We start from the raw sequence: 141941 nt of genomic DNA, 5'->3' as shown, positions 1-141941 counted from the left end.
ATACTGCTCTCAAAAATGCAATGGTGTCCCTTTTCCTTGAAGTAGTTGCCCAGAACAACACATGGAAAATGAAACACCATGGACTAATGGGAAGAGAAGAGAGAGAGAGGTGGGGGGTGGAAAGAGCAACAGCAAGAATATGTTAAGAGATGCAAGTTTTGATAAACTGCATCTACTGCAGGAAACTATGTCCAGAAGAAAGAACTGCAGATAAAGGGGAAAAAAAAAAGGCGGGGGGGAGGGGGGCCAGAAAACCTCCACCACTAAACAAACCAAACACCGATTTATTTCTCAAACCCCCAACTTACTCAAGAATCCCAACTGACAACGAGGTCGAACCGGGATGTCTCTGTGAACACCTAGACTGAATAGCAGCAAATTCCTCCAGGAGCTTTTCAATGTCATTTCCAGATTAGAAATTTGTCCAAACAAAACTGACTTAACCTAAACCACAGCACAGCCTTGGAGCAGCCGTGGCCACCTGCAGCTTCTGAGCTGCACAACAGCAGAAGCTACACACAGATAACATCGGAGCAAAGGTTTCCTCAGTTTAGGAAGCACCTTTTCTTCTTTGATTGAAAGCTCCTCAAGACAGGTGCCTCTTGGCTTCCCTCTTGTGTTCTTGTACCCAGCAGTGCCAGGATAAGGAGACTGTTTTCCCCAAAGCTTAACCACTTAGGGTACTTGGGCCATTAAAACTTAGTTCTGGCACAGAATTAGTTAATCCAACTCCTGCTCACATTAACCAGTTCGTAAATTGGAAGTACTAATAAATCACATAAATTTTTAAGATGTGTAGGTGATTGGGGGGGGGTTTCCTCCATTTTTCAACAGCACCTGAAATTTCTGTTAGGAACGCACACATAATATCGAAGAGACTGAAGTCATAACACGGCTCTCCTTTTGCAACGCTCAGATGACATCTTCTGGACACCCTGGGTTCTGCAGGCACGAAATCAAAGATTTAGTTGTTCAGTGACGCACTGAAGTTGCAATCCTTTTTGTTAAGAAAAACCCCACAGAACTGCAGAGCACGAAGCAGTGATGTCAGAGCCACCTCAAAGCAACAGAGACCGTTTCAAAGAGCACAGAGCAAAGCAGGCTGAACAAAAATAGGCAAGAGCATGGCAAAGGCTCCACCACCGGAGCTCAGAACCCTCCGAGCTGACAGTAAGCCGCTGCCTTCTAACACCCAGCAGTGCCCTTTAGCCAGGAAGAACTATTTCCCCAGCCAGCATCCTTTGGCTGATTTGAGGGAACCACGAAGTCAGGGTCTGAACTACCCAAGCCACTCTCGAACAGGTCCCTGTGGGATCGAACCCACTCTGGAACAAATCCCTATGGGACTGGCTCCACAATTTCAGCAGGAAGGCACGAGAAGTGTGCTTTTTGACCCAATTATCTGCTCCCTAGCCTTCCAGTAACCTTTTAAACATTGCTCGTTGACCATATTCTTCCCCTCCTAATTGTTTCTAATTCAAAAAAGCTTGCCAGAAGGCAAAAAAGGTACTTTTTTTCCTCTTTAAGAAGTGCCCAGTTCAGTTTGCTTAACCCAAAGAGAAACCACAATTCTGCTTCCTTTCCACAACTGCTGGGCTCCCATTCATATTTTTCCTCCAAGCTATTAAAGGTCTTCAGTCAAACCATTCTGAGTGTCTCTGATGGCACAGGCTCAAAAGAAGCCAAACTCAAGGAGACGCCGCACCGCTTGTTAGCATGGTACCAGCCAACAGGCTTACAGTCTCTGAGCAGCAATTAACTAACACAGTAAGAATAAGACCAATTCTTACCTGACTGACAACTGCAGAGATCCAACAGTGACAGACTGAACTGATTCTTCTGGATAAAGACAAAGATTTAGTAAAATTTCAAGTGTTTTATTTGACAATAATACTTCTCTGAAGGTTAACCTCTCCACAACAGATACAGATAACCCCAAGGGAAACACATGCCTTGGATTCTTACTTTCCTACTGAAGCACTACGCCTGGGGGAGTAGAGCACAGGCACCACCAACCGACAAACTGATCCCTGACAAAACCACACGACACGCACAGTTCTGCTTTCAGTTCTCAGAACAACTACAGCTCTGAACAGACCACCTCTCTTCAACTAAAATAATACCAAAAACACTCTTCCTCAAAGTTTAGGCAAACATCTTTTTTTGGAAGAAAAAAAAAAAAGAAAGAAAAAAATGCATCCCAAATAATTTTCTTTTCTCTTTACTGCCCCAAAAGAGACAAAGACTTGGAATTAATAGAAATTAAGTTAATCCTCAAAAACTAAGCACCTGAACACTTGCCTTGCTACTGGTTTGTTGTAACTCAAGCATTTTATTGGTGTTTCTATAGATGTTGTATTTGTAGGGTTTTTTGCACCTTTTTAAAGACAATTACAGCACACGCTTCATGTGACTGTTACCATGATGCTTTAACTGCTGATAAACACCCATGTCCATTTGACCCGATCAAAGTTGAAACAGATTTACGTAGATTGTCAAATTAAGTAAAGGCCAAGGTGGGTATTTTGGCTAGTGAGCTCGTGCTCCCTCTGCTGACGCATTCACTCAGTGGAGCCTTGATAGTATCAAGGTGTCCTTAACTCTTATGTATGAACAACTATTTCCATTCTGGGAAAACCGCAGAGCTACAAACATGTAAGCAAACTCACAACGCCAGCTCAAACTATTTACTTTTACCCCAGCTTCAACATTTACACTCTCTGACCTGGAATCTGGCATCTTCTCATGTAAGCATTCAGCTGAAAGAATGCCCGTTCCAGTAGAGCAACCGGAACATTAAGTCTTTCATCCATTTAATAAAAATTAGATTTAAGTCTGAAATGAATATTTTTACTTACAAAACCAGTAATCCTCCTCACTATTTACACAGAAGTTACCAAAGTAAAATAAAAAAAAGGACCTCCCCAAACCTCCAAATACATTACGGAGGCCTGAACACTTAACCTCAGATGTCATAATGCCCATAATACCACATTTTGAGAGACACAATTTGAGTGACAGGTTTTGACTGGTGCAGAAATAAAAACAAATGCCAAGCAGAACTATCTAACCTAAACCAAACAGACTCTCTGCAAAGATGTTTGTTCCAACATCTTTAAGGTCCCTTCCAACCCAAACCATTCTGTATTTCCAATATTGCAGGACTCGCATCTAAACGTGCTACCAAACCTTCAGATCGCTGTGCTTGCAGGAGCAGATTAATGCATTTAGTTCGCTCATTTAAACATTGCTGATTCTCCAAGTCACAAAATACTACATTTATTAATGCCTACTAGCTGTGTTTGCAGCTAGAGATTAAAATGTCTGTGATGCAGTTCAATGGGTAGAATCGTTATTTTCCTTACAAGTATGGACAGGTTGCTTTCATTGGCGTGCAACAAATTCCAGGGAGCATGCAGTTAAATCCATGATTTGCATTAAAAAAAAAACCAACAACCAAAACCAAAATCCCCAAATCTCTAACTAGTTTAATATTATCCTTTTCCACTGTAGGATAATTATAGTGTTGTATGTTAAACTGAGCAAAACTAACACGAAATTGGAAATAGTACCTTTCTTGCTGTCAGATGCATTCTCCAAAACAATCATTATCAATTTGCAGTTACAGCAACCTACGTACAATAACACATCCTGCAGTAACGCTTAGATGACATAGTGCCACAATGACTCTTTCAAAAGACAACCTAGATTTCACCACTGGGTGGGAAAAAGAACAAAACAGCTTATTTTTATTTTATGACTAGCTGGTTTGCTACATTACTTTTGCAGTTGCAGGTTTGCTCTATATCAAAAGTTTTGTAGATTATCTTCATAAAAAATGCATAAAAAACTTCCTATCTGCTGTAATACAGTTTAGCTCCTTTGGTCCTCTAGCTACACTGTTAAGTAATTTCTCTATTAAGAGGTAGTCTCGAAATGCATTTTTACTGCTTTGGTCTAAATTTCAAGCAGCGAAGCATGTAACTAGTGGCACAAAAGGATTTGTAAGAGGAAATGTAAACAGCTCCCAAAGCCCTGAGGGTTCAGGAATGCTGCTGGAGAGCTCTCTCCCCTCCTCACCCAGGCGCCCTCTCGTAGAGCAGACCCTCCCAAGGTGAACACAGGGCCCAACTTTCCCCCTCCGCCTTCTCCTGGCAGATGAAATCTCTCTCCACAGCACCGGCCTCAAGGATGCGGGCACACTTTAAAGTAAGTTGGACGCAAGCAACAAGAATTTCAGCAACCTCTGTAACATCTGGCACGTACCTCAAGCCTTCCTGCGGTCCCTGTCACCAACATCTAAGTGCCAGATTTCTTGGGCCAATCCTGTTCCATTGATATCAAAGGGAACAGACCTGCTCATTTTATCGGAAAAATCGGGCTACCCGCCTCCAGGCTGAATTGCTGGATTTACTCCAATATGTACTAGATTTAAAAAAAAAAAAAAACAAAACACAAAACGTAAGGGTAAATTGGTTTGCCAGAAGAGCAGTTTTTTTTCAGGATACATTCAGTGATTGCAATTGTAGCACTGAGTTACAGGTCAATCCTGAATAGTCAAAAGCATGAACATTTTTTTAGACACTTTTAGTTTCCTTCTAATCAATCTTCAAAACAGATTACTTAAATGCCCAAAAAAGCACTGAGAATTTTCATCCAGAGAAACCATATACAAAAAGCCCAAATCCACAACTGCTACTGGTTTATGCCCCAAGATCTCATCTACTTAAGATCTTGAGAAAAATTTAAGTACGTTTTCATCTGCTAAACCGCAGGAGGCTAACGCTTTTAAGTGAAATTCAGAAAAAAAGCAGTATTTTTATCTGCTCTGCTACACACACAAATTCTTACTCAGCAGCAACAGCAGTAAACAGTCCTGTATTCCCTGTACACACATGCTTGTGGGCAACAGTAACTGCTGTGTGTAAACAAGGAAGAGATTCACTAGAGAACACCATGTATGAAATTTAAGAAAATACAGCTAATTTGCAAGCAAGGACTGGCAATCTAGAAAGCACAGTATAAAAGAAAACCATTGTAAAATACACAGAAGTATATGCTCAGAGATTAAAACATACATTCATTAGAGAAAATAACTCTGCACCTATGAGGAAAAGCTGATGTTCAAAGGCACAAATAAGAGTAAAATAAAGATTAAACATATTATAGTGAAATAACAGCACTATTATTCCTCTCTTCCACATTTAATCTGAAGAGATAGGTGCGCTCTCTTTTGCTGTATTTACATTTAGGTGAATTTTTGAACTTCTAGATCTCTCAAACTTCATTTAAATTACAGTTGGAGGATTTGATGTGCAGCACTCAACAGATCAATACTTAACAAAAGGGTATATTCTTCAAGCAAGTTAGACACTTACATGCTTATGTCTAGTACTGTTAATCCCTAAACAGGGAATCATGAAGTGCCTCATGTGTGTTTGAGCTGTAAGTTGTCACACAAGCCCACACACAGAGTTAAGAGAATGTGCGTTCACACTTCAAAATAATTGCAGAAGAAAATATGATTTTGTTTCCTAGCTTAGAAAAAAAGAATTAGGAAAAAAATGTCTGACAGCCTCAGGGCTCTTTGAACAGCCTTCTTTAGTGTTGTCTTCACATACATGAGGCAATTTGTTAAAGTATCTGACACTGTTACATCAACTAAAGGTTTGGTAGTTATTTATTTAATTCAATTACAGTGCTTCAATAGGATGCTACTCATTTTCTGCAGGAGCAGAGCCTTTCTTACACTCCATGCAGCTACAGGTATTATCCATCTCTATTAAATTGTACCAGTCTCAGCGAAATTCATCTCGTTTGTTCATTTGGAAAGTTTTACAAGTGGTTCCCATGGAATCAGAACTGGGTCAGCAATCTTTAGATCAGTTACATTTCAGTGAACTTCTATCAAAACACTTTTCTTCAGTGTGTACAGACCTCCAAACCCAGGGAACTTTCACCAAACTTGCTTCTAGAAAGTTATTTTCAAGACTAGTAAGTAACAAAAAGATTTAGGAACTTCCAGACCATAACATTGGTAACAGCTTGACTATCAGAGAAAAACAGTAATGGTTTCAGTATCAAAGTTGGCTAGTGGTATAGAACAGCAGCAGTGCAAGTCGCTATTCATTGTTTCTGTAGTAATTTTCAATTGCTTCTGAATTGAAATACACCACAGTAACTGTGATATCATCTCTGTACATTCTCGCAAGGTCTTCAGGCAGCGTAAGCATTGCAGCAAGTTTCTCTTGGTCCACCTCCCCATACTCGTTACTTCCAATTGCATGCCTTATTAAATGAGTAGCCACGTTCTGGTCAAGTGAGGCAACACCTCTGCTCTTCCTCTGAAGTAACAAGCTGTGCATATAGCCCAAATTAACTGGTTTCTCAAACGCCAGCTGTGGTTTCTGCACATTAAGCTCTGTAAGGTGTCCAGCAACAAGTTGTACAACCTTCTCATTACTTAGCAACTCCCACAGCCCATCCGAAGCAATAACTAGAAACTTATCCTTGCTTCTTAATTTGTGGTATGTGACTTCAGGCTCTGCAGTTAAATAAGGGGGTGTATGGTAGTTTGGAGGAACGTACTGATAAATATTTAAACCCTCAACATCACAGCTATTCTCAAGAACGCTATGCTGCAATTCTTTACTCCATTTTAATTGCACATCTCCAAAAGCTCTGGTGGGCATGAGAATCCCCAGTAATCTGTCATTCACAAATAGGGTTTTCTCCTCAGATCTAGGGTGTTCTCTCTTCAGTCTTCTAGTTTCAAATTCATCAAAGGCATTGTGGTCTCGGGTTAGAGGGAGAGTAGACCACGTTCCATCTTCTTCATGAACGCCTAAAACTGCTCTGCAATCACCAGTATTCGCAACATGTAAGTGAACACCGTCAATGTGGGCTACGCAGGCTGTCGCACCAGAAAAAGCTACTTGAAGGGCGATATTTCTCATCAGTTCATTTTCCTGGGGAGCCTGAACTTCCAGTGACACGTCCGAGTCCAACCTTTTGAATGCACATATCATGGCTTCTTCTAAACTAAATCCCGGCTCAGCGTCTAGGTCCAGTAAATGCTGCCAGTAAACCCGGAGGCTTTCAAAATACTGTGAAGTTATTTCTCGATACTCTGCATCGTTTGGATGCTTGTGCCACTGCAGAATAGGCAGAACTGGTTTCATGCACTCCACAGCAAGCTCGATCTCTTCCAAGGTTTGCCGAGACATGAGAGAAACCGCTATGTAATGAAGCAGCCTCTCACTTACTGCCTGAGCACACGCAGAACCGGCGTGGCCATCGAAGACACCAAACATCATCCCTTTGGTCTGCAAGCAAGTGGCTGCGCTCCTGCGGTCTTCAATAGGAGTGTTGGATGCCAGTTGGTTACTTTCAAACCTCAACACAGAATTTACATTTTTACCATTCAAATCCAGTATTTTATGGGATAATTCACCTGCTCTAAGTATTTCATTGATTTGTGATGGAGACAACTGGAAAGAGAGCTGTTCTTCTTCGGTGGAAGTGTGTCGGAATGCTTTTTTTAAGGAGAAAATATTGTCTAAGCTGCAGCTCCCAGCAGGGTAGGGACGTGTTTTGGAGAAAACAAGCTTCCATTTTATCTTGTTTCTGTTTGGGATACAGACGGAGTACAAACGTCCTTTTCCTTGTAAAACAATGCTGTTTCTTGCTGAGCTTAAGATCCAGGACGATACAGTTCTTGACATCATAAGTCACTACACAAATAGGAGCACCTTCCTTCAGTAACACAGAATGTCCTTACAGCCTGGAATAGAAGAACAGGAAAGGTATAAAATTGAGACGGTTCACAATAAATTTTCTATATATCAACACAGAAGCAAGTCTAGAGCTCACAGGAACATTTGGAACTTTTTTCCGAAAAAGTTCCCTATAGATAGAGGTATCTTAAAAGGGATAAAATTTCCATTAGTTAATTATAACCCTGGTAAATTCAGCTTAGGATACAACTGCCCCTCTCCAGTTAACTCATCAGAAAAGGTAATTTTTATTTTCCAGGCATGTTTTATCCTCATTTTGGCAAGGCTAAGAAGAAATTCCAACATTACAAGAAACGTAATCGTAAGCTGTTCAGTGAAAAGTCTCATCTACCATGACACAGAACAAACAGATCCAATGAGTTGGCAAATAGGAACTTAAGTGACAATTAAGGCACAACTTTAAAAAAAAAAAGAAAAATAACTCTATTAATACAGTCTAATTATCAAAATCAAGAGAAGATCAGTGCTCAAACCCTATGGAAAAACTGAAAGATGTGGCAAAATAATGATTTATATGAATCGCCATTATCCTCACATCTAGAACCAGCTAGTCTACCTTTCCAATTCTGTTCCAGCTTACACACTCAACTCTTCTTTCTACCTTCAAGATCTCAACCAACCTTCACTCAGGTAGGATTTGTTGCACAGCTGAAGGCAGATTCTACTGCTAGTTAATTAATGCATTTATCACACCACTGTGCACTTTGATGCAGTGAAAGTCATAGCACAGTTACATTGGCAACTTTCACAGGTGTACAACTTGGCTTGTTCATTTGGAGCACAATTAGAAGCAGCAGCTGTGAAGAGCTCAGCTGCCAACAGCATGAAAACCTAGGACACCTGAACAGCTGAAGCTCTTCAGTTGCCATGGGGGAGGTCCATCACATTGTCTCCTACTTTAAATAAGGTATTCAAGCTGTGGGAAATCACCAAGTACCACCAGATGCTTACTCCACAACAGAATTTTGCCCCATGGATTTCAGAGCTAACTGTGTAGTAGTACTGCCAAATACAACTGCTCCCAAAAGACCATGCTAGCAGCCAGTTAGAACAATACAGTTTTCTTTGAGCTCTGAAATGCTTTCAAGTGGCCTGTCGCACTATGTGCACAGGGTCTCAGGCCAAAGATGCTACATACTACTGCAACATTGGCTTTTTAGTAGAGCATTTAATGAGAAATAACAAGAAGCCAGCCTGGCCTCGTTCTAAGAAATCAGCAGGAGCTAAAACCAAACTTTAACTATTCTAAACAGAAGGCTTACTGATACAACCCAAGGACTTTACTGAAATCCCATTTGGAAAACCAAAGCAACGTGTCACAAAACATTTCTGAAGTGTACCACCCATGCTTAACAACAGAAAAGAGCAGACAAGCTCCCACCAACGAGGACCCAAGCACTATAATTCTGGGGACCCTATGAGGACAGGCGAAGACACAGCATAATTTTACTGCTGATGTCAGGAGAGCAGATAGAAAAGGCACTGCCAATTCATTGCTTGAGGCTCGCCTGCGGTCTCCCAGGTCACTGGCATCTCCCAACACAACCGACACCTTTTGTTGTATTGCAGAGAGAACACAACCAAAATAAAGCTAATAGGAAAGCAGCTGACACTACTAACTCCAGCATCAGCTAAACCCAAAAAGCACCAACAGTGCAAGACAAGTCTTCGTGTTTGCCAACCTTTCCCAGGCCATCCCCCCTCATGTTTTTTCTTCTGTCTCTTCCCACCAGGTGAGATTGAAACAATGACAACTTTCATGTACTTGACTCAAAAAGCCAATAGAAACACTGCTTTAAACAAACTTGCCCTGTTCATATCAGCTGGCTGACAGACACAGCAAGGTGGTGGGGTCTTTCTCCTACCAGCAGAGCTGCCTAACACCATTTAGACACGTGTTTGCCTATCGATCAGTCCTGCAGCACGTTTCTGAACCACCCCTACTCACCACCAGTAACTACAATTTCCACATCCTCAGGCTCCTACCCAGTGGCAGTGTGCGTACTACACGGCTTCTGCCCAGGACACCCACCTGCACCCGTTAGCCACTCCAGCACAAGCAACGTTAAAACACGGTGCCAGCGCTAATAAAAGCAATGTGCTAAAGAGCATTATGCAAGAGCCAATGGCACAGACCTCAGGCTCCCTGCGCGGTACACGTACCACGACACTTCCTCATCAGGTGAATCGCTGTGAGCGCTGGAACCCAGAACTGCCCCCACAACGCAGCCCCCTCACTGCTGGGAAGTCAGAGCACGTGCTGAGGGCTCACAGAAGAGGAACGCCCGCTTTTTCCAATAAAATAACATATATCCATTACATTTAGCATTACAGCCCACTCAACACCCCCCACACACAGCCCCCACTGCCCTATACTCCACTCATGCGCACTCCCCACACGCCCAACCCTTATCCTACACACCCCAAACCGTACCCTACCCCCCAGGCCCTGCCCCACACCACCCCTGACTGACCCCACACCCTGCCCCACACAGAGCCCTCACTGACCCCACAGCCTGCCCCACACAGATAGCCTACCCCACACCACCCGTGATTGACCCCACACACAGCTCCTGCCCCACACCATCCCTGACTGACCCCCCACACCGCACTATCCCACACCACCCGTCACTGACTCCACACACAGCACCACATACAGCCCCTGCCCCACACCACCCCTGACTGACCCCCCACACTCCACTATCCCCCCAGGCACCACCCCTGGCTGACCCCACACCCTGTCCCACACACAGCCCTTGCCCCACACCCCCCATTACCCCCCCAGCCCTCCCCACACCACCCCTGACTAACCCCCCACGGCACACACAGCCCCCGCCCCACATAACCTGTCGCACTCCCAGCCCCTTCCCCTCACACACCCTCCCGCCAGCCTTTTCCCCGCAGAGCCGCCCCACGGCCTTCCCGCCCCAACGGCTCCGTCCTCCGCTACGGCAGACTCATCAAGCCCGCTCCCTCCGCCCTGCGGCATCCCCGGGGAACGGCCGCTACCGCTCTTCGGCCGCCGCCGCTGACGCGCTCGCCCGCCCCCGACCCCGCCGCACCCACCGGCCGCAGCAGCCGCCACGCGACCCCCACCGCCTGCAGGTTCCGGACTGCCGGCGCGGCGCGGGCGGGCGGGCGCTGATTGACAGCTCCGCCGCCCAACCAGCGCCCGCCGCCGCCAGAGCCGCCCTCCGTCGCCCCGCCCCCCGAGCGGGTTCCTGTCAGGTCGCGGCGGGGCGGGAGCGAGGCTGGGGCCGCCCTGCGCGCTCCTCCCGCCATCTTTTCCTCAGCGGCCCCCCCGCCAGCGGGACCGGGCACAGCCGCCGAGGGCTGAGGTAAAGCCGGCCCCGGAGGCATACCCGGAGCCTGCCGGCACCCGGTCGCCTGTCAGCGTGGGTGAGGTGCTGAGGGAGGGCCCAGCGGGCTCGGCCCGGCTCCCTGTCTGCTTCAAATCAGATGCCTTAGGAAAAAGGGCGTCAACAAGATTTTTTTTTTTTCTCTCCATTAATAAAGTTCAAAAAACGTTATTCTCTTGAGGTAGGGTTTGTTTGGTTTGTGTTGCCTTTTTTTTTTTTTTTTTAAATACAGCTGTACACTCCAGTGCTGAGGCCACCAGCTGACAAGGCTCAAAATCGCAAAGCCCTTTTGAAAACTATAGGCCATATAAATTACGGAGAACAAAAATTAAAAGCTCATTTTGTGGGCTCCCCATTTTTTTGGTCTCCTATTTTGGCTTGTCTTGGTTAAAATTTCTACTGAGTAGTTTTATACCATGTAACAAGACAAGGAAAGGGCCCAAAGTGCACAGTGGTTAATCAGTAGTTACTGCATATTATGGATTAGTTACTAATTAGTCCTTGCTTTAACCTGTAATAGTGATATTGCAAAAACAGAGGCTCACAAGAAGTTTTGATATTACCAGTGCATTTTTTTATTCTGGTTTCCTGTACTGAAGCATTTTTTTCACTTAAATATGTTGCAGATATCCGAGATGAGACAAGCGTGTTCCCAGGGTATCCCAAGTGCAAGGAAGCATGCTCCTCTTCGTGAGTCTGAGCTTTCATTTATTTCTTGTTTCTAGTCATGCGACGAAATACAGTTTCATGTCAAATGGAAGTCCAAACCAAGGAAAAAAAAAATAGAAGGTAACCTTAAAGAAAAATATCAGGACAATATTTTAGCACATGTCAAAACAATTATCTTAAGTTTGACATAATTGTTTTATTTGTCTGACAAATCTGCTGAACTGAAAGAGGTTACCCACAGCAGCCCGTAGCTGCATCTCTCTGTTGCTCCACTACTCAGGTATACCAACAGTAGTTTCTGGGTCTCAAGGCACTCTTTCATTCTGACTTACTATTTTTTTTCAGCTTTTGCAACATTTACAACAGTGATAAAAGCTCATGCAGCAGCCTGAAAACCAGCTTGACTGTTCTGAGTCTCCTGTGCTCCTGGCAGGCTTAAATGCTTCTCTTCAGCTGAAAGCTATTACTTACTGCTCACATGTTTATGCAGTAATTTCATAAACTCATATGCATAAGCTGAAGTGATTTAGGAAACGTGTAGATGAAGGTGAAACAAATAACAGTCCTGCAGAAGAAGGTGCTCCTTTCATTCTGTATTTTCTAAGCACAAGAAGGCATACTATACTGAAGGCTTCTAAGAAATGTAATGCTTTTCTGTATTAATATCCAGTACTTGACAGGACTTGATACTAAGTGGAATTGAGTGAACCAGAGCGATAAATAATTAAAGTTTGAAAAAGTAGAAATGCTACTCTTTGATATGATTTGAGGAAAGAAACAGTATTACTCAGTCTTGCAGTATTTTTGCCTTCAGGAATATCTAATTAAAATGGCAAATTTCTGTGGTAACAGTGGCTTGGTTGCCATAGTGCTGTATCTTGTTAATTTGCATTGAAAAAATTATAACTCAAGTTTCTTTAAATAAAACTAAGATTTGGTTTTGACTTCTCTGTTTATAGGTAAGCTAAAGTTCAGTATCAAATGTCCTGTGCCAGGAGAAAGTTCTTACCAGTATTTATAAGCAAATGAGCCTAATTCCAGGGGCGTTGAATTCAGGTGCAGAAACAGGTTAAAATGTAACAAATGCTATATTTAGATTTTTCAAGGTATAATTTTATCTCTTGACTTGTACAGTCAGCAACTCTGATTTTCTTTGCAAATACATTTTTGTGCTCGTTTCTGTGTTGCATGTTTGGGCCGCAATCCAGCTCCCATTTAAGTCAATGACATTTTCAGCAGACTTCAGTAGGTTTCAGATAAAGTCAAATGTTTATTTGAGGCTAAAAGGTCAGCTTGAGAAAGGTCATTGCATGAAGCAGGTTGCGATGAGGCCATGTGAGCACATGGCGTCCTTACTTCTGACCCAAAGTTACTACCTCAGGAGTTGCTAAACAGACAAATCCTGCCAGGTATTTGAGACAGGAGTACATTCCTTAAATTAGTTCAGCCAACTTTTGTGTTTGTATGAATGGAGAAGTGCAAGACAATGAAAGAGACTTCATTATTTTCACTGTATGTTGAATGTGATGTCATTACTGCATGCTGTTTAGAGATGTGGTCCTATTCTCTCCCAGAACCCAGCTCTCCCATCAGATTTAGCTATCGTACGACCCTACAGCAAGTCAGACTGTCATCAGATCTGACAAAATAATGATTTTTCAGGTGGAGTTGTGATCCAGCTTCCTGCATGGTAATGTCGTCGTTAGATCACAAGTGGGGAAAGGGGACAAATGTAGCATGGGGAAGGGTACTGCTGCTTCTGGCATCAGCCCTCAGGTAGTTCGGATGAATGACACCAGAACATGCATCCTTAGGCTGCATGTTTCTGGATGTGGGATACAAAGGATGGGAAAGCCAGTGCTTCCTGCTTCTCCCGTGGTATATCTTAGCAAACTTGTATCACTCACTGGATGCTTATTGCAGAATTAGGGTTCCAAGACTGAAGGAAGGGGAGATGTATTTTGGTAAGCGCTTTGGGGGATTACCAAAATACTAACAAATGTCTTTATTTCTGCTTATATTGCATACCTCCTGTTGCATACAGGGACTTGAAATAAGCTTGGGTTTACTATTTTGTGATCTTTTATGCCTTGATTTAATTTTAGATTCTATTATGATCTTAATATTAAGGCAAAAATTACTGTTATTACTGATTATATTAGCTAAGCATTAAGAATGATCTGAGGAGAAAAACTAACTCGAGATCAAATTACAATATACTGAAGATGCGTTTGTTCTACTTCATCAGTTCCCAAAATCTCTTTACAAAGGCAAAAGTAAATGACTTTGTGCAGCCCTTGCAAAGCAGACATATTTCAGCAGTCTGGTCTGAATTTAAAACATTTGTTCCAAAAAAAAAAATGGAGTATAATAGAAAATGCACAATGTTGTATACCTGGAGTAGTTCAAGTAAGTTAATACAGAACTACCTGAATTATTCAGTGATAACAGAGAATATTTGCACAGTGAGGATTTTCATACGCAGAACTAGAAGTAGATGTCTGCAAAACTGATAAGAAAAACTGACTTCTTGGGAGGGAGTGCGGGGAGGTGTCCCACAGATCATAATATTTGCTTGAGGCTTTTAGGACTTAGTATTCTCCTTTGAAAAGAGCAGCAGCCAACTCAACTCTGGGAGCATCTATGTTGCTGAAAGAATTCTAGTTAGCTGAAACTCAGATAATTGTGTTTCCACAGTAACTGGGCTCCTAACAGCACTTTTTTGTGCCGTGTCACCCTTTCTCTCTGAAAATCCGACACTGTCTAGAAGAACTGAAAAATTTAGGATGTCAAATGTATGCATCACTTGGAAATTCCATATGAAAGTATACTTTCATACGGAAAGTATAGCTCTGACAGTTTGGGATAATGAGGTCTTTTGCTGAAGTTAAGAAACAGCCAGAATGTATCTAGGAGGTGGAAGAACAGACATTTCTAATTTTTCATATCCTTTTATAAAGGGAGGCTAATTCTGTGACTAACTGGACAGGGAAACTTAAAGTTTTCTATTTGACCTCCCTTACACTGACACTGTACTATTTGGGGTTTCCTTTGTTCCCGTGGAACATTACTTTTTTTTCTCCCCTTGTTTGTTTGGGCAACTGGCTGTGGCTAATTTGGTGGGATACATAACAGCTTCTGCTTCCAGAAGCTGCAAACAGATGCCCATCAGTTACTGCTGCCTTCGCAGCAGGTGCTACTATAGATTACTTTACACTAACTAATTGATATTCATGAAAGGTGTGGGACTCCTCGTGCTTTGTAAACATTCTGTGTTACGGGGACACGTGAAGAACAGAACCATCAAATAAGCCTGATGTTCCTATGAAAGCAAGTTAAAATCAGAATAATATTTCTAATAAATAACTAATGCTTTTTCAAAAAGCTGACTAGTAACAAACACAATTTGAATGCAAAGAAAAGTAGTTCATTAGAAGTTTTCCTGGAATGGAGAAAAAGGCTTAGTCTAGTGATTGATACACATTAGAAAATAGCCATAGATCCAAACCCCATGGAAACTTGTGAATGACCATCATGCAAAGGAAGGTAGCTCCTCTGAACGAACTGACTCTCTGGTCCGTCTTGGAGAATACAGATGGAGTCGGGACTTGCCTTTGCACAAAAAGCACAACAGTTTAGCTCACCAGCTTTATGAAAGGAAACGAATACGCCAGTCTGCAAAAGCCTTGGATACCTTCCTGCTGAGAGCCTTTAAAAATGTCTGCAGTTTATTGTATGTATTTTGCCCTGTGAACAGTGACATACATTTCGTTTGCTGTATATCATATTCTGAATTTTCACAAAAGGCAAATGAGCAGCTTAGATGCAGAGATTTCTTCTTATAAACAAAAAAAAAAAACATGAGACTGGAAAAAATAGATTTCCTCTGGGTCTGTTAAAGCAATTGCATTTTCCTAGTTTGGTTACAGCAAATTCCAGTCTTTGATCTTCCTATATAATCTAAAACAAACACTCAAATGCTAGCAAAGCAAACAAGCTGCAAGAAATGTCAATGAAGAGAGGTAAACACAATGAACAACTGTAGAAAAATGCCATTCCGACTCTCTAACTTCATACTCCCCAACTTTATTTAACCTCTGCTGTTCCAGCAGGGGCTAAGCAGTGTGTCTATATGTGAAGTTGCAGGGGTTAAACTGAAGATCCAGTTTAAATTAATGTAATTGGACTGCTGGAAAGGCCTATCTAGTTGCTGTAATTGGATCTGAACTCGACATACATGATTTTTACTGGACGTTGCTTACAAACTGGTTCAAGTTAAACTGAAATACATGTTCAGTGAAGGTTCTGGACCACTGTAAAAATGAGATTAATTTTTTGGGGACAGCTTACAAGTACAGGAAAGTCTTCGGGCTTGGTATGAAGTGCTCATGTGTAGAAAAGTAATGATATTCCCTCCCTCCCTCTCCCTTTCCACCTTCTTCCCCTCCAACAGATGAACAGGCTGAGTTTACTCCTGAAATGCTGCATTTAATATTCCATTATATTAATGTGAAATGAAACTAAATTATGGTTTGCATTACTATGTTGCTGCTCATAACCTGTCTGAAATGTTAGTAAAATTCCAACGTAATGCAAGTAGCAGTATAAAGGGAACATCAGAGGTATAAATTTTCTCTGCATCACAGCCATGCAAATTGGGAATAGTTCTGTTAAAGTCAGTCAGGTTTCATCAGTATACTGCAGTTTCCTCAGGGTAAATGAGAAAACACTTGAGACTCCCACTCTTACAGACAGCATAGAGCAACATGCTTCCATGCTCAGTGTCTTTACTGAATGGTCACTTTTGCACGCACAAGGAATTCAGAGAGGAAAACAGCTAATCCGATGTATAAGATAACATGTTTTTTTCAGCCTTATCTCTGCTTTTTTCCTGAAATGCTCCCTTTTTTATCTTTCTGACCTTTGAATGCCACCAAAAGCACCATCTGGTGACAAGGTACCTTGCAACACATTTCCCCGATACTTATATTTGGGTTAATTTACACTCATCGTGAAAGATATCTTTATAAATGACTGCTAGATCATATCAATCGTGTCGCTGAAACTACCTAAAAATCTTTCTGTTTGCAGAGGATGGTAAAAAAACCAAACCTAAGTTGAACCTTAACTGTAGCTATTAAAGTTAAAAAATTAAATTTAAGATGGTGTGCAGTTTACCAGGCAGAGGATATCTCCGCTCTAACAATGAAAACAGGAACAAAAAAAATTGTAACTGATTCAATGAGTGTCTTTTGTAAGATTGATTTTTATCAGATAAAGGAGTTTCAAGGACTGCGTACATAGAGCCAGCACAGGGATTTCAATTACACTCACCCATACCTTTAAAAATAATTATTGTCAAAGTTAAATTCTCTCATCTGTTGTATTTTGACTGAATTGGCCTTAAAATTGTTTTAAGCATTGTGGTAAGAAATGGAAACAGCCAGACACTAGGTGGCATTTTTAGTCCAGCTTTTACAGCTGTGCAATTACAGTCACCGTCCTAAAAATAGGGTCTCACGTTCTCCCAATCATGACAACTGTCATCTTATTACAAGTAAAGATGAGTCTTGCTGGAGTAGTTAGATTCAACTGCTATTTTTCCTTCAGCATAGTTGATAGAAGATAAGGATAGTGCACGTTCTAGAATTTGAATGGCCTTGATGGAGGAACTTTATGTGCATATAAACAGCATTGTTTATAAACAATGTTTATGTGCAGAGAAAGTTCAGAAGGAAAACAGAGAAAATTAAGTTTCTGCAAACCCTCAAAGAGTGCTGATGCACAGCACAGGTATTTGGCCCTATGAATTGCCTTTGAGGGGCACATTTGTACTAGAGGTGCTGCCTAGAATACTGTTAGGAGTTCAGACAAGCAAACGGGTGATAGTGGCTTGATTCCTGTGGTGATACAAAACACAGCACTTTGTAAATTGATGGTCACGTCTGTATATGTAAGCATAAAAACGTAGCTCAGACCAAAAGTGGAATTATTAAATCATAGAAGTTTGTACTGTTGTAATTAATATCTTCTGAGGGTCTCAAAGCATATTAGAAATATACTACATAGTCCTTGGGTTTGATTATCCTCATCTCACAGATAAGAAGATAAAATAATGTTGGTAATGTCAAGAATCTGTATAAGGAATAGAAATGAATATGGTTCCTTGTACCCCAGAATATTATTACTAGAACTTTGCTAAATGAGAAAGACTCATCAGTGAAGCAATTCATGCTACTCCTTCTGAAAAATAACTTAGATTGGTGATTTTAAGTCTTTTGTTGGGGAACAATCCCTTTTATTGTTATTAATTTTGCTATGTTTTCCTAGTGGACTATATTCTCCCAGAAATTGAACACCTTGGTGGATTCAGCATGTAAAGCTCTTTACAATAGCTAAGCTTTTACAATAACCTTGTGAGCTAAACATTATCCTTCTGTTGTCCATCAGTATACCACCCTTAAAGAAGCTTAAGTACTGTGTTCAAGGTCACAGAATGGATACATTCTGTGGATAAGATTTTTATTTTATTAGACTGAGTGGTTTTAGCTGGTGCAAAACTGGACAAAGTTTTGGTATGCAAGCCCTCTTTACCTTTTGTGAGAGGCTGAGAGAGAAAACACTGAAAATATTGATCAGTGGGCTGCTTTGTGAAAGTGTGTACTAATACTAATGCAGCAATACTTTGGTAACTTAAGCTATATATGGTATGTAGTATTGGTTAAATTTTAATCAGAAAGTATTTCAATTTACCCCTAATAAAGTGTATTTGGGCTATCAAATATTAAGTCTTTTAAAAGACTTTTTACACTTTTAAGAGGAGTCTCTTTGTGTAGGTTTTAATTTTTTAAGAGGGACATAAGATCCATAACAACAGTAATTTAACTCTGACTGGGGAAGAAGTCATTCAAGGTGCACAAAATACATCAGAATGTCTTAAGTGAAAGGATTAAGCTGAAGTAGAAACTGCTAGTCCCAGAAGATGGGAAGAATTATGATATAGACTAAAAGTAGTTTTTAAACTAGACAAAACTTTCTAGAACTAAAAAAAAAGTCTATAACCTCTTATCTGTACTCAGATTATTCTACTATAGCATAAACAAGGTTTCTATGAAACTGAAGGTAAACAATCAAATCATTCCTCGATACGAAAATAGATGCATCAGTTAAGATATCAAACAGCATTTCTGTTAATGAAAGCCCAAGAAAAACAGTCCTATAAGTAGGGAGGGGTAGGTCTATTCAAAATAAAGGACAAAGATGCACACTTAATTTTAAAGTCTTATTTATTTCATTCATTAAAGAAATTAAGATACATTAAATAGATTTTCTGCAATATCAGTTTGCATTACTAGCAAAGTTACATTCGTAATAGCTAAAAATGTTGCATTTTTTAATGATTTTCCGTTTCCTTTAGCATCTGCTTTATAAGAATCTCACATCTAAAACAATGCTGAATTAGCCCTCACAACATCCCTGTGAGGTAGGTCGGTGTTACCCTCATTTTATATAAGAGGAAACTGAGGAACAGAAGTTTTAGGTCAGTGTATCAGGAAAACTGTAGAAGAGTTAGGTCTGGATTCTAGTCTTCCATTCCTTGTACCGTGCTTCACATCTAGTGTCTTCCCTCCTGTTCTGAGAAAGGGGAACAGCCCATAGTAGCTGTTCTTTTTCCCCCCTGCATTACTTTACATTGTACATTTTTGATTCCTCCATCTAAGCTGATGAAAAATGATGAACATCATCTGTATAGTTCAGGTGGAAATTGCTGAAGTAGAACATTTGAAGCCCAGAATTAAAGTAACTGAGAATAGGCTGTGGGTTGTTACAGATGACATCACTGTATTTAGTACCAGAGACAAGTCTGCAGTTTGTCACTAAGCTGCAGAAGCAGAAATACCAACACATGGCTTTTCTAACTTTCTTCTGAAGAAAAAAGGACTCAGTCCAGATGAAACCTGACATCTGCAGGGAGTATATCCCCGATGGCCTGCCATAGCAAGGGGATGGTTTGTGCAGCAATGCACATTCAGTGCAGTCAAGGTCTGCCCATGTTAGGTCCCTGAAGTAAACAGTATCTACTTTCTTTAGGGCAGACGATGAAGGAGGTCCTATTGCAGAGCAAATCACTTACCTGAGGTAGAATTTGAACAATTAAGAACCACAACACATATACCTGAATTGCTACAGATGTTCAACAAAATTGAAAAGGGCATTATAGCTATGTATACTGCATGGGCTGAAAGAACAAGTGTCTGAACAACACTGTGCAATAAAATGGCCTGCTTTTAGACACAGCATTTACATTGTTATTTTAAATTAGTTATAAAATATCATTTTAGAACAGTATCTTTAAGATATATATATAATTTTCATACTAGTACCTACTTGAGATGAGTAAAGAACTTTTTTCTAGTGCTACTTGTGTGCACTGTATGTATTGACAGATGGCAGGAATACAGTGAAAGCAATTTTTTAATCAGATGAGATCAATAAGGAAAATTTAAGTCCAATTTGTCCAAAATTCTGGACTACTGTTTCAATGTGTATTAAGTGAGAATTAGAAGTTGTGGCCATCAGTACTAGTAGATCACAACATAATTTTTCATTATATATTAGGTGGGATTTTAATTTAATCTTAATTTTTAGAGTTTCAGGTTTTGGAGAACTCTCTAGTTTACTCAACTATCCCTTATATTAAGAAGTGCTAGTTAAAAAGATCCCATTTTTCAAAGTAATGAGCAGTTAAAATAAAATACAAAATCAGAAGATTGTTCCCCTCCAAGTAGAGTATTCATGGAAATGGCTATCTTGTATGTTCCATGAGTGATCTGGACACCAGAGTTTGTTTATAATATCTCAGATGTGGAAGCTCTTGGATATCTCAGGGCCATTATCAGTTTTCCTCAGGCCTTGAAGGAAGCTCGAACTACTCTCCCCTTAAGAGGCTGAGGGGGGCGAAAATTATTCACCATTTGGATCCTCTGGTCTTCCTCACTGGTGAAGAGGAGCATGCGGAATTTCTCCAGCTGTAAATTCAGGTGAAATAATATTCATTGCCCTCTTAAGCAGTAATGTTTGGGGTTTTTTAAAAAGGACCAAAGGAAAGTATTCAGTACATTTTATTCTGTTAATAGACTGGGTTCAAGCAAAGATCCTGGAGAGTAGTAACAGAAAAAACAGAAGCCCTGATTATTGAACAGGCTGATTATTCACAGGCTAATGGTCTTTTAACTTAGCCCCACTGCAAATCAAAACAGTCACTGCCTGTATATCCAGTGTTGAATCCTACAAGAACTGGGAGAGTAGCAAAAGTTTACCTGTTTCTCAGAAATTCTGATGGGTTCTTTCAGCACTATCCATGTTACACTCTCATTAAGGGGTGGTGTTGTCAAAGAACCAAGGTATGTCCAATAATCTAGACTCAAAGGCAGGAGACATTTGGGGTTGAAGCTTCTAAATGGAGCTTTTGTTCCCTGGGGGAAAGATAAAATTGATACTTGAAATTGATCTTTTAAGTGCAGGTTAAAGAACTCTTTTTTTGAAAGAGAAAAAATGCTGAAGTAATATTAAAGAGTAGGGGAAAGGAAAAGTCTATAAACGTTTGGCTGCCTAATAACAACTGTTATCTAAAAGTAGCATGGCAACCTGCAGACATTCCATCACCCAACTGAGGGATAACTATTTCTTTCCTGCAAGTGGAAGAAATCACTTAAACATCAGATCATCATCATGTGTCTGCAGCCTACATACTGCTGTGTAACTGCCTGCATTTCATCCCCTTCACAAACATACACAGAGGAGCAAGAAATAATATGCCCACTCAAGTATTAGATATAGTTTATTTTGCATATGGGAACTTATGTATGTTATAGAATGCATTAACCTCATGTGAATCCAGAAAGGGTAACATTTGTAGTGGTCTAATCAATCTGCACTTGAGAAAGTGCAGCACATATCAATCTTCAGCAAATCTCTGATACATCTGGCTAAAGACCACCTTCAGGTACCACTGTAAGAATAGACTAGCTCAGGACCTTATTAGGATTGTCCCCTGACAGAGCTTTGCAGCACAAGAGAGCCTTTGACTTGTTCAAGGCTAGGCTCAACGGGAAAGTATTATTTTGCTGACCATAAGAGCCTGAAAGGTCATGGAGCTTTTGATTTTAGATACTCTGGGAAAACTAGAACCTCTGAATGACCAGTGGGGTCAGCATAGCTGCGGAAGAGGAGAATAAAACTACAGTGATCTAATGGTGGGAGGATTTGCAATGGGTGACTTTCCATTTTTGTCTCAGACATGTACATGAGCTTGATTTTTAAAGGATATCCCAGAAACAATTACATTTAAAGAGCTTAAACCTTACTTTAAATTTTACCATGTACAAAGCATCCGTGAGTCTGTTCATTTTGGCATGTTCTTTCCCAATCTAAAAGAACAGAATAGACAGGTTAGATAAGAATTACTATCATTATGCTTTGAATAGGTGTTATTTTCTTATCTGAATCTCAACATTCCTACGAAAGTTTCACAGCGATTTGCAATGAGTTACTGCTTCCAATAAGTCATCTGTTTTCCTTAAGCATTTCTTAAATACATGGCTTGGTTCTCAAACACTTGACAGCATAATGCTTTTCAGCATGTAAACATGCTATTTTTGTGATTCTTACCTCCAAGAAAACACCAACTACTGCCAGGCCATCTGGAGCTGCTGCTGCTTCTCCAAATGTTGCATATTTTCTGGCATTCCAGTGAACTAAGTGGAGCTTTAAAGAAAAATAACAAATAAAAATTAAACAAATTAGTGATAGAAGCTATGAACATAGGTTGTCTCATGTACTAATGACCATTCATAACAGAAAGTAGGTTTTGCTCCAAAGGCATCTTTGGAAAGGTGAGCAAGTTCAATCTTTTGAACCAGTCCATAAGCACAGACAGACGCTAAACAGAGTTTCTGTGCATCATCTTAATTTGAAATAAGTCAGGCATTAACCTGTGACCCAATTTCCCTGCTATGGGCCTTCATTCCATAAAGCACTATGCTCCAGTAGTAGTGCTTCACTGGTAGACTCCAGGATGCTACACTACTGCAGTATTTGGGATAGACTGTGCCTTGTCCTAGCTTTGCAGAACTTGAGAGCCCTCAGGTGAAGCTATTTCTAAGCTATGGATAGCACCAGCATGGTCATTTCACAGGTTGTGATCATCAGCTGAAGCTGAAAGTAACTGTGCCAGGTAGTGGAGCTGTACATGGCTTCTCAGCATCATGTTTGTCAGTATATCATTCCCATCTCTACAAGTAAAATGATGCAATCAATTGCATCCAGCAGGCTAAACTACACAGCAAAGGACTGTTAGTGGTGCTGTGTGAGCACAGCAGCTAAACTGTGGGGCTGTCTGTGTCCTGTTGATTAGGATAAGAGGACTAAGGATCTTGGAGAAAGGGCTGCACCAGAGGGATAAGTTTGCATTCTGAAAACCAGGGTGATCAAGAGATAACAGCTTCAGTGTAAGGAATAAAATTCTCATTAAAGTCTGTATTGACCTAACTGTGGTGAGTACGCAATCAGAATCCTAAAGGACACGCGGTCCTCCCTGTAGGCAAAGCCATTTGTCAACAGCATTTGCATGAATTAATCCCATCTGTAAAAACACACCATTACCTCACACGGAAAAGGTTTGCCATCAATTGTATGCTCTGATCCCTCGCTGTGCTTCGTCCCCCAGTGAAAGTGAAACTGCTTCAGCCGAAATGGATTCTCAAAGGGACCACCACTGATGGCTAGGCGGGGGGGGGGGGGGGGGGGGGCGGAAGAAAAAAAGGAAAAAGCTTAAGCATTCTGGCTTTTTAGCTTCCTATTAGTGAAAAATAACCACTGCTGGCACAGTAGTGGAAAACAAGCCAGCTGCATCTCCCAGTTGCCAATATCAAAGATATGCACCATCCAGAAGGGTTGGATTTTTTTTTTTTATAGAAAGCACCTGAATTCTTGTAGAAATTTAAATTAAAAACACTGAGTGGCTACTTGTACAGAATTTTGTAGCTTTTTTGAAAGAGTCTATTTGACATAAGATGCGGCAGCTTTGTTATGGTTATGCCTTTCTTGTTAAAACACAATAAATCCAAGTTGAATATTAAAAAAATAAGTCGCAATTTGAAACTCATGTATCTAAAATAATTTTGACAGTGCTACTTGAGATTTTGTGCAAGAGTGTAGATACCTTGAGCATCAGGTAGACAATTCATCTAAGTACTTCCTCTTTAGAGTGTCTTTCCTTCACATAGAGGTTATCTATATTCTGTTTCTTTTAAATACCTGATCCCCTAGAAGAGGTAATATAATAGCTTGGACTTTACATGACACCCTTCAGAATCTCAAATCCCCTTATAAAGGTGAGGAAATGCTACAGAGAAACTTCATACATCATTTAGAAATAACACTTAAGAACAGATGAATGTTTAAGATGCCACCCATAGAAGATACTTCATCAACAGTATCAGTAATCCTCCTGTAATTTTATATGGCATTAAATCAAAAATTTTGTCAGGAGACATGAAAACCTGATTATATTAATAAAATTAAAATTATGTTTAGTAACTGTAAAGCACTTATCCTCAATGTAGGAAGATAATGTAACCATAACATTTTATTATAAAATTAAAGCTGGGGCTTGCACAGTGCTACCACATGTGCATAGCTCCAGCTGGCCTTTATGCAGGAAACTGGCCTTACCAAAGCAAAGATTTTAGTATTAATTAAGAATATAAGTACCTCCTAGTATGGTTGTTTTTTTTTTTAACTTAGCAATGGAATGCATCACCTGTCGCAAACATTCTTTTAAGAAATCTAGCTATTCTGGGTTACTGTCAAAAAATTCTGTTGTGCCATTTAGACAGAGCTGTGAGTCACTAGATCTATTTCAACACAACTAAAAACACTTTAAACCATGCTTTCCACTCTTAGGAGTCTTCTGCCTTGAAAGTGTTATTAAAGCAAGGGATGTGCTTAGTGCGGAAAGGATAGAAGTCTTCATTCTCTGAGGCTATCTAAATGCAGAGTAACAGATGTTCTTAAACTTCTAAAGCTGGATAAAGTTCACTGTTATGTAGACACCGTTCAGTTTCAAATGTTACAAAAATTGTTTGCAAGCTAAGATAGTACTACCAGATATATTTTACAAATTCGCTTTTTAGAGTGACATGCTTAATAGATCTGTGTACTAAGATCTTGGAAAATACACATCTCTTCAAATTCAGTAAAGATGCTTGAAAACCTGACCATTCAGTTGAGCAGTTTCTTAGATTCATTCCATATGAGAAATTTTTTTTAAACAAAATGGCTGGAATTTTAACCCCAGCCCTTATTTCAAAGGGTTACCAGCACAGACAAACCACTTGACAGAAAAAGTAACTTGTTTTGAGTATCTAGGATATCTTATTTAGCTAGGATCAATAAACACAAAGTGGAAGATGAGATCAGCTGATAGGTTTAAAAAAAACACCCACTCAACAATTTTTAAAGTGCCCTCTTTCCATTTATCAGTTAGTTCATCATTGAATGCTCTTCCCTTACCCCCCAGATGTAAAAGCAAGGTCTACCATGGAAGTAGAATTAACAGAAGTAATCACTTAAAGCATTTATGTTCTCTGCCAAGAGCTGAGACAAGAATAAGATAGAACTGCAGATAGTCCAACATCCACAAGCTGCTCCCAACTCAGAATTATCTGGAGATTTTATAATTTCTGAAGAAACTGAAGTGCTCTGAGGCAGGGAGGAAAGGAGAAAATGATGCAAGATGACAGTGACTGGTCCAGATACAGGTTGGTATAGTGGACCATGGTTATGATGACTAGGCTGTATGACCTGATCTCTTCTAGTGCTCTTCTCTTCCCTGCAGATGGGAACTGGGCAGCGAGCCAGACCAAGCTGGCACATGTGTTCACATCTTTGATTTGGATGACCATTGAAACAAGGCAGAGAGGAGTGTTCATACCTACTCTGCATGATGGATGTGGCCTAGGAGTGCTGGAGAGATGCGTGGATTCCCTGTCAAGCAAACCGACAGTCCCCATTTAAAAGGGAAGCACTGCAAACAAACTTCTGATTTTCCTGATGCAAGGGCTTTTCCTAATGCAGAAACAGTGTTCTGCTGTGCAATATTGCATTGCTAGAGAGACTTGAGTGAAGACAAGAAATATGAGGCTCAAGAAGACAAAGATATAAAGGGCTCTGGTTATATGCCTTGTTCTAAACTAAAATTATACATCATATAAAATATACTATAAGGATGTACTTGATTGTTTCCCTCACTAAGTCACAAAGTGGTATTCTGAGTTAGTTGGCTGTGTGTTAGTCTCACCTGTCTTGTCATCAGCATCTTCAAACTCAACCATAACTGAATGGCCATTGTTGGAGATGTTGAGAGATGTACATGATTCATAGGAGATAATAAGCGGCTTCAGATTAGGGTCATACACTGCTCTTGCAGAAACTATATCGATAGGTGACTGGCGGTTCCCCTGGGCAATAGGATAAGATTTGTGCCACTCTGAAGGTCCTTCAAAGGAAAGAAAGGAAAGCACCATTATTTTCTTCCTACTATACACAAAATAATCATTACAGGTTTTCAGAAGACTTGAAGTAACGCGTGCTGAGCAGGAGTGACTTGAAAGTTTGGTATCTGAGATGTTCACTTAAATTCTATGCTGGTGGGTTTTTATTAGCACAAACAGGCTGCAGCAGGATGGGGGGATTCAGATATCCTGTACAAAACATACTAAGAAAATCACAGCACATCAACAGACTGCTGTACCTTCAGTTTCTTGTGCTACTAATTTTCTACGGAGTCTGTAATTACATTGCTAAGGTATCAAGATCTTCCCAGGTGGGTGCAGGTGTAAACACACTTGCATGCACACCTACACTCCCCCAAAGAAACAGCATTTAATTCTTCCTGGGAAAGATAGCGTAAGGACTCCAGTGATTCACATTAGATGCAGATGACTCAATCTCTTAGCTACTGACTATGCAGTTATTTTTAAAACTATTTTATGACTGCAGTAAATCTTTGAGGCAGCTTCATTCTTCACTCATGCCCATTATGGTATCTCTGTACCCTAAGTGAAGGGTACAGTGTGAAAATTTACGTTTATGGACTTCCTGACCCCAACAGTGGGGAGAAAGACCAATTTAATAACACAGCTCTCTGCTGCCAAAGCAGGAACATTCTTATGCTGTTTTAGATAACAAAACCTTATCTGTGTCAAAGACTTACTTATTCATATCGCTTCTTTTTCTACTTTGGTATGGTAGTACAAGAAGCAATTAAATTCTTCTACTGCTTATGTTCAGAAAGTATTAACAGTAACAATTTAAGATTTGCCAGAGGCACATTTTCAATTGTAGCATTCTCATATACTTTCACAAGTGGAAGCTTTTTTAAAATCAGGCACAGGTATTAACCCTCCTTGCATTTATGTAACAAAATCAGTGATCTATTATACTCTTATTTGTCTTTGGCATTTTCTGAAGAGCTAAGCTTATAAAATATCATCTTTTCTCAGTCTGCCTATAAAGAAGATTTAGGGTTTAAATCCTGTTACACAAGCTTTGGCAATTTAGTTTGTCTCTTACGAGCTTTGTAAGAACATACATCGCTATATTACTACTACCTATATGCCCAAACATGTAACACTACCTACTAGCACTAACCAGCTTCACTTAGCATTCAAACTTTCTTTTGGACTCACAAAACTAAAATAATTACTGGTAAGAGAGAGGCTGGCTCCTGAAGGTTATGCAGAAGACTTATCAGACACTCAGCAGCTAAAATAATTGCTGTCAATACAGAGACTCCTGAAGGTTATGCAAAAGATCATCTTATTGGACAACAGCAGTCACTCAGCCATCCTTTCTGTAAAGGAGACGGGTGCTATGAAACACTATTGTAGGAATCTTTCAGCAGCTTCACATACCCTCTCAGTCTGTGACACGCATTCTTGGAGGTGGGAAGCAAAGGAGGATAACTAAATTAAAAACTGTCAAACCAGAAAGCATAAATTGTTCTGTAAGAGATCTCTGATACTGATCTGTACAATTTATTGACATTCTAGAAATACATAGCATATATCTTATTTTATTCACTTCTGTGGAAGCCTAGATATCACATTTCAATAGCTGCACAGAATCAGAAGATCTATTACTGCTCTACTAAATCTTCTTTGCTTAAAAGAATTGCTTTTGGAGAGAGAGACACAGTTAATCCTTTTCATAACAGCTTTTTGGAAAGGGACCCATCTGTAATATCTGCAGCCTGAAAAAAAAAACCACTCAGTACTGCTTCCCTCAGTTTTGGAACATCAATTGCAACAGTGAAAGGCAGCAGGCATAAGTTTGTGCATCTTTTGGTGCCGCTTTCTGGGTGCTATTTATTATCAATAAAGTGATTAATTACCTGCTGAATATACTGGATGCTTGCAGACATCGAAATGCAGGCAGCTCTGCAGGGCTCAGGCAACAGCTCTAGAAAGAAAGCGAGTTGGGGGGAAGATAGAGAGATGCAGCACGGAAATGCTGGAACCTACCGTCATCCCGCCCGTAGCCCCAGCTGCGGTGGCCGGTCATTCCCGGGACTACCCCTGCTCGGCTCCCAGCTCCCAAGGCAGGCGCTGCCGCTTACCTGCCTTTATACCGGCTCACCGCGGGTAGGAGCAGCCCCTTAAAGACACAGAGCAGCCACGACCAGTCAGTCCCGCAGCACGGGGAACGCACCACCCTGCTCCTGTTTCCAACTCTCCTGCTCCCAACTTTCCTGCTCCCTCCGTTTGCTAACTCAGCACAGGAAAATGTGAAACTGAGATCACTGAAGTCCCAGGACTTAAAGAGGAACCAAGACGGTTCAGGAGGCACGGGGATCAAATTTAGGGAAAAGTAGTAGTATTTCCCCATTCTACCGCAAGGAAGCAAGAGCCGTAACCTGCTCTGAGCATCAGGGCACAGTAATGTGTGCAGGTCGTAAAGGGAACTGCCCTTCTCATATCTATGTTCTGCAGGGGGAAACATCACCTATTTACTGCCTCTCTTTTCATAAACACTCTCCAGCTGCAAAAAATGAATGATGCCTTCACCCAATTTGTAATTCAAACTTCAGAATCCGTGCTTAGATGAGATGAACGTTCTCAGAAAAAAATCACTTGTGCTACTTTTAAACAAGGTAAAAATCACACCAATTAAGGATCAATTGGCAATCCAATTTTTTTTCCTTTGTAACTCTAAACTAACTTCTTAAAAAGACAAAAATGACGGTGTGGTTATATGAGGGACCAGAACACAGCAGACTAAAGAAAGGAGCTGCTCTGTGAAGCCTCAGTTACCTGATATGGTCCAGTTGTTGCCTGTGCCCTGCTAAACCCATGAAGAGGCTACAATGAGATACCCAATCTGCTGCTGTAAAACGTCTTAAGATGTCTTTGTGGCAAGAAAAATGGCTCCTTGGTAGTAATTTTGTTAGATTTGAGGAAATGCATATGTCAAGGCTATATCTTATAAACATACTGATTTTCACAAAGACAGTAGCACACAGAAATAGGGATTCTCCTATTTTGTGATCAAGAAAATGAAGAAAAAAAAATCAATGAAAGCATTTTATGCAATTTTTATATTGCCTTGTAAGGATTCCTTTCCTTTTTTCAGGAGCTTTCCATAGTCAGCTATAAACCTTTGAGATTCACTCAATAAGGGATGTAAACTGCTGTAAAGGTGGCCACAGAGTAGTTCTACAAGGACTTACTTGGGTCAACTTCTCGATGTATTCCTGGTAAACTGCTGGGATCTGCCCAGGTCCCGGCACATGCCCGACACTGCCAGTACGTCTGTGGCCAGACAGGACCTCAGGGTGACTCCAACACTGGCAGCAGAAGAACAGCGCTGCCCTTGTGTTAAAATACTTTGCTGTGAGAAATTGTGGTGCTTTGGTTCTTATTCTTGTGTGGCTGTGTGCTGTGGTTGTAGACAGGGAAGCCAGGTGTAGACGGAGTCAGCCAGATGCAAATGGTCAGGAAAACTGTTCTAGACCATGGGGGGAAAGTACAAAAACCACCGACTTACCACTGAAAAGAAGAAATGGAAGAGGAATTTTGTATATTAAAAAAAGAGACTATAGATTGGAGAACACTGTAGGCAAGATAGAGAATACTGAGCAACTGTTTTCAAGAGAAACTTAAAAACTGCAGCTCAGATCTTGCTCGCCGGGCACAGTGCCATTGAAGTGTCCCAGTGTCTACATGCATTTGACACCATTCACCACTGCAGCTTTTAGCTTTTCACGTTTGAAAACACACAGATGTCTACACATGTGGGCTACAAAGGCAGGGCATAGGAAGACCTCTGAGACAAGGGAGAACATGCTGAAGACGTGGCAGGAAGTGGACTCCACAACATGGAGTGGATTTAGAAAAAGTGAAAAGAGGGAGTGACAGTACTCGGGAGGAAAGAAAAAATAGCTTGCATAAAACTTTAGCTATAAATGATAGCCAGTGTATGTGTGACAGTGCTCCTTCGTCCAGTCAGCCTTCTTTCTTTTTCAGGAAAATGCTAAGTTTTCCTTAGAGTAATACTGCTGCTTATACAAATATCACAGTAATATTCCATGATATTTCTTATGCCGTGATAACCCTATTCTGTAACCCTGGTGCCTCTTGATATTGGCTGCCTCTGAGAATGGATTTTCACTGATTCTGTCCTCAAATCACCATTTATAATTTCAAAAGTTGTGGTAGTAATCTAATTCTGATCTCAGTTTTACTAACTTGAATCAAGGATAATTACATCACACTCATGAACTTACGGAAGTGAGAACAGAGTGGTGGGTGCTTACAGAGTGGATTTCTCCAATGCTGAGTTAAAAGTGAAGTAATCATGATTTCCACAAATTTCTCACAGCTTTGGCTGCATCTCAGAAGTGCCTGCTTAGCAGGGAATGACAGGAAAATGTAGCTCCATCCAGTACAACGAACATTTCAAGCTACCTTAAAGAATAATTCTGTCTTCCCTAGTCTCCATACTTACAGTTTTATTCCTCTCTGACAGTCATGATGAGTGACCAGAGCAGCAGCCTCAGACAAATACGGGGTTCTTCCTCTGAACCTGTCACTGCGTTGTGATACTGAACTAACAGCAAACACTTCAGTTTTCCCATCCCTATATATGGAATAATTATCTGTATGATTTGAGTTCCCTTTATTAAAATTGCTATATCCAAACTAAGCATTATGGTTAGAAAGCTCCAAGTAAGATTGGAATGCCAAGTAGAAGTTGAACAAATTAAGCTCGCAGGTTTGAGGAAATTGGGTTTTTGAATCTCTAACGGAAGTTGTCTCTATAATCCAGACGCGGGGTCATTGGAGGCATTTGCACCAGGAGATCATGTCACTTGAGGATAATGCTCCAGGTATACATTACTGCATCACCGTAGAGGGCAGAGCTTTAGGACATGTAAAAGGAAAGTATTTGGTTCCAAGGTGAATGGCTAAATGGCACTCAAAGTGTATTTGCTTAAGTAACTTTGCAATTATCTTTGCTGAGCATCTTTAATAATGGCAAAATATATTTGAACGAGGTGTCGTGTGCCTTCTTTATTTAATGCTTATGAGTGTGTCTGATGTGTCATTGCCTATTAACAAAAATATGTCAGAAATACAGTCAATTTGGGTACAGGCTGCTTACTCCAGAGCCCTTGAAGTGCGATAGGTAGGAGCAGATTAAATGTTAAAACATTCATCACTCCAGAGCTTGCTACACCTCAGGTTCTTGCACGAGTATCTTGTTTATCCAGGCAGCTCACCTCTCTTCCATTGCCGTTACTAATGCTGGCACTGTCCAAATGCCAGTTATACCAAGGTGATATCTGCTCTGTATGTGCGCATTAAAATAATTTATAACGAATCCTGAAGCTGCACAAAAACACTTCACAAGGTAAATACAAACAGGAGGGTGTACTGCCAACACTAAATATTAATAATTTCAGGGTTTTTTCTTTTTTTAATTATTTAAAAAGTGACCGCCTACATTGGTTGATAGACAATAGAAATTTCAAATTATTTATTCTCAAGTTTTTCTTTGCAAACACAAAAATGACTGTATATTGAGATTCTCATGCATGCAGTGAAGGTGGCAATCCTTCTCCCACAGCTACACAGGGAGATTCATGGGATTTCTAAGGGAAAGGACTCAGCATTTATTTACTGTGAATCTCTTCCTGGCATAAGGAGGGGGGGGAAGGGGCCTCTAAGAAGGGATTGAGAAGAAAAGGACAAAAAGGACATGTGTAAAATTAACAGACAATTTTGCAAGAGAAAAAACTTTAATAAAATATGGGCTGAGAGGGCCAAGAGGGAAGAAAGAATTAATGTGGAGCATTCCTGGGAAGGTGGGGCAGAAAAAGAGGAAGGGGGTCCCTGGCTCCCTGGGAGTTTCCCAGCCTTCAAATGCCAGTTTTTATTATTACCTGTATTTGACTTCTAAAGCTATACACACTTGGATGCTTTACAGCAGAAATGGGGACAGTACTTTGGAACCAAGTCTGAAATAATAATTCTTATGATTTATGGTTTGTCCAGCTGAAAGTGTGCAATTGTAACAGGGAGTGGGAAGAGAACGAGGGCATCAGTCCCCGAGATGTCAAGGGAGGAGGATTTACTGCGACATGGCAAACACGCGGCTTGCGAAAAACGAACTCTGGGGGAGCCGCTGCCCATGGGAAAACAGAAGAGGAAGCTCTATATTGTATTACGGCGTCATCTGCACGGTATAAACCACTAAATTTTCAATGGGCCAAGGCCAACTGTATGAGGTTTAATAAGGCCAAGTGCGGGGTCCTGCATTTTGGTCACAACAACCCCAAGCAACGCTACAGGCTTGGGGAAGAGTGGCTGGAAAGCTGCCCGGCAGAAAAGGACCTGGGGGTGCTGGTGGACGGCCAGCTTAACATGAGCCAGCAGTGTCAGTGTGCCCAGGTGGCCAAGAGGGCCAATGGCATCCTGGCTTGTATCAGGAATAGCGTGGCCAGCAGGAGTAGGGAAGTCATCGTGCCTCTGTACTCGGCACTGGTGAGGCCTCACCTCGAGTACTGTGTTCAGTTCTGGGCCCCTCACTACAGGAAAGACATTGAAGTGCTGTAGCGTGTCCAGAGGAGAGCCACCAAGCTGGTGAGGGGTCTGGAGAACAAGTCGTATGAGCAGAGGCTGAGGGAGCTGGGCATGTTTAGTTTGGAGAAGAGGAGGCTGAGGGGAGACCTCATTGCCCTCTACAATTACCTGAAAGGAAACTGTAGAGAGGCAGGGGTTGGCCTCTTCTCCCAAGGGAATAACGACAGGACCAGAGGAAATGGTATGAAGCTGCGGCAAGGGAGATTTAGATTAGATATTAGGAAGAATTACTTTACTGAAAGAGTGGTCAGGCACTGGAACAGCCTGCCCAAGGAGGTGGTGGAGTCACCATCCCTGGAGGTATTTAAGAAACGTGTAGACATGGCTCTTCAGGGCATGCTCTAGTGCCCAAGATTATTGGTTTGTGGTGGGGTGTTGTGTGTGGAGTTGTGGGTGTGGAGTTTAGTAGGTGGGTGTTGGTGTGGGGTTTTTTTTTGCCTTTCTTTTTTTTTTTGTGGTTGGACTCGATGATCTCAGAGGTCCCTTCCAACCACTAAGATTCTGTGATTCTGTGATTCTGTAAATTACACTCGCGCTGTTGTAAGCTGCGTCCCAGCGGGTGCACAGCAAGTTAAGCGTACCGCTGCGGAGAAGGGTAACGCAGTACCCGCTTATGGGCTACAAATGAGCCGGGGCGACCCGCGCGGCTTGTCGTGTTCACGCTCGGTGCCCGAGGCGCGGGTTGCGATTTTTAACGCAAAGTCTCCCCTTTCCCGCGCACTCCCCCGCGCAACGCGCGCCCACCCCGCGCCCCGGTTGCCCCCGCGCCCCGCCCTCACCGGCGCACGGGCGCCACCGTGATGACGCACCGCCGCGGGACACACCTCCCCCTGGCGCGGCCCCGCCTACGCGCATGCGCCGCGCCCGCCCGCGCATGCGCCGCGTCCGCCGGCGGGGGTAGCGCGGCTATGGCGCAGACGGGCCGGGCCAGCCTGAAGGAGCAGCGCTACGACCGGCAGCTCAGGTACCGCCCGGGCTACCCGCCTTGGGGGCTGCACCCGGCGTCCTCCGCGGCTCGCGCTGGGCCTCGGGGCGGCGGGCGCTGGGTCCGGCCGGGCCGCCCCGTCCCGCCCCGGGCCAGGAGCGGGCGGACGTCTGTGCCGGCGTGGGGACAGGGCAGCGGGGAGCAGCGGGAAATGGGGGGGCGGCTCGTACCGGAGGCCCCTGGCACGGGGGGAGTCTCACTTGGCAGTCGCGGGCGCAGTTCTTCGCTCTGCGCTTCCGTAACTTCATTTTCTGCCCCTAAAGAGGGTAAAATCTGTGAAATCAGAGGGGTGTTTGTCACCGACTGCCGTCGAGTCCCGATTTCAGCCTCAATATTATTTCACTCATGTCCTAAATACATTACCAAACTCATCAAGAGTGATTCCCGTCTGCTTGTACCTTTCAGTGCCTTGTGATATAAATTATTAAACACATAAAAATTCATTATTTGTAATAAAACTTGTGAAAAAGAGAGTATTCAGTTCAGGACAAAGTTTGTTAGGAGCGTTTTGACCCATGCTGATTTTTAAAACGTTGAACATGTTACAACAGAAGAAGATGTGCGCATTCATGTGGTGTGGGGTGTAAAGATGGAGAAAATGAAATGTTAGTAAAATTGGGTTGCTCTTTATAAAGTTTGAAGTTTGTCACGGTAAGTTTTCTTAAGGAAAGCTTATTTTGGTTAGTGCTGTTTATCCCCTCTCAGCAGTGAATGGGAAGTAGTATGCTAGTCTCCATTTGTGATTGTTTAAATTGTTGTAATTTCTTTATATTGGCTTTACTATCTGAAACGAAATAATTTCAGAATGTTTTTGTTTCCATCCCAATATAGGTTGTGGGGTGACCATGGACAAGAAGCTTTAGAATCTGCACATGTTTGTGTGATAAATGCAACAGCGACAGGAACCGAAATACTCAAAAACTTAGTGCTGCCAGGTAAGTAGATATCTCTTCTGTATTTTCTTTGCAGTGTATCTGATAATTTCATAATGCCCAGTTATTCATAGTCATTTTTTTCCCCCCAAGGTATCGGTTCATTTACAATTGTCGATGGGAATCTGGTCTCTGGAGAAGACGTTGGAAATAAGTAGGTTTGTTTCCTGTACAAGTTGAGAAGTAACAGGGCTTCATAAGTAGTTCCTTCTCTGTACTTGTTAAGAAATCTTATAAAATTTTTAATAATTTTAAAAGCCTCTATATGTTTCTCCCAACTTTTTTGTGGTTTTGGATGTTTGTAACATACAGCATGCACGATCATTTTGATACTAGCTGCTAAATTTTACAGAGTTTTTGTAGTTGTTGTTTCTTACAGGTCTGTTTGCATCACAAATCAAGTTTCTAAAGACTGTTGTTTACTCAATATAAAAATGTTTAAAAATAACTTGTTTGCCGTAACCTTGAGATATGACAGTGCAAGATTTGCTTGTGTTTCAGCATGGCTAAATGTATTTTCTGGAATTTTGATGATGCAAATAACTTTTCATTAGTTTATTATTGTGAACCTGTGACTGGTAGCCATTAATTAGCTTTCATAGCTTTGAAAGGCTGCCTGCAGCAGGGGATAAGAAACTCTTTACAAGTCCTATAAAAATAATTTGTTTACTAATTCTAGATCACATTCTCTTATGGTTTAGGCAGATACCTATGAGTATCTGTCTACTTACAGGGGTTATATGAGGGGGAAGGATATTCCCTTACAGGAAGAAATGAGTACTAATGGGTCTTTAATTAGCTTAGTGAAAAAGAATCTGCAGTGTGATCCCAGCTTTGAGGGACATTTGGGATATCTTATTTTTCAGATTTGTGGCTCAGGCATTGGAAAATCTCATTGAGAAACTGATCGCGAGGAAAAAGTAACAGTAGTGGGGAGAAGAAAAGCAGATTTAAGGGGGAACTTGGTTTGTTGTGTATGAGTCAGCAACATATTCCACACTACAAAATGTAGCTTTAATGTTGTTTCTCCTCAAAATAAAACTTCACATGTAACTTCTGTCTCCTTTTCAGTTTCTTTCTACAAAAAAGCCATATTGGTCAGGTAAGAAGATAACAAATGTCACTTTAGCTATATTGAAATCATGAAAGCATTGTGTAAATACTCAAATGTAGTATTATGAGTAGTGCTAAAGCCATGTATGTATAGGTTAAAATCTATTCTTTGACAAAATTCCTCATGCTTACTTTTTAGTTGCTCATAAGTGAGAAGATAAGCTCAGTTCTGGCAAGATTGAAAAACTGAACAGGATATAGTTAAGAAAATCTTTGGAAGGATAAGATGGAAGAGAATTGTGGTTGAAGGAGTAAACCTAAGAGTAAAGAGGTGGATGGGGGGGGAAATCACAAAACCATGAGAGTACAAAAGGCATTGGTCACATATTTTTTGTTTTTAAAATGGTGTTTCTAAAAATGGTCTCAAACAAGTGCCTGCTGTTAAGGGATGTGTTTTTTCTTCAGATAAGTAAGGCTTGGAATAAGAAATCCTAGCTTATGATGTTGTTTGTTTTGTTTTGTTTTTTTTTAACATGTGGTGTATATAGTACCGATACACTGTATAAATTACATTTCAAGAGGTTAAACACTGTTTTGATTGTTCCGAAACAGAATCGTGCCCAGAGTGCCACTGAGCTCTTGCAAGAATTGAATAATGATGTTTCTGGAAACTTTGTTGAAGAGGTTTGTCTTCCTAAATTAATTGTATATTTCTTGTTATACAGTGTGATAAAAGTATTGCATAATACCTATGTGTTGTCTTTGTAAGTAGCTTCATGATAAAAGAATATTTGAGCAAGAAGATCTTAAGTTATTTCCAAAAAGTCTATTTATGTATTTTAAAAATCATTTTATAATTCTATAACACAGTAATTTTATAGTTTTCACTTAATGCTTTACATTGAATATTAAACAGACTTGCTGTGTATTCAGAAATTTTCAGTGTTTCCTGATACATTTTTATTTCCTATTATTTAGAGCCCAGAAAAACTTCTAGACAATGACCCTTCCTTTTTTAATCGGTTTAACTTGGTGGTTGCAACACAACTACCAGAAAGGTAAAGAATCATCTAAAGTTTTGTTTGTTTTCATTCAGTTGTAAAAGCAGGTTTCAGTTGCAGGTATATTCTTGCAGAAAAACTTATGCAAAACAGAACTCTGTCATTGTGAAGGAAAGTTACAGTAAATGATGGCATTTTTCTGTGGTCCTTTTTATATGTTAATACCTACTTTAAAATATCTTTGCGATCTGTGCCCAACTCCTCAGTGCCGTCTCTGGGCATTTTTGTCTGTGTCAAGTACTCTTTTGTAGTGAAAGGGGTTTCTGGTCCAAAATTGCTATAGCAAGTATTCTTCTTATGTAACAGACAAGCAGAGCTGTGATACCTTTAGATTTTTGCAAATGTATTTTATTGTTGGTATAGCTATTCCCATTTTACCCATGTATGTAATTATATTGCCCGTGTAAACTTTGTCAAGACCAGAAGTTCTTGATTATCTTTTTTAACCTCTTTTGCTGAGAGGCCTGTCCCATCCTGCCTTCCAGTAAGCAGTGCAGGTGACAAATGACATCCCTTGGAGCACTGAGGAACCTGGGGGAGAAGAGGATGCTTCTGTTTCAGTAGACAAGCTGCCTCCCCGGAGGCAAGAGGTTGCTGGACAGATGAATAGTTAAATCTTGCTTTCATAAGGAAGTGGCTGTTCATACTTTATATGTTTATCCGTATCCCTACTGTAGAGAGGAGCCAGAGATCCTGTCTCTTACAGAAACAGGAGACAGCTTGCCTCTTTGAGGAGGTGATTCCCTTCCAGGCGTTTGTGAATAAAGAGTATTTCTTATGTGCTGTTCAAAAACCTTTGATGGGAATTGCCCCCATGGGAAGTTACCTTTGTGCAGCACACAGACCTAATTTTTTTTCTTTCACAACTCATTTAAGTTTTTTGTTTAATTGATATTTGGAGCATTTGGGAGGATGAAGTTAAATATAAGTAAGCTAATGGATAAATGTATTTCTTACCTAGTGTAAGTTCATGTGTTAAATTAATCACCTTACATGCTCTTCGAATCATGATGTTACTGGAGTTCTCTCATAGAAAACTTCACAAGAGACTTGTACAAGAGTTAACTTCTTAGTTAACTGTTGTCCTCTTGTACATCTGAAAAAAAAAAAAATATGTTTTTTTCCCTTACAGTACGTTGCTGCGCTTGGCTGAACTTCTCTGGGATTCTAACATTCCTCTGCTGGTCTGCAGGACTTATGGACTGGTTGGTTGCATGAGAGTCATTATTAAAGAACATACAGGTTAGAGGGTTTTTCTGACATAACGACTTCTCTAAAAGGTTTAAAGCTTAAGTGTGTGATGTCACTTTTCTTATTTTTGGTTTCTTTCATCTTTGTCTTGTGATGTATTTAGTATTTGTTAAGTCTTACGTAGTTCACAGTTCATCACCAGGAGCATTCTTTGAGGAATACATAGAAATTATGGGCTGCAACAAATAGTAAAATTGGAGGTTGTCCTGACGTTAACTTACACAGAACACTTATTTTGGCAATCAAGCAGTTAAACGAGCAGATGATGTGCTGTGTTTGATGTATAGCCCAGTTTTGAAGGTCGGACATGAAGCCATGAAATACATTGTGTAATTTTTTTCACAGTTGTTGAATCGCATCCTGACAATATGTTAGAAGATCTGAGACTGGACAAACCATTTCCAGAGCTGAGGGAACACGTTCAGTCTTATGACTTGGATCATATGGACAGAAAGGTTGGTATGTGGTTTGCACTACGTGCTCTAAGACAGATGCAGAACAGGGATTCTATGAAAATGGCTCTTGGCAGATTACTCTTTTTGGTGCCAAGTCTCATCTGAGCAGAGGCAACTGTAGAGTTGGTCATGAGGTACTATTTTTGACTCTGCCCAAATATTACAGTCTGTATTTAAGTCTTAAGCAAGTGGGGGTCTTGGGAAGTTAGGAATGTTCTTGGACAACTTGATCTTTTGTTTGATTCATTCCCCTTCACCCCTCTCTTTTATTTTATTTTTATGATTATGAACTGCTGCAGAGCTTTGCAGTGTGGGTATTGGTGCATAACATAAGTTCCGCTCCAGAAAAGTGTTGGAGAACTTGGCTCAGCCACCTCTCTTTTAAGTGAAGGAATAATAATTTGGTTTATGGTAGTTGGTGAGTCTTATTTCTGAATCAAAGTCTGGAACATATCCTGTGTTTTTACAATAGTGCAAGGGATGTTAGGAGTTTACATTTAAAATAGGTTTTTAATTTGTCTTCCGTTTTTATCTTTTCTGACCTTGACAGACATTTCTCTGCTGTTCAATTGCAGGACCATAGCCACACTCCATGGATTGTGATCGTAGCCAAGTATCTAACAAAATGGTTCAACGAGGTATATTGCAAAACTGGATAAGTCAGAAGTCTATTATTACTACTTTAGATATGTCTTTTCTAAACTAGATTATTATTTTGGCAGTGTAACAAATAAAGAAAACAAGGTGGAATCATAAAAAAAAAAAAACCCTATTGAAATACCAGGTGAATGTATGTGAACAGTGACAAACTCTAGAGTTCAGCAGCCTGAACTGTGGTTAGTATTAGATATTTTAAAGACAGAATGGTTTTGTGTTTTTTCAATTTAGAAAAGCGATCAGTTGCCTAAGAGTTACAAAGAAAAAGAAGCCTTCAGACAACTGATTCGGCAAGGTAATGTATATCCCAGGAGTCGTTTACTCATACTGGCAGAAATACATAAGGCAATATATGAAAAATAATCAGGAGTTCCCTCAGGTTAACTTATGAAAATCTGCTGGTGCATACAGTATGATTCTTCTGCTGAATGTTTGTTTTATGCAGGTGGATCTTAAGGTCCCGGATTTGTTTATAAAAGCAGTGTGTCAGTGTTTCTTACTGTTTGCTCTTTAAGATCAAGAGTATGTTTAGATTTGGGTGGGAGGAGAGGCCTTAAGAGAAAATCCTGTTGAAAATGTTGGTATTTAACATGGAAAGTGTGTCAAAAAGGAAAGCAATTGGCTTTTGACACCGAAACTGTTATTAACTGCATGTCTTTGATTGGTCATTTGACCCAACAAACTATTGGTAACCGTTGCAGCTCTGAATAACTAGTTGAGAGAGAGGTTGTGTAGCTACTGAATACACGGTATGAATAGACTTAATTTTTGCAGATGTTTAGATCTAATACCTTCTGCAGGTGCTAAAATTAATGAGACATTTTTAAGACCTGGAAATACCAAAAATTTAGTTAATGTTTTTGTTGCTTAAGATAACATATTTCCTTATTTAAAGCTGGCCTGTGTGCAAATTGCTGGGTGGTTCTGTCATCCTCATCTCCAGGTTGGGCAAGGGAACTGGTCTGATCCATAGCAGTTAAACTTTGGTTAAATTAGGTTTTTAGGTGGAGTGCATTTCTTGGTCTGGCTTGCTCTGTGGGTTCATAAGTGCCAAATTCGACAAAAAAACCCCAACGCAATGTGACTAAGTATGAGAAGGAAAGTTGAATTGTCTTTTTACCACCATCTACATTAATTTAGTGATTATGAAACTTTAGTGTTTTTCTCATACAAATAAACTGTAATTTTTCTGATAAGTAACTTACTATTTAACATCACAGGAAAATTAATATATGCAGAATGTATGTGTAGTTAGTTTTATCAGTACACGTTACTGGTAATTCATTTTTTTGCTGATTAGTTGGCAAGACCTAAATGGTGATAAGTAATTCAAGGAATTGTGTATTTTTATTTTTTTTTTCCATTAAGGTATCTTAAAGAATGAAAATGGAACCCCAGAAGATGAGGAAAACTTTGAAGAAGCTATAAAAAATGTGAACACAGCATTAAATACCACAGAGGTAAAATAAACTTCTATGACAAAATCGAAGACATTTCAACTACCTAATCTTTTCAGAATGTATTATGCACTTTTAGGACAGGAATTCCATTTGCAACAGTTATATTTAGGTAAAACAGGACTGGTACTTCAATTTTTTAAATTGAAGTGTAGTAAAACAGACCTAGGCTAGGTGGCACTGTAGCTTATGGAAATTCTTGTATTTCGTTGCTCATGCATGGAAGCTGCACTTCCTTCCTGAAGACTCAAATTCAAGTGTAGAATGAGTCAGTAACCAGAGTTCTGTTAGTAGTGTATTCCTCTCTTAGACTTTATCAGATTTTCTTTTACAGAACAAGATGGTCTTTAAGGTGCCTTCCAACCCAAACCATTCTATGGTTGTTGAAATTGTGCTATATTGAAGCTGCTTGCTGTAGTATTTATTCTGTATAGAAATGAAGTGCTGCAAGGGACCTCTGACTCAGCAAATTCAGCACTTTCCTCAAAGAAACAAGTTACGAAATACCTTTCATAAACTGATAAAGCTTAAAAACATTAAAAATCAGGTTTTCATTGTTTTTAAATAATTCTGAAGTAGTAACTCATGGTGTAGAATTGACCTTCGATTGCCTTAATCTCTCATCTGTGGTAAATTGCAAAAGCTACATGAGGTAAAAGCACACTCTGTGATTCTTTCTAGATTACATTCCATTTTCATTTGAGCTGTGCTGATCCTTGCTTGGACAGTCACGCTAAGTCTCCCAAGAAAGCAGCAGGTAAAAGTTAGTGCTGACGTCCGAGCCACTACAAGCTGTGTCCGAGCCACTACAAGCTGTGTCCGAGCCACTACAAGCTGTGTCCGAGCCACTACAAGCTGTGTCCCAGGCTGTTCATGATTTATTTTGGTTTCTGTGCCAGACTGAACCGCAGCAGTTCAGGTGTCAAAACACTCACTTTTGCAGCCCCTCTTCACTTCCCCGGCCTTTTTGCTGCTCTGCCTCTAGCAGGTAGGATGTGCAGCTGGGACTGGGAGTACCTTTTCCTGATGCTGCCACCAGTTGTTTTTGGTTTGTTTTTTTTTTTTTTTAAATCTTCCATGTAGAAGATGGAAATAAGGTGAGATTTTGTTGGTAACGTTCATCTTGATCAGAAGCGTGTGCGTTGTTCTCAGGCAGTGCTACTGTTTGAAATACATCTGAGAAGCTGACTATATAAGATTCAGAAGAGATTTTTGGTATGAAACTCTGAAGTCACTTAGAGTTGGATCACCTATGTAATGAGTGTTGAGAGAGTTCGTAAAATTGAAAGTCATGTAAATACAAACCCAATTTATTTTTTTTTATAGATTCCAAGATGCATTGTAGAGATTTTTAATGATGATTGCTGCATAAATCTCACAGAGCAGGTAATGAGTGATTAAGGTTAAGACTTGATGTAGAAAAAGCATCATAAATAACATCTGTCTACATGACTGTCTCTTGTGTGTTTGCAGTCGCCCTCCTTCTGGATTTTGGCTCGAGCTGTGAAGGAATTTGTGGCAAATGAGGGGCAAGGAAGCTTGCCTGTCCGGGGCACTATTCCTGATATGATAGCGGACTCCAATAAATTTATCAAGTTGCAAAATGTGTAAGGATACAATTTTTTCTTTAATAATTACTAATGGTAGTAAATGGTGATGACTTCAGACCTCACAAAGTGCATGAATTCCTGTTAAAAAAAAAAAACAAAACCAACCAAACAAAAAAACAACACAAAAAAACCCACCAAAAAACCCCCACCAAAAAAAACAAAACAAAACCAAAACAACAAACCAAAAAAAGTGCATGTGTGGGAACGCGGTGAGGAGGGGTGCAGGAACTTGTATCATTATTTTGCTGAATGAAACCATAATTGCTTGAATTTGCACGGACACCTTAATTTGTAAATCTGAATCCTATATGCATCAGTCCTGAATTTCCAGATCATTATGTACTACAGTTCTCAATTCCAATAAGCATTACAGGGTTTTAATTTGCAGATAAAACAATTACAGTTCCTTAAAATGAGCTCTTAAATTGAATTTTATTAAATACTGTGTTGTTGAGATGTTTGCATTGTCATAGGTCTTAACAGAACTAATAAACGATGGCTACAAATACTAAAATACAGAAATTAATGAAAGATTAGAAGCCCAATGAAGGACATGCTTAATATTCTTCCTCAGACTGTTGGTAGTAATACTTATTTTAATTGTAACCAGTTTCTAAGCCACACGTTTTAGGGGACAGCTCAGCCATGCCAAACAGTCACACAGGGAGGTAATAAGTGCATTCATGGCCTTGAGGTAGCTCACTTCCATTTGTGGCCCGTATTTTGTCTTTAGCATATAAAACAAAAAGAAATGGTTTTCACTGTGAAGTTGATGGCTTTATGCTGCAATTATTAAGACTTCTTTATTGTTAACAGATACCGTGAAAAAGCAAAGAGGGATATTGCTGCTGTGGGTAACCATGCTGCTAAATTGTTACAGTCCCTAGGCAAGGTAATTACAAACCTATTGCCATTCTGACAGGGTAGAAATATTTTTACACTGATGTTCTGTACAGAAATGAGTCACAGGAGACAGATATGAAAAGAAGAGGCTTAATTACCTCATTCTCTTCAAAAGGCTAAAGTAAGTTCTAATGAAATTTAATATCTGTTGTCTGTTTTATCACTTTTGGTTTGGTTATATAAAAACAAAAGGCATACAGGAATACATTATTTACAATTTAAGGTATCTTTTTTTTTTTTTTTTTTTTTTACAAAAGCAACTCGTTATTTTTCAATGATTATATGAATAGCTCTGAAAATACAAATTTTCTGGTCATCATATGTACTGGAATGAGTATGTTCTCTTTTAGGCACCCGAATCTATTTCAGAGAGAGAATTAAAATTGTTTTGTGAGTATGCTCGGATTCTGTTGCTGTGTTTATGCAAATGATCAAATAATCAAAATATTTTGAATGCTAATGTAGTTATTAATCAGTAACTCAATATTTGGATTTTTCAAGTAAGTGCTTAGCAGTTGCATCCCTCATCTTCAGTGGAAGTAATAGAGGTTCAGCATCTCTTGATAGCAAGTCTATGAAGGTTGGCTTTTAAAAGATGTGATATTTTTTCACGTCCAAACAACAGGTGGCAGATGTAATCTTTCTGTGATTAGTGCTTAACCACTTTTGCCCATTCTGTGATGCTGACTTCAGAGTGCAGGCTCTGTAAACTTCTGATAGTCTCAATAGGTAAAACAGCAATGCAGCGAGTAGTACAGTTGGTGGCATTTTAGGTTGTGTCTGCTCTGGCTGCTTGTAAAGTCCACACGGCAGCCTGGCTAAGGCTCCCTGCGACTGGAGAATCTTCCTGTAAGCACGTAGCCAAGAGCACGCTGCCCCTGCCTTCATGCATCATCTGCTGGGAGTTCCGAGAACCTGGCAGTTCCTCATTTTTGAGTGTTAGGTAGTAGCTGCACATTGGGTTGTTTCAGAGCAATGATACTGAGGAAGAACCTTTTCCTCTTGTAGCTGTACTGTTAGAATATTCGTTAAGAATACGTGGGACAGTGGTAGTTGTAGCAGTAAATTGAAAGAACCCGTGTTCCTTTGCAGCACGGAAAAGGAAAACCTGAAGTTGAGGGCTGCAACTGATGAATAGCTGTAGAAGAGCTACACATGTTGTGAGCTGTCACGTTAACATGGCAGATACCTTTAGATTCTAGAAGTAAATAAGCACAAATATTTCACCAAAATACTTGTGATCATAGACCTAAATGTAGTTTAGTAGATATTATTACTGCAAGCTAGCGGAATAAACAGAAAAGTGTTAAATGAAATTATGAAAAGTTTTAGTTTTTTCATGTTTAACACATTGGAGATACAGACTTTTCTATTTTATTTAGCATATATAGTATGTAGTACATTTAGTAAATAATATATATACACTAAATAAAATACTAAAGTCTATATATAGTATATTATTTAGTAAAGATTTAGTAATTGGTGATGCATTCAAGTAGGTAATGCACTTGTTTCTGCACCCTCTGCTTAGGCAGCAACTCAGCTTTTCTCCGAGTAGTACGATGTAGATCTCTGTCTGAAGAATATGGTTTAAACACTTTTAACAAGGATGAAATCAGTAAGTACTCCTTTTTGGCACTTTAAAGCTCTTCGAATCAGTTGGTAATATGCAATGTGATTTAAGTAGTAGTTAGTATTTAGAAAGACTACTGAGCTGTATGTTAAGGGATTTAAGACCTTTTTTATAATTACAGTCATTACAGTTAAATAGATGAAGTATGTGTTTCAAATCCCAAAATTATAACTAAGGAATATCCCATTTAATGTTATAGCAGCTGTCAAAATATGAATATCTTCTCTGAACAGTTTATATCAAATATATATAATACAGTTTTGTCATCCACTCTGGTGTCAAAACCATGTATCTGACAGTTGACTCATTGAGATTCTCAGTTGCAGGTTGTTTTCATTAAGATTTCTTTTTACTGCAGATTTTACAGTTTACACACGTGGGAAATACTTGATTTCAAGGAATTCAAAACCTTGCTTTTTGCATTTCATCTGTACCAGCTAACCAGTTTTCTTGCTGTTTTCAGTTTCCCATATGGATAACCCTGACAGTGAATTGGTGCTGTACTTGATGCTGCGGGCTGTGGATAGATTTTATAAGCAGCATGGTAGATATCCAGGTATGTTAATACCAGAGTTACTTAACATTGTCAAAAGAAATATAAAGATCCAATAGTTACTACAATACTAGTTATAAGTACAACTATAGCATTAGTTGCAGGTTTGATGCCATATTAATACAAGTATAGGAATGTGAAAATTAAAGTGACAACTTCTTCTCTTTGGGAACTTAAGGAATTTATCTGAATCGATACCACTGAAATGGGTTGCATGGATTATGAATCAGTTCAGCTGTGCAATAATTTGTTATTATCATGAGTAGTGTCAACAGAATATTCACTTATTAGTAGTCTAGTGTTAATACTTTTAACATAATAATTCGTTTAGAAAGTTTTCGAACAAATAAAATACTTACACTGACATTTAAATCCATTAACTTTGAATATGGTGTTACAGGTCTGTGATGAAACAGTTCACTTATTTTCCAGGTGTCTACAACTATCAGGTAGAAGATGATATTGGAAAACTAAAATCATGCCTTACTGGTTTCTTACAAGAACATGGGTTGTCTGTAGTGGTGAAAGATGACTATGTTCATGAGTTGTAAGTATTTTATATCTTCAGTGTCACTTTGTTGGTAAAGCTGACCTGAAATACTAACTGTTACTTTGCTGTCCAGTTGTCGCTACGGAGCTGCTGAGCCACATGCTATTGCTGCCTTCATGGGAGGTAAGAATGTCACTGTATGTTTAAGATTCATACAGACAAAGCAACCTGTTTAGTGCATACTTGAGTCACAGTCTCCACTATTTTAATTACTTTGTGTTGTTCAGAGCAAAGACTGTAAGCACACACCGTAGTCAAAGATAGTATTAGAACAGAAACCTCCATCTTCATTCTCCAGATGTGACCTCCTATGGTATATTGAAAACACATACACAGCAAGAGTTTAAAGTCAGTAAAAGAAACCAAATAAAGTTAAAAAATAATCTCAGTAGAACAATTCCAGTACCTTAAAAATGTGTTTAAAAATAAAATGCTTGAAAGAGGCTTTGAGTTTAAAAAAAAAAAAGGAAACTAATAATTGTAGTAATATTAAAATTAACACAGTACACATCTTCCTTTAAATTAATACAATACACTTACCTTAAGTATCTATTAAATACAACTAGCCTTGATTGCTTACCTTAATTCAACCTGTCGGTATTGTCAAAACTAAGTATGTTTAATGGATGCTCAAAATTGATACATCAGTGAATTTACCATCTTTATTTGACTTCATGCCGTGCTGAAGATAATCATGTATTAAATACTCTGTGGATGTAGAAATTTTTTTCTAATTAAGTGAAACTTGGCATGTGGAGTGCTAAAGATTACTTCTGAAGAAAGTACAGAATATTTCATACTACAGGAGAACATGAAGGGATCACAGTGAAGTGACCCTTGAATTCTACAGTTTAACTCTGCATGATTTTTTTTTAATTGAACGTCTCAATTTCACTTAGAGAGGTCACAACATGTATGGATCTGTCTGCTTACACATTTTTTACTCTGTGTGTGTGGAGAGAGGACATATATACAGCAAAGTGTATGTAAAACTAACTTTTGCAGTAACAGCTTTCTGAGCCTCTTCTATACTGGGCAGTACTGAAAAGCATCCTAGGAGTTGTGTCAGGTGCTTCCAAAATAATTCTGGTGTAGTGAGTTCAAAATAAGTAACATCCTTTTTCTTGTTTTTTTAAATATGACCTGCCATGCCAACTACATTCTGCTTATCTTTTTTTTTTGTTTGTTTTACAGGAGCTGCTGCACAGGAGGTTATCAAAGTCATTACAGGGCAGTTTGTTATTTTTAACAACACCTATATTTACAGTGGAATGTCACAGACTTCAGCGACTTTCCAGCTGTAGGAGAACGATCTCGCATTTGTTGCCAGCAGGCGCAGTGTGCTGTAAATACTGTGGTGTTCTGCCACTGACTGGACTGTTCTGTGAATTAAAGTTCCTTTATTTGTAATGATTTTATCTTCTTTTTTTTTCTTTTTCCACCCTGAGGACAAATAAAATCATACCAAATCCTGAAAATTCTTTTTTAAATGTAGATTTTTCTGATTTGCCTTTCAAAGAAAAAAACAGCAGCTGTTCTTTGGCATGGTAAGTTGCTTTTACAAATTGGCTTACCTGGTTTGCAGCCGAGCTGGATTTATTTTTTTCATAAAAGCTGCTCTTCAGATTGAGGCAGGGAGGACTCGTGAAACGTTGATGGTCTGAGGATCCAACTGTCAGAAGCACTAGGGAAAGCTGTAATACCTTTTACTGAGTTCAAGGACATTAGGGAGAGGGGTTGTGTGCTGGAAAGCTTGGTTCTTTCGTCTCTATTTGTCTAGTCAAAGGTTGTTTTTCCTGCAGCAGTTTCCAAAGGCAGTGTATGGAAGCTAGCGGCACTGTACACCCGGCGGTTGCCCCGGGCCGGGCCAGGCGGAGGCCGGCAGCGCCGCCGGTGCCTGAGGTAGCGGCCCGGGGCGGCGGCCGCGTCCTTGAGGGGCCGGGGCGGGGCGAAGGGCGGGAAGGGCGCGCGGCTGAGGGCTCTCCTCAGGCCGGCGAGGGTGAGCAGAACCGCTGCCGCCGCGGGTTCAACAGGTACCTAATCCCTGCCCTGTTTCCCGTCCTCCTGATATTCTCCACCTCTCCCGAAAGCTGGACGAAGAATGCTTTTGCTGGGCCCTTTTTTTTTTTTTTTTTTAAATCTTATACGTTCTTTCATTTTTATACTTGGGATGATCTGGAGTACTTGTTAAGACTTCAAAGTGGTGCTTGATAATGAGCTGCAAATCGTACGTGGCTCACCTGAGAGGGAGGAGGGATGGGGTGAATGCTGAAATAGCACTGGAAGGCTTCAAAGGTCTGTTACACTGAACAGAGTTCCTCAAAAGTTAGCGGATGCAGCCTGAGCTGCTGTGTGAATATTGATTTCAGTAGGACACCAACAATCCAGACTTCTTCCACTGTGCAGGACTTGACTGCTGGGTTTTAAAAAAGAAAAAAACCTGGCTGTTTCTAGCCCCGTGTGGCTGCGCAGGGCAAGGCCATCAGCCCCAGCCCTGACTGACTGGGATGTTCCCATCAGCCTCCACAACCTGTGCTAACCCCCTGTGTCTGCCTGTCTTCGAGCCCTAGGCTCTAACGCTGGTGAACAAACAGATGAATACATCGCTCCTTTTTTTAAGAGTGTTTTTTGAGGTTTGAAGGGATGTTACTGGGTTATTTTCCGTAACTGATGGGGAAGAGGTAATCCGTTTTCTTTTATAAGCAATATTTGTCAGAAGTCTGTTGCAGCAAATCCTGTTACTTATGTTTTCATCTGTGATGCAACAACAAGAGTTGAGCTATTCGCATTTTAATGTCAACTGGCTTATAAATATTAATTTGTGTACTTTCTGTATGTTGCAAAAGAAAATGATCCAGTTAAGGCCAAGACATATCTTTCTATAGCGTTTAAAAAAATTGCGTTGCTTCCGTTAAAGGCTCTTTAATTGTATAAATGTGTATTTAATTAAACTTTACTGAAATGAAATTAGCTCCAAAGTAAGCTCATTTTTACAGCCTTTCTTTTGTTAAGGAATACGTAGGTAGCTTTTGTTTTCTCTTAGGCTTAGGAAGAGGAACTCTTTTTAAACTTTCCCTCTCAAAACACACGCTTCACCAATGCTACTGTAAGGATGTATATGGAGCATTTGGACTAATGGAAGCAGCAAAGAAATGGGGACAATCGGTAACTCTAAATGGAAAGCAGGGCTGTCTGTCTTCATTAAGATGACAGTGATATTTCTCAGAGCCTTTGCTCTACTTTGAGAAGGATAACTAATCCATTATTAAGCTGGATTTATCACTGATTTAAAGTTTCTACCTGGAGCTAATAATTTTTGAGAGATTGAAATAGGTTACTGTGGTGCTTGCATCAACCTTTCTTTGTGTTTGGGACTTGGGGCATGGGTATGGGACCATCTTTCTGCTTCCAAACCTTGAATTTCACTCTGATAGCTCCTCAACTAGCTCTCAGATGCCGGTGCATTAGGTTTATGTAGCATCAATGCTAGGAGTCTTCCTGGTTTCCGTGGTTCATGTAATGTGATAATTTTTTTGGTGAACTAAAATAAATTCTTAGTTTAAGGTATAATGCTTCAGTTCATGCTCACTGTCTTTGGTTTTGATCAATACCAATAAAGCAATGTAGTTATGGTGTAGTTGCTTACTGAGTAGCAGTAGGAGGCTGAATGTTTTACAGTGGATGTCAGACACACTTGATCCTCTACGTAACATTACCTGGTGGTCTTTCTGCCAGTTGTTGGTTGATGACAAAGTTGGCAAGCTATTGTAAGGAAAATTGGATCAGATTTATTGTGATAAATTACACAGAGCTAGGTATATTTTTAATGACAGGGATGTTTTTCGTGCCTCGCAACAGTAACATTGAATCACGTGATTTATGGAAAATGCTAACTTTCAATTTAAAAATTACCTAACAGTAGTTACAAATGCAGTGTTGCTATAAAATTCTGTACTTCCAAAGAAAATCTTTGCCATGCAAGAATATATTAAACTCCGTGTGTGTCAGATTATAGTGTAGAACCAGAAAATTTGAGTGTATTTTAAGAAAAAACACTTAATTTATACTACATATATTATGCTGCTAATCTAAACAGAAAAACACTTTTTATTTGCCGTCATAGAACAAGAAAAGGGATACAACCAAAAATGGAAACTCAAAAGGTGCAGAAAAAACAGTGTGGTAAGATTCCTAATGTAATTTGTCGTTTATTATCTACATCAATTTTACAAAGTTTTAGTAGACTGTGATAGATCTGTCATGGGGGTGGGGAAATGTTCTTTTTCCTTGTTGCCAAATTTTTGGTTTCTGTATTGAGTAACTAAAGGGCAAATCTAATGAAAACTTTCAAATAGTATACCAAATAGTACAAATAGTACACTTTCAAATGACACCACAGTGTCACCTTTTTTTGCTAATATTTACTCACAGTTTTATTGTATTTTAACTTAAGAAACTCCAAACTTTACAAGTGTATAAATATACAATATCTGCTGTTACTGTTGCAAATAATTATGAAATATGTATTTTTATTATACCCAAGAGACTTAAGAACAAGATTTTCAAAGTGGTTTACCTACCTAGGGTTGTATGTAGGTGCCCAGAAAATGCTTTTTTACTAACCTAGCAACCTGATTCAAGATTCTAGCTGCTGTGGTAAGTAATTAAGTCTTCAGTAACTAAATATTACATAGGAAGCTTTGCTTTGTTGGATTTTTTCTCTATTCACTCTGTAGAGTTTTAATTGTATTTTCACTCTGAATATTTTCATAGTTCTGTGTTATTCACTTAAATTGCACCTTTCAATTGTGAATTTAATACTTGGTAATTTACAAACATTTACTAACAGTTACTAGTAATTAAAGGCCGGAAATATTAAAAGGGGACTGTTACTTTAGCAAAGGAAATCATGCTCAAATAAGAAACTATGGAGAGGAATATTTTTAGGTTAAGCATGTTTGTTATTTGTAGATGGATAGAAGTTGGTTAGCTCCATTTTTGCTTGCTGGTTGGTTTGTTTGTTTTTTCCTTAAAATACATATACATACTACATTTTTGGCAGGTTTATTGTAATACTAAATAGATTAATATAAAGAAAAGATAACAGTTTACATGAAGTTTTTTGTGTTTGCTCTTAGATATGAAAACAGATTTGAACTTACTGCTTGAATGCCTTAAATATCAGATGGACTGCCCTGTATCTCAGAAAGAGGCTTTGATCACTATTTACTCAATTTGTCAACAAAACAGTAAGAAGCATTTTTCCTTAGAAACAACACAATTTTATGTTCACAATATACGTTAAGAAGCTGGTTGTCACTATAAAAAAAAATTATCTAAAGGATATAAGTCTTGAAGTTATAAAATCTTGGAAGGTTTTCATTTTACAGATAAACAAAAGTTTACCTTTTCTTTTTTTCTGTTATAGGTGAAGCAAGCGAATATTTTCGAGAAATTGGTGGTTTGATGTTTATAAATGATCTTGCAAAGTCAAGTGTTCATTGCATAGTAAAGGAAGCGGCTTTATTTACCTTAGGAGTTATAATAGAGAGTAATGGTAATAATAAGCAATATTATTTGTATTTCTGAGTGAGTTATGATCCCATGTTATTACTTCTGCTTGTGCTTTGTCTCCATTATTTTTTTTTCTCAAAAAAATCAGTTAACTAGATTATCAGCTTTAGTGAGGGGCAGTAAAGGTACCATTGTTTCACTGTCCACCCCCAGATTTGGAGAAATACCTTGTGGATTGATGTAGACAGCACGTCTTTATAATACCAGACAGCAGTACTACTTCTGTTCCTCAGCAGCAGGTGGTGACTCTCCAGTTGTTCCAAAGTTTGCCCAGGTCCTGGTTGCTTTAGAACTGACCACAGGGGGAAGCCCTCAGTCATGTTAGTTAGTCCTGTTTTGCCTCCGCTCACCACATACTGGACACAACTGAGACTCTAGTTACTGTATTATAAAAATAATTTAGGATTACGAATGGCTTGCTTTAGGAATTAATGGTTTTTATCTTCTGGTTTCAGTTTATTGTCAACAAACTTTGTGTACTTCTGCACTGTTTGAAGACCTCATTTTATTTTTAATTAATAAGGATTCTGGTGTGAACTTGAAAAGAATGTCTGTTTATGTCATCTTAGTACTGATTTCAAATAATAGTAAGTTGGAGTTTTTTTCCACCACTGTATTCTATTTGCCAATCTGCAGTACAGAAATTTGGAACACTCAATAAGTAATGTTTTGGTAAAGTTAGCTTATAAAGATGAATGGTTGCGTGTAACTGAACCTGAATTGGCTAAGTAGGTCATCGTTCATTGGATTTCCTTAAGTAGCAGAAAGTGGTTTAGTTCTAAAAATGAAATTATAGTTAAAAAAGAAAAATAATGCAAACCAGTAGTTTCTGACAACGTATAGAAAAAAATAGACATAGAAAGAAATGGAACATTGTTGCAAATGTGTTGGTGTGATTTTGTATTTGCTTTTGGGGGAGATATATGCTTAGGAAATGGAAATAGAATGTAAATATGTAAATTAAACTTGACATTAAGATTTTGTCTCAAGTTGCATGTGTCTTTGGAATCTTGTATGCGTTCTTTTTTAGAAAGTGGGCAAACCTATGTCAGAGATACCGGCTGCATCGGTCTTCTTCTACAGTTATTCAGGTAAACAGTTGCAATTCAAACAGAAAAATGATAGGCTATTTAGGACTTACGTTTGCTTGACTATTTGGGACTTGTGTGCTTTGTTCTAAACAGAACAACTCTTTCGGCATCCAAGATGAATCTGTCAGATGAAAATGCCAATCAGTGCTATCAGCTGTGGTCTTCGGTCTGTAGTACTCTCTGTGCCTGCGTTAACAACCCTCAGAATGGTAAGTGTTGCTTTTAAAATTGTGTGAAAAAAGTGACGCTTGTTTTCATTTTCACTGTTCAACTGAAATTTCATATTACATTTTGATTTGGGGTTGTTTTTATTTTTCCAGAAGATAATCAAAACATTTGCTGTTCAGTTTTTCCATATGCCAAAGAGTGGCTTGAAAGTTGCACAGAGCCTGAGATAGTTCGTCCTATTTGTTCATTTGTTGGTCTCACAGTTGCAAATAACTGTAAGTGCAGCTCAAGCTTTAAATAGTTTTTCTTTTGTAAAAGTAAGTTCAATTTGATAGTTAAATATTTGATTTCTTTTTGTCAATCTCTACAAATGCATTTGCTGTTTTTCCAACTTTCTCTCTGAAAACTCTGTTCCACCATCTTTATTTACACTGCATTGGGCTTAAGTTCACAAACAGCCACCAACTGGCTACATTTAGTAAGTTCAGTAAAAAATTTGGAAGCTGTTTTGATTAACAGTATTTTACAGATAAAAGTCATTATTACATCTCTGAAAACAACGATTTGGTTAGAACTTGGATATAATGTTTGCCATTTGTATGCATGTATTAGGGCCACATGTTTCCTGTAACAATTTTATAAGACAATTACTACATTTCTGAAGATTAATATATATCCAACTTCTGCTGTATGGGTGGAAATGTAATGATTAATACATGGACAGAAAAACTGTGATGAGCCTAACTGATAAAATGCTCAAACAATTTGCAGCTTGTATTATTTAAGACACGTTTTTTTCTTTTTTTCCCTAAGCATATGTGCAGAAATATTTTGTTTCTGTTGGAGGATTGGATACATTAGCTAAAGTTCTCATCAAGCTTATGCATGATTCCTGTATGAGTCACTCAAGCACAAAACTTGCAGTAGTAGTAACAAAGACTCTGGATGCCTGCATTGCTAATGATTGTGAGTGAAAAGATCGCTACCATTTTTTATATATGGTAATTTTAAAATGCAATTTTTAAAGTCTAGTTTTGGTAGAAAAGTGTATGCATGGATGCTAAAAAGCAATTAAGTTTTATACATCCCAGCTGATATAGCAGACTTTTTAAAATTCAAATGTGTATATGGGGAGTGTTTCAGTTCATCTGAGGTGGACTACCTTCCCATTGTTGCTAAAATAAACATAGTGAAATTTAAACTATACTGAAAATAAAAATGAGATCCTAGAGCTAGTTTTGTGTAAGTAAAGCCGAGAACTGAGCGTGGCAGTCATCTTGGGTCCAGGAGTTAGAGCTGTGTTTCTGTAGGCCTGTGCCTACGCTAATAAGCTTTGTAAGCTTTAAGAGGCTTTAGTAACTCTGGTGTGGAGCTGGACAAATGTGGTATGCCTGCATAACACATCTTTACTCTCATTTACTGTCTGGATAGTGCTATCCTAATGAGATCTTTCTGTCTTCTGTTTGAGATTTTGAGAAACCTGTGAGCCTGATGATTCTGTGTTGTTGGCCATGATTATTATATTTGATACTTCTGCCATAAGTGCTTGCTAACAGAGGTTCAAAAATATTTAAAACCATATACCTGCACTAGATTTGAGGCTAGTTTGAAAGCAGTTGGTATGTGACAGGATTAGGTGTCAGCATGTATGTACTAGCAGTGGTGTTCCCAGTTTTAGGAAGAGGTTGCCCTCTACCAGAAACATTGTTAGCTCTTTTTGTGGCAGATAGTCTATGTGTCAAACCTTATTGTACTCTTTCTTGCTCAATTCTGGAGCTGAGAAAGGATGTGGAGAAACTCTGCAGAGGTCTACAAAACTTGCTCATTGCAAAGCCCTTGTTTATCAGATGTTCTGCCACATCTCTATACAGCCCAATCTGGGAGATAGGGCAGCATTGTATATGGGGACCAGCGTGGGCAGAATTACTGCACCAGGAGGAATGTGGTAATTTGAAGTGTTAAAATGAAAGAGAGAGAAGAGGAGGACTCTGTGGGCCCAAGGGTTTTAGAGGTGTGTAGAGTTCCCTTGAAAAACAGCATTTTCTACTTCGATGATGCCTGTATACTTACTATCTAGTTTATTTTTCTTCAAATTATTTTTAACTTATTAGCTGCCATGGGTGTAGTGTTGACCAAGTATCACACTGTGTCAGAGCTACTGAAGCTGCTGTCCAATGACACTCTGGATACAGGAGAAAAAATTAGTATTATTCTAACAATTGGACACTGTACTGAAGTTTGTGGTAAGATTTTTTTCTTTTTGTCGGTTTCTACTAAATTCTCATACACTACTTCAATGGTGTCATTTCATCAGGACGGGAACAGGAGGGATAGTTCTGTAAAATAATGTAATATTAATATTCATTAAAAATGTTTGCTATAATGTTCCACCTTTAAATTTTAAAATCTGTTAGCAGACAGTATCTTTAAGAACTTAGAAAAAGCAGACTATTATGCAAGAACCTGGGCTTAGGTATCACGGGGTAAAATTCATCCAGACCTGAAAACTGCAATACATACATACCAAATAAGTCTTTATGAGCTCTATTTTAATGGCCCTTGATATATACAGCTTCTGTCCACTGTTTACAAAGCCATTAATTTTTTTTAAAGCTATAGAACAGTATTGTTTTTGAAGTAACATAAGCAGTAGGTAACCCTAAAATGTTTTTGCCAGGCTCCTCAGGGCTTTCCCAAGCAGATCTGGTGAAAATATAACACTTAAGTTGGTATTTCGTGGTAGTCGGTAGTTTTGTGGTAGAAACAGAACGGGAAGTTGTGAGATACTGATAATCGTTTATTTATACTACTGTTCTTTCCATGTATGTTCAGAAACGCAAGAAAAAGGGATTATGTTCAAAAATCCTGATTGATTATCATTGTCTAAATAACAAGTTCAATAATTAGCTCAGTACGTCATAAATCCGATATTTTAAAAGGCAGTTTTTCATGATCGGTTAATGGAAGCAAAGCTTAATGGAAAATGTCTTTCAAACAGAAATAGGATTAAACCAAAAGAATAAAAGTTTCTCTTAAAACGTCAACACTGACAAAATAATCCAATTTCATCTTTTGTCGATTCCTTTGTTCTATCAAGTTTGGACAATAAAGAACTATTTTTAGAAAGTTGATGGTTTTATGAATACATACTGCAGATGAGATCACAGTAAAAAAATCTAGCTAATTACTTAGTTAATGAGGAGGAACAGATTAGCTAGACCAGGGTTAAACTACTAATTTTATTAGAGTTCTGCTAATTATGAACTTTAAGCTTTTGATATTTCTGCATCTCAAGGCTTACATGAATGTAGCATATATGCTTTAGGAGTATATACCAGAGGAAAAGAAATACAGAGGCCACAATTCAAATATTTTAGGTGACAGTTAAATTAGTTTGGATCTCTGTCATGTAATCTGTTTTAGGCCTCCTTCAGTTTTCTTACAAGAACTTTGAGCTATGGTCAAATCACCCTGTGTGATCTAAAGTGCTTCTACAATCCGGGTAGTAGGTCATTACAGCATGCTTGCATCCATAATGAAATTCTCTTTTTCAGAATTTCCTTGAAAATTACTAGCATTAGTTTCTAAAACTACTGTAAGATTAAGTGTGTATGAGGCTGAAACCAATCTGTTTTCCTTTACAATGTCCTACTTTAGAAGAAAACCAGTGTGAACTGCTCCAGAACAATGGTCTTCCACTTATGATTCAGGTATTAACTGAGTCTCAGGATGAAGAACTAATTAAAGCTGCTACTTTTGTGCTGCAAAACTGCAAACAAATGAGTAAGCTTGCTGTTATTGCTTTAAAAATTACAGAGATTATTTCCACCTTTAAGTTCTGTTGATTTTCTAAGTGATTTTAACTTCAGCAGCTTTGTAATTCTGTGTTCTCCAAGAGATGTTTATTTTCTGCAGAAAAGTTGTGTATTTGCCACTGTGGACTGATTATGGCATTTGGGCAGAAAAAAGAAAAGTAAAAATTCCAGCAATGTTGCAATAATGCATTTGTGAAACCTATATATGTAGGGACAGTTCTTAAAAGCTTTCCCATCTATAAATTATGTGCAAAATATTAACACTGTTATTTAACATGCAATTGGTACTCTATTCCTCAGTACCATTGTATATGGAGACTAAATGAATCAATAATCAAGGCCAATATCACCATGACTACAATTATTTTGCAATATTAAAAAATCTTTATCTTTATTTTTTAAGTAGAGTGTATTTTGAAGTATCCTGTTTAAGTTTTTTTTAATTAACTGTATAATACTACTAATGAAACAAAGACACCTCATCCTTTAATCTCTAAAGCATGGAAGGTATTATGCAATTATTAATTAGTAAAAAGCATATAACTACATTTTTGTACTGAAAACATAAGAGTTTTGTTTAACATTGAGGGTTGTGGTGATTATGGAGTTGTTTTTTTAAAAAAAACAGAGACCTGTAGTGGTAATGGACCTACAGATTTAGGATTAAGTCCACAAAGTCATTTTTTAGAGCACAGCATTATAGTGTAGAAAGTTTATACTAACTATAATTGCAAGCTCACCTCTTGTAACTGCAGTTTTTAAGTGTGTTAACATTTAATGTGTAAATTTAAATTAAGTATATAACGAGTATTATTCAGAGGTTATATTTTGCATTAAATTATTGGGGCTGTCCCTCAGCATACTAAAATATAATAAATACTTATCACGGTGTTCATTGATTAAAATTTGGAATATTAATACTGTTTTATATTTTATAAAGCTGAACAATTGTCCCTGAAAATAAATGGTAACTCATTAAACACGAACAATGCAGAAGAGTTGGACACGCAAGTCAGAAAAAGAAGTCTACAAGACTACTGGAAGAAAGCAAAAGAAATTTTACACAGAATAAACTTGATTGAAAAAGAACATGATGAGGTTGGCCTATTTACCAAAGTAGGATAAAACTAAGCAAATCTTTCCAGAATTTAGAGAGAAATAGAAAGTAAACCCTTAAGATAATTTCAGTATGAGCTCAAAAAGTAGGGAGAACATTGGATGTATGTGAAACTACAACCTGCAACTTTTACCATTACTGTAAGTCATCGAAGTTAGAAGTATGGGGGACAATCAGAGAATGCAGGCATCTGTATTTTTATGAAGCATTTTAGTTTATTATAAAAACAGATTTTCTACAAAATTGAGATCAGCTAGGTTGGAGAAACAAGAGTTGGATTTATTTTTAATTGCTGATCATTTGAACCTATAATTTTACTATTTGCATGCATGAAATGCCCATGATTGTACAGCTGTGATAGGATAGATGATAATGGAGAATGTGAACATAAACTGAAAAGAAGTTGTTTCATATTTTCCTTGTGCTGTATAGCTACTTGGTATCTCTGGGTGTGGAACGGCAATTTTGAGTTATTTAGCTGGATCGTAAGTTAATTAAATCTTTTAATTTCTAGAAGTGCCTTGTAAAGGGTTATCAAACATTGGAACAGGCTTCCCAGGGAAGTGGTGGAGTCACCATCCCTGTACGTATTTAAAAGACATGTAGATGTGGTGCTGAGGGAGGTGGTTTAGTGGTGGACTTGGCAGTGCGGTTAACAGTTGGGCTCAATGATCTTAAAGGTCTTTTCCAATCTAAATGATTCTATTAGTAGCAAATCTATTGCTTCAGCCTGGAACTATTACTTAATAACCACCCCTTCAACACCTCCAGCAACACGGCTGTCTTGTTGGCTCTCAATTCAGTCTGGGGTTTTTGAAACTTACCTGGAATTTACTTTGCCTTCAGAGTTAGACTGGTCTATCCCAGTTAATCTTGTTACTAAATTTATTTAATATTTTTATAGCACTTACATAGTCGCTAACTAGTATTTTTCAATTCAGGAAAGCGTGCAAGGAAGAGTATTTGTAGACAGATCTTCAGAAGACAACATTGAAGCATCAAAATACCATGAAGCGAATCCTGCTGATCCAAAAACTTACATAGAAAGAACACATAAAGTAGTACATTGTCCACAGTTGACCTCTATGTCAGATGATCAGGTTCTTCCTCCATCTGTAAATTCTTCTCCACTGAAAAATGAAATCGTGAACGCTATGAATCCAGTGAATACCTCTACTAGACAAAGTGAACAGAGTAATATTCTATGTTCAGTCAATGAACTGCGAACAGACAGTGTATTTCAAAGTCACAGTATAAACAAAAAAACTACTTGTGTACAAAATCAGTCTGTTCTTCAAGTAAGGTAAGTATCTTACACCTAAGCAGAAATACTAAGTTGCTTTTCTTTAGTAATTTCCAAATTGAATGTCAGCTTTTGAAATTATCTGTTACTATCCATGCCGTTTTCTCCTAGTGAAAAGAGGTAGCCTTTCGGTGGCTCACCAAAGAGGATATTCTGTGGAAGCGTTTTTGACGTCACAGATCAAAGATCATAGACATTGTAGTAATAAAAGCTTCTGATCTTTTTCTCTGAATGGCAGGCTTCTGACAGATTGTACAGAGCCTGTTACAGGCCATGATCTAATACCTTCAACATAGTGATGAAAAAGCATCCATAATTTTTGCCTCAAAATTCTCACTGACTCAGTAGATAAAGATTTGACCCATTGGTTTGGATGAGACCACAAAGACTGCTGTAGTATGCACTTACTAGGAAAATTGCAGTTACAGAACCGCTCTGCAAAATTTGAAATTGGAGTGCGTACAGTTAATTATAGGCAATGTGCAAGGATAAACACAGACTGCATTGTCTTCAATTTATAGCCGGAATATCCCGCAAGACAGGCAATGAGAGAGTATGAATTCTCTTTTTTTTTTTTAATACTTTTTTTGAGTTCTACATTTTTATTGTGATTTTTTTTTATGTGGTTGTGTGGCTGGCTGGACGCTGCTCCTATGCAGTTTCCTTGCCTGCATTATATTGTAACTTTGCAACTATCACAGAAATTGTCAAGAGCCTAGGATATTTTCCGTGGTACATTCAGGTAAATTTTCCTTTCCTATTGATCAGCATAATTTCACACACCTTTATTTGTTGTTCTGACCTCTGAAGCACAAACTATTAAAAAATTAATTTTTTTGGGGGGGGGAAAAAGGTATCTCCTTGCATATGTATTTGTGTTACCCAAGGATAACTCTGGATTATGGTCCTTGCTCCTGCAGCATTCAGAGGTTGTCAATGACATTGAAAAATGCACAATCACCATATCATACGAGCATGTTGGTTTCATAAAAGTTAATCAGTGTAAGAAAAGAAGAAAATCAATGACCTTTTTAGAGCAATTGCTACATCTGGTAAAGGCTACAGTATTTTGAAGACTTTGTGAAAGTTTTATGTGCACTAAGTAATCTTCATGTGAACCAGAATTGCAAATGACTCTGGAAAGCAGCATCCCTTCAAAGCACTGCATTCCAAATGCTGGAACAGACATGTGGAACAGCACTGCAAGGAATGCTGATCACAGGTTTCTGGTAACAGATTTCTAATACCATAATTATATGCTGGATACTCCAGTCCCAGTAACTTGGGATAATAAGAATCAATTTTTTAGTTTTATATATTTAATGTGTTTTTTGTTTTGCCTTTGGAATGTGTATATTAATTTACAGGTAAATGTATGTTGTGAAGTTCAATTACTTTTTTTTTAATTTGTTCACATTTTCATCTTCCCAGAGAACACTTATTTAAACAACCAGCAGAGATTGTTAAAAATATGAAACAGACATGCAAATCAGGTACAAAGAGTTAAACACATTCCTTTCTTAAACAATTTTTTTCTTAATGACATTTTAACTAGTTTTGTGCACTTCTATCACTACTTTTTATCAGACGTTATATATTATTAGATGACAGAGTGCATTATGTGTAATATCCTTTAACTGTTTGCATAGTTTTGGAATTTTATATTGTATACATTATTTACCAGGAGAATATTTATTCTGCTTTTCTTCTAATACATATTTTATCTATCTCTTTTTTAATTTATTTTAACGATTCAAATTAATGTGTCACAGATAAATATTTTAAGTTTAGTCTGAATGCAATCCGTACTGAACAATGAAGGCCATTAATAGAAAATGCGGAGGGATGCTGCTTTTATTCTGTACTTGTAAGGTTGGGGATAGAACCTACCTGTGAGAGTGACTTCTGCCTGAATCTGTTCCTACACGTTGAATGTGTGCTTAAGATAAATGTTTTTTAGATCTGACTTGATCATCTTAGTCTGATATATTTATTTCAGAATTGGGATCTGTTCAACCAAATCATTATTCATAATTTAGTTTCCTGTTAATTTATAAAATTTATAATTATTCATTAGATTCATATTTCACAGAATGGTAGCTTTACAGGTGACCAAGCTGATCTCCAGGTTATACCTATTTAAATGGAGAATAAGTAGTATTCCGATACATCACATTTTTCAGCAGCTGATTCCAAATAGAAATAAAATTTATAGGGCTTAATTAACCAATGTAAGTTTACAGGGTTATTTTGCTGTGTTCGAGTTGAAGTAATACGCTTTGGGAGAGGGATGAAAAAGCACTGACTTAAATGTAATTATTCTGGATTTACAAAAATGTAAATGTGATCCATTTAACTTCAGGAATTTCATTTGGATTTTCTACTGTTATGTAAATTAAACTTTAATAATCTGCAAATAGAAAATGCAATTGAATATAGGTATGCTGATGCATGACTACCACCGCAAAGGATAGGTTGCATTTTCTTAGTGGATTTTTTTCCTTCCTAATTTAGATCAACATTTATTCTACTCAGATATAACCAGGGAAGAAAAAAGTACTTCAGCTACGTCTGCATCCCATAAAATGGCAGATTTAAGGTGTATAGGTAAATATTATCCTTAGGTCTTTCTTTCCTGAGTCCATAAAAGAAGCCTTAAAAGTCAGCAATGCAGTAAGTGAACTGACGTTACAGAAATTTTAACAGTTCTATTTGATTACCGACTATGTAATTCTTAACTGCTTCCTTTCCTTTTTCCACCCCTAAAATAAAACATAAATACTGAAATAAAGCTTACATATTTCAATTTCAGTTTATGTATCTTAATGTGGGTTTCCTAACAAACAGAATATACAACAGCTTAAAAGATGACACACTACTTACAAGAATACTTAAGAGTGGATGTTTTCCTCCTTCCTCTGATTGGAATGAGGGAGGAAAACAATGTAGCCCTGCCCAGTTCCCTCATGTATTCCCCTGCTAAGCTTCCTAACTATACTGCAGCCCTTCTGTTTTCTCTGTCTCGCTGCTATTCAGTACAGGCAGGCAGTTTTATAGAAATCCATGACTGCAGCCCTCAGTTATCCCCTCTTCTACTTCCTGAATATGGTCTATCAGTAAGTTACAAGAATGCTGCTGGTACTCAGGATTTGTAAGTGTATTTTCTAATTAAGCCTGTGTCTCTTTATTAAAAAAAAAAGGGAAAGAAAAAAACGTGCCCATAACCCACCTTTGAGCATCGTTTAGGCATCATTTAGTTCTCCAACTAAATTCAATCTGAGCTTTAACACTGCTTTATCTTAGGCTAGAATATTGCAGATATGTACCAGTGCCCTTCTTATAATTCCTCACAGTGCAGAGCTTCTCCTTCAGCTGACTTAAACTGTGAGAACATCCAAGAATAACTAAGCCATAAATTACCCTAGGAATGTCCTCAAAAACGAACAGGAAGGCTTCCTGTGAGGAAATTCATACCTAAGTTAGATTTACCATTTGTTCAGGTTAATACAAATAACTGTTAGAACACAGGGAAAGTCTCAAAGTATAGCGAAGACTTTCCCTGTGTTGTAACAGTTACTTGGATGTTTTGGCCCCTGGATAAATGTGCAAAGGGAACTGAGGCCCCTTTCTTCCCATCCCACTAATACTTTTACTTCTGTAGAGGATCCATGCTTCATTTAGTACTTCTGGAGTTGAAGTGCAGCATAACTTTGTCCCATAGGTCATATTGGAAACACTTTTTTTTTTTTTAAGAGAACAAGTACAAAACAAGAAGTATTTTCAACAAGATACATAAAATGTAACCTCTTTTGACATGTGTATATGGAAAACCGGAGGTCAAACTGTTGATCATAATGAGCAAAATAAAACACTGGACTTTGTGATGCCTTCTGTAGCATTTGTGTTTCCTGTTTCTACAATATCCTACTTTTTTTTCCAGGTTGTACAGCTGGAGGACTGTCCTTCAACAGTAAAACCTTTACCAAGATGTTGCAAAGTTGTCCATACCAGTGTGACCGTCATAAAGTCATTCTGGAAGCTGAAGAAAGATATAAAAAGGAACTTCGCAAATCAGCTGTTTGTAACAACAATAGATATGCAATTTATGAGAGTAATTATGATTTTTTTTTTTAGTAGTTTTAACTATTGTTTTAATTCATATTTAAAATCTGAACCTTTTTTTTGGTCTGATTCTTATTGTCCTGCTCTTGTAAACTCACTCATTTCATTTGATTTACCAGTGGATTGTACTAAGTGAGATCAGAACTAGCCCTTTTTCTTTTGAGGATCTTATGTATTTCTTGGCAGTAGTGATATATCCTCGTTGTAGGCTTTGATGAGACTCTGTCCTGTTTGCCAAAGTTAGTCACGTACTAATAGAAGGGAATATATCAAACTGAAATAAGTGTGAATGGATGTATGACATCATAACAAGGTAATTTCATTCTAGTATTATATACTTACGTGTGTAAGAGGCTTATAATTCTTAATGAATTAGAAGTGCATCCTATATTTTTTTCTTGTTTAAAGGAGGCATTTTGAAAATTAAAGTTATTACTTACTGGCATTTGTACTGGTGTCCATCTTATATTTTCCAGAAATACTGCTGACCCCAGTGAAGAAAGAAAGACGGCATACAGAAATAACTTTTAGGAGCAAAAACGATAGTTTCCAAAGTAAGGGCTTGGTTTGGAAACCAATGCAAAAAGCCCTTACTGTCAAAGTAATTCTTTTGCAAGACTTTACCATGGGAGGCTGTGGATAGGGCATTATGTTTTTTTGTTTTGTTTTTTTTTCTTTTTCTGTGGATTCTGTGAAAAATCTGTATATTAATAGGACAGAAAATGCATATTCTGTAATCATGAAATTGTGTTATGCATGTTAGTTCACAATGAAGTTATTTGGCACTTGCTTTGTAGATACTTCTTTGAATTCCGTCAGGGTTACTTCCGTGCCATCTGCTATTTTTCAGTTTTGTGGCATTAGTTTTTGAAATGGAGAGGTACGCTCAGGATCAGAACACAGTAGAGTTGCCTGTGACTAGATTCAGCTTCACTCTATTACACAGTTACAGCTATGTTATCCTATTTACCTGTTTCTATTTTGTTTGGAGCTCTGCTAAGGATTCAGGTCTCTGTGTGCTCAACAGCTAAAATGGTAAACAAAATGGTTAATGTATACAACAATACTAGAGCAAGTAACTGAAAATAACCTCTCAAAAAATTAAGTACAGGAGATCTGTTTACCAGTCCTGTATTACAAGGTGTTGTTTAAAGTAGGCTGAAGCAGCTTAATAAATCAATACTTAAATTCTAAAACATTACTTTTAAAAATATTTTCTTTTAAAAAACCAGCCCACCCATCAGGAATTTATTTTTAGTCTCCTATTTTGAAAAACCTTGTTTACATCATTATTCTATTTAATTAATTTCTGGAAAAAGTAGTAGATTGATTTTATGTTTTAAAATTATTTAAAAAAAAACTTTTCCCCCTTCAGATTAAGAAATTAATTTGTCTATGATGATAGCCATTGAGGTTGTCTAAAATTTAAAAAAAATCACCAAACTTTATTCCATCTCAAAACCCCATTACACTAATATGTTACCTTTAGCAAGTAAACATTTTCTGAAGTAAACTGAATTTTCCAGTCATTCTTACAAGACCAGATTGTAGTATGACTCAAAAGATGGTTCTCTCTTAAATTTTAATTCCTAAAACATTAACTGTGTTTTGTGTTTGGGGTTTGGTTTTTTTTTTTAAGAAAGATGCGTAATGTTTTATTGTTTGGGTTTTTTTTAAGGTATTCTTTTGACTCCAATTAGAAAAAACAAATCTGATACTTCAAATAGAGATGCACATAGTAAAAATACTAGGTTAACTGACGACTATAATTTGATACCTACGTATGAAAAGTGTGAGTATTACTGGAAAGTTAATTCTTTAATAGGCATAAATTAAAGATCAAGTTTTGCATTTTAGTCAGGGCTCTGAGAAAAAGCACCTGTGCTTGCTATTGGAGACAAATGGCTAAGAATTTAAATAGATGTGTTCTTGTGCCTTCAATCATAGTATTAGTGATGTTTGAGTTAATTCCTATTATTTGCTAGTTGCTTCCAATGCATACATAATCCTTATGTGTTAATGTCAATGATGAGGAAAAGATCTAACGAAAATTAGATAGCACTAATAATATATTTATATATTACTAATATAACATATTCAAGTTCATGAGAAGTGCTCCTTTACAACATTATATTCAGTTTTACAGTAGAATTCAGTTAAAGTAACTAAGAGGTGGCCTTGTTCACAATTTCATAGCTTTCCAAAAAACCCAAGATGCTAACCTGAAGAGACAGAGAATCAAAGAAATGTGCAACCAGCAATGTCGGCGCTTAAAAGAAAATTGCATATATTCACTTGACAAAGATGAGGTTAGTTATGCAAAGCGTAATCATACTCACATTTATAGATGTCCACATAAAATCACTATGAACTGCATAATTTGTTTTTAAGTCGCCTTTAACAGGAGGTCAGTAGCAAAGTGAACCTTATTAGAGAGATACTCCTCTATGTTGATTCTACTCCAGTCATAACTGATTTAGCCCTGAAATGAGTTAAGCCTTTTCCAACTGACTGTCCTTTCTGGATAACGGGTATGGAGGTATGTTTTTTCCTGCACTGATGAAAATTTGCGTAGTGTAGAAATAACAGAAACCTAAAGGAATAAACATACATACCAAAGGTAGGAGCTATGTAGGCATGACAGAAATTAAGGTGATGGTTACGGAAAAATTCTGTATTTCAGTAAGAGGGTAACAGTGAAGAAATCTTGAAGAACCATTGTTACCTTGACAAAGTGATCATTTCTACAGAACTACTTAAGATTGTATTGTCAGTAATAATGTGTTACTTCCAAATGTGAAATAGAATGTAAATTGACATAACTTTTAATTACATTAAAATAAATATTTTCAGAACAATGAAATATGTTCGCTGGACACAAGGACAAGAACTGTAACCAAGAGAAGAAGAACCCGAAAAGATTTCACGACTGAAGAAATTAACTGTCTTTTGAATGGAGTAAAAAAAATGGGTAATCACTGGAATTTAATTTTGTGGTCTTATCCATTTCAGAAAGGACGGACAAGTGTTGATCTTTCCAAGAAATACTACAGGTTACAGTTGCAAGTAAGCATAATTTAATTTTCTACTACTAATGTTATGTTGTCAGCTCAGTTTTCAGCTCTTGACCCTGAGTTGACTTGCAAAAAACAAGGCCAGGCTGTCACAATTTGCAGCCCGTGGGCCTGTGCTTTGTGTTGGTTCCGTGCTGTGCACGCCAAGTGTTAGAACGGTCTCTGACATGGCTCAGTCAGGGCTCGTGCCTGGAGAGAGAGAATTGAACTGGGAAAATATTGGAGAGCCTTTCAGCCTTCCAGTGCCACCAGACAGGATCTAGAGAATTTCAGTTAGGGACTCGAAATGAATCGCTGTGTTTATTAGGAAGTTGGTATTTTCTCTGTCCAGTCTCTTCTGATGATGGTTTGTGACAGTCTCCGGCCATTTGCACCATGCTGGGTACATGCACCCCTTACCCAGGGATGCTCTCCAGGCATTTCTGCTGCGCCTTGGATAGTGGTGGGATCGTTTAGTGAGAAGCCTTGGTCTACTGAAACGTTTATTCTAAAGTTGTGCGGTGTTTTGTGTCAACTTTGCCTTGATATTCTCTTTTTTATCTCCGTTTTATAGAGGCAAGAAAAAACCAAAGATCATCAATAACGTCTTTCAAGAGTGTTTTGGATTTTGTTGCAAAATGCTAAAGAACAGAGTTATTAACAGTGAGGTATTGTCACAAGAATAAGAGCCCTGAGAGAATTTAGATTGGCTTGGACTCATGTTTTTCACTGATAACATTCACTGACAGAGTTGTTAAGCTTTGTAAATTTAAATTACATGTAATTTGATAAGTTGGTTTGTTGTTGTTTTTTTTTTTACATAATGCTAACAAAGCTAACAAAATCTTTTATCAGTAAAATTTATGTTTGGTTTTTTTTAATTTAACCTTCTTGAACATGTGATTTATGTAACATGCAATTTGGCTTTCTGTTTGAATCTTTTTATAGTTTGCTTTATACCATTTGTAAGAAAAGGCTATATTGCTAAAATGAGTATTTTATGTCAGAAACTGGCAAGTGTTAATGTTGTGTCTGAATTTGTTTCCTCTTAATCAGTGAAATGTTTAAAGCAGGTAAAACGTTTTGTTGTGGGTTTAATGTGTTGTATGTGCAGAAAAATGTGTCTCTGACAGAAAGTACCAAATGTATGGTTAAACACTGCTGCATATATAGCAGGTAATTTTATGTTGGTACAGTAAATAAATAGAAATAAAGATAGAAAGCTTGTGGAAATGTCAGAAGTTCTGGGTAGGAGATGTAGCGTGTGGTTCAGCTCAGTATTTCTTGACTGCTACTAACAACTGGAGTGACATTTCTGGCCCTACATAAAATACCGCAGTGCTGAACTGCGCAGAAAGTGGGCACTGATGAAATCTGGCTTCTGCTTACACTTGGACTTTTTTTGGGTGTATTCAAGTAAGTGAGCAGAACCACCGTTTCTGCTAATTACACAGTTTTTATAGAAAGCTTTAGTGAAAGCCTTAGTAACTTGATTTTTCAGTGGTAGCTTCAGTATTTCATTTGTGCTTTTTATCTATTCTGATAAAGGAATAATTAATTGATAGTTCATTTATTATGGAAAAAGTTGTTATCTAATTAGCGCTAGGCTTTCACTATGATGTAGCTTAAATGCGTAAAACCAAGCAAGATAACCAAAACCTGGAAGACTTGCAGTAAAGATGATGCCAATGGTATAATAAATAGGTCTTCTAATATTTTCAGCTCTTGCACTTTGGTTTTTTTATATTATTAAAATATTAAAGCATCTGTAACAGATGTCTTTGAATGGAGCTATTCAAAGCCGCGTAGTTAAATATCAACGTATGTGTTTGCAGACCCTGACCCGAAGGACTACTGAGGAGCAGTATTCACAACAGGGGGGGTTTGGTCTCTTCACCCTCCACAGTGTTGTCCCAAGGGCTCAAAAGCTGGTCTGGCCAAGCTGCTCTGTCACCTCGTGACCAAAGGTGTATTAGCAATTCCTGTTAATCTGCCCTACATGTATTTTAGAAGAGAAGGTGCGGGGGAGACCTTATAGCAGTTTTCCAGTATCGGAAGGGGGCCTACAGGAAAGCTGGGAGGGACTTTCTACAAGGGCAGGTAGTGGTAGGATGGAGGGGTGATGGCTTCAATCTGGACGAGGGGAGATTTAGATGAGATATTAGGGAGAAATTCTTTGCTGTGAGGGTGGTGAGCCCCTGGCCCAGGTTGCCCAGAGAAGCTGTGGCTGCCCCATCCCTGGAGGTGTTTAAGGCCAGGTTGGACAGGGCTTGGAGCAACCTGGTCTGGTGGGAGGTGTCCCTGCCCAGGGCAGGGGGTGGCACTGGAAGGGCTTTAAGGTCCCTTCCAACCCCCACCCTTCTGTGATTCTGATATAGTCCGAAAGGAAAAAGTCATAGATTAGAAGCAAGAAGAGAAATGACTGTCGGGGTGTAAGAATTTGTGTGTCAATCGGAGGGAAATCGTTTGAAACGGGAAATTTCCTGAAGACCCGTCACCTCGCCCGCCTCCCCGCAGCTGGGGCCGGGCCCGAGCGCCCGTTGCGGGGCCGCCCGCTCCCGGCGCTCCACGGCCGCGGCGCCACCGGGGGGCGCTGCGGGCGGCGGGCGCCGCCCAGGGCGGGGAGCGCTGCTGGGGCTGCCCGGGCGCCGCCTGCGCGGAAGGCGGCGGGGAGCAGCCGCGGCGGCGGGGCCGGCCGGCCGGGACGGGGGGCGGTGGCGCGGACGGCGGAGCGGGGCGTCCGCTCCGGGCCGACCCGAGCCGGGCGGGGCGGGGCGGGGCGGGGGAGGAGCGGGGTCCTCGGCGGGGCCGGGTGAGGTCACTCTTTGTGGCTGCGGTTGGCAAGATGGCGCCGGTGTTGGTGGAGAAGAAGCTGCTGGGGCCGGAGGGGCCCGGCGGCGCCGAGCTCCCCAGCGAGGAGGAGGAGGGACAGAACCTCTGGTGAGCGGCGGCGGCACCTCGCGGGCCGCGGTAGCCCAGCGGCGGGGGCGGGCGGGCGTCCCGGGGCTGTCAGGGCGGGCTCCTGCCGCTCTGCCTGGCCGCCTCGGCCCGGGCCGTGGCCGGGCCCCGCGGCGGGGCCCGGTGAGGAGAGCCGTCCGCCCGGCTCCGCGGGGCGCGGGGGGGAGCCCCGCCGCCGGCTGAGTCAGGCCGGCAGCGCGCCGGGGACGAGGGCAGCGCGCCGGGGGAGTGGGCGCTGCGGGAGGGGCTCCGGCGGGCTCCCGGCGTTGTGCTCTCCTCGCCGGTCGCCTGGTAACGCTTCGGAAAACGCCGAACGGCAGAAAAATCGTGTGTGAAATACAGGGTCGGGTTGTGGGAAGAGTTAGTCATCAGGTGAAAAGTAATGTTTTGCAGTAATGTGGCCTCTTAGAAGGGAGAAACACCTAAGAAAACGTCACTGCACGTGTCTTAGAAATTACAAAAGCTTTTTTCAGGAAGGTAGCGCCCTTTATAGGTCTTTTAAAATGAACTTTAACATCGCATCTGGTTTGTAAATAGAACGAATGTGACTGGATTGGCCCACACGGATCTGCTGAGCTCATCGGCGCTGTCAAACGTGCGGGCCGGCATTGAGTGGCGTGTTGTGTGGCGTTGGGGTTGTGCGCATCCTGGTGCCCGTCAGTCTAACCAGAACGCTGCTTCTCTTCTAGGTCCTCCATACTGAGTGAAGTTTCTACCCGGTCCAGATCTAAATTGCCATCGGGCAAGAATATTCTTGTTTTTGGTAAGTAGCAGGTGCAGGCAGTCGGGTCGTGTTTGGGTTTTTTGTAGAAGCAAGGCGTGTTTAAAACAATGGTGTGAATGGACTGACACATGAATTTGTTACAATTAGGTTATATTATATAAACTATGGTGGTTTTGTCTTCAGGCTGGTGGATTTACTTTCTTTTTGCTTTATGCTGTTAGATTTATAACATATATTTGAACAAATGGACTGTAATACAGAATATTTAAGTGCTTTGTTCCTGTTGTCATCATATAAGCCATTGCATTTAGCTGGAATACTTGAAAGAAAAGAAATAAGTATAGTCCAAAAACATATGAGAATAATTCTGATTACTTAAGTGTGTTTTCAAAAATTTTCTCCGCAAAGTTAAAATGAATTCTGAAAGTGTCTTTTTTTTCCTGTAAAAACTTACTGGCAGGTGATGATGGTTCAGGTAAAACCACACTTATGGCTAAAATACAGGGAGCAGAGCACGGCAAGAAAGGAAGAGGGCTGGAATATTTGTATCTAAATATTCATGATGAAGACAGAGATGGTAAGTTCATTTTGTATGTAATCTCTTCACTGTAATTAAGTAGCTGACGTGCTTTTTTTCTAACTGTGGTTTCATCAGTGTATTTTGGGTTACGCCCAAGTAGTTGATTCCAGCATTGTTCAGTATGTTTTAGAAGCTGTATCAGTTTCTTAAAAGTGAAATGTGTTTTGCATTCAGTGTACATTCTGCCTCTTGCCCTTCTTATGGCTTGACCAGTGTATGAGGGAAAAGTACACTTGAGCGGCTCTCGGGATCCATTTACTTTCAGGGTAGATACATTTGCTGATGTTGACTTACTGGCCGATAGATTGTCATTTGGTATGACTGTGTGATAACTGTAGAGAGTAAGTGATACATCCATGAGAATTTAATTCTCAGTAGGCATTTCTGGGGGTGGGGGTTGGTGTTTTCTTGCAGGGCTGTGTGCAGAATTTTGGTTAACTGTAATGGAGTTGTTAGAGTTGAATAAGTGAAGAACAGAATGTGAAGTCAGAATTAGTATTTCCTTTTCTCAAATTGGAGCTTGTCTCTGTATTTCTTTCTGTTGCTGTTGGTGATTGCTCTTATCTACGATATAAGAAGGGGATAACGACAAAAGGCCATTTAAAAGCGGGTCTAATGATCAGAATACTCCTATTTTTAGAAAGGTTAGGGACAGGAAGAGATGGGAAGTGGGTTTGTTATCTTTGCTGCTAAATCTGCTTCTGCTTGTCTCATTTTGGGTGAACTGCTGGACCTCTTTGTGTTGGTTTCCCCCTTCAAAAATGGGGACTGTCTGTCTTCCTATTCATGACTTCCTTCTGAGTTTTCAGTTCAGAAGAGGGAAGCAATGATGGTGGTTCACCCATGTTCCTGAAAACAAAGGCGCTAGGAAGATCCTATAATGGTATTTTGGAAGTGGAAATGTACTGAGGGCTTGCACGAGTGATTAAGTACCATATGTGACTGGTTGTTATGGAGATTGGTCCTGTGCTCACATGGTAATAAACTGTCTCTGGATACTAAGTTAGGCACAATTAAAGGATGCATACGTTGCCTGTGGCTTCAGTGGCCACCTAATCTTGCAGTTCCTAAAAATCTTTTGTGCTGTAATTTTAAGTGCTGAGCCATTCTTGGCTTCTTGAGGTTCTTGGTGTAAGTGCTTTCTCACCATGCGCAATCTTCTTTAATACTGCATAAATACTTTAGGGGGGAAAAAAACCCCCTATGATTAGGAGCGTTAAGACAGCCTGTGATATCAGGCTTCTTGCAACATCAAAGCAGATGGTATTATAAGCAGAAAAATGTTTGGTGTGCTGTTTTTCCTGGTGCTGTCTATCAAACCTCAAGTATGTCCCTACTTTGGAAATATTTCGGGGCTCTTCCTGAGTATCTGGAAGTAAGAAGTATTTGAGGTGATTAGGAGAAGCCTGTCATAAGAACTCAGGCAGCACTAGCAGGAAAAAAAGAGACCTTTTTGACTGCCAGACTCAGCTAGAGAATTCAGGTCTTCATGCGTTCCTTTAGCAGATGTGTTAGGATCTAATAATACATGCCTTTTTCCTTTCTGTCTCATTAGTGTCATCAGCAAGCAAAATAAATAGCGAAGTGGGTCAGGACCTCCCAGCAGGCAAAGATAACACTCTTCCTTCTCTAGGACAGGTTTGGGTTTGTTTCTTTAAAAACTTTGCAGACCTTAGATGTCGGTATGCTCAGATAGAGATTTAGGAACAAAGCCTTTATAATTGACCCGCAATTCTTGGAAGCCGTAAAGAAACTGAAAGCAGGCATTCAGGAGCTTGCTGTCACAAACTCAGTTTTGAGGGTATTTGCTTTTTATTATACCCCAACCTATTCAAGACCAGCAAACCACAAGGATCGTCAGGGCTGTCAAATCGATGCTGGTAACTGAAACTCTGTAGTGGAGTGAGCAGATCTTTCCAGCTTCTCTCCCAGGTGCTAGAAGCTTTCTTTGCTCTCTTTGCCTTTTTCCTCTTCCTTTCAGAAGAGTTTATTCTGTCCAGGAGAAATATTTTGGTCATAGTGCCGAGTCACTATCTACCTCGAATCTCCCTTCGGAAATCTTAAGGAAAATCTTCTGTGTTGCTTCTTATCGCCCCTCCCCTTCCTCCTTAAGGGGTATTTGAATCTGGCTCCTCCTGCATTGAAGTAGAATTACTCTCAATTGCTAGGTGCATATCTTAGTTTACAGTCACTTTTGTCTTTTCGCCTAAAGATCAGATCAGTGATTAAAGTGGGTTTTTTGTTTTGTTTTGTTTTGGTTTTTTTTTTTTTTTAATACAAAAGTTAAATCAGTGCATAGAAAACACTTCTTTTTTGAAGGACCCCTGTGGCTGATATAGGTGCCCGCTAACTTTTTGGTTTTCTCTGCCATCTGCTTGTTTCTTGGCAGCAGCTGGTACCTGGCTTGGATGGCACCATGCACATCACCACTGTGTTGGTAATTAGCTGGGTTCGTTCTGTGAGCTGTTTGTTGTTTGATGTAACGTGCAGTACTTTGGTCCCTGGGTCTCAGGATAACTTAGAATAAGGTCACTACCAAATCTCTACCTCAAAAATCTGCTCCCTAGGGTACTATCCCCAGTTCTGCCCAGGCTAAGGCATTTGTTCAAGGAGAGGTTGGAGAAGCCTGGGGAGCAATTCCAGGAGCGAGAGGATTCTCCTAGATCGTTATCCCCGGGTACAGCATCCTTGGAGCATATGGCTGCTGCTACATACACAACACCCAAGTTCATCTGCATGAAAGCACTTACAGCACTAGCTGTAAAGTTAACTCAGAATATTAAATATCCTTGGAGCTCAGGCCCGAGAGTCCTCTGATAGTGGAATTTCTCAGGGAGTGTGGCCAGTTTTAATTTTATGCCTTTCTTCGTGATGAGCAGATGTTTTGTGTCTGTGCTGGTTAGTCTGCTCTTGAGAGCTAAGAATCTTAATTTGTAGGAGGTAGCAGAGAGGCTCTGCAGAATTTCCTTAAAGGATGTGTATGTCTAGAGTAGCTTTCAGAGTCTTTTGCAGTGATGGGGCAGAGTTAAAGTGAGGATGTACAGCAAGACAGTGAGACAAATGACATGGACTGGTTTTGTGGTGGTACTGTATGGGTTAGCTGGCAATTGTAAACACCGGAGAGAACTTTCAGGTGAACTGCCTCAGATTACCGGTGCAGTACGCTTGTCCTGACTGTGCCAAATGTGCCAGTGAAGTAGAGCCATTCTGTTGTTACGTTCTTACTTGCAACAAAATCAAGTAGTCTTGGTTTTTGCCTCAGGTTTGGACTGGCCTCAGTCACATCATATGCATATTCCAGTTGAACTGGTTGTTCCAGATTGAGCCAAGTGCTGCTGGTACATCGGTTTCTAGTGGGAAAATTGGGGATTTTTTGTCCACATCTTTAAAGTAGTTCTCTTGAAAATTATTTTTCCCTGTTTTGCTTCCCTTGACAGCTTGGACAAGGGGTATCTAATTACCACTGATACCTTCTGAATAAATGCAGGAGATGTAGTTGCAGTTCACAGTATTAACCATCTGCAGTAAAATTCATCAAAGCTGGAAACACTTTTTCATGACTGAAGGGATAATCAAGTATTGACAGGATTTGGAAATGTGGTTTTAGCAGCTATTTTAATAGTCTTTAATAAGTAGCATCTGCTTTTCCAAGAGGATCTGGTAATTGTTTGCTCTGTTTTGGTGTCTCGTGTTGTAGCTGCTGTGAAAGGCCCGGTTACCGTTCACATCGTCGGACTAATTAGTTGAACTTGCCATCAAGTCCTTGCCAAATTGTGAACAACAAGTACTGTATTTTTAAGTGTGTTTTATATTTCTAGCAAATGTAAATCACAAGCCATACCTCTTTACTGTAAGAAAGGAGGAAAACCTTTCATTTTCATATGTTATCTTTTTTTAAAGTGCATTTTAACTTGAGTGCTAGGCTTCCAGTCTTCCTAGCAGATTGATTTCATTTGGGTGATAGTTCCAACTGCATTCTAGTTCCACCTCTATTCTAGTTCCAGTCTGTATTAAGCAGATGTTAAGCAGAAACTAAATCCTTAAGTAGGACAAAGGTGTTTATCAAACAAAACCTTTGTAACCTTTAGATATTGGCTTAAAAAAGTGAGTTATGAGTGAATTAGGATATTTATTAATTCTTTTTACTTGCTAAGGTGTGAAAGTTTTTTCTGCGATCAAAGTGCTTGCCACAGGAGAAACTGTGAAAGTGCTGAGTTGTACATTTTCATCGACTACAGGAGATTTAAGTTAGGTTTTTAAAACTTTCATTTTTGCTTCAGGGAGACAGTTGTGCATAGGCATAGTTAATGTCTATTAATAACCTTTCACTGCTAGAAAGCTGACAGGGTTTTTGTTCCCTGGTAGATTTCTGCTTTTGGGAATATACAAAGGATGCTTCTGGAATGCAGCGGATAAGGGACTCCTGCATAGATGTTTCATTTACTCTTGTGTCATAGTAAACGTGTGAATGTGTTCCCATTAAGTCCTAGCTTCCTTTCTGCTTTTCCAAACTTCTACCAGACTTCCTTTCTGCTTTTCCAAACTTCTACCAGACTTTCCAACAGCTTTAGGTTGGTACATGCAGTGCTGTGAGAGTCCTGTGCAGTACCAGTGAGACGGTGTCCTAAAGTGGGGTGGAAACAATTAATGGATATGCAAAGGGGCATTTCTTAGAAATACGACGATTATCGTAACTGGTTTTGCAAAGGACAGATCTGAGATGCACAACTGGAAGTAAGAAGATCTTTAAGTAAAAAGCATCACTGTTGGGCTGCTTGTGTGATGACTAATGTTTGAATGTCTTATGACAGCCTAACAACGGGAGCATAACAAATGCTAAATGAAGACTGCCCACGTATAGATCTTGATGTAATCTGTCTGTAACTTGGCTGTTCAGTAATTTTATCCAAGACCTGATTAGAAAGGTAGCATGTGTATCTCTACTCTTTTCTTCTTGGTTTCCTTTGTCAACTTTTTGCCTTTTTCTAGGCCAGTGTTTTTGATTCTGATGGATTCTTTCTTAAAGTCACGATAGCTGCACCAACTGGATTTATTTTGTGAAGTTAAAAGATATCGAGCACAGGGCAGGGAAATATAGTGAGGCAGAGTAATTATGAAGCTCCGTGGCTGTTTTGAAAATCTTGGCTCTGCAGTGATTGTTTTGCTGACCCATGTAATTCAGAATTCATGTATCTAGTAATGCAATACCTATGCAGACCCCCTGTTCGCTCTGGAGAGCTGTAATAGAATAAGGAATACTTTGGAAGAGGTACTAGGAAGTGTCTAGAAGATGATAGAAACAAATGGAGTTGTTCTTTTTCAGGAGGAAGTTCTGAGGGTAATGTAATTATTTTATTTTATTTTTTAGTTTGGACAGAATTGGTTGTTCAGAGTACCTGATACATCATTCCTGGATGATGCTCCCTTTTTAGTTTCTTCTGTTCTTGCCAAAGTTCATGCCTGGGGTAAAATTCTCATGTCAGCTGTCTGTCCCAGATGATTTTTCCCACCTCCCCACCTTGCATTTCAAGAAAAAATATCCAATCATTATTGAAACACAAAAACTGAAATATTAAATCTTTTGTCCAGTACCCTTTTGTAAGGAGTCTGCAAGTAGGAGCTAAGTCAGGGTGAATTAAGAGCAGGTAGCACAGCTTTAAAGTTTGGTAGGTTGTAAGTTTATCATGTATTTGCTCCTCCTACTCCTGTGCTAGAAACCTAAGCTGCTTATTGCTTCTATCTTGTTTGCGGCTTATTTCTGGTGAGAGATGTTGAACCAGCTTATGTGTCTGACGGACACCGAAGGCTTCTCTGCTGGGCTTAGCTATAACCACCCCCTTCTGAACTTGAAGCTACATGTGTGTCACATGTATTCTGGTTTTACTTGGAATATACGTATTTCAAGTGCAGGAATGCTGTGCAGTGTCTAAAAGCTGGTGTGTCAGCTGTCCTTCGTAAATGGCAAAAACAGAAATTTTTTTTTTTAACAAAAAGATTCTGAACCAAGAAAAAAAATTCTGTTAAATGAAAGCGTCTGCCAAGTAATGTGGGCATTTACACATGCACCTGTATTAAAAATAAACAGGCAAGATGTGCTGGTAGCTGGGCTTCGGTCATTCATTTAACAGTAAGGCATTCATCTGTTTACTCCTAGCAAAACAAAATGTTGGGGTCTGTTGAGTTACAACTGTACCTTTGCCTTTCAGATCATACTCGCTGTAATGTTTGGATCCTGGATGGAGACTTATACCATAAAGGGCTATTGAAGTTTGCAGTTTCTGCAGAATCCCTGCAAGACACCATTGTAGTCTTTGTTGCAGATATGTCTAGACCTTGGACTGTTATGGAGTCTTTACAGAAATGGGCCAGTGTCTTGCAAGAACATATTGATAAGATGAAAATTCCTCCAGAAGAGATGAGAGACATGGAACAGAAGTGTAAGTCTTTCTGCATCTATGCATTCTTGTCTCTTTTTTTTTTTTTTTTTTTGTACTACCTCTTGCAACTTTCTTTTGTAACGACAAATTTCTTCAGATTAGTGTTTTGAGAATGGGTTGGACAAGAATATACTTTGAAGTTGTGATTACAACTCTAATCCAAATAGACTCTTCTAATTTTGCTGTGCTAATGAATCGTCAGGTGAATTAATGGTCTAAATCCCTTGCAATAATGATATTTTGGCAATTTGATTTTTTAAAAGGCCGATTTTTAAAAAACTAACTCCATACAGAATCACACTTTTTAAAATCCTGACAAAATTCAGTGGCCAAGTGAGCTGTCTGTCTAAGCCAGGTCCCATTCCGGTACTGTGTTTGTCTTCCGGTAGGTCTCTTTGCCCTTGTTTTTTCACCAGCCTCAGACTGTGCTCTGGTACGTGTAATTGCCTCTCACTATAGCCATCCCTACCCTTGACTTCAGGAACGTTATATAAATTAACTTTCTTTCCTGGCGTATCTGTGTCAGGAAAGAATCTGGCACTGGCAAGGAGTCATCGCTGCAGTATTGTTTGCTGCAGCTTCTTTTCTTTCTGAAAATAGTTTTGAATGTTTCGTGAGATTTTTTTTTTTCTGTTTTCATATTGAATTACTCCAAAATAAATTCCTTTGGTAGAAAGGGCCTTAGCAACATGCATTCCTTTTCAGCTGAAGTGTGATTCAGCCTGATCCTTGCTGGTTGCTGCTCTTGTTCAGGCTGGGTGGTTGGCTGTACCGGAGAGTTTAAACCTTGCAAATACTGACCAGTAGCTTCCTTAGATTCAGTTCAGGGAGCAGTGTCATCTGTTTGGCATGTGTGCATTCAGATGTATTAATATAGCTGATCTCCCTTCTGAATGTTAAATATTACTTTCCTAAAAGACTTGTCCCTACAGTATACTTGCTGGAGTTTGAACTAATGACTGAAACCACCTGGGTTTGATCACCAGGTTATATATAAAAAAAAAAGAGTAAAATCTGTCAATTTTTAAGGGAAAAAAGCTTTTTTTTGTGCATGTGAGAGATTTTTTTTTGGGAATGGGAGATGGAAAGGCAGTTCTAGTCTCAAAATATATCAGCTAACCCAATTTGCACTTTTCTGAGACACACCAAATGTTAAGGCAATCCAAATAAATGCGGAGTTTGTGCATTTAAATTTTACTTTTGGCAGAGAAGTGTTTTCAGGCTTCACTAAAAAGGTGCTGTGTGGAGGAGCCACTTACAGCTATGGCAAAGCTTTAGCACCATGTTTGGGGAACTAAAGACATTCCAATAGTATTGTCGTAGAGATCTCTAAACTAAAGTAGCATAGAAATTCCTAGTTTCTCTTATGTTTTAATAGGGTCAAGGGAAAAGGAAAATTTGAGCGCTGCCTAATTCACACACTTGCAGGACTCTGCAGCCCATCCTATGATGAAAAACAGAGGTGAACTTCGGTCCCACATCAGTGTGCAAGTAGACAGGGGCCTCAATGTCTCCACTCCCAAACTTCCATCTTGTTCCTTTACTCAGGCACCGTGTAGGACACTTGTGTCATCTCAGATGCTTGTCTTCTGAGTTCTTGCAGACTGGCCCTGAGGCCAGATCTGTGCTCAAAATGTTGGCCACCGTAGCTTGTAATTCTCTTAACAGCAAATTATATTAGTGTAACTGCTTAGACAGTATAGAGCACACATGCCTGAAGAATGCCTTGTGACTACAGTCCACCAGTAAAGCTACACCAGCAAAGTTTTCCTTACTAAAATCCTGCTGCATACGCTTCCCGAGATAAGCTGCCGCTTAGAAAATAGAGAATTGCTGTGTTGCAATAGCCTGGATATGAAAAAACTGGGATAATAAAGTGCATATGCAAAGTAGGCAGTTGAAACCTAGGAACAGGGTGCAGAATGAAGAGACGTGCTGAATGCATTCCAGTGAAGCCCCACCGCAGTGTAGCACCACGTGGAGGGGTGTGTTTCTTGGCTTCAGCCTGTAGAACCATATTCCCTTACGCTCGCTTCTGGGGGTGAGCTGGAGCATGTGGCCCGAGCCGAGTGTCCGCAGTGCTGTCACACTCTCTGTCAGCAACTGGTCGTTCTTGTTGACCCTGAAGAAACATTTTGTAGTGTTATCCCGTTAGCATCTGTTCCAAGTGCTGCTAGGCTGTACTTTCTCCATTACCAGGATCTTATTACCAGTCTCCAGAAATCCTTTTGTTGGCTGACCGTCCCCAGTGGAATTGAACTTTGGACTGCTTGTCTTTGCTTTCAAGGTTTTCGTGGCCTTTCTCCACCCAGCCTTTTGTCTTGTGTTTGCTATTTGAGATACTGACTCTTGGCTTTACTGGGTGGATGACGCTAGGCTCCATCTGGTACATGAGAAGATTTTCTTTTGTGTTAAAGAGCTTCCAGAATGGGAGGCAGGACACACATATGGAAGCAACAGGCTATATTCAATAATAAATTGAATTATTTAGAGTATACCAAGAGCATTGTTTGTCTGCACTCACTCCTGTCACCGAGCTGCTCTGGAAATTCCTTGCTAAAAGCTTGATTAATATTCAGATAAATAATGTTAGTTCAAATGTTGCATTTTAATTCAAGCTCAATTGCAATAAATCATTGTTGAATAATTATTTCAGGGAAGTTCTAAATTTTGCCTCCCTGTTTATGACAGCAAAGCGGAAAAGACAACTATCAAGAATCAAGAAATGCAGAAAGGAAGTATACTGGTAAAATGGCTATTATATTAACGTGCCCTGGAGCGTTTGAAGCTAAAGACTTGAAACACAATAGCGTATTTTTCTGAAAATCAAATAGTGTCCCGTTCAAGCTGAATTAGTTGCAAGTTCTCTGCCTTTTTTTCTTTTCTTTTTTTTTTCCCCCCTGACATAGGTCTGAAGGAATTCTTAAGCTAAAAGATAAAAGAAACTTACTTTTTCCAGTCATCTTTTGTCTGGGAATTCTTTTCACAAGACTAAAATTTATGATCAGTAAAGATAGTGCACAAAAAGGCTAAAAGCTGCATGAATTGATTATGAAATTGAATGTAAATGTAGAGTGATAGTTTCAAAAAAATTTTCCGAGTTTTCCTTGTTCTACTGTTCAGTGCTTTTGCAGTGTGTCTAGGTAAGTAAGTTGTAGTGTTTGTCTGCTATTTCCTTATTGCAGTTAAACAAGCCTGAGGATTTTATTGTTACTAGAACAACCAAACCTAAGAATAATTGTGGATCGCTTTCTTGGTGGTGCTTGAGCCAGTTGCTCCTGTGCCATGAAGATGCATCTCTTCTTGTTCTAGTTGGCTTTCAGGAGCTTGTGTTGAATAAGCAGTAACATGAGAACCAAACACTCAACTGGACACTTACATTTTGTTGCTGTGTTAAATACAAAAGGTTAAATAAAGGGGGTTTTACCCAGATAAGCCCCAACTTTGGTAGATAAATTAGCACACTGTAGCAGAGGTTTGATTTTTGTGACATACTGTCACCTGGTGATAATTTTTCTAAGGTAATAGGCCATTCCTAGTACTTGACCTTGCTGATAGGTAGCAGAGTATTACTGATGTGTCAGATGAATAGTTGTTTATCTACCTTCCTATTGTATGTGCATCATCTTATCTGTATTTCCTGTTAAAAAAAAATTTAAACCAAATTTTCTCCTTCTTAATAAAGAAAAGAGTTATTTCCCATACCATATAGAATGTGACTCCTTAATAGGAATTATGTGGGGGAGAAAATATTCATAGCTCGCTAGAAAAAACAGGAAAAGAAAAGATCTATGCGAGCTGTTTGGGTGCATGATGAACTTTATGTCCATTAAAAGTTTGAGAGTGGAGATCAAGTGAGAAGTGGATATGGGAGGTAAGGAAAAAGTATTGAATTGATATGTGACAAAGAAACACTTCAACTGAAGTGACCTTCTTTATTAGCTGCTCAGAATACAGCTTGTTCCCAAGGGGTGCACTGGTGACACTGGTTTACTTGGATTTAACAAGACTAAATTTTGAATGGGTATGGGATTAAAAAGTGTTTAAGAGCCTATCACTAACAGGCATTTAGACCACTTTGATTCCAAAACAAGTGTATCTGCATTCAAGATAGAGTAGTTAGAAGTTCTTAGTACAGCTTTTACCTTCTGTTAGCTCTAGCAGTTACTTGTTCAGCAGACACCCCTGTTAACTAGAGCTGAGTGTATGCGGTAGCATTTCTCAGCTGCTCACGGGGGATTAATGCCAGCCCGCGTGTGTTTGTTATTAACAATCCACAGCAACAGTTCGTCTCCACAGTGCAGTGTTTTCTCCCTCCATACGTGGATCGACCAGAGCAATACGGCCTTGTTGGTCACTGTCTGGGATGCAGGAGTTTGGTACCGCTCCCTCCTGGGGATGGGCAGAGCCGGGAATCTCTGCGCTGTAGGGTGGTGGTCCGTGTTCCCCCTCGGCAGAAATTCATGAGGATGGGCTGTCAGACTTCTGAAGTTTCTATGTTGCATTTGCTATCATTCATATTAGTAAAATTCTTGGGATGTGTTGAATAGTGATTTGTATCATGTTGTCAGAGTCTTACTCTTTTCAAGAGAGGCTTTTCTTGCCCAAATTTGAGGGGGTTTATACTAATAGATACCTTAGTAAAGAAAAGATTTTTCTGCTTTGATATGAACAAAACCTAGGAAGCTAATGTTGTCTGATTATACTGCTGTAGTAGATTGAGTGCTGTATTGTCAAATATTCTTTTACATCTGATTAAGTCAGAGAGGCTTATCTGAGTGATTGTAGTGGATGTAAAAGGTGTTCTTTTAACTGCTGTTAATATACTTGTCTTCAATAGGTTTTTTTTCTATCCTGAGCTAGGAAGAGTCTGAGTAATGAAATAAGTACTTTCTTTAAACCCTTTTCTCGTTAAATGCTCTGGAATGAATTTGCTTTCTGCGAGACAGTCAGTAAATGTACTTAATGTGCAGAATGTATAATGGAATTCTGATTCGCAGTTGCTGAGTAGGAAACAGTACGGGAGCAAAGCATCCCTCTGAAAGCGTTACTGCTTCCTCGCCACCAGAAGGCACTGACTCCCCACGTTTAAAAGCAACTGCATTCAAATTTCTTTTTTATTTCCTTGGACCTTAGGATACGTTGAATTGGTGGTTGAAAGTCTTCTGGAGTATTTGATGGGGTTTTCTCTGGACTAGAGCTCTCTTTTTTTTTTTTTTTTTCCACAAGAATCACACGGTTTTATATTTCTAATAAAAAATCATAGATTGTGCAGCTTTGAACTGGAGCGTTTTTCTGATTTGTTCTTCCTTCCACATACCCATTCTGCGGCAGGAATGGTTCTGGTTTGAAAAGGTGCGGTGACTTCCTTTTGCAGGGTTTGTATTTTAAAGTTTTCTGAGGTTTCACCACTTCCTAAACCTCAGAAGTATCAGCTGGCCTGCAGTGCAGTGGCAGTTCTTCCCTGTCACATGGATGGATGGATGAACAATGCTCTCTTTGTGAATGCACTGGAGATCGGGAGCTTTTTCAGAGAGATCTCCTTACTGTACGTCCAGTCAGCCTGCTCCCACTGCGATGCCTTCATGGGGGCAAACCACAGGCTTCTCTGGGCTGAGGGAGGCTCCAGCTGGGGTTGTCACGTGAGGGAGAGCCCTGGCCTTCGGGAAGTGCTGTGCCTGGGAGCAGGGACAGCCAGGACGCAGATTTGTCTGTTCTGTGGCCGGAAAAAAGACATAAAAGACATAAAAGCTGTAAGTTGCAGCCCAGGCTCGATAAAGCATAGGGTAGGGTCACAGTGCACAGAAATAATACTTTTTCTTAGGCACTTCAGTATTTGGTAGCATTCAATATTATTGGAACGCTCATTGTTACTATAACATTGAAACATTGAAAGCATCTAATTTCCTCTGGACTGCATTGTAGTTTTCCAGAATATAATTGAGTTTCTTCAGATAACATTTAGAAGTCCTTGAGCCTGTATTTATGCAGTGTATTTTTTATATTTCTAGCACTGGACTCCTGCAACAGAATTGTAGAGTAATAGAAACTTAAATTGAGTAATAGTTTCTAAGAAAGAGTGGCTGTTTCAGCTTGGTAGTTTCTGTGTCTGTTGACGTTTTCACATGCTTTCTTCCAAAAGTAGGTACAAATTGCAGTGAGTAGAGCCTGGGTTGCTAAACTACATTTACATTTTCTGTTGTCAACTCACCTACAATGAAATGCCTTGAGCTGAGGAGTGTGCATTTGTGCATACTATAGTGCTTGCAGATAGTTTTGATTATCTGTAATAGCTCCAAATTGCTCTTGATTTAGCTTGCTGGAAATTTTGGTGGAGAACTCGTGTTTGAAGGGGCAACAAGGCTTAAGCTTGCATTTTATTCTCAGGTAGTGCCTCATTATAAAAGGAAAAATACCTTGAGATACCTAATTAGTCATAAATTAATTATGGTTTAAAAAGAAGAACTAGTTCCTTTATTGTACCTTAATAAGATCTCTCTCTTAATAGTTATAAAGGAGTTTCAAGAGTATGTGGAACCTGAGGAAGGCTACCAAGGATCACCGCAGAGACGAGGCCCTTCGTCTGGCCAAGAGGATGAACATGTTTCATTGCCGCTTGGAGAAAATGTGCTGACTCACAACCTTGGTATTCCTGTGCTGGTAGTTTGTACAAAAGTGAGTTTCTAGTTCTGTTTGCTGCTATGGAAAAGTTTAATTACTTTTCTTTTAGAAGGCACGCCTTACACAGACATGCAAAATGAATTCTGGATTAATAGGAAAGGGATTTGTTTTAAAAACTAAGTTTCTGCCAGCGGTGTCAATTTTTAATTTTGCGGAAGAGTAATAACCTTATCAATTATATATTAGTTACTTTATCTTTTGATTTATTGGTGGCACTTTAAAACCAAAGACTCAAAATAAATACGATGTGTGTGTAATATTAAGGAGAATATTTTAAGATGTGCTGGGGTTAAATGACTGGGTTTTCTCGTTTGGTTTTTCTCCCTTTCTTCCAGTGCGATGCAGTGAGCGTACTAGAGAAGGAGCACGATTACAGAGAAGAACACTTTGACTTCATTCAGTCGCACATTCGTAGATTCTGCTTACAGTGTATCCTTTCCTGCTCTGGAGAGATTTGCTGTAATCTGGAAGCAAGAAAATGCATTTTAGTGTTGAATTGCACATAAAGTTAATCTGAGAAACTTCAAGGTTGCTTGGTATTTAGCTATTTACTGTGTAGTATTTGTTGCTTTGAAAATGTTGAGAGATTTGTAAAACTTCTTCTAGTTTTTAAATTGTGTGTGGGATTTGGAAATTTTGTTCCTTTAGAAAGGACTTGTCTTGCATTTTGTGAGGTGGTTTTTCTTGGTTTTCCCCTCAGAACTTGCAATTTCTGCATAAACCTGAGATTTCAGCTGTCTCTGAAGTTTTTGACTTTTTCAGATTAAGTGCCTGGGGAGAGTAGGTAACTTTTGTTTATGTCGAAGTAAAGTATCATGAGTCTTCTCCTGTTAGACCCCCTTCCTCTCCCTGAATTCTGAATGGCTGTAGCTTCTGCCTTCAGCTGCTTCTCAAACTTAGGTCTAGTAGATCTATGTCCATCAGCGCCTGTTTTGAAATTCTTACTACAATCGAAAAACTATATCTGACATCATTTTCCTTAAATACATAATCAGATGGGGCTGCCTTGATTTATACATCAGTTAAGGAGGAAAAGAACCTTGACCTGTTGTATAAGTACATTGTACATAAAACATACGGTTTTCAGTTTACCACACCTGCCTTAGTGGTAGAAAAGGATGCAGTTTTTATGTAAGTCAGTTGTATAAGCAGCGTGGTTTCAGATTGTTTTCTCTTAAGCACTACACTTCATATAACATGTATATAAAAATAACTTGAATGTTTTTTGTTGATCAAATGCTTAGCATGTGAATATTCTGAAATCCTAATTTAAAAAACAATTTAATGCGTATTACTTGGGTTACCTGACTCCGTAAGTATATCACTCCAACTTCTTAGTATCTGTGGAATTTAGCTGAGGATTAGGACTGATCTATAATAATTCAGGTAGAGGGCAGTAAAGAAATGGTCTCTGTAGAAGTGCTTTTTGTGAGTGAAAAGGCAAAGCCTTCCTTCTTTTTATAGACCTGCTGGTTGGGACAATGAAAAGAAAATTGCCATCTTACATGAAAACTTCACAACGGTGAAACCAGAAGATGCGTATGAGGACTTCATTGTAAAACCTCCTGTAAGAAAGGTAAAAAGTGGTAAACTCTTCCCTGCCCCCTGACAAATAAGTGCAGTTTGCTTGAGTTGGCTACTAATGATTAATACTGAAGAACTCCAGATCTAAATGTAATTTTTTTTGGTATCCGAATGTGCAAAACATCAAGCTTTCATTTTCCATTTGTTTAAAATACTGCAAACGAACACAGATATCATTCACCTTCGTGAATGAAAGGCAGTCCAAAAATAACCATTTCACATGTACCTTTTTGCATGCATGGGGCAAAAACACTTTTCAAAAATGGAGAATAGTGTTGTAGGGCTTCAACAATTTACATATGTGTGCCCATGGCATTGAGGTTACCATGTAAAGGCAAATCTTGTAAAAGACGACAGGATATCACTATTGCATTAACATACTATTAATGACCAATTTATTTATGTAAGGCAAGAGTAGTAAATAATCCATATAAATTCTGTGTATTGCTAATTTTGTGAGTATAGGCACACAGGAATAGGATAGGTGTAAAATGGGTAATATGGAAAATTGTAAATGAAAATATATTCTGGTCTCTATCAGAAAGCTGCTTTTACAACTTTCTTACGCACTTAATATTTTTAGCTCAAGCCCCAGTATTTGGAAAAGGGAGGAGCTGTTTGAAGCTTTCCTGTAAGGGAAACGCTCAATCATGTTGTAACTCAGGGATAGTGGTAGGAGCTAGCGGAATGCTTTTGGATTGAGGGACTGCGTGGGGGCCTCATGGAGTAAGGCAATCTCAGCTCTTTGAAGAGATGCTGATGAGATTAATAGCTAAACTTAAAAAGAAGAATGTGGCTACTTAGCAAGTACTCGTCTTCCTAGGAGAATACCCACAGGCTGGCATCAGTGCTCCTCTGCTCCGTTCGCTTCTTTATTTTTTTTATTATTACAACTTCTTTAATGTTAGTACTCTTTTAAATATGAAAGTGTTGATTTTTTTAAAGAAAAGAATAGTATTACAGATTTGCCTCTTTTTCTTCCCTTTTGATCACCAAAACACAAAACTAGTTACAGTAATTTCACTTTTTACTTCTAATAACAAAATATTTTGTTCAACAGTTAGTCCATGATAAAGAGCTGGCAGCAGAAGATGAACAAGTATTTCTTATGAAGCAGCAGGTAAGAATGGAAAAATGAAAATAAGTCCTTACTAAATAAGATCTCACTTTAAGCTCTCCATTGTTACTGCCTTCAGTTTCTTATTCCTCATCTAAATCACTAGATAGCCACTTTTCAGCTTTCCAAATTCATATGTAATTGTGAAATATGACGTTTCTTTCTTTTAACAAATACTAGTAGAAAATACAGCCACTTATCTTGGCAAGTTGTAAGGAAAATATGCTGAGAACAGAAATAATTTACGTTTCAAGGGAGAAGAGCAAGAAGTTAACTTGAAATTTCACAACATGGATGTGTTAATCTGTAAAATATAAATACTTTTAAAACATTTTAGCACTGCAGTTTTCTTACAGCCAGAGGCTTGAAATACTTTAGGGTGTCAAATGTGGCTATGCTGTATCTTGGGGTTTTTTTTTACTGCTCTTGTTTAAAACACCTAATAACACTTTCCTGCACAGTTGATTATAAATATTGTAGAGGTTACAGACGTAAGTGTCTGTGGTCTGGCCTATAGTTCTGGAATGGCTGTGTGAGACAAAGGACTGAAGCTTATTTACTCATTTTATCTCATTTTATCTGGTAGTGTCTGGAAATATATAAATACTGAAGAAGTGTGTAAATATAAAAAAAAAATTATAAATTAATGGTTAGTCAGCTTCACTGTATCTTATTCCTTTATATTTTCTGAAACATATTTAATAGTCTTAATATGTTGGTTTTGCAGTCATTCCTTGCCAAACAGCCAGCAACGCCTACAAGAGCATCAGTAAGTAGATCCAAGAGAAGAGTAGGAAGTGTGTTGGGAAGAGGGAGTGATTCTAACCTCTAGAGGTTCATTTTGTAAATGTAAAATACATAGTCTCTCCAAACTGCAGAGAGTAAATTCAAGAAAGTGTCAGTATTTTAAAATGTTGCTTACAAATTAATTGTAAGTATTCTAATTCACTATGGAAACATAGAAATATCCGATGATTATTGAACTGAACGTTTCCTACAGTGATTCATCCTTTCTTTTGGTGGAGGCACGTGTCCAAAATAACTGGTGGTGGTTTGTTTGGGTGTTTTTTCCCCCCGGTGTGGATACACTGCTGTGCCAATATAAAGGTTTAAAAAAGTAATTCGTATATAACGTTACATTTGCTTTATGTAACTAATCCATTTAAGTTCTTCTCTGATTTGTGTGATTTGGACTTTTTTGAAGGAATCTCCTGCAAGAGGCCCTGCAGGATCCCCGAGAACTCAAGGCAGAGCTGGTCCCGCCAATGTACCCAGTGCCTCACCAATAACATCAGTTAAGAAACCAGATCCAAATATTAAAAGTATGAATAAGCATTTTACTGTTTTTATCATGCGTTAATTTCTGTTAAAAACAAATTCTCTTTTGTAGAAAGATTTTGGAATTTTTTCAGTAATAGTATAGATAGTTTAACAGCAGGAATGAATCTATGACAGAGCTTTAGATTTGATTTTTCTTTTTTTTTCTTTGAGTCATTCATATGAGTTGAAGTAGAGTTCTGTTATTGTCAAGCAGTCAGACAGAGTTCAAATACATTATTTCCTTAGGTTGCCTAGATACGTTTATTGTGCAGCAGTTGGATTCCTAGACTGGGGACTGCCTTAAATTACACACAGTTTTGTAATTTATATCGCTTATTCTGGAATCCGCAATGAAACCTGTTCTTCTACTAAACCCTCTCTAGAATGGCCTGATGTATGAAAAGTAGTGAAAGACTGCACTAAAACGTCTGTGCAGTTTGTTAATGGACTTAAAAATCTTTGACTTGCACATCCATACTTAATACTTTGGGGTTTGGATTCTACCTCTAGAAAAAACAAAAGCATAGAAATATTTAGGGGATCTCGAGAGGTCCCTTCCAACTCTGAAAATTCCGTGATTCCGTGATTTAGATTAAAAGTTTTGTGACCCATCTCCCCCCTTATTCCAGAAGGGCAGTAATATGCTTTCAGACATGATTTTGCCAAAAAGTGCAAAGGAATAGTGTCTTTAAATTGAGCAAGGAGAGACTGTCATATTTGAGGTTTATTTCCTTGATTGGTAAGAGTTATGTATGTACGTATGTAAGTTCCACAATTTACCAGCAATAACTATTCAGTGATCTATTTGCATATTTGGTTTTTATTTAGATAATGCTGCAAGCGAAGGTGTCTTGGCTAGTTTCTTTAACAGTCTCCTGAGCAAAAAGACTGGCTCTCCTGGGAGTCCCGGTGCTGGAGGAGTGCAAAGTACAGCCAAGAAATCAGGTATTGGACTTGTTATTGTGGGATGGTTTGCATATCTTTAATGTTTTATTTGACTCATGTTGGTCTAACTGCTTGTATCTTTTAAACTGGTCAGTAAAGTGACAGACCTTGACTGATGACAGTGCCAAAGTGTGCAGTCTTTAAAAAAAACAGCTAACTACTGCAACTTCACAACTCTGGGGCTTCTGTTAAGCCTCTTGATTCTTTGAGTGAAGTTATACTGGTGGGATATAAATAGCGTTTCAGTCTTGATCATGTTCAAAAAGTGCTGATTGTATTTATTTTTTTTTAAATTTTTTTTGTTACTTGAGAATTCCTTCCTTTCCTGACACTTAACTGTTGCTTGAAGGAAATGCGGTTTATTGGGTTTGGTCTGTAGTTTCTAAACTATTGAAATCTTCCAGAGTTCAAGTTGAAATAAATTACTTCTTGTGATGGCTTGAAGTTATTCTTTCATTAATTACGTAGTGTTTGATTGTGGTCCAACACAACCGATAACACTGATCAAGTGGACTCATCCTGTGTATGTGCCTATGACTGCATTATATGAGATATTTGCTGATAAGTAATTGAACGAGTTTAGGTGAAAATAAAAGAAACCCATCAGGATACTTGGTACCTGTAAAAACTCAGTGGTGTGAAACGTGTGGTTGTTCCACCTGATATTAGAAACTACTACTTTGATTATTTAACTGTTTCTTTTTTATATGGGTGTTCCCATCACACGTACATTCAGGAGCTTTCCTTCCAGAGTTATTTCACTACTAAATTATTGATAGATATACCACTTCTGATCCCAGACTTGTGTAATCATGTCAAATTTAATGGTGATGCCAAACCCACAGTTTCTGATGCGTAGAGGAGAGCGTAAGGTCCAGACGTTCTGTACTGGAAATAAAAACTATTTCACGCCAGGCACAGTGATGATACTGCCAGTAGGAGAACCAGAGCAGTTGTTGGAGTGGGGCTCTTTGAACTGAAACTATTCCTGGAGAGGGAAAGTAAGGATTTTTTTTAAATTGGGAAGGGTTCTCTATGGCGTTCCATGCTCTGAGAGCTCAAAAATGGCTAGAATTTGACTTATGACAAGTCAGTATTTTGTTGGGTTTTTTGTTTGTTTTACCACAATGAATTATGGAATTTATTAATTTTTTTATTATAAAGATAACAGTAAAATAATTATTTGTATTACACATTACTTACATAATATTATTGTATCTACATTATAAAAATATTTAATTATTTATTTCTTAATCCAGAAAGCCCTGTTCAGTTAAACACTGAAAGGTGTCCCCTGCTTTGTGGAGTGCAGCACCGTGCTATTACTGACTACCATGTCAAATTAACTGTTCTTATAGAAATAGGACTAAAAGTAATTTTTAGGGATTGTTTCATCCATCCTCTTCATCTAAAGCGGAATCAGTTTGGGAGTTCCTGGCTAGTGATGAAAAAGGAAACAAACTCTGAAATAGAAGATGTAACGTCATCTGTCCAGGAAGCCTATGCCAGTACTTAATTTCTCAGTTATTTTTTCTCTTGTACAGTCGGTATTTCTGACTCCAGTGCTATTTCTCCTGTTTGAGTGAAGGCAGAGACCAGCGTAGCCCCTCTGTCTTTGCAGCAGTCTCTTCCATATGTGAAAGCTCTTCCCTTTTGCCTCTGGCTTGTGTCTGGACCACAAAGATACACTTTTCTCGGCTTCTCCTCACAGGACATGCTTTTTGTGGCTGATAATTCTTGATGTTCTCCTTTGAACTACTGGGATGACCTGTTTCTTTTGGTGCTCAGAAATGAATGCAGTGGTTCAGACAAGGCGTTGTCTGGCCAAAATAGGGGTTACTTAATCCACGTTATGTGCTGTGCTTCTGTTTAGCCCTCTCAGCACGATGCTGGGGTTTCTCATCTGTACGACACTGATCAGGATCTGTTATAACAGTGCAGGCAGTTTAATACAGTTTCTGCCTCCTCGTAGGATGTTTTCTAGTCTGTGTCAAACTACTGTACTATTTCCAAAGGTTGTACATTTGCTTTATCATTGTTTTCCATTCTATTATTATGGACCACTTTGATAATTTTTATATAAATAACTTTTTACCTCCAATCTTGTCTTCCAAAATCCTTTGTAGTCCCTTCAAGCATGCTGGCCTATGTACCTGATGCCTTCAACAGTTGGACAAGGAAGACTGCTGAATAAAAATATTGACTAGTACTAGAATAACTAATGGGTAATTTTATTAATTACAATACATTCATTTTTCTGAAATATCGAGACTGGCTTTTTTCTAGTTTATTTATATGAAGGTAATGTGAGATGTGATACCGAGCGCTTCTCCCTTCTCCGCAGGACCTGTTATCCTACCATAGAAAGAAATGTGGTTGCCTTGACACAACTTGTTGGTAACAGATGTGTGTTGCTTGTTGTGCTGCTAGGCTGTTTGTAAGCACCTAAAACGTAATTGCAATTTCTGGAAAAAATACTAGGGTAAAAACTAACTAGTCTGTAACAGGCTTTACTGTTTCCTCTTTCAGTCTTCTAGAACATCATGTGCCTTTCAGGAGCTTTCAAGGATAACAAGTGGCTATGTGTACCTGTACCTTTTTCTTTTCTTTTTTTTTTTTTTTTTTTTTGTTTTACCACATGTAGAGACAGTTGTCATACCCTTTCTTAACTTTCCTGTTTTGTTAGACTAAATTAGACAAGTTCTCTTCTAGTCTTCTGTTAGAGGTTGGGCTCTGTTTTCTCTACTGGTTTCTCCTTCATTAGTTCCCATCATTGGCTTAGCTGTTCTCGAACACGAGTGATGAGACTTGTCTTCAGCACGCCAGATGCATCTCACTGTAGTGCCTGGTACTGCAGTTCTCTCTCTTTGGTGGAAGTGCTGCTCTTGAGTGGTCTTGAGATCACAGTTGGCTTTTCTTGGCTGCATCAAGTTGGCAGCTCACGCTCGTTCCCTGACTTTCGGAACAGAACAGTCGGCTTTTGCTCACAAGAGAATATAATATGCCTGTTCCTTGTCAGCTGACGTGCTCGCGTCTTATATTCAACCAATTTAAGACTAAACTTCCCTGAGAAGGTAAGGGCTATCTGAAAAGCTCTCGTTGAGTTAGAGGTAGCTGGTGATAACAGAAAAGATCACTTGCTGTCATGTGGAATAGACTATCTTGGAGAAAGTCTTATTTACGGCAGCATCCTCTGTGTCAGTAAATGTGCTAAAATGACCTTTGTAGGCAATTTAAATGTCTAATCTAAACTGTTTAAAGAGCCCTAAGTTTTCAGAACGTTGACAGTAAAATTATTTAGCTTTAAAGAGACCATCTGTTTCTCCCACAGCTATGGGTATCCTGTGGTTGAAATGCTGAGATTCTGTCACAGGATGAGGGAGATATTGTGGGTCCTGACGTACTGGTCAGCCTGATTGATTGATTGGTTGGTTTCTGCTATCTTAACTCTTACTTGAGAAGAACTCTCCTATCTGGGCAGATGCTGCAACGTCATGTCCGTTTTTCATGCTGTGCAATTCCTCACCCATCTGATTTGCCTTTATATTTCTGGACTGTCTTTCTTTTCTCTGATAGACTGTGGTATTTCAAACAACTTCAATTGGTGGTTTCTGTGGTGGATTTTTTTTTTTCTTTGCATGGACTTCTAGACTTTCCATTTATATCCACAAGAAGATTCTTGCAGATTCCAAGATTTGCCTTCACCCTTCTATTCCTGTGCAATAGATAAAGAACTCAGGCTCCCTGGAAAGGAGAATACATACAATTGTATAGCACACATCTAATTGACTAAGGCCGTTAACTGTCCCTGACGGTATTTTTGCAGGGAGACTGAAAGCAAGTATCAATTTAATTTATACCGGAGGGGAAGCTTTTATTTTCTTAAGAAGGAGCTCCTTGTGTTTCTCCTGTGAACGGTGCTGACCTGTGGTGGTTGTGAAGGGGAGCGTATAAACCTACGGATCACTGAACTGCTGGGCGCTGTGTTTCCTGCCCGGGATGAGGTAGTTGCAGGAGGCAGCTGCTTGGTATTGTTCTGGAGGCTTAGGGATCCGGTTCATCTAGGATAAAAAAAGCCACAGTTTTCGTTTAGACCTACTTTTGAGCAAGAATTTTGTGTGGTTTTTATTGTTTTAGCGTTTAGGTTTTTTAACTCTGAGGTACCATGAGTCTACATGTAAAGCGTCCTGTGTTGTAAGTTATATTGCAGTTAATGTACTAATTTTTAAATTTTGTTTAAATACTCAGCCATTGAATAGATGATATTAAGAGTACTGTGTCCTGTGACTAGTGCTTAAATCTAAAAACCTTTATAGTGATTAAATGTAACCTTTTAACTTGGTTATGTCTTTGTACTTTGGAAAAAAACCACTTAAATCTCTAAAAGTCAAATCTTGCCTTCTTAATGTTTTCAGCATGTACCCTGGAAAAAATCCACCTAATATTTCACACACATTTGAGCTGGAAAACAGATGCTTGTTAAATTCTTCGGCTATGTAAGGAAGATGTACATGGTTATATAATCTACTTTTTGTCTAAAAATATAGCTTTTTAATCTTAAATGCTTATATGCTGTAAGCATTAGAATATATTGTTCCAATTTAGTGATTAATTTGTCTGTGGGTTTATAATTTGCAGAATGAGAGAATTAAACTGATGGCTCAGTTAGAAAATTGTTAAAAAGTTTGGAGTCTAATATAAAAATGTAAGATACGCCTTTCCATGAAATAGTTCAGTGTGTCTGTTTCCAATTGAAGAAGTCCTTTGAAATGACTGCACTGAGATATTACATGAATACGCAATTCATGTCCCTTTTTTTTAAGGGAAACGTTGTCTGCAGACGTAAAAGACTTCGTCCTGTTAGTTGTTCAGCATTAAAACGCAGCAAGTATCAGTGTTACCAAACAAATGTGATTTTTGTTGCAGGTGTCCTATGGAACTTGGAAAACTCGTGGTTAAAATCTGGGTTTAAATAAAGTCTTTGCTATCAATACTAATAGCAAAATTGTGTATAGTTGATTATTATAGAAAATTCTAAATGTGGTTTTTTTAAAATGCTAGTTGCTGTAAGAAATATATCACAGGTATTTTTGTGCTTTATGCTGTTGTATAATTCAGTGTTTCATCTCTTTAAAGTGAATCAAACCTTAGTATTTATCAGTCTTTACATAGACATTACCTTGCGTTGTGTGAGGCCCTGTGTTCCTGGGTAGGTGGTGAAAAAATGAGAAATTAAATAATATATTGTCATATAAAAGTGATTTTATGAAAACCCGTACTCATTGGTTAAAACATTTAATTAGATTGCTTTAACATTATCTTTTTTTTTTTTCTAGGACAAAAAACAGTTTTGACAAATGTTCAAGAGGAATTGGACAGGATGACTCGCAAGCCAGACTCTATGGTAACAACAAACTCTCCTCCAACAGAGAACGAAGCTTGATAGCGCATAAAAAAATGCATATGTAAATGACCAAATAACTATGTATATTGATCTGATAAGACCAGGAATTTTCTGCTATGGCAGATGCTATCAGTTTTCTTGGGGCAGGGGAAATGAGCTTACTACATCATTGCCTTGTCCCGGTAAAAAGTGCACATTCAGGAAGTTTGCATATAAAATCCCTCTGTATAAGATAACCATTTAGAGTTTATATAGGGCAATTCTTTTGGTTTTGGAGGTCAGCAGGTGCAGCTGCATTTCCTGTTGTGAAGAACACAGAGAAGCAAAATGGAGAATTCTTATTCAAATACTACTACTGACTGCACGCACGGCAAGAAAGAGAACCGAAATCCTCTTTCAGAGTTACTGGAATTGTCTACTTGTATGTTTGCAAATGCGTTATATACTTGGAGAGGTGGTGGTGGTGGTGGTGTAGCAGAGCATTAATTAGGTGAAAGCCGCCTGGGTAGGGAATGGAGCCCTCAAAGGGGAAACAGACTGGGGACAGGGAGAAACTAGAATGTTGGATTGACCGGAGAGGAGCAACGTTGTTACACCCTGTGTTTCACATAGGGTAAATAATCACTGTTTTAAAAAGACTACTTTACATTGGAGAATTCCAGGCCAAACACTAAGCATCATGGGAATTTATTCTTGTTATAAATCTTGTTTTAGTTTTTAAAAAAGTCTAAGAGTGTGGATGCCCTTTCTGGTGTAGCTGACAAAGGGAGAAACTGTAACTTGTTTAGATCCAAGTGCCTGGCACAGTGTGTGATGTGTCTTTAGAAGGTGCTTGAATTTATTGTGCACTGTAGTACAAACAGTCACTGTTTGGTTTTATTTTAAAATCAGTAGTTTGGCGATTTGTATTTAAGTTTAAATCCTGTTTTCTGATAGCTTCTGCCTTTTTTTTTTATGCCAAGAGGCTAGCCTATGAAGAATGGTGGGTGACGTATCATTTTCCCATAATGAAATATGCTATAGAACACTCTCAGTATTTTTTTTTCTTACTTTTTGTAACTAAATATTAGCTACCAAGCTAAAATCGATTCCTGCCTTACACCTATGGAGGTTTTTAAAAAAAACTTTCAAGGCCCCGTTTCCAACCACATCTGCTGCAGGTGCAGCCAACTCCAGTTGTGACCTAAAAAGGATGAATGTGTACGTGATGAACGTACTCAATAACTTGGTTTGTATTTTCTTTAATGTAGCATTTTATTCGGCAGGATGGGTTGTGATTGTCCCCGTTGCTCTAACAGAGCTCTGCCCATGGTCACATAAAACCATCATTCTGTAAGAACAAAACAAAACTGCTATGGTTACTGAAACAGCACTTTGATTTTCTATACGGTATGCTTGTTTTACATGTACACACTACCATAAATTAAAAAATACCAAGCATATTCTGTGCTCTTAACGCTGAAGGGAAAAACCACAATTTGAATTATGCAGAGTTTACTTTTTATTGCTATGAACTTGTTGTACTAAATCTGATGTCTGGATATAACTTCCCTAATATATATTGTTACTTAAATATACAGAATTAGATTGACCACTAACACAGTACTGGATGTTAACTTCAAATCCTATGTTACATCAAGAGGCTGTTCTTGTAAGTCTGTCTAAACATTATCTAGAGAGCTAAGAGTATTTACTTGCCTCTTTGACAAACATTAACATGAGTATTTTATTTGTGCCAGTTTTTTTGTTGAAAATATTATTTTTTTTCCTTTTTTTTACTTTTTTCTTTTTTAAATAAATGGTATGACCTGAAGTTATATGGTTGTTTAGATAAGAGTTGGGCTAAGACTGTGGCTGGGTGATGTGGATGTACTTCCTGGTGTAGCAGGTGCCAGTTGCAAGTTACCACACCAGAAGAAGTAATTACACACTGTCCTCCTGACACTGAGAATGGAGATGGGAGACAAAAACGTCACAAACTCCACAGGAAAATTGAAAAAGTGTCCAATCGTAATGGGATATAGTTTGAAAACCTCAGTCTGAAACTGCATTTTTTGCCATCTAACCTGACGAGCACTTTCTCTAGCAATATGGCTAAACCTTAAAATTGAAGTACTTTCCAGTTCAATAGAAATGTTAAATATACTAAAACTGATCAAAACAGATAACGTATGATAACTTAGCAGCTTTGCAGAAAGATGCTTCCGACAAAACAGAAACAGATTTCCGGTTTCTAATTGCAAGTGAATGCTCCTAGTTTCTGGCAAGGAAGTCGTTAAGTGATGTAGCATCCTGTGGTTGCCAAAGTCTCAGCTTTGGTGAGCTGCACACTTGTTATTCTGGTGTCTTCAAGCATTGGAACCAAAGGCCAAATTGCAAACAGCCTTTACATTTTCAAGTGAAACTTCATTTTATTTGCAGATACACTTGTATGGTAGACTGTTTAAACTATTATATGACTATATTTATATGCATTATAGTGACTGCATCTACTGTTCATGTTTAAACTAAGAAAACAAAAGATGAAAGCATTCAACTTGAAGCAAATAGAAAAGTTTAAAGATTGGCCCTCCATAAAAATGCTGTGGTTATGCTGCTTGATTTTAAGTTTGCACTTTTTTTATTGGCATTTAAAAAAAACTGTTTAAACTGAACAAAATTTCGTATTTTATTTAATTTAACTACGTTGAAAGTGACTGCTCTGTACATCATGAACTTAACAATATACATGCTGTAAATGAAAGTTCACTGTCCTGTATACTAAGTTTATTGGGTTTTTTTTCCAACTTACAATTAGGACTGCAAATGTATGAAACAAACCTTTAGTCCAGTTGTATGGCTTTAACCAGGTGCAGTATGCAGTCATGTGGAATCTTGCTTTCTAGTGCTGGCAAAATGAGGACGTCTTTAATTACTGGCTTCAATAAACACGAATCCAGACTGCTTTATGCTGTGCTTTTTTCTGGTTTTTAAGATCACCCTTCTAGAGCGGCTCCTGTGGGAGCAGAGTATTAGTGAGTTCTGTGAACAGGAAAAAAAAAGATGGCTTGTACAGCTGTGTACCTTAGTGACAGCTTCGCCCTGAGGAGCTCCCCTCCGGAGTGTGGAGCATCCACCCCGCGTAAGTAAAGCGAAGTTGTTACAGCCACGTCTGCTCCTGAGAGCTCACACGTGAACAGCTATGGCAGCAGGACTGGGATTGATGCAAAGTAATTTATTTCATGAGAACGGGGAAACAGTTGCGTATTTTCCCAGGTTAAGATGTATACTTTTTAATATATTTTGTGGAATTCTGTATCCGGTCAGAGCGCTGGTCCTAAATTTGCAGGATTAAAATTGAGGTTATGGGAAGTTGAAGGAGTAAATTGCTTGAGTGGTGCAAATACCTCTTCTCTGCCATTAGCAAAGCAAAGTTTTCTCCCTTCGGTGGGTGTAACAAGTTCTTCCTAGTAAGCATAGGAAGAGTAGACTCATTTAATTAGGATTGTACTTGTTTACTTCATTGTTACTTTAACTGGATGACTCTATTCCCCTGCATTGATTGCAGTTCTAGTTGTTAATGTTTCTCGGGTCACACTGCCTCTGAAATACAAATCAACTAAGATTTTGGTTTCTAAAATACAGGTTCTCGAGAAGTGAATCCTTATGAGGCCACGAATCATAGAGTCACAGAATGGTTTGAGTTGGAAGGGACCTTAAAGATCATCTTGTTCCACCCCCCTGCCCTGGGCAGGGACACCTCCCACTAGAATGAAACAATCATCACTTTAGAATTGCCATAAAGCTTTACGTTTTAACGAGTTCATTAATGTAAAGAATTAATTTTAGGCCTTTAAGATGGGATTTAGAAAATAATTTTTGAATATATGAAGAGAATTATCTATTATATTAATTTGGGAGGAAATGAAATGACGACTTCATCTTCAGACGTGCTGAAGTTGAAAATTACTTTCTTCAGAAGGACCATAGCAGTGGATCGAAATGGAAGAACATCGTTCTAATTCTGATGTTTACTTTTATGTTCAACTCTAATTTGTGTTTTTTTGAAAGCAAAATGTCTCCAGATTTAAAACAACAACAAAAAATGGAATAATAAGGTTTTGGTGTGGAAAACATCTTGCTGGAGGCTCTAAGCTACTCTTCCAAGACGAATCTCGCTGCCCGAATCTCGCTGGCCCTGCTGTTCCAGAGGGTGGCGTTAACCCTCTGGCTTTTCAGCCACGGCGGGGGTTTGTCAGGGAATTAACTGCTCAGATAAGAATCTTTGCTTGAAGAAAATAATCAGTTTCCGAGTCTTTGTAGTTCCAATGCATACAAGGGAAAGGCTATAGATATTAGGTTGTTATTGATGACCTAAACCAGACTCTGGTTGTTTGGGTCTGTATGTAGAGCTGCCATGGTATATCTAAATTGAATATTCAGTACCAAAAGCAGAACCTGTCTGTTGTTCATCTCTTTAATTAAAAAACAAATAATATATTCATAGGATAGAGGCATTTTAACTCCAAAAGCACGCTTCTGCTGGGATTCAGTTTCCCCTTCAAGGAAGCGTTGACATAAAACTTCCAGCTTGTTGTGCTGCAGCTTTCATAATGATTAATTACTACTTCTCTGATCCACTCGGATTGTGTGAAGGAGATAATGTAAGCGCAAGCAATTAAGAAAGCCAAGAGTCTGAACTAATGCTTTGCGACGCCACGCGGCTCTGGTTTCACAGACACCTGAGATTGCTGCAGTCGGATGTAACCGGGGTTGGTAGGTGGCCGTTGCGTGCCCCGGCAGCGGCTGAGCCAAGGCCCTTGCTTGGCTCCGGAAAAGGGGAGGGAAGCAAGCTCCGACCTGTGCATCTGCATCAACGCCTCTTGGAATCCAAATGCTTAAAGAAAGCTCAAGGAAGTTTTCTCAAATGAAGTGGTTTACAAGTGGTAGTATGAATGTGGTATTAAAATGCTTCAAAATCCTGCACGTCTCCATAAATCTTAAGTATTGGGCACCTAATTCTGCTTTAAACTGGTTTAGAAAACAAAGACGAGTAGTGTTAGCACTTTAGACATTTCTTTTGCCGAACACAGCAGCGCACCTGAGAGCACGGTGCTGACGTTGTTCAGGAACGATGGATGCCAAAGATTGGACTTGTCAGTGTAGGTCGATGTGCAGCGCTGTCACACCGTCACCCTCTGGCACAGCCCCGTCACCGCTTGGGTTGTGTTCAGCATTGGGAGTCCCAGACCTGGAGTTACCGGAGGGTTCTACCGGAACCATGCTAATGGCTCCACGGAGAGGTCTGGAAGATAATGTGAACTAGGGAAGCAGTTAATTTTTTCTGCCTTTGTTTGCAGACTTTCAATGTGGCAGAATCAACATTGCTAGTTGTAACTTTTTATCTGAAGAAAATGATCCTTTACTCCCTTCTCCCTGACAATTAATTATGATGATGTTTGCTGAAGGTTTCTAGAGTTGGAGTGTTACAAGCCCAGAAGGTGGCAGACTTGGGATCGATGCCTGTAGGAAATGCCGCTTCCTCTGCATTGCAAGATGCTGCGTATGGCGTTGCTGCTTGTGTTCCCTTAATCATTCTTGTTCGGCAGTTTTATTTTTTTTAGGCTAAGTATCTTTCAAAGAGGGAATTGCTGAATTTCTCCCAAACAAAAGCAGTTTCATTCAGTTCTAAGAATTTTGTTAATACAAGTTGAGCTTTTGTTCTTTCTAATTTTGGGTTGTCTTAATTAAGACACTCTGGTTCCTTTCTTTTGGAACAAAAGCTGAAATAGCAATGTCCAGCGCTAAAAGAAAACAGTTGTTTCTGTGCAGAGGGAAGCTGAATTAGGTCGCACAAGCTGCCTTTGAAAAGTGTTTGATTTTTCGGGATGAATATTCACTAATGAAACCGTCAGTACTTGTTTATTGTAACACTCAGTGAAGCTTTATGACGTGTAAAAATGTCATCCTTGTCTCAGCTTTGCCAAGTGGCTAAAAACAAAAAAAACTCCTTCAAAATACACCAGAAAGGTGGTTGCAACTAAAAGGTGATAGGAATAATTTTGCAAATGGGAATGGTGGGCATGGGTTTTGGGAGGGCAATACATGCCTGGGCAGAGGCCCGGTAATTAATGTCGGTATCTCAACGCAGACTTAACACACGCTTTTTGGTGGCAGGGCAAACTTGGATGTTGCACTCAAGTTTAAATGACCGTATTGCTCTTAAATGGTAGGATAAAGGTGGAGATGAATGTCACTTGCTTGATTAATAAAAACTGTTCTACGATGATTATGAAGCACTAAATACTACCAATTAAACCCCCTCTTTTCCAGAGGAATCAAATTATTATCCATGAAGGACTTGGTATACTGACTGTACTTTGGAGATTATTAGAAAGTGAAGATGTTCACAATTTGCCGATGGTGTAAAGGACTAAGTTCCTGTGCCCATAGGCAGAGATGGAGAAGTGGAAAAAAATCCATTTTATTAGAGATCAGTCACTGACTGCACAGAAAATCTCTTAAATCCAAAACAAAGGCAAAAGGCTCTTGGTACCTCTGCCAGGCCCAGACCTGGATTTATCCCGCTGAGGTGTGGGGGTCGGTAAGGAGAGTGATGGAGACTTTATCATCTGTGCTGTAACCTCACCGTGTGGCTCCGCTCGGCAGCTGTCGGCTGACAACACCCTCTGGCACCAAGTGTTAGTTCCTGTTGTAATGGGCAGGGTTTGAAAGGACCAGGTGGTGTATTGGCCGTTGGTGTATGTAAGAGCTTGGGGTTACTGCATTAATACTGAAATTTGTGTGCATTACAAACCTGACTTGTTGCAGGTTTATTTTCCTGGGAAGAGCACACATGCCCCAGAAAGATAGTGGATTGTCAGTAGGCAACTCTAATTAGCAGCTGTTTAACTAGCTGCATTAGGATGTGTTGAGCGATACCTTGCGATGCTGTTTTGCTGGACTGAGAAATTGCCAGTGAAATTGGCATGATCTGAACTACTTCCAATTTAGCAAAAGCCTGTCAAAATCCTTCCAAGTCACCTTTTAGCTGAACAGAAGCACAGCACAACTATTAACAGAATGTTGTCCTATGTAAAATATTTTTAGCATGGTTTCCTCTGCTTTTGCATTTTTGCTCTGTCGTGTTCTCCCCTCCTTGTAAATAACTTGAATCTTTTTGCCAACTTCAGTAAGAAGAAAGATCTCACAGATAGCTGACAATACCAGTTGTGTGAAAATTAGTGGCTTGGCGGAGACAATAAATCCAAAGATTTCCTCTGCTTTAGGTAGGGATTGCCAAGGAAGTTTGGCGGGTTTGCCGGCAAGACGGGCCAAACAAAAATCTGTCGGTCTGCACCGATGGGACCTGGCATCGCATTTGCTTCCTTTTGCTCAGGCAGCAGTTGGAGGACATAAATGGGAGCCGAGCCTGCTGTGTGCGCAAAGGGACCCTCGGGGGGGCGCGGGGTCCGTGGGCTCGGCGGTGGGGAAGGTGGGAAGAGAAGACCAAGCCTGCAAGGAATCAGGATTTATTAGTTCCGCTGTGTACAGCTCTCTGGAGTTGGGGCCATACGCACGGAGTTTATAGCCAGTGATGGAAGACTTGAAATGATTTTTCCTGTTTAAAAAAAGAAAGGAGAAAAAAAAAAAAAGCCCAAACTTTCCCTTGCATGTAGAAGACCCGTGTAACTAAAGAAATACTCTGCAAGGGAATGAGCCAAACTAGCTGAATATAAAGTTCTGTCATATGGAATGCTGTTGGAAAAAAAAAAAGGAATATTGTTTGAACTGTTGTCATGTTAGTGATAGCTGTAAGTAAAACAAATTCACAAGCATAATTAAAAAGTGAACTTTTTGAACGTTTGCAATTCCCCACCAGAAATGCAGGGGAAGGATCGGTTTGGTTACGTTAACAACAAACGCGACATTAAAGCAGTTGAGGTCAGTTGTTTTACGCTGGCCCATTTCATCCATGGAAAGAAGGAATGCAGTGAGTGTACTTCATCTTTTTTTTTTTTTTAAGCCTGCTAAGGGACCTTTAAAACTTTGCTTATAAAACACGGTTTATACAATTTTTCATCCTCCCCTCCAGCTTCCCACCTTCTGAAAAAATAAAAATCGGCTCTTTCCCTCCAAAGGCCTGCTGTACCCTACATGCTCCATCTCTTGCTGTAAAAACACTGGTTATCGCAGGGGCAGCGCGACCATGCCCACGCACTCAGAGGGAACTAGTGTTTTCTGACTTCCTTTTCTAGGCCTGTGGGGTTTTATGGGTTTATTGGAAGAAGACTACCTTTTTTCTCGGTTTAGGGCTTTTTTTTCTTTCCCCCCTCTATTCTCTGAATAAATGTAGTGCCATGAATAAAATAAACACTGCTGTCAGTCTCTCTGCATATTTTTCAGTGTGCTTCATTATACAGGATTCTTTCAAAAGAAATATAACCCACAGTCTTGGCTGGTTCCCAGCACCATTAAAGGTCTACTGGCACTTTTCTTAAGCGTATGAGGTTTTGCTTCTATTTTTTAATAGAAATTAATTTCACCTCCCTGCTATGCAGAATGTCTGCTGCCCTTCAGCCCAGATGTGGCTGTAAGGTAACAGCCACTTGCAAACGTCCTGAAAAGGTTTTGGAGGTGAAAGGAGTCGGTGACTGCTTCATAGTGATGGAGGCAGGGGAAACGGACTAGTACACAATACCGAAGGAGATGTCAATCGCTAATCCTGGAGTAAAAGAAAAAAAAAAGGTTGGTCTGTGAATGGCTCATTGTTAATAGCATATAAAGTCACGTTTGTAAATCTGCACAGTGAGGGTCTAACTAATTTTGTTGGCAGTGTTGCCTTCCTTGGTTTTGGTTTTTTTAGGGGATTTTTTTTCTTGGTTGGCTTGGTTTTGAAGGGGAAATGCTGTTTCCTGATAGTGACGGTGCAATTCCAGGAGTGACACTTTCACCTGTCCCTTAAGAGGTGAAGCCAGCCCCATCCATCCCCTTTGGGACAGGTCCTGTGGTGACCTTCTGCTCCCAGCCATGAGCCCTGGTGGCTGCCCCACGATGCTCACACGGGAGGGCAATGTGACTGTCACACAGCATACGAGGCCTGTCGGGCTTTCCATCTATTTTCCAAAGCATAAAGGCTGTAATGCAGGTGAAGGTATTGAAAGTCCGCAGGGGCTAACGTTATAGTGTATCTGCCGGGCAGGAGTAGGGATCACTGACCCTTTCTGCTACTAGAGCTGCGCTTTTTTAACCAGAGGAAAAGCCGAGAGTTGCTCGCTGTGCTCTGTCAGTATGTGCCTGAAGCACCCCCACCAAACCTCAGGTTTGAGAAGAGGGCACTGCGCTGTCAGCCCCTGAAACCATTCTTGGATATTCGTGGAAGAAGCTTTTATAGGGTGCCCTTCAAATGAGTTTCTTTTTGTCCTCCTCTCTGCTTTTCTGGGTACTTTCCTCAGTCAATCTGACTGTGCTTTGACACCTAGCTGAGGAATTCAGTTCTCGTTGTTGTCCCCGAGGTGCCTTTATGCTGAGTGGCCTTACCCTGGGAGGCTGCAGAGTGCTCTCCAGTTGGGGATGGACATGGCCAGGTAGGAATCGTACCCTTCAGCAGCAGCCAGAGATAACTGACTCCATGACTCCCTTCTGTCCAGTTTTCCTGTTGCTTAAAGTCCATGTCAGAACTTGCAGCTTATTCCTGGTGTATTAATTCCTAACTCTGACTCAGCAAAATGATTTGCCTGCTTCCCATGCTGCTCGTGGCTACAGAAGCAAAGTCTGCATGCCACACTCCCACACTGTGAAAACGGACAATTTACTGAACTAAGGCCCTTAAAAAATCCAGATGTTTTCCTAAAGCAAGTTCTTTATTAGCTTTTTAGAATGGGGTGGGGTTTGGTGTTTTTTTTTTTTCCTTCAACTGAAAAGTTGAGAAAAAGCTTCAGCATTTTTTACATTGAGAAATTCAAGGGGGAAAAAAGCCTCCTCTCTGATGCCAGAGTTAAACTCTAATCACCGCTCAGCTCTCTTGGAATTTGGCAGCATACCAGTGCTCCTTCCCTTTGGTAGGTCATGTGGAAATACCGGAGCGTTCTCTTAAAGAACCTCTCGGCTCTTTTCAGGTACTCGCACAGATGTAACTTTCCTGTTAGGATTCTCATTCCTTTTGCACTCTTAACTGCATTTAAGCACCATTCGTCATAAGCACCGTTCAGATCTACAAAATTTTATGTATAAACATTAAAATACTTTTAAGTGTGTTAAAGCTACATAAATGCAGCTTTAAAAATCTGGTTTAAAGTTGATTTTCCTATTCAGTTGCAATAGAATCACACCCTTTAATCTTGAAAATAAAACTTTAATGTGCTTAATGAAATGAACCCACAAGAAGTTCACAAGTTTATGGAAGGCTGTACGAAGAGCTGAGATGAAAGTTGGGCGATGAGGGTTGTTTTCTTCAGTTTGATCAGTGATAATATTTAAGATTCTCTTTCCACTGCTTTTTACAGCTAAATCACCAGTTGGTTTTAATTTATCACCACTGTCCTGGGGATTCTTTCCGATGGGGAGTTTTTAATTCTGTCAAAGCTGGCTTAACAGTTCTGTAAAACTGTAAAACCCCTCTGTGCTGTTTCTTCCTTGTTTTCACTATTCACTCATATTTTAGCTGGATATGGAATCCTCGCTAATGAATTCCACGATCTGATTAGCTTGATACTGTGGTGGCGTCTGGAATGCTGATTACTGACCTGGTTCCCCATTTCCCTAGTCCTGGTGGGCAGCCACACAATGGAACAGCAGCCCGTGCTTGGAAAGCTTACGAACTTGCAAAAACAAAGTTATCTGAAAGCAACGTGATCTGCCTCGGATGAATGCGGTGACCTTTTTACTGGATCAATACTTTTATTTACATATTAAACGTAGACATTTTTTTTCCTTCAAGTGCTACAGAGCAGGCTGAAAAGGTGCCGTATCAGGCAAGAATGTGTGTAAAGGATTCCTTTGTTAAGTGTTGGCAGCAACCTCGTGAGCCCTTGCCAAGTCTGTCCAGCCCACCCACCCATCCAGGAGGATGCCAGAAAATCCCCCAGTAAGGCTTGGTACTGGCGTGGGGCCCTTTAGAGCAAGGGGGGGCTGTACAGAGCAGGGTGTCGAGAGGAGCACCATGGCCACAGATGGTGATGCCAATACCCCGCTGCCCCAGGAGCTGCCTGGAATGGCCATGAAATCCTGGCCAGCGACACCGTCAACAGGCTCCCTGAAAACGTGCCTCGCAACTGTTCAAACAACGCTGCCCGTAGAGCAGAGAGAACACTTACTGTGCTTTCACTGCCTAGGCAATTAGCTCGCTAAAGAACAGAGGGGTTTCGGTGTGTCTGTACTTAGTGGTGTTCTCAAAATGCTCTACTGATTTTAAATACGTTTAAACTTTGTGTCCTCTGCTAAGCTATTAAAGAGTTTGCTGAAGGCTGCGCAGAAGGCAGTGGCAATGCCAAAAACCAGAATCAAGATCTCTTATCACCTAGCCTTTTTCTTAAATCACTCAACCATCCCTCCCTTTGTCCTTCACTTGCCTTCTGCAATGCCACCTTTTGATTCTCCTTCAACGTACTGATGTGTTTTGGTTAGAACTGCAAAAAATCATTAAAATAACGTTCACTGGATGTTTCAAAATTTTTTTCATTATTTCGACTCCTGCATTTGCATTATTAGTTTTCTAGAACGGCTACAGCAGTCCCTCAAAACAAAGGTTAGATGTCTCTGTAGGTAAACGTGGATAACCTGCATTCCTGAAACAGCTGTGGAGCCTTGAGTTAAAAAGAATCCAGAGAAGCTCTCATAAGTGGCAACCACCTACCCATGACATTCCTGCAAGAAAAGGAGCTTTGTGAGACTTCTGGCTTCCCTGGAGTTATAAAAGAACTGAAATAAGAGACTGTAAAAACCTATTAGTCCACCGTGGCCAGCCCAGTGCCAATGCAGGACTTCCCCCTTACATTTATGATTTAATATTGTTCGGCTAATTTCATGTGACCCAAGCAAGAGAGTTTCCATCCTTCTCTATGCCATGCTCATGTTTTCTTCTTATATTTTTTCCTTTTCCTGTCATTTGCCTTTCACCAGAGGGCAATGTTTTTGTTTCTTCAACACGTCTCCCAGCTCTTCATCTTGCCTATCAGCCTCTCCCAGCCCCAGGATGTACCAGAGCGGCTATGGGAAGACTTCTATGGGCTGCATACTGCCAACAATGCCTCCAGTTAACCAAGCAAGGACTGCTAAGGGTAGACAAAACCCCAACTCTTTCTCCATCCAGGGTTCTTGGTTTGCTCTGAGTCTGTCTCTTTGGCCTTACTTTTTAGGGTCTACTTGTATGGAGGCCTAATAAAAGAAGAAAAATCTCTTTAAATTAAAAATCACGTGGTACTGGGCAGAACCCTCTAAAAGAAGAAGTTTTAAAGGGGCTTCAAGAGAAATGAAAGGGAGAGGTGAAGCAAAACACAGAGGTGACTGGAAAGGAAATCACAAGGTTGATAATCCACAGTGTTCATGGAAAACAGAAAAACTGCAGCGGTAAGAAAGACTCTTGGAGGCCCGAGGCAGATGCTGGAAGGACTGATACACATGAAAGTCCTGTACTAGTGATGTGAAAGAGGAGAAAATGGTGCAGCCTGTCCGTGACAAGAACAGGAGCAGGAACCTGGCTGATGAAGATGGCAGGTCACAGGATGCAACACCGAACACCTTGACTTTCAGCTCCATCTGTGGTACACAGCAGTCGTCTGCCCCCCTCCACGTTAAACAATGCTTCTCCGGCTGCAGTAGATACACCTGTGTTTGCCAGATTATGTTGTGATTTCTCCTTGTTTATGGTGACACAGCAAGAGGTATAATAGCTCCAAAAAGTGATTCAGAGCCTGTCAGAGCTAACCGTTTACTTGAAAAACTTCACTATTTAAGAAACACTGTAAAGTGTAATTTAACGCTCAGGGGAGAATACGCCGAGGGTTTCCAGCACTGGAACGCCGGCGGGCGCAGCCTGAGCGCGCCGCGTACCTCCAGGGCTCAACTCCGCCGCGCGAACACGCTTTGAAACGCCCGTACCGCTTTCTCAGTGCAAACATCAACGCGTTTTGAAGCACCCCGCAGTCAGGAAGCTTTTAAGGCCGCAGACCTTTCATTCCCCCTGGTGTCACCCCGCGGGGGCACCGACGGCGGTGGCCAGCACCGGGGCAGGTGGCGAACACGGGGCGGGGCGGGCCGGGGGCGGCGGGCGGTGTGGGGCGGGCGCTGCCCGGGTTCTCCCCGCCTTTTCCGCTGGGCGCAGGGGGCGGAGCAGCGGCGGCATCGCCGGTGGGAGCCCAGCCGCCCTGCCGGGAGCGAGCGGCGGGCTGCCCGCGCCACCGAGGGGTTGAGGGCGGCCCGGCGGTCCCGTCCCAGGCACAGGCCGGCCCGGGCGGTCCCTCCGCCGCCTCCTCCTGCGCACCGCCCCGCGGCATGCTGCCCTCCCCGCGCCGCCCCGCCTGAGGCGGGACCGGGGCAGCCATGCCGCCGGCGCTCCGCTAGGTGAGCGCGGCGCGGCTCGGGCCGGAGCTCCGCGGCCGAAGCTCCTCCGCAGCCACCGGCGCCATGAGGAACGGCGATGACCTGGAGGGCTTCGACGGCGAGGCGTCCAGCACCTCCATGATCTCGGGGGCCAGCAGCCCCTACCAGCCCACCACCGAGCCCGTCAGCCAGCGCCGCGGGCTGGGCGGCCTCCGCTGCGACCTGGACTACCTGCGGGGCACCTTCGGCAGGATCAAGCTGGCAGAGGTGGTAGGTACCGCCGGCGGGGAGCGGCCCCGCGGGAGAGACCCACCCCCTTTCCCTCCCCAGCCCCCGGCGGGCTCCTTCCCCCGCGGCGGGGAGCGGGGAGGCCCGGCGGCGAGGTGCGTACCTGCGGGCGGGGCGCCTGGCGGCCGCCCAACCGTCCTCCATTTCAGGCGGCCGGGAGCGCCGTGTCACCCGGCGCCGAGGAGAGCGGTCACCGCCGCGGCGGTGGGGCTTCTGTCAGCCCCGGCCCGGCCCGTAGCTCCCCGACGGCGGGTTTCGGGTGTCCGGAGCTCAGGTGGTGTGCCCGGCCCGGCCTCCATTACGGCGGGATTTGTAGGGGCTGTGCCGCTTGACTTCGGTGAAAGATTTACCTCAGCGTGCGCGCCAGGTTCTGCCCGCGCCCGCGGAGCGCTGGGGCGTTAAAAAACCCCACCTCTGCGGGCCTTGTATAGGCTTAAAAAAAAAGAACGGCAGCTTCTGAGTACATAAAAATACTTCAGTTTAAGTATTAAATGTTCGTTCGGTTTGTTGGGCTTACCGCGGAGAGGCCTGGGAGAGCCGTGTGGCCGTGGCTGGAGACAGGCGCCGGGCCTGACCCGGGGAGGCCGTGAGGCGCCTGGCGGCGCGGGCAGCCGTGTGCCGGCCGTGGGGTGAAGTGTGTCTGTGTCCGGGCCCTGGGGGCAACCACCGTGTGTCCTGAGCCTCTGTCCCTCGGGGAGAGCCACGCCATGGGGGCAACCACCGTGTGCCCAGCTGTGAGGTGAGGTGTGTGTCCTGGTCCGGTGTCCCTCGGGGAGAGCCACGCCATGGGGGGGGGGGGGCACCATGGTTCCAGCTGTGAGACGAGGCATGTGTCCTGGTCCGGTGTCCCTCTGTGAGAGCCAGACGCTGTTGGAAGCACCTGAGGTGTCCAGGTGAGGAGCTCAGGCCTGGGCTGTCCTTAGTGGGTGCCTGCACAGTATTTGCTTATGGGCCTGCCTGTAACAGGCTGAAGTTCTCTTAAGTGTGCAGAGTAAAAGAAAAGAAACCCAGAGGAAAACAAACCCCCAAACCCACTTTTTTCCATCCTGAAATAAAACGTGAGCTGTGTTTGTTCATGTACCTTGAACAGCTAAACAGTCCATGCAAGGCTTAGAGCACCATAGCAGCTAAATGTGTAGTAGCACCCTAAGTGTTCTGTTAGTTTTTCTGTTGATGATGCTGATGTTTATCTTTGTCTGATCCACTTTCAAGGTCACTTTGGTACTAGTATTTTTTTAAATCAGTAAATGTGTTTTTCAGGATATTTTAAAATAAGTATTTATGAACATGGTGATAAGCTTGAAATAAATTTTTAAGTACTTTCTTACTGGGTGCTACAGATTGTTTTCCCTTAAAATGGGTGAGTTCTTTGAGGACTGTGATGGCAGGAACACTTTAGCATTTCATATTTATACGACTTCGGCACTTAAAACCACTGCTGGTTAGTACAAGACAAAGCTTGCACATACAGGTTTCATGTAAAATACATGAAAATAGCCTAGATTCAACAGTGACACAAGCTTATAGAGGACTGTGGTGATGAATCTATGATCACTTTTTATGAATACCCAGTAAAATCCAGGATTTGAAAGTGTGATTTGTTTTCTTCTCATCTCGGTCTAGGACAGAGTCTGTGGTCTGCAAGTGGTAGCAATGAGTGTGTTACCCGAGTAGTTTAATGAATAGTTGTATTTGCATTATGTGTTTTCAGGACTCAAGCCAAAGAATCTGTCATCACTGCGCAACATCTACCTGTCTTTGAGCTGTTAAAAATGGTCCGTGTGGTAGAAATCCTGGGGTGGTGCTTCCTAATACAGTGAAATAATCTGCCCTCGGGATTTTTGTTTCTCTTGCTACTGCCGATCCTTTCTGTAATACAATAGTAACTGTGGCAAGTCACGTTAAAAGCTTGTAATTAAATTGAGTGATTACTGATCATGAGTAAGTGAATTCTTTATTATTAAACTCTGGTTTGCTTGGAACAAGTTCCAAAGTTACATGGCGTGCACCTCTTAATTTTTGAAGTCTTGTAAAGAAAGATGGGGGGAAAACCACCCTGTGCTGGAGTTACAGGTACAGGAGTTTTCTTGTCTGTTGAACAAAGACGTCATTAATTCCAGTACATCGTTAGGAAGGTGTGTGTGTGTGCAGATTAGTATCTGCAGGGGAACTGAGCGATGTTTCATGCCTTTTCAATAAGAGGGAGCTGAGATGCTGTGCATTGCCTCCTATGGAGTGTGTGAATTCGGTGGGTCAGAAGTTTACAAGAGATGAAATTAGCTAGTATAGGGTGGGAACCTGTGTACCATCTCGACACGCTTAGTTTCTGCAGAATTGTACTCAAAAGAAGCTCTATCTAATTCATGGTAATGACTGGTAGAACAGACTAAATTTGCAAATCGATGGAAAACTGAGCAGTTTAGGAAAAGAAAGAGAAGAGAGAACACATTCCACTTAATTTGCTTATTTGCCAAGTGTAATTATTTTAATTATAATGTATAATAATACCTTTACAAAAATACTGTAGGAGCTAAAATGTATCAAGGTCCGTAGTGTAGGACTCTAGCTCTTAAAAACGGGAAACTCCCTTTATTGCACCCAAGAAAACTTGAAAAGAAAAAGACAAATATTAGTTAAGAAAAAAGGTCTCTAAATATAGTCTAGTAAAAAGAATGCTACAGGAAAGATTACAGTGCATGTGCTTCATTTGGCATCAGGATTTGTCTTAAAATACATATATGATTGGCAGACAAAAGTATCAGCTCAAGACAAGCATTGCTGTTTGCTCTAATCTGCAGTTGAAGGACTTCCCGCAAATTAGTTCCTAGTGCTGTATATGAAAGATAACTGTTGGCCATTATGGCTTAAATGGCTCTTCTTCCAAATGCCGATTTTTTTTTTTTAATTATTATTATAAAAGCAAAAGGAACAGGGAATGGGGAGGAAAAAAAAAAACAAACCAAGTGACTGAAAATAGATGGTTGTAGGGCTCTCTTATTTTGTTGTAGATTTGTCTTTATTGATTCAAAATACTGTTACAGGAGTTGTTAGAAGATGGAAAGCAGTATGACATTTTAGGCATATGTAGTAATTTAAGTGCTGCTAGAGGGAAGAATAATTTTAATTCATATTTATTAATATTTCAAGAGAAAAATGCCCTGAAGTGTCCTCTAAAGGGACACTGACATAATGGGTTATGATAATGATCCTTGTATAGCATTGTGCAGCTTGTTTCTGAGTCTTATTTTGGCTTACTTTCCCTTGACTCCCAGAAAAGGCTGAATAGCATTGTGTTTCTGTGTTGATTTTAAATTGGTTATGCAAACTAAGAAACCTGTATTTTACTATTTAGGGCTTCTTATTAATATCCAAGGCGAAGTCGAACAGTTACGTAGTACATACGGCTGCCTGCTAATGGCCAGTAATATTCAATATGAAGAATAGCAAGGAAGTAATAAAAGGACCCATGTGGAACAGCTTAGTGTTGAACCGATTTTCCTCTTTTTGAAAGTTTTATTGTTAGGTAGGTGAGCTTTTAGGAAAGTAGCTCTCTTGCCTGTCTCTTACTGCTCTGTTCAAATAGTTGTGTGTGTTTGGATCTGTGCGGAAACATCTGCTGTAGGTGGGGCTGGAGCTGTAAGCCACTCTCACAGAAGGAGCTCGAAGGAAGGTGGTGAGTGCTGGACCACGTCAGGAGAGGAGCGTTCAGGGTTATGGAGGGACTCAGACACCCGATGGGGTGTCCTCAGGCAGGCTGGAAGGGAAGTGAAATGTGGGGGAAGACTTAAAGTAGTACAAAGCTCTCGTGTTTGTTTCTGTGCCCTTTTTCCTTTTCCTTTTTTTTTTTTTTTTAAATGAGGGTTTGAACTTGAAATGGAAGTCAGGGAGAAGCCAGTACAGTTGTGTACTAACCAAAGAAATGTTTTTCCTGTAGGGAAGTTGAAATCTAGGTGGAAATTGTCTCAGCTGACTTTCCAGCATTTAGATGGAGCAGTACCTTGCCATACGGCAGATGTGAGAGATTAGATAGCTCTCCTTGGAGACCAGAGCAGAAAAGCTCTTCAGAGTTTATTTTCATTACTCTCTGGCATGGTTTAATGTTTCTCAAGCTTTTGGGAGCTTTAATACTTCCCATGGAGATTATCGTACAATAATCAAACAGATATCCCTGGAAAACTTTCCTGTGGACATCCTCAAATGGCTTGTTTCATTTCAGTAGTTCCTTCCTATTCCCTTGAATTTCTGAAGGAGAGTTGCTCCTTTTCTGAGCGTGCTTGCTGAAGAAAGGTGTTTACTATGTGAGGAATCATTGCTGCCATCCAAAAGAGGTGGGCTGGTTAGCAGGTACCACCTCTTTGCTGGAAATCATTTCACTTTAGATGAGATTGCCCGCTCCCCCCCCCCCGCTTTATTTTTCTCTTTAGCTTTTCTAAATGCATTATTATTTTTTCTTGATGGTTATAATTCTGCACCTTCAAGGATCTTACTACCATGGTGACTGCCTGTTGTCTGCTACTTAGTTTCTTTGAGAACTGTAGCTCTGGGTAGGCTGCTCACCAGGCCACCAGGTGAGTTGTGAGGAAACCAGGCAGGACCCTGTTGGGAGCCTCGTTGGTTCTCACCTGGATCCTGCCAGGTTTTCACAGGTTTAAAGTAACAATATATTACCTTTAACAGCTGTGGAAGTTGATGTGAAAAGTTGTGCCTGGCCAGTGCTAGTGATGTTGCCAGTGGTTGGGAATGGTTTAGCTGGAGCGGTAAGATCAGAGCAACCTTCTGATGGAAGTAGCAAGTGTCAGAAGACCTTTATCACATGCTAGCTTAAAAGAGGATGGCGTTTGAGGTGGTTAGTGATGGCCTTTGTGGCTCGGACAGCCCTAGACTTTCTTTTCCTCATCTGTCTGTTCCAAATGCTACAAAAATCCATCAGAGACTCCTTTTAAAGAAGATAATACTTCTGCTTGGGAGGTCTCTGAGCTACGAGTTGCTGATGAGTGCACTGGGAAGTATCGCTGCATGCTTGCTCTTGTCTTGTTCTCTATAGCATGTGCTGTGGCCTATGAGTGGAGGCAAGATTTTGAGCTAATGAAATCTGGTGGGAATAGCAGTTCATATGTTCACAATTTTCAGAATAAAAAGTTCCATCTTCATTGGTGGGGAGTAGCTGAACATTGGAAAAAGTTGTTTTGTGGCTTACTGTCATTATACATTTCCAGATCCAGAAATTGGTTAAGGCCAGGACTACAGTAAAATTCTTTGCTATCAGGATCTGTTGCGATGAACAAAACAAAATTCAAAAAGCCTGTAATACATGCCAACATGAGTAATAAGACTGTTGTGAATTTTCATTGTTAATTAACTAAAAAATTGGAGTAAAACATTTATCTTCCAAGGAGGGAGCTAATTGCTAACTATTAGAATCTGTTAGAGAAATATTGAGGTGTTCAGTAATCTCATATTTAATTATCACTGCTGCCTTATGCCTTCAGCTCAGCTTCTTGTTCTGATGGCTTCTGGAGGGGAGGAGTAGATGGAGTCCCCAGCCTTCTGCCCCAGTCCTGTGTGCCGCATCTTACAGTGTGTCTAACTTTTCCCTGCTCCTTTTGCTCCCTGGATCTCTCTGCAGTACTGTGTCGCAGCCTGATTCCTTATCTCTTCTTTTTATGGGTGGTTAGAGCGGGGAGCTGGGTGCTTTGCAGGCAGTTCTCATTCTGAACATCGCAGAAGTTACCAGTTAGCCGCTGAATGCAATGTGAGTAAAATGAGATTTCTTTCACATTAGTTATTATGAAGTTTGGTTTTATGTAAACAGGTTGTTAACTAAGCTGCAGACAATTAGACATACCTGACAGAGGTCAGTAGATGACATTCTCTGTCATATTTATTGCATGGTAAGGTCACTCTGTGGCGGTCAGGTCTCTGTGAGAAGCGCAGCACTGCAGGAGACATCTGAGCCTCCTAAGGCAGCTGCGGTGTCACAGGCAGCCCTGTACCTAACTGTGCTCTCCATAAGTGATAGTTTCACTTTAATGTTAGCTTTTGTTCATTTGTTCTGCACTTCGGAAGTATAGAAGCCTTCATCACTTCTGGTGTGAACTTAATCCTGGCAAATTTGTAGCCATTTGTTCTTGTGTTAACATTGCCACCTTCCGTAATGGCTCCTTGGTGCACTTGGGAACAGCTCTCCGTGCTCAGCTTCATCTTGCTGCACAAAGCAGGACAGAGTTGTTTTGGACCTGGGCTCTCTGGTCTTGGGACTGCCTGAGAGCCCTTCCTCACACCACCACGACTGGGGTAATGGTTTCTCAGTAGGCACGACCTGAGCAGTAGGTAACCTTACCAGTGCCTATCACATGGCACTCTGCAAGCCTTCGGTGGAGATGCCTCTCCTGTTACGTCCTGGGATTGCATTGGTGATTTATAGTCATTCTGTGGTTAACTGCATCTTCCTTCTTTTATAATTTCCAAATAATAAATGTGCGTTTATGTAAGAAATCGCTGTGACTTTGCGTGTTGTATATTGAGCTTTGATTCTCAGTGGTATTTGTAGCTGCTTGTTCAGAAGATGTTAAGTAGGACAGTGGATACTGGTGATCTTTGGCATTTGGACGACGACTGTTACATTATCATATTAAAAGGATCAAATTTGTAATACACAAATATGCTTAGAAATCCTCTTTAGGTTAAACCATGTCTCTTCAATGTCTCTTTGGAAAGATTTCTTTTTAAAGGTCTGCGTTGCTGTGCGATGGTATTTTTATACTGACATTTATCATAGGAGGAAGAATGATGAGATAACTCTGTTTAGCTTTGCTTTTTATTGTTTCTGCATGCAACTAAAGAAAAGACTGGTTGCCTTACCACAGAAAAGTTGATGGGTTTTGGTCTCTTCCTTGGTGTCTCTCCAGGGCTAGGGGCTGGTGTCCTACTGTCAGTAAACTCCAAATTCCTCTTATAAATTTCCCTCTAAGATGGTGGATAGTTTTAAATTCTGCTTTCAGAAGAAATTTCTATAATCTCTGCCATAAGTATGCTCTATTTTTTTTCCCCTCCCATTATGAACCAATGTAATAGTAGTAGATACACTACAGTAATTGTAGATGCTACAGTAGGAAATGTAGTTCTAATGAGATTATTATTTGGAAACCTGCCTTTTCTTTTAATCTTTCTGATAATGTCTTTTGTTGATGAGCCTCCCTAGTGATTTAATTATCTTGAGATAAGAAGACAAGGAGAAGGACTAGAAATTTAAGAGGTGATGTTTTTCTTGTAACATAACCAGTATAGGAGGAATCTCTTATTTCTGATGTGAGTTAACGCATCACTTTAGCAAATCTACTTGCATTCTTTTTGATAGTAGTTATCCTGTGCTCAGAATTGCATTTTGGAAATACCTGCCTTGCTTCTAGACCTCAACAAACAATTTTGTACTGAAATTCTGTATACAAAGAGGACTAGGTGCACAATGAATAGACACTTTAACAGTGGATCAACTGCTCTTACTCCGTAGTGGTAGTAGTTGCTACTTCTGAATTAGAGCTGGACTAAAAAAAAATACATCCTGGTGTGTTGTGTGTTTTTTTTTTTTTTTTCAAATGAGATGACTTGTGTAGTCAGTTGCTTTCAAAACATGGAAGTAATATGTAGTTTTCTCTGGAATTTGTACCATCAACTCTTCAGAATACGGGAGGAGGAAGGCAAAAGCTGGATAACACCAACCTGATGTAGAATAAGTGGAAGAATGTGAGTAGGGGACAGATGGGTCAAAACCATGACTGACTATGGGCAGGCAGCTCTTGGAGCTGGTGTAGCACCTGCCCGCGCTGAGAAGCTCATGCAGTACACAACAGCATGAATCAAGTCATGAAGTCTTTACAATGATGGGTCTTAAGCGGTGTTTTATTTAGTAGATGTCCAGGATGAAATCTGTACTCACGCTGCAGTATGTTCCCAGAACTGCATAGTGCCTGAAATGTGGTTTCAGGTAAGCCAAGTAATTCTTAATGTTTTTATCTCACTATGTGCAAATTAGACTGGGAACTAAACTCTTGAGTATCACACTTCTGACTGTTGTATTTAATGAATTGTAATTAAGGCTCTGGTATTTAATGCCTTAGCTTGTAGAAGAATATGATGCATTTTTACCCAAACAAGTATCTTCAGCACTGTCTGTAGTTAAACTTTTTTTAGTATGTAACTTGATACTCGGGTGTTGATGCTTGAATAATGTCTTGTTCAAGATGCTTCTTTCAATTTTCTCTAGCTTGTATGTAGGTTCACAAAGTGTTCAGCTTGCAAGTGAGCTGAAATTGTTCCTGGAGTTCCCTTCACTACAGCACAGCTTAAAAGCACAGCAACCATGTGCCTGGTATGTAGAAATCTGTCCTGTGCTTAGATCTGGAGTTGCATATGGTGGTACTTCTGCTGTAACTTTCACTTAAGCTAAACATTGTTATTTTCGAATGCTGTAAATCTGCCAGTGATACAGCACTACTCATAATAGTTCTGGCAATTTTTTGCAAAATTATTTTACGAATCAACTACACGTGTTTCCATATTAGTAATTTTGTACATTTTAAACTGAAATATTCATGCAAGAAAGCAACAAGCACATCCATGAATATTATGAAATACTTCAGTTCTACAAGTCTTTAATAATCTTCAGTAACTTAAATTATTTTTATGCTAGGAACTGATACTGCCACTTGAATGTTGTGAATAAATTAATTAGTTGTTTGAGCATGTGCTCTTCTAAAAGAAACTAATTGTTGCATTTAATGCTTAGAAACTTTTTATCTAATGTAGGTGAAACCTTTTATTAAACATTGGGATCTTTTAATTTTATATGATGATTTTTTTATGATTATCACGTAGTAACATTTGTAGAGTATTGTGGAAAAAGGGCTCTTGCAGAACTATAGGATAGCGTTCGAAGTCTTTGGGATGTTCGCTAAGTTTAGTTCCTGGTGGCAGGACAGTAAGAATGGTGACCAAGAAGACAAAGGCATTTGTTGCCAGAGTCTCAGGGCTTATGTGTTGTTAACAACATTTTATAGTCCTGTGTTTGCAGTGTGCTAAGTTCGTTTGCAGTCTTTGGGCAGATCTGTTCTTGCGTTATAAAATCGGGAGTAGGTGGATCTGCAGTTATGCAATGAAAGTTTGTGGGCTCTTTTCTATTTTGGATGAGTTACTACTGTATAATGCTTCTGAAACAGTCTAAACAGCAAGACAGGCTTGAAGGTTTCATGCATTCCCCAGTACAGCTGGCAGCGCTCTTTAATGTTCTGGCCTACATCTATTTTTTTAATGTTCTGTTTTACCAGTATGTCTAGACTCTTTTTGCCTTTTAAGGCATGGCATCTACGGGGGCCTTCAGATTGCAATCTTGGGAACGTTGGGATTGCGAGGACAATTTACACCATTTCCTTTAAACAAAAACAACCCCAAAAAATTTTCATGGATTCCTTAGGACTGCTTTAAGTTCTTGTCTGTCTTCTCATTAAAATTCCTTTCTTGTTTTAGTATTTGTGGGATGTTTGATGTTTACTCATAATTGGGTTTAAATGAGGCTTTAAAGGATACAGACTGATTCTGATAGTGTTAAAATAGAACTTTCACTTTTTAAAGTAGCCTAACAGACTAGTTAAACAGGAGGCTGCGCAGATCAAATGCTTGACAAATTTTACGAGTAAATTTTACTTCTTAAAACCAACCATTTTTTCCTACTGTTTGTTACAGATTTACAGTACTGTGTTTTAATATTGTTGTGACAGCCAGGTTTCGAGTGCAGGTTGCCCTATGACCGTGAATGGGGACACAAACCCAGGTCAAAAGTGTTGATTTTTCTTTTTTTTTTAAGAGCTAAATAGAGAATTCTCATAAGTGAAGCAATAGCCAATTTTCTTTTACTTTATTTAAAAATCATACCAACAGAGTCTCAGTAACTTGCTGTGTCCCAGCAGAAAGCATGTGTGTGTACGTACCATACAGAACATGTGGGTGCAGGCTGGAGACAAAAATAGGGTAACTGTATTTATCCATTTTGTTTAAATAGCAAAGATATGATAAGTTATGAGTTCTTACAGCTTGACTTGATAGAAAATACTAGGAAATGGACTGAAGAGGATACTGTACCCTTGCTGGAAGACTGGGGATAGGAAGTTGGACAATGTACTCAGAGGTACCTCTGCTGGACCTGCTCTCTTGAGCATCCTGCACAGTTGTTATTAACACACTAATAAACGCTGATACAAAACTAGTGACTTTTAGTGACACTATTAAATTAGTCTTTAAAACAAGAATTACCAATGCTTTTTTAAGGAGGCTAAGTTGTATCTTTCCCTGCCTTGGTGACTGAAGGTGAGGGTTACTAAACTTTCTCGAACTCAGCTGTTAAGCTACACGGTTTTCTCCCCATTTTATTTCCTGTAGTCATTTTTACTCTGTGTTACTATCGTAGTAAAGCTGTCAGGAGTATAACTAGCAGTAAGTGGGACTAATGAAAAATATTTTATTCTCCCACCCTTCTGCCCCCACTATGTGCAGCTGTCAGCGGCTGAGGAAGATGCAGAGGGCTCCATGTATACAAAATTACATTTAGTGCAGCACTGAAGAAATGTGAGGTATTTTTCTGACATAATTTTACCTAGCATGTGCAAGAACATGGTATGCAAATGCAAGTCAAATTGTGATAAAATTAGACTTGAAGAAACTTAGTTGAGTAGTTTTACTGTTTAAGAATTTCCGATTTTCTGTTCTGTGTGTGATTTAATTATGGTTTTTACCAGCACTCCGGAGCGCTGTTGTGAAGTCCAATGTGAAGGTATTGCAGTGGTTGGTCTGCCAGAACTGCCTTTGCCCTGTGGCTGTGCCAAGGGTTGCCGAGGGGGATTTTTCTTGCTGACCTGTGTGGTTTACAGCTCCCCCTGAGGAACCTGCTGACCCTTGCACCAGGCAGTATCGATAGAGAGACTCGCTTGTGATGTTTGGAAATTAGAGAGATGGCTATAAAAAGCTGTACTTGCACATGTCTGTCAAAATGAGTATGAGGCAATGAATGGGAAAATTAAGCTTCAAATATCAGGAAATAATGAAAAGCGGGGGGAACCCTACCTCATATAACTTACTATTTTATGTCTACTCACTAAAGCCATCGGCACAATTCAGTGTACTATAGATACAGATTCCATTTATGAGTTGTTCATTTCACTGGATTGCATAAGAATTAAGTGATTAATACAGCATATAAATGGGAAAGTTAGAAATGTAAAACACGGTATGTTGGGGTTTTGTTCGTTATTGTCTTGCAGGACCTGTTGCTCATGAAAATATTTTGAATTATGAGACAGATGAATTGGTTCTGGGGACTGGAGGCACAGGTTCTAGTGGAAAGAAATCAGTGGGAGAAACTGTTTGTGTTTTGCATGTTTTGTTTGCCTTTGTTTAAAGCATGGCTCTTGGTATGATCTCCAAGTGAATGTTCCTATAGGATGGGGTTGCTGCAAAACTGTTGATGGGCTTTTGTTTATGGGATAGGTGGCATGGTACGTTCCTTTTTCTGTAAGAAAATGTAATGTGCCTAAAACAAATACCTCCTCGCCACGTGGCTTGGCTTCAGATTCTGGTCAGTGGTTCTTTTGGTCACCTGCTTGGTTGGATAAAAGCTGAAATACACCTAAATCAGAGTGGTTTCTTTGTTTGTTGGTTTTTTGGTTTGTTTGTTTTGTTAGGAAGATGGTTGTGTTTTGTTTGGGTGCAAGTAAATAAGACAAACTTGGTGTCAGGTCTGCAAAGGCAGGTGGAGTGGGGATGAGCAACTCTTTACAGGTGCCAATGTAACAGCGGGTGAGACAACGATGGGGCTTGAGCGCAGGGCCATGAGGTGCCTCCTCTTTGAGTTTAACGTGAAGCACATTCAATTAGTACTTTGAATGCTAAAATGGATTTACTTCGGGGACAATAGAAATGTAACATGAAAAAATCTTAAATTATTTAGCAGTAACAGAAAGAACTATGTTTTTTTCTTTAAAAAACAAAACCAACACCAAACCATAAAATATTTCCATATTGTAAAGTACCATTTGGTTTTGGACTTGGTTTTGCATTTATCTAGCAGATAAGAGTGTTTGTTGAATAGGTGTGTCCAAGCGATAAGCAAAACACTGTATTAATGCATAGTTAGTGGTAAATAAATTCCTACTTCATGTCTGCAGCTTTTTTTCACTCTAGATTCTATGAGTAATTTCACTTTTAAAACTTGACGCATTTCTATTTTAGCCAGTTGAGAATCTCTTCTGTTCACCATAGTCCAGTTAATTATTTTATTTTTTTAGAATAAATGTTAGTTCGGATATACTTAATGTTTCAAAACAACTAACATTCTATTGTTAACTTTGAGTGTCGTTCTTAAATATGACCCTTTCTCATACTATGCCATCAAAATCTTTCTGGCCTCAGAAATATGTTCTGTATTTAGAATTGGTCTTTTGCCTAAGTTGAGAAAGGGAAGTCAGCAGCAGCTGAATCTTTCAAGGATTATAGAAAACTGCTGGAGGTGGCAAACAATCAGCTGATTTAATAAAGATTCCACAGTATTTAATGTGTTGAAGTCTTGCCATGTTGTATCCAAAAGTGACATAAGAAATAATGAAAACTTAAGGATGGCAGCCTCATGTAAAACCCTAAAGGTGCAATGAAGATCTGAAATCTAAATATTCTGCTGTTATTTCTGTCATCACCACCAAAATCAAATCCGAGTCGAATTCGGAGGTCTGGTTGAGTTTCTCTGGATTTGTTCAGTGTTGTAGTTTGTGCCATAAGAGTGCCATTTAGTTTATCCAGGGTGCTGAATCACTGGTGCTTCTTAAGCTTCCCTCTCTGGTAAGCGTCAGTTTCCTAAATTTTCTATCTTGTAAGAGAAGTTCAATACTCATTTGTGATTTAAGGCTCCTTGCAGTCCCATTACCAGAGTTAATAACACATTTCTTTTAGTCTTAAGGAACTGAAGTCCTAGACTAGGAACAGGCGGGAAATCAGTCATTCTTCTGCTTAGGGTAAAAGATGGTTTCCTGCTGGAGAAGCAGGACTGCGTTTAAGCCATATGATCCCAAATATTCATATCTGTGCCAGCTGTTTTAGATGTGGGAAGTGCATGTGCTTTGCAAGGAATGAGACCCACTTGGTTTCATACATTAAGTTGGGACTGCTGGGCCAAGTAAATGAGAACAATAAATCTCCATTTTAATTCAAGAAAGTTTAATGTCTTCAGATACTTTAAGTGGTGTAAAAGCAATTTATTTCTTCTCTATTTTGTGCATATGTATTGTGCTGTACCATTAATTTAAACAGTCTGGATGTAAAAATGTCTTGGTGGTGTGACATTCTTACTAAAATTCTGTGGGTATTTTTCAGGCAGAAAAAATGCTGACCATTTTGTGGTTTTTTGGAAATCATGCGTAATTATGTCATTTAACCACACAATAAGGCTTTCTGTGGTATGGTTTTAGATAAACAGGAAAACTCATTTTTTACTTTGTTTTCATTGCAGAGATGTCTTTTTTTATTTTTAGTGCAAAGTTGTTTGATTATTTTCTTCAAAAATAAAACACAACGTGTTCTGACAGGAAAAATATACCATTAGCAACCTCCTAAAAGCTCTCTTTCAGCATCAGTGCCTGTCGTAGCACATTTTCTCCATTTTGGGAAAATACAGTGTGTTATGTCTGACGTGCCCATGTTGCCAAGAAAGTGATGTAAATACAAGCCATTTGCATAGCCCTAAGGCAGATGATTTCTTCATTAAGGGCTCTTCTCCAGGGGAATTTACAGGAAAGTTGAGATGAATACAAAAATGGTAGGAGGCTAATGTGGCTAAATTAAAGGATATTGGATCCCAGTATAGAGGCTTTCTTTCAGGAATTAAATGGTCCAAAATTGTGGTAGCTTCATCCTTTCCAGTGAGGGGCTGCATGGCTCTGAATAGAGCCTTTATGTGTGTGTGGGGGGGTCCGGTGTCTTTTGACAGAAGTATGATAGCCTTGTGCTGTACATCATCTATCTGAGCAGTCCTGAGTGTCCCACACAAGAACAATGGATAACAATTTGCCAGCTTATTTGAGGCAAAAAGCACAAAAAAATAATTATTGGGAAATACATCTCATACTCAGTCTTGCTCTTGGAGACTTTCTCCTTCTGCCTTTGTGTTATGTGTTGGTGGGAGATGAAGGATGGAGGGCAGGGGGAGGCTTGCTCTGTTGCAGAGGTAGACCTGTCTCGCACACATTTGCCACAAACCTGGGCAGACCCAGACCTTCTCTCTCTGAAGCTCATTCTTGATCCTGCTTTGTTGAACAGACTCTCGCATCTCCCTTCTTCAAGAAAAAGGTGGTATTGCAGGTAGCCTAGGGATGCCTCTGCACGGGCCTGAGCATCCAGTAGAGCACGCAGATGTTTCCATGGTGACTTACATAGCGAGTCGCATCTCAACGCAATATCTACTGTATGTATTTCAAGACAAGTGGAAGTAGAAGGGAAACCAAAAGCAACTGTTAAAAAGAGTTATACAAATGTTAGAGCATTGGAGGAATTAGGTTGGAATAGAAAACTCCCTGAAGTGCTCAGTGCAGAGAGAAACAGCTGAAAAGGTTTGTTTCATCCATCAGAGGAAACTTTCTCAATTGACTGTGCCCGAGAAAGCTGTAGCTGTGTCATTTGTGGGAGACAGTAGTAGTTTGTGTAAGAGGATATCTCCAACCACACTCAACTTCTCATTTTTCCTCACTAAACCAACCTTGAAACTCCTGCTTGTGGAAAAACCCCTTGTCAACACTCTTCACCCTAAACTATGAGAAGAGGTGTGAAGTGAAAGTAAGGGTCACCTCCAGCAGTGGACAAACGGCTGAGACCTGTGCTTGGATACAGTGCTGGAGTGTGGGGTTGGTTTGCGGTTTTTTTTGGTTGTGGTTTTTTTTTTTTTCCTAGCCAGTCCTGTAACTGCAGTTGTGGGAGGCAGAGGCAGGCCTAGGTAGATCCTGTCTCCTGGTTTTCTGAGATGGTGTTGGTGACTTGTATTACAAATGAAGAGCAAAGCTTTAGCAGCTGGAAGCATGGGTTTTTCTCTGCTGCAGTCCCTCACCTGGGGCAGCAAGTCCCTGCATCCTCAGATCGTGTCTGGATGGAGCATGGGCTTCCTGGCGGGGTGGGAGACTCTTTGTCCTTCCTTCCTCCCGCTTCCCAAGAGAGCATGTGTATAGCTAACACATTAAGGCAAGGCAGCAGTTTTATCTTGGATGTGTTTCGTAGCAGAGGGAGGAGTGTAGGAAGCTCTGGAGAAGGGACTGTTGAGGTCTTTGAGCCTTGGTAGGCTGTGAGCTGCATGTAGATTAGCTGGAGCAGTAGGTGGTGATGGTGCTAGGCAAGCAATGGAGATAAACGTAGGTTAGAAAAGATACTTTCATTGTAGTTACAGAGCTCTGTGAGAGAACGGGAGAAAATGATTAGTACTAAACCTGCACTGAAGTCTCTCAGAAAATACGCTGGGGTGGCTGAGACCCAGACTGACCCCTGATCTGGCTGCAGCTGGTGGTGGGATGCTCAGGGGTCATGCTTAGGATCACTTCACTTGGTGCTATGGCCGTGTCAACCAGCTCATATTGGGGGTGGCAAAACTGTGCTAATTCACTACCTAATTTATTTAGCCTGTCTCATAAATTATCTATTTCATACATTTAAAAATGCAGAGAAAAGGAAGCATTTTACTTACAATGTTAACACATCTTTTTTCTTAAATGAACTTGATCACTGGGTGAAGCATGGTCTTTGGCAAGCTGCTTTGGCTCATCTTGCAGTGTTCACACAACACTTAAGTAATGTAGCTGTTGAAGTCGTGGGTTTGATTCCGTAATGTATTTCACTTTCATTTAATGTGTTCAGAGGAGTTAACTTTTTTAATTAGAAACAAAATTAGGTTCATCTCTGAGTGGAATGGCCAGTGAAAACAGCACTAGTGTGTTTTTATAGAAGATTCACATTATTTGTAGTTAATTGGAAGGGTGCTTCTGGCAAGTCTGTAAATGTGTAGGAGGACAAGATTACCCTGATGTTTCAAAGAGAAAATATTTCTTATTAAAGACCGAGATTTGTATTGTGGTTATGAAAAGGGGAGTTTCTGTGGGAGCATAGCTTTTTCTGATGTGGTGATTAACTTGGATTTTATTTTTGTCATAGCATTTGTTGTGAGACAAATAATAGGCAGTTAATAGGAAAGCATTATCTGTAGCACTGGTAGGATGAATAATCTTTGAGGAGGGTTAAATATTTTTATTGCAACAAAAAAAGTAACACATTTAGTTGGAATCTTACTTGAAGTACAAAAGTGTTACAAATAAATTGTGTGCATGGGGAATGTTCTCCTTCCCCTGTCCCCCCCTGCCAACCAACAAGTGTTCAGGTGTCCCAATCCCGGTAATCCTTCTGTTAACAGTCAGTTTTTGTGCATGTTTCCAAAACACAGCCTCTGCTTTGTGGCCACAATCTCTATCCTAAGCTGAAGTGATTGAGATTTGCTCCTAACCTTTCTGATAAACCTATCAATAGACGTGGGCTGCCACAGCCCAGGCCACTGTACACTGCAGCTGCTGCGTGCTCCTTAAACCATGGCACAGCTTCATCTCTGCTTGCATTTAAGATGCTTTGGGTTAAGTCAAACTAAGTGTACACAACTAACAATTTTTTTTCTTACGAGGGTGTATTACAGATAAATATCTTCTGTAATTTCTTCAGGATAAAATGAAATCTTAAGATATAATTGCTCTGAAGTTTATTAATTATTAATTCTGAGCTTGGGAGTATATAAGTAGCATGTGATGATTAGAGTTCATTGCTTCAAGTGCCTCTTTAGTACATAATTTATTTCTAATCCTGTATGCAAGAAACTCTTTAATGTTTTCTGAGCTCTGACTGCTAAGATGGGTATGTCAGCCTCGAAGAAGCAATGCTGTCTGGTGTGGAGAAGAGCCAGTGTGAGATTTTTATCAGCAAAACAGCTGTGACTCTGTATGCCAGGTAGCCATGGCCCAGTGTAAGGATTGGTGCGCAGAGTTTTTGGCTCCTTCAGCCTAACGTTGGTGGCACAATTCAGAGCTGTTCATATTTTTAGAAGATGGGAGCTACTGTTCTTTGGGCTTGTACTACAGTATTTCTAGAGAATATTGCAAAGCCTTTTCTTTGAAAAGAATAAAAATTTCAGAACTGTCATAATATATCAAAAATAGTGTCAAGAGTAATGGAGACTTCATTATATTGGAACTTATAAAAGTTAAAATTTTGCCAGCCTGACATATAGCATTAATACTTGATATTGATCCCGCTTGAAACAACTTATTTTTTTCAGATTTCTACTTCTTTTTTTTTCTTTAAGTTGTATTCAGTGTCATCTTCAGTTATGAGGTTTGTGTTCCCAGAAAAGGTAGACTTCATTGCATCCTGGTGCTGTAAAATGAAGCTGTGTTCTGAGCAGAAATTTTTGTATTTGTCATTGCTGAAATTATAGATTGACTTTGATTCTGGTTTTCTGACTGTTCCATTTCACTGCATATTCTTTCTTTCTTTTTTTCCAAAGCTATTCAGTGTCAAGGATAAAATCTGAAGTTAAGTGTTTAGTCACTGGGTATCCATTCAGAATTTGTTTGATGTGAATTGGCCTGCTCTATTAGCTGGCAAAAATTAGTATGGCATGTGGTCTCTTAAAAGAGAGTGTGCTAAGTAAACGGTGAGAGACTTTCTACCCATGTGTGAGTTTTTTGATTAAAAAGGTTTTGCTTTGTCTTAATCCATTTTTAAACGTACATTATCTACTGTATTCTGAAGAATTTGGCAAACAAAGCCTGTGGGGAATTGTCCTTTACTTAGAATGACAGCTGATGTTAGCGACAAAAATGGTAACTTTCAAAATCCTTTTTCTTCATTCTGCTGGTTTTGCTGTAGGAGGCAAGGAGAGATTAATGGATGAATCATAAAAAATGCTGTAAAAAAGTATATCTGCAAAACATTATTGAAGTTGTCAAAGAAGGATTTATCAGAAACTGATTTGTATTGTGGCTTCTGTAAGTCTTTTAAACTTACATTTTGTTTGTGCGAAAACCTTCAAATTATGGAGTATTTAGCTCTGAGGAGGCTATCTCCCTGAGTTCTTCATCCTTAAATTGAAGTGACTGACTACGGTCTCATTAGAATTTTGCAGCAGAGCAAAAAAGTGAATTCTTTCTGAAAAATGTAAGTGGGTGGGTGGGTTGTTGTCTTGAAAACCAAAGCAAAACACTCTTAAGGCTTTCCTTGCTTGCCATGGAAAACTAAAAAAAAACCAAACCAACAAACTCTCCCCCCCCCCCCCCCAAAACAAACAACAACAAAACAAAACTGTCCATGCAACTGTCTTTCTTTTACCAGTTATATTTAAAGAGGTGTCTGTTTGAAACATAGACTTAAGTTGTGTAGTATGTGGTAGCTAATTAGTGGTATATAATGGTAGCTATGAGTGGTAGCTAATATTGGTGTATGGTTTTTACATATTTTAGTTTTGTCTTTGGGCAGATGTTTTTAAGTATAGTGACTTTTACTGTTTACTCCTAAATATTAAATTGAACTCTTGTATTGCAGAAAGGAATGATAAAATGTGTTTTTACATGAAATATAGCATATTGATGGTAAAAAAAAAAAACACAACAAAAACAAAAAAACCAAACAAACACAAAACAAAACATGAAAAAGGCAGGCATTTTTGGAGGCTGCTAGAGATCCTGAATATTTTGTATTTTGAACTGATGTAGAACTCAAGTTGGTAGTAAATTTTAAATAATAGCTTTATTGAAATGTCTTTCACAATCACACTGTATTAGTACTATATAATGGAGCTTGAGGTTGGCCCAATAGACAAATGCATTGCATCTTCAAGTTTTGGAATAGCATGTCATGGGTGAAAAATGAAATAAAATGCTTGAGGTGCCATTTACATATTAAGCCAATGGCCTGAAGGGGTTTCATGCCTTTCTGAGTGTCTCAGTCATTTTCATGTTAGGCTCTTTGTAATTTTGCTGAAATATACTTTGTTAAACAGGAGATATCCAGAAAGTCTTGCATTAATTTGCCTTTGTTTTTGCTCTTCAGACAGTGCCCTGTTATAAACTAAAATCACACATTCCTGAGTGTAAACTGATCATGTTCCCAATGGAAATTTCAGGAATACTTGTGGCTATTTTCAAAATGTGGAAATCTATTTATATTTTTTCCACTTGTTTTTCTTCCTAGGTTTTGGCACTGATTGCATTCATCTGCATAGAGACCATCATGGAATGCTCCCCTTGCGAAGGCCTTTATTTCTTTGAGTTTGTGAGCTGCAGTGCATTGGTGGTTACTGGAGTTCTGTTGCTTATGTTCAGTCTAAATCTTCACACAAGAATACCGCAGATCAACTGGAATCTTACTGTAAGTTCATACAAATCCTAATTCTGTTTAAAATAGCAGCAAATCTGCTCTAAAGTTTTGTCTTTGAACTCTACTTTCTACTTTCTGTTTAAGATTGTGTATGAGTGTTTTCTGTGCTGAGTATACATTATACTTGTATTTACTTTGAATACTAACAGCAGAATGAGCTTTGAAATGTAGCAAGATTAAACTACATTAAATAGAACTAAAATTGTCTTCTGGTAGATTCCCTTTGGAAGGAAAAAATTCCTCCTAATGCCAGCAATTACTGTTTGTGGATGAAGTGGATAAAAAAGCAGCCTGTAGTTATTTAACTTTGACAGATGCTGTATTTACAGTAGCTCGTTCTCTCTTAAGCTGTTTTTTATATTAGGACAGCCATGCTACATGTATTTTCTTACACAGATTAATACAGTCATCATGTAGTAATGTAAAAAGTTATGTGCTTTCTGTGAAATCAGGTGTTCTGAATTGCTTACACACATAACTATTAAACATTGACTGGCAATGCTTAATGTGTTCTCAAATATGAGGAGTTTTAGGAAGAGAACTGCTGGCGGTGCACATTCCTTTTGTACAAGTCTCCATTTCCATGCTGTATTATGAGTTAAACTTTCAGATTGGGTTGCATAAACACGGGTCACAAAATCAACATATTAGTCACTCCAGCAAAAGAGCTGTCAGCTTCAAGGACAGGATTTATATCAGCTTCTTTGGACAGTACAGATACATATGTGCCTATGTTCTGTTTTATTTTATGACAGTAAGTTTGTAAGTACTGTTGGAGACCAGTCCCAGAGGTTTGTGTGATGTTTTTTGTTTGTTTTTAATGTAGTTTATTAATGTTGCAATTTGCATGTTTGCAGTAACTGTTTATAAGCCTGAATGACTTCTCTAAAATGAGACTGGAATGTGGCATTAGAGGATTCTTTGTACCCTGGGGATGAACAGTCTATTGAGGAACTCGTCCTAAGAGTACTTGGTAGATTAGAGGGACTGAGAACTGTGACTGGTAGCTGTGGGTGGGGGAGATCCAGGTGGCTTGCAAAACAAAACCAGTGGAACCACTGGAATGTCAATGGATTGTCCTTGCCTTTGCTCCTTGTGTCCATTCTGCCAGTATTGTCACCATTGATCTTCATGGGAAGCTGAAAAGCAGCAGCTGCAGAGAGAAGGTAGTCTCTGTTTCTGTTGCCAGCTTGGTTGTTTAATGAGCATCACAACAGCCCGACAGCTGATACCAGCAATCAAAGCCCATCTTTTCATACTGCACAGTTCTGTGCATGCGAGTAGGATGTACAAGAGCATGGTAAAAAGTGTGTAAGTGCATCGGTGTCACACAAAATACATGATGGTTTTGCTGGTGTGATGCAAGTGGTTTCACAGGGAATACTAGATCCAGCTTATGTTCAAAGTAAGCTTGGCCACGACTTTTTATCAAGACAGCACAGAGTGGTATGTCCCCACGACTGAGCTGAAGTTGTCTGTGGAAGAGGCAGTTAAATGACTTCCATACTCCTACGTCTATATGTCTCTGCCTCTTGTTCTGTTGTTGAGGCCTGTGGCACGCTTTTACTGCCTACCAGAGTGCTTTCACAATGTGTTGAACATACATAAGTACAGAAGCCTAAATGCAGCTCTCTGCCTTTCCTGTCAAAGCAGTAGATACCAGTGCCTATCTGGTAGGTCCTCTCAGCCACTCTGACTCCTTACAGTACTTGAGGGACAAGAATTGCTGCTTTGACTGAGTGCAGTGTTACTTGTCTCTGCATAGCACTCTGTTAGAGATCTTCAGAGAAAAGAGAGCTTAAAAATCCAACCAATTGTGGATGGGGAGGTTTTGGTTTTGTTTGTTTGTTGTTTTAGAAGTTAAGCATTTTGATTTTTAGGGCAATGGTCACACTCTGAACCTGAACCCCCTACCTAAACAGCATGGAGCAAGGTGACATAGTCGGAGCTCAGCCTGAAGGGTAAATGGAATATGCTGCAAATGCTTTTGCTTTAGTTCATATTGCCAAACTCAAGAGAGGTAGAAGTAAATTGCCATGATCTCACAAGTCTCGTTCTTTTAGTTATGTACTGAAGATGAAATGCTTCTCCCATTGGTATACCAAAGATCTCTAACAGAAGTGAGAAAAGAACTGGAAGCTTCTGACTTCCATTAAATGATGAGACCATCCTTCCTCAAGGCACTTGGGAGTATCTGCATTATTCAGATAGCTGTGGTCTGATGTTGCATGGACAGAGTGGGAGATCAAAGACTGCCGATAAAACACGTATGGGAGATTACTCTGGCAAAGTTAGTAGGAAATTTAAGAATGTAGAGTTGTGGTGGGATTTTTTTGGCTTTTTTAGCATTTTATTCTTTACAGTTTAGAGATATATTCATACATTATCTGCCTCTTTCCGTATTTAGTACTTTCCTGTGTTTTGATGGTTATTTTGATAATTTTGCAGTCTCTGTATATGACACAGTTATCAGAGGGGTTGCTTTCTGAGTAACAGACTTTCACACTCCTGAATGCTTTAGGAGGAAGTCACTTAAAAAAAAAAAAGTATGACTTTATAATGGGTATTTCCCTTGTGAAAAGTCTCAAGCTTTGCTTTTAGAAGCTGGGTGAGAAGAGGCTGTTACTGTGCTTGAAAGATTTTCATAGTCTTAAATTTAGGAAGAAGTTTTTCTTTAAACATGGTACTCACACAAACTAGGAAAACCATTTACTTTCAAATGATCCTACATATTAGAAAATACCAGGCCATCAGCTGCTATTGTCCAACACAGAATTGTCTCCTTTAGTACTTTATTAAAATTAGATTTCTTTCTAATGCATTGTGGCTGTTGTCTGATGTCCACTATCTCTGGTTGGAATGAAAACGTGGATCAGTATATACTAGCAAATAACACAACTGCAAATTTACTAAATATTTTTTAATATGTATTTTTAGTCATTTGCAGAAAAGAGCTTTGTTTTGACCCTATTTAGAAACTTGCCAACCACTTTCTTATTTTCCTGAGAGGAGATGGTGAGGCCAGAAAAGAACCTTGCTTGGGTGTGTTGAAGAGAGGCAGGTCTGCTAATGGTAGATGAAAGAACAGTCCCTTGTCTGGGTTGTGCAGCACTATCGATATTATGCAAAAACGCAAAAGCTGAGGAACCTGTCAATGGAAATTTCCATTGCCTTTATGCTTCACAGCTCAAAGGGAACCTATTCTGCAAGGAGACTTGCAAGGGGCGTAGGGGAATGGAGAGCACCCCACATCCTGCTTAACTGATGAGCTGATGATTTGAAATGTTTATTCTCAGAGTTAACTAATAACTGAATGTTTGCTATAATTTTGTGTTTGGCTAAATTATCCTTTTTTTTTTTAAAAAATTCATTATCTGAGTCTCGTGATCTATAGCAAGAGCTTAAGGTCTTGCAGCCAAACCGTGTGGATGACATGGCCCTCTAGAAGTAGGGACCGGGTAGGGCAGTTAAGGTGTAGCTTCTGTGTTCTGGTGAATTTGCCTGTCGTTTGCCAGGCTTTCTGACACTGTCACTGCAGGGGGGATCCACCCTAATGCTGCAGTACCTGTTTTTCAGGGCTGAGAACTGAGATGACTTGGGAAGGGGGAGAAGTGGTGGCAAACAGCTGAGAATATTGGAATTTGGCAGTGTCTCTTGGATGAGAATTTGTATAATGAAATCCGAATCATTACAGACGTAAATAATTGCATAATCAGCCAGTAGAATGGACTATTTATGTTTGTGTAGGAAAAAAAACCCAATAAATCTTCCAATAGACTTTTACCACTGATTTTTAATTTTTTTTAAACATCCACTGGAGCTCTGGTAGTGTGTTTTGTGTGGGCTTAGTTCTGAATACAGAGTTTTTCAGCCTCGAGCAGATGAGGCACAGAACTGAGCACAGCACAAACTAATTAGAGTTCTGCTGGGCTCGTTAGCCTGAACTGGGTCCCAGGGAAGTGCTGCTAAAGGGAGGGAACTTGAGGAGTCAGGTGTGTCTCTTTGAAGACGCAGATCAGTGGTTGTATTTTGTGCTGCCTGAACACTTATTTCATCATCTTTGTGGGGTTGGGTTTGTTTTTTTTCTTTTTCAGTTGTTGCAGAGATGAAACCTTGTGTGCAAGTAACTGACACTTAAGTAGTTGGGAGGAAATTTGATGCGGTGCCAGAATGACAAACTGTCTTAGGCCAACCTTGGCTCTGATGGGTGTAATTACAAAGCTGTAGTTCAAAGGCCTTCACAGGACAATCTTGATTTCTTTTTTTTAAATTTATTTATTTTTTCCCTTTCTGTTTTGAAAAAACATCTTGGGTTTTTTTGGCTTGCTTAGCTGTTGAATGAGAAATCAAGTCATCCTTCGCTTTTATGTTTACTGCTGTCAAAGTAGCAATACCTATTAAGGATGAAAATGAATTTTTCATAGAACTGTCAGAATTAATTTTCTCTGGGTTAGTGTTCTTTGTGGATGGTTCTCATTTGGTGCAGCATAGTGTAAACAATGCTGCATTATTCTTGCAAGAAATATAAGCACAAATTTGAAATACAAGAAATATTACATGGTTTTGTAGTTGTTTTTAGTAGGATCTGTTGTTTTGTGATGGTAACAGCTGGTCCTGTTTGTGTGCATGGGGCAGGCAAATGTGCAGGGAAAGCAGTGAGGAGCTGCTAAGAGAGAACTGAGAGGGAAATGGGCAGGTGATCTTCAAGAAACCAAAATGAAATGGGGATTGTAGAAGCATTCCTTCAGGAATGTGTTTTGTCATTTACAGCAGAGTTACTATATCTAACAGAGCTTGTAGTCCAACTCAAGAATAGTTAGAAATGAGAATAAAATCATATGAATCTTGATATCGAAGCCACTTCTTCCATTTCTTCAAAAATCATAGCTTGTCCCTGACCTTTCACAGGGCTGACTAAAGTTTTTGAAAGTCACTTCTGTTAATTCAGGGGTTTTTTTTTTACATATTTTGCTTGAGATACTGGAATTAGAACTGATTTCCAGCAAGTGCCAGATGCCTGCATCAGGATCGAAGCACCTGAACCAGGAGCAGCTGGAGGTTATTGCTAGAGCCCCTTGGGGGCTGCTGCAGGTGAGGTGGGACCCAGGGGATGTCAGCCCTGTGTGTGGTGCAAAATGCTTGTTACAATCTTTAACAATATGATTATAGAGTAAAATTATGGGAGCTTGACTAGAGGTGCTTGGTTTAGAGGACTGACTGGTGTGTTTGTAAACTTCAATTTGATAGCTTCATATAGAAGGGGAAAAGTGCCCCAACCTTGCCAGTAAAGTACTGGTTGGAGGAAAAATTAGGGGCATTGTACAAAAAATTAAAAAAAATATAAAAAAATCAATAACCACACTTCTCCCTCCCCTCCTCTGCCAACTGAAAAGCAAACTACCAAAACCCAAACAGAGCTTAAAGGAAATATTACTTTGAGTGCTCTATTTTGTGGAAAATAACCTGGAGAGCAGCAGGCTGTGACTTCTGTTGCCTTTTGTCACAAGCTGTTGAAATGTGCACGCTTCTTTTCCAGATTACATTCATTTACCTATGTTAAACTCTATCTACATGCAAACGCTTGGATCTCAGAAAGCAAATGACAAAAACAACCACCAGTTTAAATGTCATATTTTTATTTATATAAGTTACTTAAAACCAAAAGACTGTAGGATGCTGTCCACTTGCCTTTTCTAGAGTTTCCCACCTTTACAGCAGAATCAGCAGAACAAAAGCCTCATCCCATCTATTTTAGTGTAAAATGCTGTTTTGTCATAAACCCATCTTCATCCCCAAGTTAAGATGCCTCCTCTGCCTTATGCTCCTTCTGAGTGGGACAGATAGCTGGTGATGGCAGTAACAAACTGTGTCCTTGGATAGTCTCCTTTGGACTAATAGGACTGTTGATGACTGAACAGAATGACTTTTGAATAACTAGCAAGTGACCAGAAGTGAGTCTTTAATTTTTAAATCATTTTGTAAGGGAGAAAGGGAGCAGCAGCAGCCTAGAGTAGATTTGACTCAGCTCATAGATTTTGTTCTCTGTTATGGATGGCAGCTTTGTACAGTATTTTATGGCACAGCATACTGTCTCATGAGGTTGCTCTAATTTCAGCAGAAATTCTTCTATCTGTGTGATGTGGTTTTTACTTTGTCTATAAATATAATAGCAAGAACTTCAGCTACAACATGGCCAGATTTGAAACGGCTCATCTTTTTTCAATTAGTTTATTCTTTTTATTGTCACGATTATTCATTTTCTCTTACGTGGAAAAAAGCTACATTATTTTAGGGTGTGTCCTTTACTGCTTGAATTCTTGCTGTAGTTCATTCTCTTTTGTTTCTACTCTAACTTCTTCCAAAACTCTAGAGCAGAAAGATTAAAAAACCCCAAATCTAAATTTTGGATTAAAAACTTCCACCAATATTTGTGTCTGATGTTACCGTTGTATGACAATGTTATTGATAAGTGTCATTGCCCCTTAAGCTCCAAACAATCTGATCTGTGGCTATGAAAGATTGTGTTATTTTTAGCTTTTTAAGAAACTAGCCTTACTGTATCTATGTGAATCAATTATTAATTGCATTAAAAGGTTTTTACCTAATCAGGGAGAATAGAATTGCAGAAATGACTAAATTGGAGCCTCAAGATAGAATCAAGTCTTTAGATTTGAATTATTTGATTTTTTGCAAGGAGAAATTTGATATTCTTTGTAAAGAGTACAATAAAATAAAATGCCAGTGATGACAAAGTTTCTAACTCACTTATTTCTTTGGTTTCCTGGAAAAATCATGGCAATGGCACCAGCAGTCTAACTTCAGCAGTATTTCATATTCTGCAGTATCTCAGACTTCTTACAAGAAGCCGCCAAGTAAATTTGTAGCATGGAGATAGATGGTAATGTCTGTCATGTTGTGGGTAGATCTAGCTATCTTGCTTATGCTGTTCTCCTTTGGCAAGATGATCAAGCTGACAGATTCAAACAGGATCAAACATCAGCAGGATTAATTAATAAGCCCATCTGACCCCATAAATCATGGAGTAGCATATGTCATCTACTTAGTCTATGGTATTAAGGAATTACAAAATGTGTCTGAAAAAACATAATCTGGATTGTAAGAAATGAAAAGGTGGAATAATAAGCACATCTTTGGTTGTTTGTTCTGATGGTTAGCTCCCTTTAAATAAGCTTACTTTATTTTGAATATGACTTTTGTCCTAACTTTGCAGCTACTGATTTTGTTATACTGTTAACTTTGTTGTGCTTTTCTATGCTAAACTTTTAAAACAGCTAGTATTTTTTGATTATTTGAGCACTGGAGTCTTCATGTACACAGCTCAATCATTTTAATATTCAAAGCAGTTTAGGTTCTTTGATTCATACTGTGAGAAATTTTCTCCTCCTTTCAAATAACTTCTGTGGCTCTTCTCTGTACCCTGTCCAATTTTTCAACATACTTTTAAAAATGTGGATACCGGAACAGGATGCAGCATTCCAGTGTCCCTTGCAAAGGTAAGATTACCGCCTTACACCTATCGTGTCCACATGTCCAGAGGAATGTATAAGTGCTTTTTCTCTTTTTTTTTTTTGTCATGGCATCACATGTTGAGATGCTTACCTACTGTAATTACTAAGTTCTTCTGAGTTATTTCTTCTAGGATTTTGTCTTCATTCTGCAGGTCATTCCTGTAGGTGGCAAATGAACTCTGGTAGTAAAATACGTAACCCTACTTTGGGTTGAACTAAAGTTTTGGGTTTTTTTTTTTTTCAGTTATTCAAGAGCATAGCTGCCCCTCTCCTCAGTATTTAGTTTCAGCATTCTTCATGACATACGTATGTTTACTCTAGAGACTTGATGAAAATGTTGAATACTGTTGAGTCTGTCTCTGTTGTCATATATAGTGAGATTTTTCCCTCTAGTGAAAAAGGGTTTGTGCAGATGAGAACCACAGCTCTTGTTGGCAACCCTGGAAGAAAGGTTTGAGCTGCTAAATTTGGAGTTGGAGAGGAGGGTACTTGGATAAATAATGAAATGCCATTTATTTTCTAATATCTCTATTTCTTAATTCATCCCTGCAAGGCAAGAAATTATATAATTAAAATTGCAATAGCTTATTTTAATAAAAATCTAGTGTTTCTTGCCATAAGTGCTGGATAACATTTATCTCAGTGAGCTTGAACGGAAATGTGAAGTATCTCTCTAGTTATACACTGGCAGGTGAAAAGATGGTAGGAGTTTCTGAGACTGCAATTTGCTTTTGTTTCCTTACTATTTGGTAAGATAGTTTGGGTCTTACTGGGCTCATGAAATCTGAACGCGTGGGTGGAAATAGCGATGAGCAATGGAAGCCTCTCGGATTTCTTGGGAAAGTCCCCCTTTAGATGAGGGTCAGGCCACAGCAATACATCACACAGTTTATCCCCAGGTACCTTCACTTTGATAACCAGCTGTTGCTCAGTCAGTACCCTCAAAATAGTTTTCCCCGTGAATAACACAGTGCCAGAAACTTTCAGTTTTTACAATTACTTTCTAAAGCATTCCCAAATCATGCCTAGAAAAACGTGTTTTGGGAGTGACTGGATGACAGTGGTCTCTTTAAAAGTCTTTTTGCTATGTAGCTGGAATATAGTTATGGGATTCATACCCAGGGAATAAGTTTAGATTTATATCTTCAGTTTTCTAAGCCTGACTTCTTACTACACTTTACAAGATGTACTTTGGGGGGGAAAAAACAATAAAAAAATAAAATGATGCTTGTTGTAAGTGGAGGAGCAGGAAGAGGAAGCGAGCCTGACTTGCATGTGAAAGAAGAGAGTCGAGTAGAACAAATCTGTCCTTGAATTCTAATTAAAGAGTGCTGATGGGATTTTTTTAATGGTGGGAGTTGGCATGTTCAGTGTGTTATTTTTTTTTTCTTTAACTCAGAACTGTAAGTTGCACAGCAAAGTTGTATACAGGTTTTCTTTCCAACCCTTTTGACTCTGGTAGTCTTCACCTTTCCCTGATTTCCTGTTCCTTCAGGATGTTTGTGCTGAACTGCCGTTCCCTGATTCCTCCTCAGCCCTCCTTACTCCCTGACTTCACCAATTCGTTCAGTCATCGTGACAGTCTGTTATTTCCTGCATCTCTGTAGTGTATGTACAGGTCAGTGTACATACATGTAGAATGTTTTAAAAAAATTGTAAAAGGTGCCGCAAGTAACATACTGAACAGCTAGCCCCTAATGAATCTATCACTTTTTCTTCTATTATTTTAAACTCCCAACTCTTGAATTTTTTTTGAGCTTCGAGTCTGATCAGGTAGTCTTGTATTGATGTAATTATTCTTGTGCTAATAGCTGCCATTCAGAATTCTTCCTGATGTTCCCATGGTACATTAATGACCCTGCTGCTTGTAAGGCACGGCAGTGAAATCATCTCAACACTAAGTGACACACAGTGTATGTGTAACTGAATTGCATGCTGCCTGTCACTTTCTGTGCTTGGAGCAAAGCAAGAATTTTCCATGGATGTAGGTGTCCCTGGGGTGTTGCTGTGCGTATGTTTTAAAATGTCTGCTTGAAATACCAATTTTATGCAATAAATACACAAAAATCTCTCATGTATTCTCATGATACAGGCAGCTGTTATAAAATAGCATAGGATGTGCAGTTTTCTACAATGTAGGCCTCAAAGAATTTGTAGAAAAATCGTTGACTGTTACCCGGGCAGTGCATGGAGCACTCTTGTCATGTGAAAGAGAACAAGGGGTTCCTGGAGTGCTAAAGCTGGATATTTGGGTTACTTCAGTGTCAGCTGAGGTAGAGCAGCTTTACTCATTGGTGTCTGACAGTACTTTCTGAATAAACCCAGTAGAAATCGACGTAGCACATCCAGAATCTGCACTGGTGCTTTATGTGTACATGCCGTCTGACTTCAGTTCACAGACTAACAGGCACACATGCTACGTTTCCTGGGTAATAATCTTTGCCTTCTTTTGGGTAAGTGACAAACTGCATAAAAAGTGGGAAAGTATTGCTCTAGTTCGTGTTCTAACCTTCTTCTATTTCATCACTTCTAATAAAAGCAAGCAAAGAATCATTGTTTAGTAATGCTAATGAATTTATTTTTTTAGGATCTGGTCAACACTGGACTCAGCACTTTCTTCTTTTTCATTGCCTCTGTAGTACTTGCTGCTTTAAACCATAAAACTGGAGCAGAAATTGCTGCTGTGGTAAGAATTTGAACTTCTTTATATGTTCATCTTATCTTCTGTTAAAACTAAGATTAACTCTTCCCTCGTGTTCATTGAATACTCCTGTTGCCTTTGCCATTGCAGTTTACTTGTAGTTTTACAGTTGGCTATATGCTAATTCTGAATTAAAATTATCGACATCCTTTGAGTTCTTTGTCTTAAGGCAAGAACAAACAGAAAAATGGCTTGCAGCCTTGCTGCTTTCTCTAGAGCTAGCTTAGATGATACTGCTCTATATTGCAAGACTACGGAAAAGATAGAGCTGAAAATTCACAAGAAACTAGAGCTGCTTACACATAGTTTACCGAATTCTTCTTGCTCACTACAGATCATTTTTGTTCTATGGAGTGAGTAGAACTTTACTTGGAGATTTTAAATCTAGGACGGTAAGCTCAAGCAAATTAATTTTGTGCTTGAGCTGGCAACCTTTTTTTTTTTTTAAATAAAATAAAAAAAAAATTCCTGGACCTTGAAAATCACACAACAGTTCTGCAGAAGCGTACAGGAAGAACTGCAAATTATCTCCTTCTCCAGGTTGATGGTCTGGACTAGTCATCTGTTCTCTTGTCAGTCATTCATTATTATGTGTGTCCTGAGGAATGAACTGTTGGATGAAGAGCTGTATTCCTCTTTACAAGAGGTTCTTCCATTGAAGCTGCATTGCAGGATTTAATTGTCATGTTTGTAGACACTTTGTTTTCTGGGATCATTGATCTTAGTTACTCTCACAGATTCTCTAGTTCATTGAAGAAAAACACCAATTTTGCAGGCCATGATGATTTGTCAGTGCAAATAAAGTAGAAAATGAAGTTTCTGAGGAATTTGTTGTGAAACTACTATTGTTCTTGTTTTCAAAAATTGTCTTTGACAATTCTTTCTACTTCTTGTAGATATTTGGTTTCTTGGCAATGGCAGTGTATGCTGTGAACACATACTTAGCTATTAAAAAGTGGCGAATGAACAGCAGACAACAAAGTAGTCGGCAGACCAGTGACTACATACGTGCTCGGACAGAATCCAGAGAAGTAGACCATCGCCCTGAGATTCAGCGTCTGGATGCATGAAAGCAACATTCAAATGGGACTGCAAAGGGAAAAGAAGTGCTTAACTCCCTCATGGAATAAAGGGTTTTTTTTCTTTATTTAAGGAAGAAAAGGAAGATCAGATGGTGGCAAAGAATGCCCAGCCCTGCGTATGTGCAGAGATGCATTGAGTCAGAAGCTGTTGTAGGGCAGTAAATATTGGTCATTCAAAAGCAAGATCTGTTTAAGACGTCCACATATATATATGTATATTATATATCTTATATAATATATAACATATATATGTTTTGCAGTATGTTACTGTTTTGGATTTAACTGCACAGTACTTTCCTTCCCTCTCCCAAGTGCAAGCTCTGAATAGACATGTTCTGCCACTGTTTCTTTGTCTATCGTAAACACTAAGACCAGCACTACATTGCTTGGTTAATACAAGAAAGAAATCCACCAGAATTAAATTTAATACACGTGAAAAGGAAGTGAGGGGCAAATAGCAATAACTTCAGCCATGTATCCTGTCCAACAAACTCTCTGTATCCACCTCATGCAGCCTCAGCAGTGCAGCTCAATTCTTATCTGCAAGATGTCCTGCCGTTTCACTGTTGGTGCACTTACACAGCTGGAATGGACAACCATTGTGCGGTTCTGCTTGCTGGATATAGCAGTGAGGTAGTTGCCCTGTGGGTTACTCTGAAATTGCCATATTTGGTTCATGCATGGCCTGGGACAGATGTGAACCTGCACAAAGTTAGCATGTTTACTGAATGGTCACCATAATGCATCAGTGCAAGTATGTGGTTTTCTGCTAATGTTGGGATACGTTCTGGTTTTCATTCTGAAATGGGAAAAGAAAGATGCTTGGGAGGCAGGGTGGAGAAGAGGGCGTTGAGGTGCAGAGTAGAGAAAGAAGGGGTTGTCATCCAATACACTTGCATTCCAGTCATGGCTTTTTTCTTTTGGTTACTGTTGGGGTTTTGTTTGGTTTGGTTTGTGTTTTGTTTTTTTTTTTTTTTTAAGGTTCAACCTTTCTGAGAAGCCTTGGGTAAGCAAGAACTAGCAAAAAATTATGATGTGCTTATAAAATGTTTCTAAAGCTGCAACATTGTGATTCATTCAAGATAAATATTTTCCTTTTTGGAGGGTTGTTTGTCTTCTAAAATTAAAACTGTTGGTAGTAGGTAAAACTTTTTTATTTTTTTTAATTGAGTGTTTCTGCAATTTTTTTCTCTAATATTTCATTGGAAAATGATTTAGATAATTGAAGGATAATATGGTTGTATTGATCTGTTTAGAAATAGTTTTACCTAATTGAAGTCTTCTTATTTTAATTGTACTTACAGTGAGGAGAAGGATATTTTCTCTACTTAAAACTTGAATTCTGCAGTAATCAGTTAGACAATATCCTAATGTTGAATAGGAGGATGTCCCTTGCTATTTTTCTGTTTTTTTTGATTGATGTTTTTATCTGTGTAAGCCATTATTTGGCATATGCATGCCTGCATGTTACATGAAGGAAATCTGTAGGGGAGGAGATCTCTAGAGCTGAATTGCTTTCTGGCATAAGTCGATGAAATCTCTGAAATTAGCAGGACTGTATGCCACGTATGCCTGAATTTATCTCACATTTGAGTTGAACAGTTTTTGTATAGTGTTCTTATGTAGCTGTGCTCTTAAGTGTATGAATGCAGTTAACTAGAGTCTTAAGAACAAACGGCAATACATTGCAATAGGTCACTTTTAAAGATGAAAACCAGGTTATTCCAAACAGAAGATCAATAGAAGTGCCTGGGCGTTTTTAATTCCGGAGGGAACTGGGGTAGTGAGAGGTGTGAACCGAAGGCTGCAGTGTTTGAATTGAGCAACAGAGAATTATTCTGATGTGTGTGGTTAAAAAAAAAAAAAAGTGACAAAATTGGTGCCTTTTCATTTTTAGTTTACTGATGTCTACAGTGCATTTCACCTTAGTGGCTAAGATGGAGATTAAAATTCAGAAAGAATTACTAATGAGGTTAAAGAAAACTTGCATTTTCTTAACAAGTAATGGTTTACCAGTTGTTATAGTAATATTTTAATGTGCTTCATAGAAATTGAATGCCAAAGGGAATGCCAGTTTAAAAAAAGATCAAACCACATAGCCAACCTATAGCGTTGGGTCTAGAGCATAGAAAATAGACAGTTCATTGAGGTGGTGCCTCACCAGCATTACTATGCATTTCATGAAAAGCAGATGATGGTTCCATGTTCAGTGTGGTATGAAATAGCGGAGTTTGTCATTGCCCGTGCAGTTGTTATAGCCCTGCTGTTTTTCAGCACTCTGCCTAGTATTGGCAAAGTTTGCAAGGAGAGTTTGTAGATATTGTCAATTATTAAAAGAGTCTCTTTAAAAGTAGCACAAGCATATCTAGACTGGAATTGTAAACTGGCATTAAAGCTGTTTGTATAAAGATTGTAAAAAAAAAAAAAAAAAAAAAAAAAAAATCCAAACCTGACCAACCAAAAAAACACCTGCACCAAAAAAACTCAAGCCTCCTACTCAAATACAGAATATTGTCTTCCAGAAGATCCATGCTTTTAGAGTGGACCCCTCACCTGAGATCAAGAAACAGAAGTTAGGTGGTGCACAGCGAAGGCTTTTAATTAGGAGCCCATCGTTTGAGTTTGCGTTGTGTGTAAGATAATGCCCCGTTCCTCTCATGCTCCCTGTGCTGATCCTGGTTTTTCAGAGGTGTGGGAGCTCTCGTGCCTCTGCAAGCGTATGAATTTGGTGTCTTTCAAATCCTTACACCTTTCCTTACCTAGAAAAAGGATAACTTCACTGAGCTTTTTCTGGAGTGAGATAATGAAAAGCTTTTGTTATCTTTTAGCTGGAATGACAAATGCAGAATGATGCAGTTATACTTTTAATCCAGTGTAACACTTCACCATGTAGTATCGTAGACCTGAATGACCTTGAGTGCTTTTACTTGTGAAATACGTTTTCTTGAGCTGAGAACAGTATGTCATTATTTATTACTTACATCATGACTTGAGCTTAGCACAGCTTTCAGGGTAGAATTCAAAGAGAGTAGTAATTTAAAAAATACTATCTGAAACACTTTGTACAACAAAAACAAATGTAAATTTGTAATTTCCTTATTTTGGGGACCAAAGATGATTTTAGTATTGTACAGTATATACTTTCTAAAAATCTAAGTTAAGCATTTATTACTCTACAGAGACATTATTTACTATTTGGATTATATAGAAGG

At 39.5% G+C, this 141941-nt stretch overlaps 6 protein-coding genes across 13 annotated transcripts; 4 read left to right on the top strand and 2 right to left on the bottom strand.

The window, feature by feature from the left end:
- Positions 1-5662: 5662 nt before the first annotated feature.
- On the bottom strand, positions 5663-11652 carry PDP2 (pyruvate dehydrogenase phosphatase catalytic subunit 2). Of its 4 annotated transcripts, none has more exons than XM_074582908.1 (3): positions 10676-10917; positions 9933-10084; positions 5663-7783 (listed from the first exon to the last, which is right to left on the bottom strand). In XM_074582908.1, exon 3 carries the CDS (start codon positions 7725-7727, stop codon positions 6123-6125), a length of 1605 nt encoding a protein of 534 aa, XP_074439009.1. In that variant the 5' UTR covers positions 7728-7783; positions 9933-10084; positions 10676-10917; the 3' UTR covers positions 5663-6122. The 4 variants fall into 4 exon arrangements, with proteins under 4 accessions (XP_074439009.1, XP_074439010.1, XP_074439011.1 ...); XM_074582909.1 differs by having other exon boundaries at positions 10806-10864; XM_074582910.1 differs by having other exon boundaries at positions 9960-10084; positions 10676-10860.
- Positions 11653-19100: 7448 nt separating this feature from the next.
- On the bottom strand, positions 19101-28501 carry CA7 (carbonic anhydrase 7). 4 transcript variants are annotated; one of them, XM_074582906.1, is made up of 7 exons: positions 28411-28501; positions 26187-26384; positions 23489-23607; positions 22496-22591; positions 22192-22254; positions 21145-21300; positions 19101-19454 (listed from the first exon to the last, which is right to left on the bottom strand). In XM_074582906.1, exons 1-7 carry the CDS (start codon positions 28448-28450, stop codon positions 19440-19442), a joined length of 687 nt encoding a protein of 228 aa, XP_074439007.1. In that variant the 5' UTR covers positions 28451-28501; the 3' UTR covers positions 19101-19439. The 4 variants fall into 4 exon arrangements, with proteins under 4 accessions (XP_074439007.1, XP_074439006.1, XP_074439004.1 ...); XM_074582905.1 differs by having other exon boundaries at positions 19252-19459; XM_074582903.1 differs by lacking the exon at positions 19101-19454 and adding an exon at positions 20472-20853.
- A 4695-nt stretch (positions 28502-33196) lies between these two features.
- Positions 33197-47543, top strand: NAE1 (NEDD8 activating enzyme E1 subunit 1). The gene is made up of 20 exons (XM_074582902.1): positions 33197-33994; positions 34847-34950; positions 35041-35101; positions 36019-36049; positions 36613-36684; positions 36979-37058; positions 38194-38303; positions 38658-38767; positions 39343-39405; positions 39656-39719; positions 40793-40884; positions 42208-42267; positions 42355-42488; positions 43308-43383; positions 43745-43784; positions 44926-45012; positions 45491-45583; positions 46013-46127; positions 46204-46253; positions 47325-47543. The coding sequence occupies exons 1-20, from the start codon at positions 33831-33833 to the stop codon at positions 47432-47434; spliced, it is 1716 nt and encodes a 571-aa protein (XP_074439003.1). The 5' UTR covers positions 33197-33830; the 3' UTR covers positions 47435-47543.
- Positions 47544-47748: 205 nt separating this feature from the next.
- TERB1 (telomere repeat binding bouquet formation protein 1) lies at positions 47749-68046 on the top strand. Its single transcript, XM_074582901.1, has 20 exons — positions 47749-50312; positions 51269-51379; positions 51559-51687; positions 52160-52291; positions 52735-52795; positions 52889-53004; positions 53116-53238; positions 53777-53929; positions 55075-55206; positions 56621-56746; positions 57719-57876; positions 58837-59198; positions 60630-60691; positions 61713-61805; positions 63139-63309; positions 63797-63874; positions 64999-65112; positions 65517-65629; positions 66174-66386; positions 66948-68046. The coding sequence occupies exons 1-20, from the start codon at positions 50279-50281 to the stop codon at positions 66975-66977; spliced, it is 2511 nt and encodes an 836-aa protein (XP_074439002.1). The 5' UTR covers positions 47749-50278; the 3' UTR covers positions 66978-68046.
- Positions 68047-69154: 1108 nt separating this feature from the next.
- On the top strand, positions 69155-97067 carry DYNC1LI2 (dynein cytoplasmic 1 light intermediate chain 2). 2 transcript variants are annotated; one of them, XM_074582900.1, is made up of 13 exons: positions 69155-69313; positions 70021-70094; positions 70516-70632; positions 76842-77072; positions 83581-83747; positions 84089-84182; positions 84749-84884; positions 85218-85329; positions 86398-86457; positions 87182-87223; positions 87659-87776; positions 88603-88719; positions 94056-97067. In XM_074582900.1, the coding sequence occupies exons 1-13, from the start codon at positions 69219-69221 to the stop codon at positions 94160-94162; spliced, it is 1470 nt and encodes a 489-aa protein (XP_074439001.1). In that variant the 5' UTR covers positions 69155-69218; the 3' UTR covers positions 94163-97067. The 2 variants fall into 2 exon arrangements, with proteins under 2 accessions (XP_074439001.1, XP_074439000.1); XM_074582899.1 differs by lacking the exon at positions 87182-87223 and having other exon boundaries at positions 69167-69313.
- Positions 97068-107430: 10363 nt separating this feature from the next.
- Positions 107431-141179, top strand: CMTM4 (CKLF like MARVEL transmembrane domain containing 4). The gene is made up of 4 exons (XM_074582898.1): positions 107431-107911; positions 127232-127408; positions 137534-137632; positions 138544-141179. Exons 1-4 carry the CDS (start codon positions 107726-107728, stop codon positions 138715-138717), a joined length of 636 nt encoding a protein of 211 aa, XP_074438999.1. The 5' UTR covers positions 107431-107725; the 3' UTR covers positions 138718-141179.
- The last annotated feature ends 762 nt before the right edge of the window (positions 141180-141941 follow it).

Source organism: Larus michahellis, chromosome 4 (genome assembly GCF_964199755.1).
Source record: "Larus michahellis chromosome 4, bLarMic1.1, whole genome shotgun sequence".
Classification (NCBI taxonomy): Eukaryota; Metazoa; Chordata; class Aves; order Charadriiformes; family Laridae; genus Larus; species Larus michahellis.
Note: the sequence above shows the minus strand (reverse complement) of the source record. Positions and strands in the feature narration are given on the sequence as shown.

What these genes read in the sequence shown, in the direction of transcription:
- PDP2 (XM_074582907.1), bottom strand. Translation starts at nt 7,727, where the DNA reads ATGATGTCAAGAACTGTATCGTCCTGGATCTTAAGCTCAGCAAGAAAC.
- CA7 (XM_074582903.1), bottom strand. Translation starts at nt 28,450, where the DNA reads ATGACCGGCCACCGCAGCTGGGGCTACGGGCGGGATGACG. An exon ending in GGGCTACGGGCGGGATGACG is followed by an intron (nt 26,385 to 28,410) that starts GTAGGTTCCAGC and finishes TTTCCTTTGAAG; the next exon opens with GACCTTCAGAGTGGCACAAA. An exon ending in TAGTTGGTGTTTTCTTGGAG is followed by an intron (nt 22,255 to 22,495) that starts GTAAGAATCACA and finishes CTGTTCTTTTAG; the next exon opens with ATTGGGAAAGAACATGCCAA.
- NAE1 (XM_074582902.1), top strand. Translation starts at nt 33,831, where the DNA reads ATGACGCACCGCCGCGGGACACACCTCCCCCTGGCGCGGCCCCGCCTA. An exon ending in CGCTACGACCGGCAGCTCAG is followed by an intron (nt 33,995 to 34,846) that starts GTACCGCCCGGG and finishes ATCCCAATATAG; the next exon opens with GTTGTGGGGTGACCATGGAC. An exon ending in TGTTACAGTCCCTAGGCAAG is followed by an intron (nt 43,384 to 43,744) that starts GTAATTACAAAC and finishes GTTCTCTTTTAG; the next exon opens with GCACCCGAATCTATTTCAGA.
- TERB1 (XM_074582901.1), top strand. Translation starts at nt 50,279, where the DNA reads ATGGAAACTCAAAAGGTGCAGAAAAAACAGTGTG. An exon ending in AGTTATAATAGAGAGTAATG is followed by an intron (nt 51,688 to 52,159) that starts GTAATAATAAGC and finishes TTCTGGTTTCAG; the next exon opens with TTTATTGTCAACAAACTTTG. An exon ending in TGCCTGCATTGCTAATGATT is followed by an intron (nt 53,930 to 55,074) that starts GTGAGTGAAAAG and finishes TTAACTTATTAG; the next exon opens with CTGCCATGGGTGTAGTGTTG.
- DYNC1LI2 (XM_074582900.1), top strand. Translation starts at nt 69,219, where the DNA reads ATGGCGCCGGTGTTGGTGGAGAAGAAGCTGCTGGGGCCGGAGGGGCCC. An exon ending in TATTTCTTATGAAGCAGCAG is followed by an intron (nt 86,458 to 87,181) that starts GTAAGAATGGAA and finishes TTGGTTTTGCAG; the next exon opens with TCATTCCTTGCCAAACAGCC. An exon ending in ACCAGATCCAAATATTAAAA is followed by an intron (nt 87,777 to 88,602) that starts GTATGAATAAGC and finishes GTTTTTATTTAG; the next exon opens with ATAATGCTGCAAGCGAAGGT.
- CMTM4 (XM_074582898.1), top strand. Translation starts at nt 107,726, where the DNA reads ATGAGGAACGGCGATGACCTGGAGGGCTTCGACGGCGAGGCGTCCAGC. An exon ending in AGATCAACTGGAATCTTACT is followed by an intron (nt 127,409 to 137,533) that starts GTAAGTTCATAC and finishes TTATTTTTTTAG; the next exon opens with GATCTGGTCAACACTGGACT. An exon ending in GAGCAGAAATTGCTGCTGTG is followed by an intron (nt 137,633 to 138,543) that starts GTAAGAATTTGA and finishes TACTTCTTGTAG; the next exon opens with ATATTTGGTTTCTTGGCAAT.